The 125,166-nt window shown below is 40.1% G+C and overlaps 3 protein-coding genes, 3 long non-coding RNA genes and 1 other non-coding gene across 10 annotated transcripts; 3 read left to right on the top strand and 4 right to left on the bottom strand.

The window, feature by feature from the left end:
• The first annotated feature begins 25,156 nt into the window (after nt 1–25,156).
• On the top strand, nt 25,157–68,540 carry HYCC1 (hyccin PI4KA lipid kinase complex subunit 1). 3 transcript variants are annotated; one of them, XM_066318649.1, is made up of 12 exons: nt 25,157–25,224; nt 44,734–44,813; nt 45,657–45,758; nt 49,419–49,598; nt 52,288–52,368; nt 52,787–52,902; nt 53,228–53,323; nt 54,998–55,114; nt 55,864–55,951; nt 56,448–56,607; nt 62,998–63,212; nt 64,156–64,265. In XM_066318649.1, exons 2-12 carry the CDS (start codon nt 44,763–44,765, stop codon nt 64,168–64,170), a joined length of 1,221 nt encoding a protein of 406 aa, XP_066174746.1. In that variant the 5' UTR covers nt 25,157–25,224; nt 44,734–44,762; the 3' UTR covers nt 64,171–64,265. The 3 variants fall into 3 exon arrangements, with proteins under 3 accessions (XP_066174746.1, XP_066174737.1, XP_066174727.1); XM_066318640.1 differs by having other exon boundaries at nt 62,998–63,292; nt 64,156–64,226; XM_066318630.1 differs by lacking the exon at nt 62,998–63,212 and having other exon boundaries at nt 64,156–68,540.
• Nucleotides 68,541–79,903: 11,363 nt separating this feature from the next.
• LOC136364977 (uncharacterized) lies at nt 79,904–81,832 on the bottom strand. Its single transcript, XR_010744246.1, has 2 exons — nt 81,582–81,832; nt 79,904–80,258 (listed from the first exon to the last, which is right to left on the bottom strand). It is a non-coding gene; the product is annotated as an uncharacterized lncRNA (long non-coding RNA).
• A 4,778-nt stretch (nt 81,833–86,610) lies between these two features.
• Nucleotides 86,611–95,896, bottom strand: LOC136361009 (uncharacterized). Of its 2 annotated transcripts, none has more exons than XR_010743556.1 (3): nt 95,608–95,896; nt 90,462–90,497; nt 86,611–87,641 (listed from the first exon to the last, which is right to left on the bottom strand). It is a non-coding gene; the product is annotated as an uncharacterized lncRNA (long non-coding RNA). The 2 variants fall into 2 exon arrangements; XR_010743558.1 differs by lacking the exon at nt 95,608–95,896 and adding an exon at nt 91,415–92,489.
• On the bottom strand, nt 90,119–90,206 carry LOC136373003 (small nucleolar RNA SNORD93). The gene has a single exon (XR_010745567.1). It is a non-coding gene; the product is annotated as a small nucleolar RNA SNORD93 (small nucleolar RNA).
• An 88-nt stretch (nt 95,897–95,984) lies between the features above and the next one.
• On the top strand, nt 95,985–101,224 carry TOMM7 (translocase of outer mitochondrial membrane 7). The gene is made up of 3 exons (XM_066318605.1): nt 95,985–96,142; nt 99,747–99,795; nt 101,006–101,224. The coding sequence occupies exons 1-3, from the start codon at nt 96,040–96,042 to the stop codon at nt 101,019–101,021; spliced, it is 168 nt and encodes a 55-aa protein (XP_066174702.1). The 5' UTR covers nt 95,985–96,039; the 3' UTR covers nt 101,022–101,224.
• A 7,482-nt stretch (nt 101,225–108,706) lies between these two features.
• Nucleotides 108,707–112,490, bottom strand: IL6 (interleukin 6). The gene is made up of 4 exons (XM_066318548.1): nt 112,005–112,490; nt 111,787–111,900; nt 111,420–111,566; nt 108,707–109,251 (listed from the first exon to the last, which is right to left on the bottom strand). The coding sequence occupies exons 1-4, from the start codon at nt 112,269–112,271 to the stop codon at nt 109,060–109,062; spliced, it is 720 nt and encodes a 239-aa protein (XP_066174645.1). The 5' UTR covers nt 112,272–112,490; the 3' UTR covers nt 108,707–109,059.
• A 7,902-nt stretch (nt 112,491–120,392) lies between these two features.
• LOC136364929 (uncharacterized) lies at nt 120,393–122,309 on the top strand. The gene is made up of 2 exons (XR_010744234.1): nt 120,393–120,516; nt 122,112–122,309. It is a non-coding gene; the product is annotated as an uncharacterized lncRNA (long non-coding RNA).
• Nucleotides 122,310–125,166: the final 2,857 nt, after the last annotated feature.

Here is a 125,166-nt window from a genome sequence, read left to right as displayed (position 1 = left end):
CCTGATATCATGTGCTGGATGGTGAGATTTTAAAAAATGGACTTTGATATTCTGTGGTTCTGCCATCTAACAATTGCTGCTACACGGAAGCTGTAAGAATTTTAATGCACTTGACCTTTGCTTCACTGAAATAAACAAAACTGACACAGACATCACTTGAGTTTCCAGATTTTATCATGTAACAGTAAAAAAATGAGCAAACTGGGAATGTACTGCTGGCCATTTTCAGATTTTGCAGTATAAAGAGTTTACCTATGGAGTTTTAATTTCATCTTGAAGGTAATCGTAACATGCCTTCTTTTTCCGTGGGACACACAGAAATAGCTGTGCTGGGAGGATAAATATCTCTGCTGGGTCCCGAGGGCACTGCTATGTTCTGGAAGATTAACTGGCCAGGTTAAGGAGTTCAGCTTGTTGCTCCAGAGGTCAGATCCTTTGCTGACACGAGGTGTAGTGAGGAAAGATAAAACCAGAGGTCTGCCCCTCCTTTCCCTGGGGAGCTGCTTTTTAGCAGAGATTTTACTGCTGGTTCCCTTTATGCTGAGAAACAGCACTTGAGCATTTCCAGACCCTGACAGCACTCGGTGTTGTGCCTCCCTTTGTACTGCTCTGTGCAGTGGGCAGCATTACTGACCTAATGACTGGCATCAGTGTATAGGAGATACCCAGGGAGCTGCCTGTAACCCAGGAAGGCAGCTAACATGATGCCCATATCCAGATCAGGCTCAAATGAGGGGTCGGCCGTACCCAAATTCTGAGAGCAGCTTCAGTGGGGTTTGACACTGCGGGTAACCTGTGATGTGGGGAACCTCTGTACTCTCTAAAGGACAGCATACCACAAAGCCACTTTCTTTCATGATGTTTGCACTACTCCAGACCATTGTACAAGATGGACAGCTTGTGAGGGAACAGCAAGAGCCACCTGCTCCAAACGGAATTTTGAGCTGGGAGCAGAGCATGATACCAAGGCAGGTGGGAGCAGTTGCCCTACCAATAAGAAGCTGGCATGCTGTGAGAGAAAGTTCTAGATTTACTTTAAATTGAAATGCTTTCAGCATTAAAAAATGACATTTTATATCAGATAAGATGCTATCCACCTTCTTGATGAAAACCAGCTATTGTGTGTACATAGAACCATAGAATGGTTTGGGTTGGAGAGATTTTAAAAATCATCTAGTCCCGACACTTTCCACTAGATCAGGTTGATCGGAACCCCACGCAACCTGGTCTTGAGCACTGCCAAGGTTGGTTGGGGCTTGAGGCATCCATGATTTCCCTGGGAAATCTGTTTCAATATCTCATCACCATCACAGTAATAAATTTATTCCTAATATCTAGCCTAAATTTCCCCTCTTTCGGTTTCTCCTCAGTATTCTTTGTCTTATCACTGCAGTTCCTGATGAAGAGTCCCTCTTTGGCTTCCTTGTAAGCCCTGTTCAGGTACTGGAGTGTTGCTATGAGGTCTCCATGTAACCTTCTCTTCTCTAGGCTGAACAACTCCAACTTTCTCAGCCTGACTTCATAGGGGAAGTGCTCCCATCCTCTCACCAACCTTGTGGCCTCCTCTGGACTTGCTCCAACAGTTCCATGTCCATCTTTAGTTGGGATACATACGCATACATGCACTGACATGTGTAATTAAACAAATGCAAGAAGAACAGGTTATGATGAAAAAACTTCCAAATGTGTAGAGGTACTAGATTTCAAGACCAAGAAATCACCATCTTTAAGGGATGGCAGAAAATACAGGGACAGTAATCTCAGGGACAGGAATCTCTTACTCAAAATATTAATGCAAGGACTGAAAAGAAGAGTTAGGTCATTGTGAATGCTGAGAAATTAAACTAAAATAATTCAAATGAATAGGAAGTTTGTAAACAGATTTAATACAAATGAAAGTGTTGCAATGTACCATGTCTCTTCTAAACACATTGATATTATTGAAGCACTCTACAAACACCAATAGTTTAATGATATTTTATCCCTCTGAAGTTAAACTGAAGTTAAAATAAAAAATAGAAAAGGATTATCCTATAATGCTCATGACAGGAAAACCATTGGCCTGACACAAACAATATCGCATCCATTGTGGTTTCAAAAACGTATCAAATTACATTTTAAGCCATCAGCTAATGTTGCTAAACAGACTGGTGCAAAATAGATAGATATCCTGGAATGTTTACTAAACACACTTGTGGTATTTAGTAATGCATACTTGTAGTAGAGATCCTTCCATCAAGAAGCTGAAGTAATAAACATATTGTACTGAAACAAGAAGATTATCAAGTCCTGACTTTGCAGTACACATCCGGAATGAAACAAGGTAACATGTTCAGCTCTTTATGCTAGCCTGGGAATGAAAGGATATTTACAGCATCTTTTCCTCTCTGGGGCACATGTGCTTCTTTGGGTAGGAGGAAGGCTACTCAGTTACTTGGCATTAATAATTTGTTATATACTGCTTATAAGTGGTAACAGTTCAACTGTGCCTTGTTTTTTTTCTGATTCACAAAGTAAGACAAGACGTAGAAGTTCTGAATGTGAATATATGAGATATCTCTTAATGTCACCAAAATCAGTTCTTTCACCCATTGTGCAAGAGGCCAGTCCATCCACACACAGAGTAAATTTATTTACAGTTTTGCACAGAAGAGGGTGGGAAATCCACAAAGCCAGCACTATGACTACAAAAACTTTTTGCTATCTATACATTTTAGCAAACAAAGGCCTTAACTAACTTGTTCATTGGCTACAAGTTATCTCATTCTTTTATTAATTAGTATTCCCTCTTTTATGGTTAAGGATTCCCTCACTTCTTGTGCTAATTAGTCTGCATGCCCAGTCTTTCTTTTCTTTTGATTCCTGCATTTCTTGGGTCAGTGGTCGGAGATCCCTCTGCTGAAATTACCTTTTACCCAGTCAGAGCTGGTTTCAGCACAGTTGCTGAGTTGGTTTTGTTAGTTTCTCCCTTATCTTGGGGATTCTGCCAAATGTCGGAGTTCTGCATCTTTTGTGTCCACTCTCAGTGATAAATCCTTGTCCCTTAGGCTTTGTTAACCTCCCCCAGATCATTAAAGCATCTCAAGCTCTCAACTTTAACAAGGCAATTCTACCTACAAGGGATTTATCTTTCTAACACCTGGACATGAGTTATGGCACAATGACATGTATGGAATCTGCAGCCAGGCTATGAATTCACCTTTTATTGTTGCAGTTTTGTGTCTTTTCCCTTGAGCCTGTGACTAGTAACCCATCTCTATATGCCTTTTCTTCATTCAGATGAAGCAGCACTGATTGCAAGGCCCCTCCTTTCCTTTCCCACTGTCTTGCCTGTAGTGCCTTTGCCTTTAGTGGGCAAAGTGTATGTGTTTGAGAAGACAGGGAAGATGAGGAAAACTGTGGGTCCTTGTAGGAACAGGAGTGAGAATGGGAGGGTTGTGCTGGATGGAGAGAACGTCTCATACTGACTTGCAGTGCCACTTTTGCCCTGAAAAGAAAGCTGCCAAAAGAATGCTGCACTCTTCTCACAGAGATCAGGACTCCCTCATCCATACCACGCCAAGTCACCTTGCTTAAAAAGCACTGTGATGCTCTCTGAAAGATTGCATTCTATTATGACACTTAGCACTACTATCATCTCATTTCTGTCAGTAGCACAGTGGGAGACTCAAATGCCTTTGGCCAGCTCCTGTCACAGTCGGATGCCCTGCACTCACCCAGGTGGGTGACTGACAGGTACAGGCAGTGCTGCTGTCACGAGCACAGTCAGCACTCCAGGGGAAGCTGTGAAATCAGACAGAAACCTGTGACTTGGGACTGGTAGCAGGCTTCATTCAGCGCATGTTGACTGAAGAGGAGCTGGCATATGTGGCACAAAAGAAAGATTGCCCAGATGAGGCCCAAATTATGCATCTAGCAGACATTGCTTTAGAAACCAGTTCTCTTGAGTTAGTCATCGATTTGTATTCAGTGGATTAGAGAAATACAAACCAACTTGTCACAGCAGAGAGCAGAAATATCAATGCCAAATGCTCAGATGAGACTTTACTGGATTAATGGAAATAGGACATCAAAGAAGAAAATAGATGCTTGATTGGGACAGTATTAAACCAGGGGTTGTCAGCAGGTTTAACTTTTTGAAGTGAACTGCATTAAGGTCTCAGGTAACACAGTGGCAAGATATTTACCAAATTGTAATGTTTCTGATGCTTTTTATCTTAGCCCATCCCAGATTTTTTTGGTTTTTTTACAAAACAACCTCAGGGCTGTTCTTTGTTTATTCCAGAGCATTCATTTTTTTTTTTTCCATCCAGCTACATACAGGAATTTAAACTGTTATGCCAGAAGGAGTGCCAGGACAAGTCATAGCATTGATGCTTACAAGAGACATAAACTTCAAGGAGAAAATGAGCTTATCACCACATTAGCCAGGGTGCCTTACTGTGTACATTAAGAAGATCAAAGGTTTATTTCCTTGTACTCCCATGAGCAATGGGAGAACTTAGACTTCCTGAAATCAATATTCCAGTTTTGACTAGTACATTCTTAACTGCTGGTCTTCTCAGGTGCAGGATCTTACTGGGTGCCAGTGTCCTCTATTGAGCAAGGATGTCTTCTCCCACTAAGCTGTGCCAGAGCACGAGGGGAACTTGGTCTGAACAGTTTATTCATGTTTGAAGTATTTCCAGGATACTCTCTCCTCTACAGTTTACTAGAGCTCCTTCTGATTTCTTTCCTTGGAGAGCTGTTTTAATGTTTTCAATGGAAACTTTCTCACTGCTTGTTTCTAGAATCCAAGCACCCTTTGCGCATGGCTGTATTTCTTTTTTTTTTAAATGAAATTCTTCGCTTTTTTCTTTCTCTCACGTTTTAAACTTGTGCCTTCAATGCTAATGAAAGGAAACTCTTGTTTTCTTACCATGATGTGAACTATGGTTTACAATATCCCCTGGCATCCCAAATCTTCTGTTCTGACAGATGCATCAGTTGCGTTAAAACTTTGTCAAGTTAAAACTTTCTCAAGGCAAAGGGAAGACAGACTAAAATGGATTTATACTTTATTTGTTTATTCATGATGTAAGGTAGGTGTGGGGTTTTTTCCCTTTTTGCATTAAAGATTAAGGTCCCCTTTGAAAACTTGGATCATGAAATAATTTACAATTGAAGCTGCAACTGTCACTTTTCACTCTGTGTAGCTGCTGTGTGTGCTGTGTAATTTTTACTCCTTGTGCACCCAAGCAGTAATGCTTATCTGAAAGCAGCACATTTGTGCCAGGGAACAGGAAGAGCAGAGCTGCCCCAGGAGGGAGCCAGCTGTGGAGGAGCCCCCATCCTGGCATATGAATCCCTTCTAGGGCCGGGTGCCTTCCCCCACGTCTGAAGAGCCAGGCTGTGACAGGACTTGCTGAGGATCCAGTGGTCATCAAAGGAGCTGAGGTGACAAGGAGCTGTGGTCCCTGGGCAGCCAGCAGGAGTCCTGGGGGAGGGTGGTCAGGACGCTGAAGCCAGTCTGCATGCTTAGGGCTCCAACAGTTTGGATGAGGGAAGATCTTCCAGCGAGACGTATTTGGTTTTGAAAGTGTGCCTCCTGCATTCTCCCAAGCCGAATTTAATGCTGTTTAATTGTGCTGTTGTTATAATTTAACTCCTCTGTACTTCACTGGTCAGGCTGGGGACGTGACAGGCTGCTTTGTGCTGGCAGCCAGGACAGGACGTGCCTTCTGTCAGGCAGCAGTCCTTTGTCATGCCAGCATTTCCATTTTAGATTATTGTGGAGTGATGTATCGCCAGACCCAGCCAAAGGCAGTGACTGTGACAAATGAAAACTCGGAAAACAATCTCCTTTCAGGAACAGATAAAGTAAACAAGACACAGAAAGCAGAGGATTCCCTGTATTGCTGTTTGCCTGAGCCCAGCCAGTGGGTAATTCTGCCACAGGAGGTGTTACACAAAGTCATTAACATCTCCTGGAAATGAATGCATTTCCTGGGCTTTGGTGTCATTTGGAACTAATTCCAGACCTTTTCCTTCATTTAGATTTTCCGCTCTGAAGAACAATTAATACTCGGGCTGTCTGCAATGCTTCCAATTCAGCCCATTTCTTTGTCCCTTTGTCAAGGGAAAAAATATTTGATGTGTCCTAAAGCCAGTTCAGTAACTAGTGTAGCATGGGTTGTACCAACATAGCAGTAGAGCAGCTGAACATAGCAAGCCCATCTGTGAAGTATAAGGATTTGGGGTTGCTTTTGCCATGTGCTGGTAGCACAGACTCCTGCCCTCTGTGACCCATGAGAGATTGCCCGGGGCTGGGCCTGAAGAGCCTGAACCTGCTGACAAATTTCTGGATACTGGAAAATGGCCTAGACTTCCTTGCCCATGAGAGGGAAAAGCAAGCAACCCTAGCAAGGGAGATTTTTGTTGCAAGGAATAATAAGCATAGAATTTGGAAAAAAACCAAAAACCTGTACAGTGGAATGAATTGAAAAGAAAAATCCTCTTGATTTTATTGCTTTAAGTTCGTGGACATCAATTTGATGAATACTTAAACATACATTCTTTTTAGTGAGTTTGAAATACCGTAACTGTAGCAATGTATCTGTATAACAGGCCATTGTGATGCGCCAGCTAAACTGATTGTGAGTAATATTATCAAACCACCTGCAGTTTTGTTGTTAGAGCTCTCAGGAATTCATCAAGGTTACTGAGAAAACAACAGGATCAAAAATAAGAAGAGAGTCTGAGAAAATGTCTGCAAAACATGTAAACCCTAGACAGAGGAATCACAACCTGAGGATGGACGCTTGACCAACTGGATGTCCTGAGGGATGTGCCTGCCTCATGAAGAAGCAGCTCAGCCAGCCGAAACATGTGTGCACATGTGGACAGTAGACCTAGAATCCATATCTGCCATGTCATGTAAACAACAAACAGCTTCTGTTGGAATCATATTGATTTGGTTATTCAGTGGCCCATGTCCCCCCTGCACATAACCTTAAAGAGACAACATGAAATAGGATATTGCCTTGTCTTCTACTAGCATGTTCTCCCCTTTAGCATGTTCTAACAACCCCAGTTCCTGCCAAGAGCTGTGCTTTCCATTTGAGAACTAGTCTTGGGAGAAACCTAGCAGCAAAGATTATTTACACCTAAATAGCCCCTCTTAGGGATGTCTCTCCAAGACTGTTAATAATCCTCTTGCTAAGTAGGGGAATTCAGGCAGTATGTGCTTAAGTGTCTGGACTTGTTTAAGCTCTCAGTAGGTTAACCTCCATGCTGGAAACTGAATCAGAGAGTAGTGGAACTGTTTGTGCAAAAGTTCAAATGGATGGGTAAAACTGCTGTGTTAAGTTACAGAGAACATCAGTCTTTCCGCAACAAGGGTTCCATCAGTTCAGAGATTTGTTGTCAGCCAAATAATAAACATTATCTGACCTTCCAGTAAAAATCTGTAAATAAACTCTGTGAGTGTGTCTATTTGCAATATAAATCTATTTTTTTTTCAGGTAGGAACATGCAGGGCAATGTAGAAATAGTGACACCAAGGACTGGCTTTATCTAAGACTGTCTCTGTGAGCTTTACCCATAGCTAAACTGAGGTACAGAAAAGGAGTGTAATACCAACAGCTGGGCAAAGTTTATGCCATGAGTTTTCACCTACCAATGAAGGGTTGCAAAAAAAAAAAGGCTGGTATCAGCAGTTCTGATTCACAACTTTTTACAGATTTCCCAGGGTGAACAAGGGGAATTACTCAGGCCCTTCTATTTGACTAAGTCAATTAGCTACTTCTTGTTCACACACAAAAAAAGGAGAAGAAAAGATTGCTGTCATATAAGAAAAGCTCTTAGCAGGGCATAAATGTGATTTTTTTAATAGCAGCAAAAGAGGAAATTAAAAAACTGCCTTCATAGTCATGTTGAATTCTACCATCACTTAAACGACCTCATAGCCTCTATGCCCCAACAATAGTTCTATATATTATCAATACAGGTATAAATTATTGTCTTGGTTTGGGAAGACAGGTATCTGCCAGGGAAGGCTGGAGCTTCCCTTGGAATGGAGAATGTAAACCACCACCACCACCCTTTTTCCGATTATAATTTTTTCAGATAAAAGCTTTTAGGCAAAAGATTTTGGAAATAGAAATAGCAGTTCTTTACTAGTATGTATAACAAAGCAAACAAACAAAACCCCAAACAACTACAGCACTGATGACAAAAACAGTACCAAGAACTTTGAGGACTTTGCTTCACAAAAAACCCAGGGCAGTTTGGTCTCGGTGCCTCTGCAGGATCCTCAGAGCACTAAGCTGGGAACTGTGGAAAAGTCTCGGGCTGGTAGCTGGGATGGCAGGGTGTCCCCAGCAGGGGCAGGGTGTCCCAGCAGGGCAGGGGCAGGGTGTCCCAGCAGGGGCAGGGTGTCCCGGCAGGGCAGGGTGTCCCAGCAGGCAGGGGCAGGGTGTCCCAGCAGGGCAGGGGCAGGGGGTCCCAGCAGGGCAGGGGCAGGGTGTCCCAGCAGGGCAGGGTGTCCCCAGCAGGGGCAGGGTGTGCAGGGTCACTCTGTAGCAGACGAGCAGTGCTGATGGAACCACAACGGCGGGGCAGGGCTGGCCCAGCTCTCGCAGGGCGGCAGAGGAGCTCAGAATTCCAGGGCAAGTAGATTATGGCAGATTTCCCAAGACTGGACTGCAGTGAAATCCTCCAACAGGAGCACCAACCCAGCTGTGCCTTCTCCCCAAATGTCGAAAACCAGACAGCCTGCCTGAAGTTCTGCCCATTACCCGCCTCAAACCCCCACCCCCCTCCGAGCTTCGACCACCCCTTTATTTTGTTAAATAGTCTTAAGTACGACATTTAGTCTCCTTGGTAACTTATGGGGAAAAAATTCTTTCGAGTAAAAAGGAACAAAACCTAACCCCCAACAATTATATAAATATATATTATGTAAATGATAGTTCTATATATATGTTTTTAAGCAAATTGTATTTTTCCACTCCAAATGCTGTCTGGAAGGGGATGCCTTCAAGGAAACAATGTGTGAGTCATCCTCAGGAGATCTACAACTGAGGCACCTCCTTTGGAACAAAGCCATGTACATCCATCTAAAATATCCAATTATAAACAGTATTATGTTACTCACATAATTGTCCAACGGCCTTAGAAGCAATCTGGTTTTTTATGACAGTAAGAAATAATGTTGAGTTGTTGACGTTAAAAGCTAGAATAACATCACACGAAGATTAAAATGCCATTTCAGGGAGAGTTTATTCTGGATTATGTTAAGAAGTGTTAACCTGTGATCATTTAAGACTCGTAAAATTTTTATTCCTTGTTAAAAACTTATTTGAATGTCTGAATGTAAAAGATACTCTCTGAGGGTTAATGTGAGCAGATGAAGAACTCATCTGTGGATTTGGCAGGTAAGATAACACTCAAAAACTTGTGTGGATTGTTCTTTTTTTCTGTGTACCTTTCTGTATTATGAAAATACTATTAAAAAATAGATTTTCACAAATTCCCACTGATACATGGGCTTAATGCTTGCGGTCTGTCTCAAACCCTTGGCTACAGTTTTAAGTTCTCCCACTCTGAGAGGTATGGGAGAACTAATGCAAGAAAAGAAAGCTTCGAGAAGAGATAAATATATGCTAGAGCCTCTTTGGTGCAGGTGTGGGATAGAGGGTCTCACAAAATAGAAACAAGGGAACACCTTGCTCAGAAGGAGAAAGATCCTTTTGTGTGACCTGATGCATCAAGTGAAGGACTGTGGAGTCCATCCCTGCAGTCAGCAGGACCCAGTATGATGGTCACGCTTTCTTGTTATTCTTGTTGCTCCGTCCTACTGCTGGAATAGGTCCTGTCAGTCTCCACACACCTCTGCCATATGGGACTAGCACAAGAGTGAGCTGAACTTCATCCACTCTCCTGGGAATTGACAGGACCCAGGGTGAATAAGGGCTGTAGAAGGAAACCCAGAAAACATTGGTTAGTTAGCAAAGTGAAGGCACTACACAGGCAGGTTCTGTCTTTTCAGCATTTACCTGAAGAAAATTAAATACCTAGCCCCTTATGGTAAAATCATTGCACCCCTTCAACTCTTCTTTGTCCAGTCACTCATCAGGCTGAGGTTTTTGGAGGTTTTCCATGGGACAATGGTGGGAGCCTGGGAGTAGCCTGGATGCTGAGTGATTGCTGGAGGAGTAGGGATCATTGGTGTTGATAATGCATGTGCTATTGGGAGAAACTAGCTTTGAGAAATCATCTTATAATGACACTGATGTATTTGTCATGTTCATTTGACTGCACATTTGTTTTGTGGGTAGGAAGAAGCTGGATTTGAAAGAATGGTGATTAAAAGAAGCTGTTCTGTAGTCAGTGCTTTCTGGAGCAATCACGAGGGTGGCTGGATTGCCATGTTCCACGGAGCCCTCCAGTGACAGTGGTATCTCTGTATTTCCTGACCTATAATATTTTCTGCCTTTCCTTTTTAGTGTTCTTCCTCTTGGATTTTCTTGGGCCTCTTAATTACCCCTATTCAACACCTCTACCTGTAATTTTCCCTTCCTTTTCCCTCAACTTTCTCACAGCTTTTGTTAACAAACTCACAATTCTCTCAAAAGCATGAGCCAAGATTATGCAGTTAGGACATGCTGAACCCGATCCTTGGCACAAATAGGTGAACCCCTGGAGGCTGACAGAGGAGGTGACCAAGAGAGGGTTGACAGACTCACTAGACAGGAGGTTACAGGATGCAGTAATCTGTCTGTATCCAAGCCCAGATGGTGCCCAGTACGTGCTGCCCGGATGATGGGAATGGTATGACTGCTTTCAGTAGTGTATTATCTCTTCATAAAATCATCTGAAATTCAAGGAAATCAATAAAAGTCTTTATGAGTATGTAAAAGTCTGTGCCTGTTACACACTGACCTATGATATCGCCCTTATTCAGCTGTGGCAGTGTGTTAGTGGCTCCTCAGTGCTACTGGAATATAATAGGGGCTTTACTGGTTTCCACCAGGCAGTGAGCAGGGCTGTGACACAATCTCTGACCCAGTTTTATCTGAAACAAACAACCCTTCTCTCTCCTCCCTGCAAACAATAAGATTGCTAGATCCAAGGCCAAATTCGTGTTGTTGTGAACAGCTGCAAATCCACTGACGTCAGCAGAGCTGTATCCACTTAGTAAAACAGAGAGTCCAGCTCACGGTGGATCTTTGGATGAATTTCAGTGGAAAAGTTGCATCTATCTATCTAAAATTCTCCTTAGTTTTTCTTTAGATGGATGTTTTTCTTGTTCTGTGTAGTGCAGGAGTGTGCTGTCAAGCAGCTGATCGTGTAAGTGATTCTTGCAGCTCTCTGCAAAGCAGATTACAGTCTGGCTGGATGAACATCATGGCCAAGTATGAGATTGTAAGAGGAGAAATAAAACTTCGAACTCAAGGGCCCAATAAACCTGATATCCCAATGCAGGATCTACGGAGCACAGCAGAGAAGTGCAGGCACTACATAGCCAGGAAGAAGCATGACTATGATGTTCAAGGGGCTGCTCAAAATAGTCTTAATTTTACAAGTGGCAGCCACTACGGCTTGATCTTGCCAAGTATCTAAAACCATTAGTCTCACTGACCATGAGTTACACAAATTTAGAGTGAAGCAGGGAGGCAGCACTGCAGAAGTTGGAGCTTCAGAGCAGTCACTACTGATTGCAAGGACTATTTTTTTTTTCTGTTTTCTTGAGAAGAAGGAAAACTCCACATGGGAATGGAGAAAGTGCCAGAAAGGCATAATGATCTCCAATGGCTTCAGCACCAACTTCTAGACCAAGACTGCAGTGTCAGAATCACAGAGGAGCAATTGACCTTTGGTACAAGAAATTACTTCTGATAGGCTGTGTCTACATTATATTAGATTGTGCTGATCCCATTCCCTAATCAGGGCAGCTGCATGGGAGTTGCACTCCAGTTCTTCCCACTGAAGTTGCATCTTTCTCAGGAGTTTGTATTCTCAGTGTTGAAACGACAGATAAGTAAACAGGACTTTTCAGAGGAAACAAAAATATGGCTGCTTTTAATTTAGTCAAAATGGGTTTCTGTATGGACATCTGTGTAAGTAAGAAACTCTGGCAGTGCAAGAATGCTCACAGTTCTAACCTTCATTTAAGTTATGCAGTGAAGTGTTTACAGATTCCCAAGGCAAACTTTCAGCAGCTGACATGTGCATAATACAACATCAGCAACGAGGGCCTGTTGATGATGTTCTTTGTGCAGAGTCACATTTAGGCTGACCTTTGATCCAAGCAGTGTGAATGACAGACGCTTGGGATGCTTACAACGGGTTACTGAAAAAAAAAAAATAAAATGAGGGTATGTAATAAAATTATTAACACTGAGATGCAACGATGTGGTGAAAGATACAGATCTGAATCACCGAGGGAAAACACTTCATATACAGGACGATTCTGAGTGTCCCTTCTTCATCTTACTTAGCCTGAGGCTGTGGGAAGTGCAAACAAAGAACAAGTAATTGTTCCCACACAAGAACAGACAAGCCTACATTGAAAAGATAATGAGTGAAACTAGCAGGATTCAGGGACATGGCACGCAATCTCCAAGGAGAAACAAACTTTAGTCTGAGACCTTGAATATCAAAAGGAGTTGAAAGACTTATAAACCCTTTGAGAAGACACAGGAGGGGAAGATAACCTTTCAAAAGTTCCCTGTGGAGACAAACTGAAGGAGAGAGATTGCGAAGAGAATTTAAATATGTCCAACTGTTAAGAGATGTTAGTTGTTTAGATTAAATAAGTAAGTTTTAAATAGAATGAGTCAATTAGACTTACAATGTTGAATGATTTAGTATGCTATTTGCTTAGTTTTACTTTCTTAGCGTGAGTAACTGGATTTGCTGAAGCCTTAGGCCACAAGCTGTGAACTTTCACTGACATCTATGCTTTTGGCTGGAATAAATTTTTCTTACTAATTTTCCTAGTAGTTGGTACAGTGTTGTGTTTTGGATTCAGTACGATAATAATATTGATAACACACTGATGACTTAGTTGTTGCTTATTAATGTTTTCCTTAGGTCTAGGACTTTTTTAGTTTCCCATGCTCGATTGGTGAGCAGGTGCACAAGAAGCACAAACCAGAAGAGAAAGAGGATACAGCTGAAGATGCATGTAGATGCAGCAGAAGATGCAACTGGAGGAAATAAGAACAGTTAATGGCCTGCCTGTGTGGAGATGAAGAAAGAATCCCATATGGTGTTAGAACACCCCAGACCACAAATCACCATTGAACTAAAAAGTCTCATGCAGAGCACATGAGGTACGAGTGCATAAATCATAAGGGTATAATTACCAGGGATGTCATTGTTTGCTAAGACTTTGTGTCTCCCTCTATGGAGACACTCAGATTGAGCTGACTCTACTGCTGTATCACTCTATTAAATTATTTATTCTTAAAAAATCCAAAGCCTGAGACGCTGTTATAGGAAACCTAGGGTTGAGACTGAAGGAGAAGGAAACACACTCGAGAATGAACGTATGTGTGAACAAGGAGTCACAAGGGATCATCCCTTGACTCACTGGAGCTGCCCTCTGTAAAGAAACTCCAGTCCTGTCAGTTAAAGTGTTGGGTCATGTATGTGCAAATCCTTGAATGGTGTGAGAATGCTCAGGCTTTCTCCCTTAACACAGCTCCCCTGGCCCAGGAGAATGGCAAGTCTGCCAGCTGTACATGTGGACAGTTTCACAGTTTTAGAGGTATTTTTATCTTTCATATGTAAGTAAAAGACTTGGATTTAAGCTGCCCGTTCATTACCCCTGTCATTGACACTGGAGAAAACAGAAGTACAGTCATGTGTGAAGGACTAGGATAGTTGTAACTAATAGTCTGGAAGTGCAGACAGGACCCCAGCAGGAAGAAGAAGCATCGTGATATTTCATCACACACGCAGAAATATTATGATAACCAAAGGCTTGGGATGTGGGAAGAAACCCCCTCAGACTAAGGTCAGAGGTATATTTTTCAAGTATAGAAATGCTAATAAGCAATATTTCCCAAGAAAGGAAGGAAGGAAGGAAGGGAGGAAGGAAGGAAGGAAGGAAGGAAGGAAGGAAGGAAGGAAGGAAGGAAGGAAGGAAGGAAGGAAGGAAGGAAGGAAGGAAGGAAGGAAGGAAGGAAGAAAGAAAGAAAGGAAGAAAGAAAGAAAGGAAGAAAGAAAGAAAGAAAGGAAGAAAGAAAGAAAGAAAGAAAAGAAAGAAAGAAAGAAAGAAAGAAAGAAAGAAAGAAAGAAAAGAAAGAAAGAAAGAAAGAAAGAAAGAAAGAAAGAAAGAAAGAAAGAAAGAAAGAAAGAAAGAAAGAAAGAAAGAAAGAAAGAAAGAAAGAAAGAAAGAAAGAAAGGTATTCTTCCCTTCATGTCTTTTTCCTTCATATCTGTGATTTTACTTTTTGCTGTCCTCTCCTTTTTGATAAATATAATCCTCCTAAGGGTAGCATTTTATGAATGAACCTGTTAGATGCATGTACTAGTAGTTCTTGTAACTATTCCTCCAGCTATGTGGGTGATATCCTTCAAAGAAATTGCACTAGTGTTTCCTACAAGTGTGATTTAACACCATTACTGGTTAAGTGGAGTAGTTTGAAAAAGCCTTTTGTAAAATCCTTTAGAAGTATCTTCTTATTTTTTTGATGGAGGTATAGTATTTTCTGGGAGTTTTTTTTTTAGCTTGTGACTGGTTCCTAAGCTGCCAGGCATTGACAGCACATTCCCAGCCTGCCAACCCTAATACCTTTGGCAGTCGATGGCTGCTTTTAGCAGCAGTCATCTGCCGCCAAATTACTTTGCCAATGTGATTCTGATTTCTAGACAAGTTGAAGTCCAGGACAGGCATGCTCAGGAAGTTTGATAAAGGGCACATCAGGATTCCTACCCATTTGTAGACCAAGCAACTGCTCAGCACATATCATACATGGTGCTCTCCCTTGCTGGCCTGCTAGATGCAGACACTGCTTCATCCCAGTTTATCCTGCCTTATCTCACGCTGCTGTCAGTATTAAGATCTAATTTTGCCACTTGAAGCCTTCAGTGTCTCTTGAACTATTGCCAAGTTTAAGATCCAGGGCCTTGCTGTCAAAGACCCTTGTGATACTCGCCCTAGTCTCACTTTTTCTCTTGCTTCCACAAAAACAATTCCTTCGTGTTATTCTTCTGTCCTCACCTCTCACCCTTATTACAGTGGATTTTCTTAATGTGGAAAAAATTTTCTCATTTTGTACATAGTGATTTTTCTGAAGAATTCATTAATTTCAGACTGCCCCCTCATCTGCAGGCGCCTGTTACTGTTTCTCTTCCTGCACAGGAAAGCAACCAGAGCTCCAGGAGGCAAACAAGCTCTTTTGTTAATTAAAGCCCTCTTTAACAGTGAATCTGTGTTTGTGCAGGCTTATTTGAAAGTTTATTTAATCAGGAGGATTTGGGTTATTTATTTGCAAATTTATTTGATCAGGAATAGTTTTGTTTGCTTTGGTTTCATGGCAAAATCTGGCCTGTTGGGTGCACTTCTTTCCTGAGAAATTCCTCCATAAACTTATTCAGAAGCAAGAGCCAGAATCCACACCTCCTCTCCATCCCACAGACTGAGCCTGCAGACACCATGTGCTATCACACAGCATTTGCCCCACATCATTATTCTTTGCTCCTGTCCATCGAAAAGGAACAGAACAGAGTGCACAAAAGGACAATAGAATGACTTGGCACATGCCACCCCTCATGCAGGTGGTGGACCTCTGGAGGCTAGGAGGAGGCAGACAAGGTGCAGCCATAGGCTGGCAGTGGAATGGGCTTAAAGGAAAATAAGTGTGCTTCCCTGCAAAATTTAATTTTGTGAAAACATCTACAATGGGTAGTGACTTCAGTTTCATTTAAACAAATTGCAGAAACTCATTTCCAACAAAAAAGTTAGATCTGATGCTTCAGAAAATGTATTCATTCTCAATTCTTCTTTTCAGTTATTGTGAAGATCTATTTGCATCTGCAAATATGAAGCGAAAATGTAGTGAGAATATACACTATTTTTTCAAGCCAACATCTGGTATTTTTATTTTGGAGAAAACTAAAAACCTCATATGTAAAGCATTGCATATATTTTCTTTCTAATTTATACTGTTTTGCATAGCTGATTTCTAATATTGCCTTTGTTTTAACAAACCTATGCTTCAGATTAGCATATCTATGGAGTGACATAATAATACACATTATTGTACAGTTAATGCATATTTGGATCTTTCAAGAGGTATTTTGCAAGTTTCTTTTCATATAATAATTTAAAATTATCTGATGACCCACTTTTATTTACACGAATTACATGAGGTTTGAATTGCTTCTTCTAATCCTTTTTCCTCAGGTGTCTCTTGAGGGAGTTGCAGTTTAAAATATCTAAACACTAATGTTGTCATGTTGCTCTTCACACGTTTCAATGTTGTAGTAGTTCTCAGTGAGTGAAATTACACCAACCCTGCTGATGTCAAAGCCTTCACATTTGGACAAGAAAACCCTTGTTCAACCCTATCCCCTCCAGTAGATGTCATCGTGGCAATGGAGAATACTGCTGGGGATACTGGGAATGAGATGTCCTTTGCCAAAGCAGGAAGAGAGCTTTGCAGTACTAGGCTTTGTTTCTGTCAAAACAAGGGAATTCTCTCAACGCTCTTCATTTATGGAGAGCTTTTCCTTTCTATAGTGCTTTGAAAAGCATATTAACTAGTAAAAAACCAGACTGTGGTCCCTGGCAGTGGCGTCTATGTGCTCTGAAGATGGTTGTAAGTATAGATAGATAGATATGAGAAGAAACACACGTGCAATACTCAGTTTGTCGCTTCTTTGATTTTGGGGATTTTTTCCACAACTCTACAGTTTCTTGTGTATGACACCCCTTGCTCAAAGCCATCATATCCTTTCTGTTCTACTTCACCCCTCCCTGCCCTAATCCTCTTTAGAAATAATTTGTCCAGAGGAAACCCCAAATCCTCCTATTTCAGTTTTACCACGAGTGAACCGCTCCACACCCGCCAGCACCTGAGCTGCTGGGGTCCAGCCAGTTTTGAGGTTTGTAGCTGCCTGAGTGGGTCATTGAACAGTGAGTAAATCCACAACCCTGTATTATTACTAGGTATAATTTTAATCTCTCAAACAGAGAACAAATCACCAGAAAAGCCATGAGACAAGTCAGTCACTGGCACATTTACCTCCACAAGAGCTGCAAGGCTGCAACATACACATCTATATAATTCGAAAAATGCATTGAAAACATATTGAATTGTTGAAAATATGTTTAGCTATTGTTCAATGGCTGATCTCAGTTTCTCACAGAGTTTCTCATGAAGTTCACGATTAGAAAAAATATCAGACACCTTTCTCCACCTTGGAAGTCCCAACAGTTTTGTTTGAATGTGTGATATATATTTAGTGAGTGTTGTCTCTTTTCAATTTTAGCCAGTGCTACATCTGTGTTCTTCATGACAGACTGACAATATGTAAGATGTCGTAAGATAAAATAGAGCACAAGCTGAGCTGAGTGAAGCAAGTTGCTGAGCTGAAATGTGGCTTTCTAAAAATCAACAGGGTGCAGCTCTATCAAATAACAAGTACATAATTTGAATGTTCCCTTTTGTCTAGATAATAGCCCTATGAATAATAAGTTTTTACTTTTTAAAATGGCAGGCTTTGGGGAAGCAGATAGAAAGAAAGCAGAGCACTAATGCCCTGATTAACTTAAGAGTCTGCTTCTCCACCTTAGTCCTGTCTTTGAGACTGAAGCAAGTCTCTGTGACTAACATAAATTCTAGGGGAAACGGCCAGATAATTAGAACAAATTTGTGACCTCTCAACACTGAGAGGAAAGCAATTCTTACTGGCAGGTTTTTTGTCATTGTTCGCATTCTTTAAAAAAACGTTGGCTGGAATTTTGTCCTTGACCAAGTGGAAAGGCTCTCTGCTGGCAGAAGAACAATGTATTTAATAACAACAGAGCTGCTGATGCATTTGACAGAACAAGAACAGACATCTGTCTGGCTATTCTGAGTAAGCAAAAATAGCAGAAAACCCCCATAAACTTCTATTAAAATAAATAGGGTAATGAAAGGGTTGCAAATAATGCACTTGTTTATAAGTTATCACCTCATCTGGGCACTGCCAAAGAACATGGGAAAAAATGTGTTTTATCCTCAGGAAATGTAGCATGTTACGTTAAAGTTAAAAATGAAAGCAAACTGTAAAAAAATCCTACAGTAGCATTTTAAGAACTGTGAAGATGCAGCTGTTAACTATAAAAGCAGGAGACAAACTTAGCTATAATCTATCAGAAAAGGTAACAAAGATAACTACCTAGCTCATGTTGACTTTGGATTTTGTTTCAAATATTAAAGATTTTTGTTAGATATATTGTCCTATTTAAAAATACTTACATTCCCATTAACAGTGTTCCCATACTTTTTCTAAAGGCATTTTGTAGCAGTGTAATTTAATTTCACTTAAGTTTTAAAGTATTCAGTCTATAACTCGCTGTTTTGAGAGGAAAGAATAAGCATTACAGATAAAGGCCCAGAAGATTGGAAAGGTAATCATAAAGAGACATCATTCAGTTCTCTGTATCTGTCTTAGAGCAGGGTCAAATATGGCCAAACTCTTCTTAAAAACCAGAGCTGGTGTTAATTCCACATTTCTCCTCAGGGATCTGCAGCTGCAGTGCTATCAGTACAGTTAGAGCAGGCATATAGGAAATATGGAGACTTTACTAAGGGCTGGAGTGACAGGGCAAAGCATAATGGTTTACAGTAAAAGGGTGTGATTGAGACTAGATACAAGGAAGAAATTTCTTATAATGAGGGTGGTTATGCACTGGAACTGATTGCCCAGGGAGGTGGTGGGCATCCCATTCCTGGAAACATTCAGGGCCAGGTTGGATGGGACTCTGAGCAACCTCATCTAGTTGCAGATGTCCCTGCTCCTTGCAGGGGTGTCAGACAAGATGACCTTTAAAGGTCCTTTCCAATCCAAACTGCTCCACGATTCCATGATTTCCTAATGCCAACCTTCTGTCTCCCTTGCAGCTTAGCTTGCAATTTGTCATCCTATCTGCTTTAAAATAAACATTAATCTCTCCCAGGATTATGAAACTTAGTAATGTAATTGAAGCCTTAACTTTTGCTGGGGGAATTGCTTGAAATGTGAGTCTCTAAGCCAGTGCTGGTTCTTGTACACTGGAGAGTAGGATGTGGCCATGGCAGTGGAGTCGGGTCAGACCAAAAAGATGCTTCTGTGCAGACACACTGATGATGTTTTTCAGGGCTGCTTCCACAGTTCTGTGTGGAGCCAACCACACTACATGTCCTGAGGAATTCCTGACACTGGCTGGGTGTCAGGGTGTCCAGGCTGCTTCTCTGAATTAGCAGAGGACACATGAACTTTGTAGGCTTGGCTCTAGCACCCTGACTTTGGGGCTGGTGGGCTTACATCAGAAGGGAGAGCGCCCTATATAAAAACGTGTGCACGTGTTTCCGGCTCTTGGGATTCAAAGGCAAAGCCGACAAGGCTGACCCGAGAGCAGGCAGTGGAACACGTCAGCTGGTGGGTCTGGGTACAACCGCAGCCCTCCAGGAGCTCAGCACATGCCGAGGGGGAGGAAGCGGTGAGCGCAGCCGGGCAGCCGCGCACACCCCCGGCATCGCCCCGGCGGGACACGGCTGGCCTGCCTCACTGGGAAACATCCCGTGACTGGAAGTTTCTCACGGAAAGAACAGCAGCTCCTGGGCTGGGCAGAGTGTCTGAGGGCCCTTGTAAACCGAGCTGCTAATTTTCTGTAGTCCGGCAGCAAGACAATAAATACACGCATTGAGAATACTGCCAGCGTGCCCAGGCACACAGGGGCGGGAGAGGAATTTTCTGTAGGAGTAACAAGTAGCAAGCGTCTGAAGAACCACGATAACTTAAAAATCCTTGAATTGCTTTGCAACAGTTTTTCTCGTGTCTCTTACAGCATCCTCACCAGCCCTCCCTGTTCCTCCTTGTGTATACAGCGGGGAGCAGCCCCCAGCCAGGCACTACAACAGTTGTGGTTAGGGAGAGGAAACCCAGCTTCGCCGTGATAATTAAAATGGCTGTGATACTTTAATTGAGCTGCTAATACCAAGGCAGAGGTGTTGCATAGAAGGCCTGTGGGTAGCAGCTTTTCTTTCAGTTCTTTGCTGAGCAGGCAGGACCGTAGTGCTGAGTGCGTGGGGAGTGTGCCGCAGGACTCACAGGAGATGCTCTGCTGTGGTGGACCTTATCTCTTCCCTCTAGCTGCCGCTTCTCCAATACAGCCTCTCCTGCTGTCAGTCCTGTCATGATGCTGCATGTTTGACCATACTCCTCACCACAGCAGTCCTCACGTTGTTCCTCTCTTCCCCTCCCTTACCCTGAGGGCTCATCTCTAAGATTTTAGACTATGCAGGCTTTGATGCAATGCTTGTGTCATTCCACTCAAACAATTAGTCTTGTGAACTGGTGTGCTTACAAACCTACATGCTTTTAACCTCTGCTTTTTAAGTGTGAGCATGAAAAAGTAATGGATATCCTAGCTCTTGTGTAGTGAGGATAGTTTATATATTATTTATGTTTGTGATGATTTGGTTGCTGTGTTTTTAAATATTGTCTTATGTTAGGGATGTAGTAAGAAAAAGCTTTTTCTGTTATTTTCCCCTTAAAGTCTAATAAAAATCAGAATCTATTATCTTGGATTTTCAGGCATCATGCCTTAGTGCAAAATATTGATGTGGAGCATACTGTTTAGATAACTGGCCTTCAACAGCAAGTCAGACGCAGTTTTAAATTTGAGTTACATGAATTTAAACTTTTGGAAAGCCTTTGCACAGTACAATAAATTAACTCTTCCGTTTTTAATTCTACTGTATTGGTTCTGTAATAAATATTTCTTTGCAATATTAGCAAATCAAGCCATGGTAGCCTTGTGCCTGTGTGTCAGCTTTGTCATGAAAAGCGAAGTAAGGAGAACTCCAGGTTGTCAGGAGAACTCCCAGCTAGTAAGAAGTGTAAGATAAAAGCTATCTTTATTTAGAATATATTAAACTTACCACAAATTATAAATAAAGGACACTTCCTTATAGTTCTGTGCTAATGTATGATTTTTATTTTTAATTTGAAGTTCTAGTAAAAAGACTTTATTCAAAAAATTGACCAACAAAATGCTTATAGAATCCTTCCTTTTTGAACAGTTTCCTTTAAAATGTTTTGTGATAATGTGAGAAATCTGAAACTGTGAGATATTCAGTGTTTCAGAGTCAAACAGATGTTAGCTAGTGATTTTTCACTTTTTGGAAAGATCTGGTAAAGAGCTTTCTGCTAGAGCAATTTTCTGTCAAAACATGGATTTGATAAAGTGTAACATTTGTAGGAAGATATTGATTTCTTTTATGTTTTCAAGAGAAAGCTATGGAAATATTTTATTTATGGTTGAAACAAGAATATAAAGAAGAAAACCACAAGTCAAAACTGAACATCTGACACTGTCAAAATATCATAGTCAGTTGTTTCAGAAGTCCTAAAATAAAAATTGCAGAATTTGTGGTTTTTTCTACAGAAAGTGCTGTCATCTTATTTCTATTAGAAAGGAGATTTCAGAATATCTGTGTTTTCCTCCTAGGTCAGCATGATTTTCATACTTTTTTTTTCTCCCTGACTTTTTACATGCTTTGGTTGCTGAAACTATTTTCATGAAGAATGCCAGACCAGGAGTCTCCAGAGCCTTCTGCATTTCATACAAAGCTCCTGGACTTCTGCTGATTAGAAGAACAACTCGATGCTTCCTCGTAGACCCAATTAAGGGAGTTAATCAAAGGCTCTGTAGGAGAGCAATGTGAATTCTGGGCATCTTTGAAAATCCTAGCTGAATTTCTAATCAAGAGTACTGACTGCTCATAATTCTGCAGCGAGTGTTGCTCCATCCTAAATCAAAACAGAAGGGCTGCTCCACAATGGTGCTCCCATCCATGGGGCAGCACATGCTGTTACTGGCCTGGCCTAGGCTGGCCCTGGGACAGAGGACCAAGAAATTGTCCCTTCTGGAATTTTGCCTCTCTCCCAAAACATGCCCTTCTTGGTGTCTCATAGGCTACAGATTTGGTCTGAGATCAGATGACTGGAAATAACTGCTATTTTTTTCTCATGGTCCAGATGCATTATCTTTTAAAAATGGTCTCTGTTTTGAATTGAGCTTTAAGAACATGGTCATATGACAGAGATTAAGGTTGTTAAGTATTTATTTATCAAGGATTTCTATTTTTAAAGAAGCTTACAACTCCATTATATATCTAAATATAAAAACTTGTAATGAATAGGCAGAGATTGAAAATTATGAAGCAGGCAGAAGCTCCAAATTAAATTTCTGAGAAATGAGAATGTTTTACGAAATCTGAAAAGATCTTCTTCCTGGAAATACTGTTTATGAAACAGCAGTGAGCAGTCCTGACTGCTGTGAAAGTGGAACAAAACTTATGATTCTTCATGGTCCTCCTCTGAGAGGACAGTTTGAAGTGGATTGCTAATGCCAAAAAACCTCTGCCCTAAACGTGAGACTAAACTGCAGTAACTGATGTGTACATTCCTGCACAAAAATCTAAACACATTAAACCCAAAAATTTTTGCATACTGTTTGTGCATCTAGATTATTTAGGCTAATGTGCTAAGAATGCCTGAAACACAAAAATGATTTAGGAATTTAAAAAAAAAAATCTGTGGAAGTAATATAAGTTGAAAATTTGTCTTTTGCTAATGTGACCTGGCATTGAAGGACCGTTATCTGCTGCATGGGAATAATTTGACTGCTTTTTGTTTGCAGATGATTCATTACTTTGATAATCATTAGAGTTATAACATACTAATAACAGTAAAATTAATAACTAATGATAGCATGATCTCAGTACCTCTGTTTGCAATTATCAGAGTCACTTAGTATGTCACAGGCCACATCAGTAGGCAGTCTCTCTCCTGACACTGGGTCTGACCATGCAGGATAAAAAACTCCTCCTGCAATGCTGTATCTTTGCTTTCATTGCTTGCTCTTTGGTCCTCTCAGAACTGCAGAACTGAGCAGTAAACCAGCTCAGGGGACAGAATCGTGTTTTAAAATTCTTGGGTTTTTCTGCTTGGTTCTCTTCAGACTGAATTGGCCTTTTTTTTGAAGCAGTTGGCTCACAAAATCCAGGAGGGTCTCAGGAATAGCTACAGGCAGCAGGTGAGAAAGACACTGTGTTGGAAGCTGTGTATGCCTGCAATGCTGTTGGCAGAAATAGTGATGAGAATGCAGAGGAAGTCAGTCAGGTAAAGAGCTTTAAAAAACCAAAATCCCCAAACTGTTGAGCATTCTGGCTGTGATACAGATGTATATTCTTTCAAAGGTAAAAGTTTATTATTTCCCTTTAAAAGTTCCATTTGGTTGCTCCTAAGATTATAGCATTTAACTGTCTCTCTTCATCTTAGTGAAATAATAAAGCTTTTATAAACCTTTGTTGGAATTAATATCTGTCTTTTCAGGAAAACAGACCTATTTTATCCAGTGTCATAGAAACTGATGACAGAATGAATTTAGACCATAACACAGTGGGAGTATTCTAAAGACAAATGGCTTAGTAAGACATTTATATTCTAAAAGCAATTTTTATGTGTTATGGTTTATAATATAAAAGGTCCTGGAAAATTTTATTTGTAATTTTATTGAAAATATTTTATTGCCAACAAATTAATATCCTATATACCTATGGAAATGAATGGTAGAATAGCACAAGTCTAGAAACAGCTCAGACAGAATGATACTGATGTTCATATGCAGGAGTGCCAGGAAAAAAAAAAGTGCATTTAACCTGGTGTTTTCTCAGCTTCAAGGCTCCAGAGAAGTCAAAAAGCTTGTGTGTGAACACGTTATCTTACCTGTACAGAGTAACTGAGGAAATGAACACGTGCAAGGCATAGACGAACATGGCTTTTAAATGAGTAATCATATGGGACGGCACTTTGTGACAGTGTTGGTGGTGTTAATTCAGGCTCTGTCATTACATGATATTTGACACAGACCAAATCACAGCCTTCTAGCCTTGATTTCACCACACAGCAGTTAGATTACTGATTAATTTAATCTTTATTAATCCAGAGGATTACCAGAAGTACGTGCTTCTGAGGAATAAAATTTACATCCTGAAAGCATATTTACAAAGACGCCCTCGGGGTAACAAACAAAAAAAGTAAACATAAAAAATAGCTATTTGTGGGACAAGTGGTTTTATTTCAAAATTGCTCTTTAGAGCAGTCCAAGGATGTCAATAGAAAAAAAAGGGGGCGGGGGAGAAAACTAGTATTTGAAAAGGCCTTAGAGTGCTGTGGAATGAGACTTGCCCACAATTGCTTCACTTGGGGAAGCCTGATAAGAATCCAGTATCTAAATAATGATTAAGACACGCCTGATGGAAATTTAGCGTCACTCAATTCCGTGCCATTCCCTCCAGGGTGCCTGTAGAGCATCTCCTGCGGAGCTGTCAGGCGCACCTTTGCTGCGCTGGGGCACTGTCACACCGGAGTGCCTGCTCCTGCCTCCAGCTGTTTTTATTGCCAAGTGACAGGCCGGGGGAATGTGTGATTTGGGACAGCGGTAGAACACACGCGGCTCTGGTGTTGCTCTCATGAACCCATCCCAAGCGCTGCCGCCCGTTTTGTTCCGAGTGCCCGCTGCCATCCGCGCTCGCAGGGCAGTTTCGGGAGCGGGCGCTGCCCCGGAGGGCGCATCTCCCCGCGGGGCACGACCCTATCCAGCGCCCCGGACTCCTCCTGAGCTTGTCCCAGGACCAGGCTGCCGGCCCAGCCGCGCCGGGAAGCCCACGACTTGTCCGGCTTCCGCGGCCGCCCCCGGGGCGCCCTCACAGCGCACCCACCCCCCGCCCCGCCGCCGCCGCCGCCGCCGCCGCCGCCCGCCCTCGGACCGGGCCGGCCCCGCCCATCGGGGCGCGGGCCGCGCGCACGGCCCGCTCTGCCGCGCTATTGGCTGGCGTGACCGCGCTGCGCGCTGCGGTTGGCTGCGGCCGCCGCCAGGCAGCGGCGGGGCGGGGCGGTGTCCGCCCGCCGCTGCCGCTCCCGGCGGGAGGGCGAGTTTGAGTCGCGGCCGCGGCGGAGCCGCCGGGCGGGAGGGTGAGTTCGATTCCCGGCCGCTCCCGCGGGGACAACTTTTTTTCCCGCGCGGGGCTGGCGCATCCCGACGGGGTGGCCGCGGCCGTCGGGCAACTCGCGGCCGATTGAGCGACCCCCCCTGGACTGCCGGTCCCGTGCCCCACCCTGGGGCAGCCGGCGGCGCGCGGCTGGAGCGGCCGTGACTCGCCGGGGCGGCGGTGGGTGAAGGGCGCGGGGAGGGAGGCCGGGAGGGGGCGGCGGAGTTGCCGGGGGCAGGGCCGGTGCCCGGGGGCGATGGAGGGGCAGGGCGGCTCCCTGCTCCCGGTGCGGGGCTGCGGGGCGGCGCTCCGGGCAGCGGCTGCAGCTTTCCCCCTTCCCGCGGGTCCTCCCGGCGCCCCGCCGGCATCCCGGCCGCGTCTGGCCGCCCGCTCGCCGCGCACCGCCCGCGCCCGGTCCGGCTGCGGCAGGGCGCAGCGGGCGAGCGGCGGCACGGCCGGGGCGTCTGGGGGCCGGCGGGGCAGCGGCGCCTTGTGCCGCCGGGAGAAGGCGGCCGGGGCTGCGGGAGAGACAAAGGAGCCGCTCCGTCGTGTCCCCGAAGCAGGGCAGGCGGCGCGGTGCGTGGCAGCGGGCTTCCCGGCGCCGCTGCAGCCCTTCGTGGGGAGGTTTGGGACGCGGTTCGGCGGCGTGCTGTGAACGCCTTCATCCCGCCCCGTCCCGCGGGCACGGTCGGTGCTGTCGCTGGCGGTGAGCTGGTGCCCGCCGCGGGGCTGCGGGAGGCGGCAGCAGCAGTTCGGACCGCGGAGTTGTTGGCTCCGGGCGGGCAGCGCCGCGGGCTGGCTGCAGGGCCGGTGCCTCCGCCAGCTCCCTGCGCTGACTGGGAGCGCATTAAATTGGAGTGACCTTCCGTGTGCTCTGTGTGTCTGCCGGAACGATGGAAGCCGAGGTAGTGCCCGTGGACCTGTCTTGTCCCGTGTAACCCCGGCAGCCATCACGTTTATTTCTCGTCCAGTTGAGTTCTAGATCTCTGCCGAAAGAGCTCCCCAGCCTTAGGTTCACGGGGAGAAGGTTTGTGTACTTGAGGACTATGAGGTCCTGCTAGTATCGACCTTTCAGAAGTTTAAACCTACACTGCCAGTGTGTGAGGGGATGACTGTAGAAGAGCAAAATATGAAAGTTTCCATTACACGATTAGTGTTATGGTCCTTAGTTGCAAATTCGGATTTAGTGACTTTCTTTTTTAAAGGCAAACAGAGCAAATTGCACTGCAAAGAGGCAAAAAGCAGTGTTATATGGAGCAAAGCATAGAGTGACATTGATGACTGCATTTTGTGGCATCTAAACGGCTTTCCTGCAGTTTTTCCCTCCAATAATGGGCTTACATGCTACAGTGGTCTTTAGAAGTTTGTGCTTTCAACAATATCATAGAAAGGTTTGCGTTAGAAGGGACCTTAAAGATCATATAGTTTCACGCCTGAATGGCATCTTGCTTTTGTGCCCTCCACCTTTCAAGAAGTTCTTTCATGGTAGAAAAAGTAAATACTGTTGTATCATGTGGTTAAAATAATTTGCAATCTACTGTAGTTTCATCAGTGAAATAGTTTTGGTAAAAGCAATGTACTTTGAAGTTGAATTTTAGATCCTTCTGGCAGTGGTTTTGGATGTATTTTTTCCTCCAGAGTAGGAAAAAATATAAAACCACTAATTTTGGAATACAGAACCCATCTGCTTCTCTTCTGTGATAATCTCTTTGTGAGGCAAGGCACTTCTAATTGGCCTTTTATCAGAGAGATGATAATTTTGAGGAAGTTTGGTACTAGTTGGGAAGTTGGGATGATTTATTTACTGTAACAGTTCACTTCCTTGCAGCGGTGAGCTGTTTTAAAGGGATGTGTTAAATTTAACCAGAAAGCTTCTTCCAAGGAAAAAAGGCTGTCAGGGGCAGAATCACGTTGAAATTCTGCTGTAGTCTCCTGCATTTACTTTCATTTGAGGGAGTCCATAGGAGACATGTTCCCAGGCATAGCTGGGTAGTTAAGTCACTTGGATTCTAATTTTATGAGGACTTGTATCGCAAGCATGTGCATGAGATATTGTAAGGCTGGGCACTACAAGTGGTGCTTGTCATCTGTGTTTTACTTAGCACAGTGGGGCTGGCTCTAGGCTGGGAGATGAGCCCATTTGCTGATGCATCTGACTGGGTCAAACCTAGTAGTAAGTCACTGAGTAAGTGACTTAAGTAGTAAGTAGTAAGTCACTCATTCATAGTACACATTCCTCTAAAACCCCAGTATCTCAAACCTTCCTCGTGTTCATGTCATGGAATTGATTTTCATTAAATCCTACCTTAAGGTACATATTAGGTTGTCGTCTTAACCTGTCACTGGCTCTAGTACATGCAATGTGAAAATCACCTTGTTAATTCTGGAGATTTAAATTATTAGTTACAAAATGTTGGCTAATGTCTGGTTATTTTAATTAGAAAATAAATGGTCTGATGTGACACTGTGTTTTTTCAGGTTGTATGGAGAATGCATAAAATGATTTCTTAGAAGTCAGAGTTCCCAGGCTTCCCTTTTAAGAGCTTGTGGAGTATTTGAGGCTTTCAGATGAAACTTTCAAGAGACATAAATGTTGCTGTTGATGAGAATATTAAAATGTAGTAGCTCTTGGGCTTTTAACAAAGATCACCTGTGCACTCAGCAAACATACAGAGCCTCCATCAGGAAGAGCTTAGACTTAAATCCGTTAGGTGAATTGTCAGGTCAGGTTTCATTCCCAGCCTGTCCTCTGACAAATGCACTCTCACCACAACCTGGCACGCTTCCTCTCTCCCAAATGGAAGCCAAAGGTTATCCTTAGGTCTCCCATAGGACCGTGTGGATAGTTTTGTTAGCAGAGGTGGAAGGTACACCTGTGGATCACTGCGCTCGTGTGCGTTATGTCCAGTGTTACCAAGCAGTCAATGTTCCAAGAGCAAGGTGCGTGAAATTTAAGCAGAAGATCTGATCTTGCTGTATAGGAAATGAGAAGCCTGACAGTGTGACCTTCCCTGCCTGCCTTAACTCACTTTTCTTTGAAGAAAATTAGAGTCCAAATCTCGTACACTTCAGAAAAACTGCAGACTGCCCATCTGTAATTATCTGCTGAGGTTAAATAGTTTGACTGGAGTGATTCTGTCTAATCTCTGAGACTTCCATGGGATTATGGAAATACAGCATGCTTAGAACCTGCAGTTTATATGTAGTGTCTTTCAGTTTGTTGGTTTGTAAGTGGTAGGATGTACTTGAAAGAGTCTGTTGATTTACTGGAATCTTGTAGTTTCCATGCTTAGGAGAATTACAGCTTTTGTTTTGTTAATGCTGTTCTGTTTAATTATGCATGTGTATATATATAAAAGACCATTTAAATTAGAATTTTAGGCATGAGATCTTTTCTTTAAATCTGTGTTTTCTTTCTGTTCCAGGAAAAATAGCCCTTTTGGCATTTGCTGTCCTCAGTTGCTAGAATTGAAATGGTGATGTATGAAATGCTCATTTGGAAGTGGAGAATGTGTTGGAATGAAAGCATTTTTATTATTAGCATGAGTTATTGAGAAACTTAAATTGGATTAGTTTATTTGAAATGCTTCATGAGATAATCTTGGAAGACAACCAGGTGTCAGGATAAGGACAGAAATCTGTGTCAGTGTTGTTGAAGACAAGGAGTACTAAAGTATGAAAATGTTTTTAATGTGTAGCAACTGCATATTGCTGCTAGGCTGTGTTTAAAGCTGCTGCTCAATCTCTGCATACCATTAAAATGTTTGTTCCTACATTGGCCAGACTTCTTTCCTCTCCTTTATAATGTGTAAGTGTATGCACACACTTGTTAGGTGAAGTACTTCTGCATGAAACTTGAGATTTTATCTATAAACAACTAAATTATTTAAAGTTATTTGAAAACATTTAAAATTTAAAAAAATTTTGCACAAGGCTGACAAGTGAAGTGCTTCTGCATTTGTTCTTTCTGTAAATTAGATTTCTATCAGAATTTTTGCTGGAACCTTGCTAGCATGAAAACTCAAACACTCTTGGACTAGATTAAAAAAATAACAAAAAAAAGAAACAAACCAAAAAACCACCCCAAAATACCAAAACCAACATCTGGAAGATCTAACAACTGTAATAGTTTTCAGTTTATAGCATTTCTAAATAAGTGCTGGCTATGAAGTATTTTCTTGTACTTGTGGTGAAACTGTTTTGAAGCCTTTGTCCTAATCAGGACCATGTTCAAGAGGAGCAGAATAAAAATAGCATCTTGGCCGAGTCTGTGAGGGCAACTGTTATTTATGGCAATTTCTTTAGTCACATCCCCACATGAACTGACATGCTTTGCTAACAACTAGAAAGACAGTGAATGAAAGCAGTATAACTTACAGCCAAGCAAGTCCTGAAATTGTCTGAATGTGACCCTATTTTGTCTTGTAGTACCGAATAGGGGAGGATGTTGGTGTAGTTCGTGTGATGAATTGAGGGTTCTGTTTATAAGGCTTCAGTGTAACTTCTAAGTGGTGTACAAATGTAAAACAGATAGGTTCAATAAACAGTTGCTATTAGTAGCATTATATATTAGAACTGGAATCAATAAAGGACGTGGACTTTGGACAGATTTAATTATCGTCACTCTAGAATGCCATGGAACGTGGGGGTGTGCACGAAACGTTTCCTAATTTATAAATTACTGACAGTGCTGAAGAACAATCTGATTGTTGAGACGAAGACTTGGAACTGGGTTATCTCTTCAAAACAGTTGTATGGTTCTTGTTTCTCAATTTCTAACCTCTGATGATATGAAATGCGCTGTAATAACTGAAGCATAGCAAAGGAATTTAGGTGAAAGTAATACCAGTAAAACATGCTTCTTGCTGATGTTGCTAAGTGTTTTTATTCCATCCTGATTGGCACAAGAACTCTCATTCTTAACTTTGTGACCAAAAATGTATATTTGGGGCGTTTCTGGTAGCTATTAAAGACAGCTTTCTTAGGCTGTCTTACCTCTTACCTTTACATTTTGTTACTTTCCTCTATTTGGAAGCTAACCTTTACTTAAAAATAGCATAGCATGCTCTGAAGCTGTACTGGGTACTAATTAACACACTTTGGTGCTTAAAGCCTTGCTGTCTCCTAAGGTTTCCTGCTGTTTCCACTGGATAAATATTTATGCTTCAGCAAGGCATTAATTTCAACCTGATGAACAGTGCATACAACTTCAATATTTTGCTAATACTAAATACCATGATTCACTACTTTTGCTATATTTTATAGGAGTTCTTTTTTTTAGGAAGAGGAAGAAAATCTCATTACACTTTAAATATATGGTATGGAATTATATCTAATACTCGACCATTAAGCTGTCTAGTAGTCTGAGTATTTTACAGGAGGTAGTGCTGGATAATTTAAGGTCTCCATGAGTGGTTAATGGACAAGGCTGTACTATATCATTGTGATTTGTCTTCAAGCAGTTGAATCCTGTTCTCATAAGTAAAAGCAATTGTTTTCTATTCTTAATTTTTTTCAATCCTTTAATACTATTTGCTGTGTTATACGAGATAACTGGAATATGTGTAAAAACATTAAGTTGACCTAGTTAATTTTTAAAAATTGCATTTGACAGGTTTTTAACACCAGCCACCTTCTCTGTCAGTTAGGATACTGTGAATATTTTCAGTGTACTGTATAAAACATGTCAGATATGCTACAGTCTGATCTCTACCTGAGGAAGTAGACTAAAGCATCTTCAAGTATAAAAATGAATTTTTTTCCACCCAGTAAATATTCCTTTTCAGTATTGGCTGGCTGAAGGAAACAGTGTTTCTTCCAGGTTTGAAGTAGTAGATTGCAGCATCATGCATTTGGTGTTAAGCTGGTGAAGGGGAGAAAAGAGTGATCAAAGTGAGGAAAGGAGCAGTATTGGGGAGTTCCTTAGCTCTTGGTACTTTGTTCTAAAGCAACAATTTTATGTTCCTTACAGTCAATTTAGACTTGATTTGCCAGTGAAATGCTGAGTATTATCCTACTGTTTGTGGTTAATAGCACATCTGGTTAAACCAATTACTATATAGTGAGTTAAAAGAATATATTTCTTATTGAATTCCTTTAGGCTGTGCCAAAATACCTGTCTGCTTCTTGTCACATGCTACAGATGTGTCTTTACTCAGTTACAGCTTTTAGGCTCAATAAGCTGCAGTCTTTCCTCTCATATCTCTTACGTTCCTAATTATATTGACTCCATGTGTCAGGTGTAGAAAGACTAATAGGCTCCTGCATTTTTTCCCTGCTTTGAACTAAATTCCCGGTGCAGCAGCCACAGGAGCAGGTGAGAGGCTTTTGACAGTAATTCTGCACATCTGCTTCGATGTGCATCTGTAGCTTTGTGAGTGCTGCCTGTCTTAAGAGAATGTGATTTATATTTAATTGTAAAGCTGAGGAAAAAAATATTTGGGTTTCTTTACCCCCCTTCCTGTTTTCTAAGCAGCATTATGTGTCAATACTGTAGATGAGGGGTATTTTCACAACAGTCATGTTGTGATGAGACACTTCAGACAGTCAAATTTGTTCTGTTACTCAGTGAAACACAACAAAGGAAACAGATGTTTTGCTTAGTCTGTAATGATACAGCTTGAAGTAACAGGATTTTGTTGTCTTAGCTGGAATTGGTTGAAATTTTGTTGAATTCTCAGTAATGTGTGCAAATATAGCAGAACTACTCTTCCTGCAGTTCTGCATCATGCTGGGCATAGGCTGAGTAAATTTGCAGTCTCTGCTACTTTTAGTTCTTTTGCTGCCTTGCTTTAGTTGGTGTATGTATTTTTGATGCCATTCTCTTTGTTCTTAGGCTAAAATTTAAGAATGTCTGAAGTATATGCATTGGTTATCAAGAGGTTTTACTAGAATGGTGTGGTTATTTGTGCAGTGATATTTTATCCCAGACTGTTACTGTCAAACTGTGGTTGCACAGGGAAAGATTATAGTGATTTTCCACCAGAAACAACATAATCAGAGGAGATCTGTAAACGGTGCCCTTTCCTTGCATACATAGTACACACATTAATTAGTTCCTTAAGGAAGTAATGGAAATCTTTCGTTCATTCCTGTTTTAGTGGAATTGAGAAGTGGCTTAGAGGTTTTGTCCTGCTTTGGTATAGAAGTGGATGCTGGTTCACCTGTGCTCATAAAGCCACTCCAATCTGTGAAGCAGTGGCAGGGACTGCCTTAAGCATTTATAGCTGCTTCTTGGTGTGGTAGAATAAAAGTCCTGTATAAATTCAGTAGATGAAGTAGGATGTGGATACATTTGATGTCAAGGGAAGAAGGAGCACCTCGATGAAGGTCCTGCTTATACAGTAAATAGAGGAACTGACAAAAGTGAAAATAGGAAGTTAACTGAGTGATGAAACAGGAACAAAGTGATGCCACACTTACCCTTGAAGAAGTTCTTTAAATGTGTCCACTGATGTTAAATGATAGGTGTATGATCTTTTTGTTCTGTGCAATTAACCCCCACCTCTCAAATGTCATATTGTTTGCAAAGTGGCCATTCACTTAGATTATATTTGTTTTTTTCATCCAATGTGATTGGAGGTTGTTTGCTCCTGGTTCATTGCAATGCTTCTTTCCTATGCTCATGACAGCTTTTACAAGCAGAACATGTTGTGTCCAAGGGTTGTTAGGCTGTATTGATGTCCCTCAGCTGTGGTTCATCTACTCCACTGCTCCCCAAAAACATGTGCAATCAATGAATGAGCAATTTCTATGTATTGGCACAACTGTGCCATTCAAGTGACTTCTCAGTTGCTGCTTGTAAGCACAATACTCTAAATCAAGTTCCCAAGTTCACAGACTTGAGATCATTATAAAAATACATTTTGACAACTTTGTAGTTAGGCTACGGAAATATTTGCCTGGCTCTTAATCATCAAATCTGTGCTCTAAGCCAGGACTCTGAATTGATGACTGATTATAGAAGCACCACTCACTTTTAGAATTACTAGATATGTAAGAATAAAAAAAATCTTAAAAATCAGGCCTGTCTTGAGGAGAGGACATTGTGTGATTTAATGAGAATAAAAATAACAGAGCATACATTAATTTTCTTTTCCTGTTTCTTTTATTTGCAATCTTAAACTGTTTTCTGCTACTCAAGGGAGAACAATATAAATTCCTTAGAAACATTCTGTTGTGACTTTGGAATAATGGCAGATTACTTGGTAACACCATTACCCTGGAAATTTGAACTCAAATAAAGAGGCCTTCCAGAACCTGTATAATTTGAATTTTATTAGCTTTCTGTTTCTTGGAGTAATTAATATTCTGACCTTTAGATGCTTTTATGAAATGGAAGCTTTTTATTTTAAAAGCTTTTTCATCTAACATGAATTCAGTCTAAATTAATACATCTCTTGACGTAAGACAGTTATAATCCTTTTCTGCTTTGGCACTATTACTTTTGGGACTTGACTTTTTTTTAAATTACGATGCAGAGCAAGACATGCAGGGTAGTAAATTCTCTTGAGACTTTGAGTTGCATATATTTTGTCTGTACTGCAGTGTTTATATCTGACAGTAGAGCATTTAATATATTGAATGTATCTTCTGAATGAGACAGAAGCGTGAGTCCTGCTCTTAAAAATTTTGGTTGAGAAGTCCTGCTTTTCTGTAGCTTGTAAAGTGTGTAAAAACCCACAAAATTGTTCTTAGTATCTCTGAAATGATGACTGTGTCTAGTCTTGTGAGTATACACGGATGGGCTGTTGTGGGGGTGGGGGAAAGTTGAGGGATGAGGAAGAATAAGAGAACTGTCATGAAGAGAAAAGGTATGTTTCTCCTGAAACTGTTTAACACTGCTAAATACATGCATTGCATGCATATACCAATGGATAATTTTAGTTCTGTAATTTAACAGGGAGCAGTTATTGACCACTAAAACTAAGTCCCGAGGTTATTTGGTGTATTGATGCACTCTTCTTCTGGAAAATGCACCTTTGTATGGGGTTTGGTTTTTTTTTCTTTTTTTTTTTCCCCTGTGAAAATGACCTATTAAAACACCTATCAGTAGACTATCATAAACCTCTTGTTGCCATAAAGTCTGGGGTATATTCCTGGTAGCAAGGTTCCTGCTCTTCTTTCGTGATCTTTGAGGAAATGGTAGAACGGTACAGTAGAGACGATTTGTAGATGGAAAGGTATCAGGAGTGCTAATGCTGCTTCGTTGGTAGGGTTAGGGTCATGGGATGTATCATGGCACTTAAAATGAAGGTTCTGGAGTCCAAATCAAACCTTTCCATTGCAGTTGTGTTTGCTCATGTCTGATATTATGCTACATTGTAGATGTTCCCTGGGTAAGCCCAGTGGGGTGACACAACTGACGTGGAGAAGCCAACAGGAGCCCCGGGGAGCGTTCTCTTTTCTTTGTGAAGAGCTGGGTGCCCTGGAATGGGTTTGGCCTGAAAGAGGGGCCTGTGCTTTACCAGATAAGGCTGTCCTGTCATAGGAATGGTGTTCCCCAGTTTAATGTTCCACCAAAACCTTCCAAACTGCAACTGCTGGCCCAGTCTCCCTTTCCCCCTCCCCTGCGTAGGGATGGAGAGCAGAATTAGGGGCACAAAAAGTAAAGATTACAGGTTGAGATAAGAACAGTTTACTGGAAACAGAAATGGAGTAAGAAAGCGAACAGTAACAGTTACATTATCAGTAACAAAGTGTACAAAATAGGCAAACGATTCACACATGATCGCTCACCATGCAGAACTGGCTACCCCAGTGCTTCCCCTGGCAATGATGAGGCAGTATAGAATAGCATCTGGATCCTGCCTATGCCCTTCTAGATACTGTAAAAATTAACCCTGTCCTGGTTTGAATCTGACATAGGCCACTTTTGAAGCAATTGTGATTTTTGCAGCCCAATTTTCAGTTTGTGGAGCTCCTCTCATTTTATGAAAGCAGAAGGAAGTTTCAGTTGAAATGAAGTCCCATGAGCTGCTACAAAATTGTTCCTCGTGTGGCTTCTGTAGAATCTTCTAAAGTTAGTGTCTGGCTTGCAGGTCAACATCTCTGCTTTCCAAATTGAATGAGGTGTAGATACCTAGAGCAGGGTTGGAAATAGGCAGTCTCCTAAAATCTCATTCTCAGCCAGCAGAGTTGGAAAGTTTTGGTCAAAAGTCTTGCATTCTTAATGTTGCTGCTAAAAAGTAGGTGAAGAGTCTCTCAAACTCCTATCCTGCTTTGTGAGCTGTGTCATTTTCCTTCTGATAGGTCACTGCTGAACTACTTGCCAGATGAATGCTTCTGGATTTGTACTAGCTGAAACTATGTGCTGTAATGGTAGAAGGTGTTAAAAGTGTGTCCTTTGCAGTCAATGCTCAGAGATGAATTTCAGCCTCTGCCCAGTTCTCCAGATGCTATTTAGTCATACCCAAGCTATTGTGCAGCATCTGCCTGTGCATGCTGTACGCTGAGAGCCTTTCAGCAGCCGAATTACCCAGCACCTTTCTTTTCATATGGCTGAATGTTCTGAACAAACTCTAACATGAGGTGACTTGCAATTTTCACTTAGAAAACAAAACTTGGTTTTTAAAATTAGCTCACAGCAAGTAGGCTTCACAAATAGATTGAGTAACTTGCCTGTAAAGGTCATACTGGGGTAACACTGAAGGCTGAGGAGGCAAGGAACCCCATGACACAGCATTGCTACCAAAATAATGCTCCATGCTTTTGAAGAGACAGTTACTTGGTTCAAGACTTATGTGCAATACTAAAATTAAAGCTGCTACACAGTTATTCTCTCTGTAGTTTTTTTATATTTCACTGTTTTAAATTTGCCTTTGGGTTTTGGGAAACCTTCCTGATTTCCTAGGGATGTAGTGTCCTTTGGGCTTAGGGAACTAAGGTATAAAAGAACAATAAATTTGTTTGGGGTTCTGTACAGAATGTTTCTTGTCAGTGGTGAACTCGTGCAGCACCACTTTCCCTTAGAGGAGTGATAAGAGCAGTGTGTCATGTATTGTGGAACTGCCAGTTTACTGATGTTCTCAACACAAGTTACAGAAGTCTTCATACATAGAAAATAGAGAAGATTTCTAAAACTTTCTAGTTCATTCATTTGGATAAGCTTGTGCTTGTACTCATTTAAATGTTACTTAATTTAAATTCTATTTCTTTATGATATATACAGTTATTATCTTGATTTTTCTTTGTATGTGTTGAACAGTTAACTATATTAACCCAGAAAACATAAGGATTTAGATTTAGACAAGATTTTTCAATTATGTGTTCCATTCTGTCTAAGATTATGCTGTTTATATGTCTGTTTTTTATTAAAGAGTCAATAAGATGTAAATAGTAATGTTTGCCTGAAATAAAAGAGGAAGCAAGTATATTTTAGCTGCTAAAAAAACTGCTTTGGAAGTAATAAATCTTACTTTATTTCCCTATAATGAAACTATTGATAAATTACAGATGGTAGAAAAGCTAACATTTGAGGATATACTCTAGATGAAATAGCTTGAAAGAGTAGGAATTCTGCATGCCGGAGAATGGGGTGTAACTGGAATAAGTTGACTTACAGGTGGTCAGTTTTGACTGACTATTGTTATTAATATGGCAGATGTACTTAGAGTGTGCATTTGTGCAGTAGGCAACAGGGAAGAAATAGTAAAGCAGGATTAAAAAAAGGTAGCAAGGAAGAAGTAGTAGAAGACAGTGAAAAAAAATAAAATTCAAGCTGTGGAAGTTATATCCTCTTACTTCAGTTCGGCACTGTACTGTTAGGGCTGCTTTTGTCTTGCTTAAACAATATATATCTGATTTACTGTGGCTTGTATAAATTCAAGGCAATATATCAGTGATTGTAGTCTCATATCTCTTCCTGGTGACTTGTTTGACTGGCGTGAGTCATTTGATTTTCTTGGGAGACATTGCCCCTTGGTAGTAAAGGGTGAATACAAGGTTAGTTAAGTACAAATGTGGTTTGTAATTGATGGCTAATCTGAAATTGAGCAAATAAATTTGCCAGGAGTCAAAGATCAGGGTTAAAACCCTCAAAAGCCTGTATTATTAGGAGTCTTACATTCTGCTTGAGACATTTTAGAAAGCGTTCCTCATGAATGTTTTGGGTCATACGTGCCCATGTGACTATTTAGCAGCTGTGGAAATGGCCTTGTGGTTTCATGATCTCAACCACAGGTGGTTGTTGTTTTTTATTTTTTTCCCCTCTCTTGACAGAATTGTAAGGTTGTAGAAGACTGAGTTGGAGTTCAATACATCAAGTATTTGATGCTTTACAGCCCAGGAACCTCCACACAGTATTCTGTGGTACTGTTTGCACAAGAAACAGCTGCATTTAAGACAGTTATTTATAGTTTCTATAAGATCTAGTTGATGTATAGTTGCTTTCTGTAGACTTTTCCTTAATTGCTGGCATCAAAACTAAATTGAGGTCTATCATCTGTGTCTGAATATTAATAGATCTATTGGGTTCTTTTAAATTGTCGTGGATATCATTCAGGAGGAGTTTTCCATTTGGTGGGTAAATATCTATTACTTTGTTATATCCAAGTGTAAATTGTTCAAGAAGCATATGTGCACAGGATTAGGAAATCTTATTTAAATCTATATCATGGAAGAGTCCATTGACTCCTGAGTCTTTAAGGCTGATGTTCCCCATTGTGATATAAAGTGTAAGCTCTAGATAAGAGAGGTTACACTTACACACTTACACTTCTATCTCAGGTTGCTTCTGTCACTGACAGAGGGGAGGGGAAAATGGGAAGCAAAACTGAATAATGCCCTTGGCAAGATGAAATTAAAATTGACTGCAGTTTCACTTCCTAAGGTTCAGTAATCTTTACAGACCACTGGAAACAAATGTTCAGAGCAGTTATCTTTGTGCATTCACTGTTGTATTGTGCAGAAGGATGCAGAATGACCGTGGTGAACCAGATGAGAATTTCTGAAACCTTATTGTCCAGCAGTGGCTGTTAATAGAGGCCAAGAAAGGAACTGAGAGAAAACTGGAAGACACTGCTGGGGGAGCAACCTTTGATTCCAGCTTTCTGAACCAGAAATGCTTATATATTTAGTGGCTCTGGGTAGATTTTTCCATGCGTATGTCCAGGTGGGGTTTTTTTCTGTGCATTTTTGTAAAGTTCATGCACCTGGACCTCAATGCATACTTCCTTCCTACATTGTTTTTGGTAACTCCTCTTTGTTTTGAGCCTGTCACCTCTAGTGTCACCTAAAACTTGTTCTCTTGTTAGAAGATGCTAACCATCTGTTACTTTAGGAGTTTGCTTGAGCCTAAGTCAGTGATGCTTGGTGCACCATAGCTGTTTTGTTTTAAGCTGAAGATGGCAACTGTCAGAGAATATTTGATACCGAGTCTTTGAGCACTGTTTGCAGTTGTATATTTGAATAGAACATGTGACTGTTTCAGGCTTAGCACAATGGAGGTTTTGTTTCTTTGTGGAAGTTTGAAAAATATCAAGAGGTCAGACCTGACCTTTGTGATTTCTGAAACCTGTCAGAGTGGCTTTTGGAGTCCACAGTAGCATCTGTTTCTTTTCTCAAGAGACTTCAAGTGTTTTGCTGCCCGTTATTGCAGCTACAAGTATCTGAACAGAACATCTTGATCATATTTGAAATTGTATAGAAAATGAACAGATCACTGTATCACTAAAATGAGTTGTGCATTAACATCAGGAAAATACATTCTCTTCTTTGGCAATTGAATCAAGAATATGCTTGCCTGAGTGCTCTTTTCTGTTCTGTGGCTTGCCAAGGATTGTGTCTTTGTCTCTGAAATGAAGGACAAAAAAGGGTTCAGCAATATGAATTTAAAGTGTAGACTGTAATCCTTTTAAATGAACTTGACGAATAAAGCAGAGCTGACTAAATTTTTTAATATTTCTAGTACCACTTCAGAAGGGAAGAAAAGTTGAGTCCTGATTGGCCCATCCCTACTTCTATGTGCAAACCTCTATAGAAGAAAAGATGAACATTTACTAGGGGCTTGATCTTTTATGGGTCTGATGCATCCTGATGGAATGCTGACAGCTTTACTTTGTTCCTATTCTGTGGTGAGTTGACAGATTTGGCTGATGCTTCATAAATAGCTTAACTTTCTGCTCTATGTTTCCCTTAAGCTATTTTTTTAAGCAAATAATACAGACTTCCAAGCAGATACTTTACAGATTAAGTAAAGATGCAGTATATGCTTATTTTCCTCTTCCAGCAATTCCCAGAGGATGAGACTTGAGCAGTTTTTGGCCTCTGGTTTTGTTTTTTCCAGCTCTGTGACCTTTCCTAGCAAATGTCTAATACTGTGGTTTCAGAAGGTCAGTTCTGCAGGTCAATTCATTCTTTATCCAAGTCCAGCCTCCTTGTGCTTAATCCAGATTGCATTTACCCACATGCATTCTGTGGATGAATTCTGAAAATGCTGGGTGGCTGTAAAGAGCAAGAAAGCCACCTATTGTAAGAATTTCTTTTTAAAGAAAAACTTGAGCATGTGCTGTCTGTGATTTCATTCAAAGACATAATTTGATATTATTATATTAAAGTCTTGTGTGACAGGTATGAAAATCCAAAGCCATTTAAGTAGGGTGCATTAGTAAATTTGCCAAAGAATATGTCTTAATTAGTCTTGGCTGGCCCTCCACCAACTCAGTGCCTAGTAACTTTTTCTCCCTCCTCTATTAAAAACAGGAAATTCAGTAAGTTCCTGATTTATTTGTGCTTTAAAGGGTGTGTGTGTGTGGGGGGGAAATTACCTTTTTAGGGCCTCTTCTAAATGCAAGCTGCTTTTGTCAGATAAGTTTCCTTGATATCTTATTAAAGTTGTAATACTCACCTTGAAACAAAACAAAAATTGGTATCTCTAAAGGAGAAAGACTTATATTACTGTATTAGAGTAGAGCAAGATCAATTAACAGCTGTCAGAGGCTGCTTAGGACTCAGGAACTTCTTAATTATTATTTATTATAAATCCTGTCTTTGGCTGCTAATCCAAGTTGAGAGTCTTGTGGAAAATTCTCCAAAGTGCTTTTAACTCACAAGGCACAAGGTTACATGCTATATTAGCCATATAAATATAGACAATTAGCCATGTGTTAGCTAGACTGCATAAGCTATGCCTGCTTTTGTATGGCAAATATGAAGACCTTCAATGCAAGAGTATCATCTAAAGTGGCTTTACTTCAAGTGTGAGATAAAGAATATATATGTGCCTAATAAAAATTCAGCAGTGCTGGACCACCTGGCTGTTACTGAGCTGCATCACAATTAGTTTTGTGCTATTTAAATAATTGAGACTTCTCTTTCCTGTAACAATCCTCATCAGGACATCCAAATGAACAAGGAGCATGGGGATATTTGAAGCCGCTCTTCACGTTTAAGCCAAGTATTGTTTGATTCGTGGTGTCAAAAGTTGTTTTTAAAGAAATTTTCAAGCTCCACTCATTTGAAATCTTTGCAGGGACTTAGTAGGAAGAGAACAAGAAAAAAAAAACTTGTTTTAAGAGAATTACATACTGATGTACCTTAAAACAAGATTTTTTGGGAAAAAATGTTGTGTAGTGTTTGCTGTGTTATTTGAATTTCCATTACAGTTTTGGTATTTATAAAGTACATTCTTAATGCAATTTTATGGTTGTTTTTTTTTTTTTTTTTTTAATCCTCAGAATAGCAGGTATTTATTTTATCCACTTTATGTTGTTTTAATTCTGTAGTGACTGGAACATCTCATGCTTACAGTGGCCTATATCTTGCAGTTATAGTCACTGAAGCAAAGCTGTAATTAAGGCATGTTTTTTTAATCCTCTGGATCTTTTTTTTTTCTGTGAAAGGTTAACAGATGCTATAAATTAACCCTTATTTTGGTGCATTTAGTGTTAAAAATCCCATTCTAGAGTTACTTTTTTAAAAACTTTTTATGGGCTTCAGCAAAAAATTGTTATTAAAATTGTTGTTAACTGAAAAAGAAATTGTTGTTAACTGAAACTCGTTAATCCTTCTTTTGTGACAGTCTTGGGTTTTCCAATTGTCCAAATTGTTGTGCCAGTCTGACTTGATCTGTTATTTAACTAGGACAAAATGAGGCAATCCTCTGCCTGTTTAAATAGATCTCACTCAGCTGATACATGGAATTAAAGGGTTTTTTTTTCCTTCTGGGCGAAATAAATTGAACACAAAATCCTTGTCCTATGGAAAATAATTTTAAAGTTAAGAGTTCTTATTTCTGATACTCAAATGTGTGTTGCTGTGGTTTTAGCAGATATATATGGATTTTTAAAAGCATGAAGGTAATATAAGGACAGTCTATCTCCTTGTTTCTACTGCCTTAACTCTCACTGGAATGCCTCTGCTACTTTAAAAATAAATACAAAAGATCTGATCAGCAAAAACTTTGTCCTATTTCTTTTTTATAGATGTCATTTCAAAACTTCATTCTTCTACACAAAAAAGGAAAAAAAAGAGTCATCTTTAAATACTTAGTCATAAAATTAGTCATAAAAACTTGAAGTGTTGTTCCAATGAATAATGCCAGCCAAGGATGCTCTTACTGTTCTTACTGGTCAAATGAAACCTCTGTTCTCTGGAAACCTTTAATCTGAAGATAATGTTTGATGGATCACTAGAGAAGGGTGAGAAAAAATTAATCTCTTGGATAAATGTGATATCAACTATGGGACGTGGTGTGTCCAAGATTCCTCATGACTCTTGAATAATGGCATTTTTGCTTTGGGCAGTCAATACCAAGAGAGTTTGTGCTATTGATGGGGCTCAGTAGGGAATGGTTACTATTGTCAGCTGTGCTGATGCATAAGATGCTGCAAAAGTCTTTGTCCACCTTCATAGGAATGAAAGTAGGGCTAGTAGGTTGTGGGATTCTGTAAGGACTGGCAAGGTGGTTGCTTCAATAGTTGTAGTAGGACTAGTATTTGTGTTTGTTAGCACATGGTATTATCCTTAAAAGCCTCACTTAACAGCAAGGTCTAACACACAACCTATGCTGAGCATTCAGAGGCTGCTCCTCTGTATTTTCATTGTTACACCTTCAGAGACTGTCAGTGCTGATCAGAAAGACTTGTTATTTAGATAAATTAATATTCTTCCTGGCAATCCTTCCCAATTCTTTGTTGATACAGGATGACAGAATTGGTGAGGTTTAATTGGATCTCTGGCGATCATGAAGTCCAACCTCCTTTGCTCAAAGTAGTGAAAATTGAAACAGGTGTCTGGCTGCTCAAGATCTTACCAAACTGTGTTTTTAGTGTCTCCAGGGATGGAGGCTCCTCAGCCACTCTGGCACCTGAGGCAGTTTTCTGTGCACTGAGGTCCAGGGCTCCAGCTCTTGCTGGTAGCAGCAGAAGCAAAGGTGACAGTGGGTGCCTTGGCCTTTTCTGTATCTTCTCTCAGCAGATCCCTTGCTAATTCAGTCATGGAGCCCTAGTTTTCCTGTTGCTGCTATTTTTGCAAAAGCCCATGAACCCTTCTAGAACATTCTTGATCCTCCTTGCTTTGATCTTTCCTAGTGGGATCCTGTGATACTCTGTCATGGTCATTGCAACTGTGTCTGCCCTGACCTTGATGTCACTGGCCAGTTTTTCCGTGTTTGTAATTAGGATGTTCAGCAGAGGGCCTACCTTTGGCTCCTCAGTCCCCTGTTTCAGGAACAGGATGATCAATGCACTTGTTCCCTCTTCTGTTTCCCCTCCAAGGCATGAGAGGGTAGTTCATGCTCCATGTGAGGACCAGGTGCCTGTGATGTGAGGCTTCTGCTGTATATGAAGAGGGCTTCCTGTGTTTTGTCTTGCTCAGGTGAGGAGCAGAAAACACCTGCCATAATGTCACCCATGTTGTTCTGCCCTCTCATCTGTGACCCATAAGCTGCCAGCTGTCTCATTGTCCACAGTGGGGCCAAGCTCTATGTGTCCCTGCTGTCCCAAATAAAGGACAGCTTTCCTCCCCCACAGTCCTTGAAGAGCCCATATCCAGCCACAGCAGTGGTCTCATCTCCAGAAATTAAATGGTTACCCTTCCTTGGCCCTTCCCTGTTGTCCTTTCATCCTCCAAAGGCAGTGTTCTGTAAGCTTTGTGCAGACTTGGGTGTGTTTCTAGGATTGTGAGAGGACATTACCACAGCTGGCTCCCCATGTTGTCACCTGTCCCAGTCTATTATTTAATGGTCATGCAAGTGAGCAGAGGGGGGCACAGAAGTCTCTGGTTGCCTTATGTTCTTATTGTGCATTAAAATGTATCTGAAAATGAAACTGCTGGACCGCTTGTTCAGTTTTATTCCTTTTGCCATTCATTCTGAATAGCAATTTCCTCACAACCTTGTCTGTGTGTTGAAATATCTTGGTCACTATTTAAAGCCTTATTTAAGTTTGTGCTTTCCCCACGCCCCTTGCTTTGGAGGGTTATAGTGAGCTCTTGCTATTACCATATCTGGTTCTTCTCCCTTTAGGCTTCTTAAAATATACTGTGTATAGTCTGTATATGCTCCACTACAGTCTGGATTTCAGAACAAAATATTTGTGTTTGTGCTGTAAAAGGCAATTTTTCTCATCTTTTCCTTGCTTGTCATTCATGGACAGCCCCATACTTGGATATCAATACTTTAAAGCTAATTTTAAACTGGCAAAGTAAAATTTGATGGGGTATCTCCCATGACTGAGCATTCCACCAAGACAGTGTTATTTTTTTTCTCAGATGAGTATTTAATTTTATCACTGGTTGAAGTCTATGGGCACAATTTGCATAAGCAGCATGCACTTTTGACTTTTAGTAGTTTTGTATCTTACTGATATATTCATCTTTTTTGTCCGAATGAGCTGCTCCGTCGGACAGTTGTTTTTAAGTGGTTTCTCAAAATAGAAGAGAAATCAGAAATTAATTTCAGAAGCCGCTCTGTGTCTCCTGTGTTGAGTCCTACTGCTGATGACCTCTCTCTGTCTCAGACGGGGCAGAATGTTGGGCTGGGGAGTGTGTCTTAGGCTCCATGCTGAGGCAGCAGGCTCATTGTCTTGCAGTTGCCATGGTGGGGGAGGACTGAAAGGTTTTCCATCCGCCTTTATTTCACTGACCTTTTCCAAGCTGGGAATAACAGTTGACTTGGAAAAACCTAAATAGTAGTTTCTCTTCAGTGAGGCCATACAGTTTCCTCTTGAGTTTTGTAAGCTGAAAAATAAATTGAAATCGAGGAGGTAATATTTTCTGTTTTCAGAATGCCATTTGTGCAAATCTTTGACTTACTTCCCACGCAATACATAGTTGGAATTTATTAAACTGCTGTATGTGAAGACTCCTGTGTTTAATGCTTCCAGCAGCATGCATAAGTGAGGTACAATAAAAGTTCAAAGTAATGTCAGCATGCAAAATGTTAACAAGTAAAAGCATGGTAAGATTCTCTAAATATTCACACAGACTCAATTTTCATCATCTGTTTAATGCAGCGACTGGAGTATTCACAAACTGTGTTTGCTTATTCTTTCAGGCTAAAGGTTTTGAAGCAGATGTTGGAAGATGTTAGCTGTGGATACTGGGGTTGTGGAGGAGTGGTTATCAGAGTTCAAGGTAATACACTCTGATATCTAGCCAGAACTGTTTTGAGTCACTGTTGGTGAAGTATGCAGAAGTGCTTGCATCCTTTAGAGAATGAAACATAGTAACCTTGGGTTTGCTGAGAGCATGTGATAAATACAAATGTCTGCTTTTCCTTGCCTCTTTGGGGTGACATACTTCCTGACAGAGAGCAGTGAAAATGTATATCATAGATGAGTGATTTTATTGGTTTGAGTACCAGACATGACTGCAGGTCTTGCTCCTGGTCTGCTTAGATACACTGGAAGTATGTTTTCCTGTCTGTAGAGTCCAGTTCTTTGAAGGACTGGAGATAAGAATTATTGTGTGACTTATGTACATTTAAATGTATATCTTCTAAAGGGTTGCTAAAAAGATTAGATTTTCACCTTCTTTTTTAGGGATAGAAAACATGTTTAGTGTTAGAAAAGAGCTAGAATTTGCATCAACCGGAATTTGTATTTTTCCAGAGTAATCCTGTATCTGGTAATAATGTTCACTACCTGTATATAGTTGGTCTTGAGAACTCTTTGAAGTATGGATTTCAAAACTGTAGAAGTTTTAGAGGACTGACAGTGAAATTTCAGTGGTGGTTGCATTTTTATAACTTGTTTTTTATCAGTTTCCAATCCACTGTTGTTGCATTCTGTATGAAATTGCAAAATGATAGAGTGCAGTGTGTCTTCTGGCAATGGTCTGAAAATGTGAGGATTTCTTTGTGAAACAAGGTTTAGTTTACAGTAAGCTCTGATTAATAGTGACTTGTAATAGAAAATCGTTGTTGAAATAACTGTTATATTTTAATGATGGAAATTGCTTATAATATTTTTATTTCAGACACTGCCAGAAGCATCCATATCCAGCTATGCTACCAGCTTGAAAGATAAGACTGCTTTGATTTCATCTCTTTACAAAGTAATTCAGGAGCCACAGAGTGAAGTGAGTATTTTGGATCCCTCACCTAAAATGTCTGACAACACTGGCAGAATGAAACCAAGACCTTGCATGCTAGTTAATTGATGAGGAGTCTCCTTCAGAAAGTTTGTTCTTAGCAATGACATGGAAAAAAAAATTGTAAGTTTTGTAATCTACTGCTCATAGCTAAGCTTGTAGGTCACATTCATAGGCTCCAGGACTTGGATTTAGAATTGAGAAATACATTAAGGAATTGAAAAGATGCTTATGTCTGACAGAATTCTTTCTGTAATTACCACCTGAGTGTGGATCTCTTGATGTCAGAAGCTTGTCCATTACAATGCAAGAGAACAAAGTTAGATAGATTAGCCATGCTTTTTTAAGTTGTTGCTTTGGTTTCAGGTTTTTTTGTTGTTTAAAATGCATACAGTACAAAGACATGGATTTCTACAGTGGATATACCCTTACTGAAATGAGGGCAAAATATGAAAAAAATTGTGGGGAAAGGGGGGCAGGTTTTCTCAGTGCCTCTACTAAGAAGGTTCTGTAACCCATGACTGCCCTTGTTTTAAAATGTCTAGGTACGTTGAGAACATCCTGAACTGGGTTTAACTGTGTGTTGTTAACTGCTTCCTACCATCCAGAAATCCTTTTGTGCACATTTTAAAATTGCACCAAATCCTTAAGTCTTCTGAAAAGACCCAGAAATAAGGCATCTTCTCAAAGTTTGAGAGTATGCCAGTACTAAAGGTCACAGGATAAAATGCTTTCAGTATATATGCTTTTAGAGAGAGTGCTGGTAGTGAAACTACCAGGTTGTCCAGCAAAGAACAAATGTAATTTTAATTTGCTGCTCAGAAAGGCATTCTGAGTCATTCCAGCTACTGAGTCAAGCCTGTCTGGTCTTCAGAATTCATATCAAAACGTAAATTAATCTGATGAGTCTCCCTGTTGATAGCCTAATTAATACTTTCATATGTTCTTTGGTTTCTTACTACTTCTGACTATCACTAGCTTTCTCAGGGGCCTTAATAGCAGGGTGCTGCTGCAGCTTCTGCTTGAAAAGGTTGTTGGGATAATTCCAGGAGCAAGGTATTCAAGATTTCCCTGTTAGTGAGACTCTGAATTGAAATGAAAAGCTGGTGCTGACACTGAGTGTTGTGCTGCTTTGAGAAAAGGTCTTAAAATCTTTTTTGGACTGTTCTCCAAGTAGCTGTTGCTCTGTGGAAGAGGGTACTTGGTGCTTTCCACATTGTGAAAATAATTACGAACCAGCAGTTAAAAGGAAAGTACTATCTTTTAACTGCTATTTGAGATCTGTTAGCTGCGTTGTGTAATGTCATCTTGCTGTACTGTGGAGGGTATGTACTGTCCTCTCTTATCTCATGGGTGTCATGCAAAGGAGAAGGATTAATGCATGAGCACTACAAATACTGCTGAGTTTAAAAATGGACAAACAGCCCCATCTGTGCAGCTTTGAATATATGTACTTATAATAATTATCAGTACTGTAAAATTACGATCAATCTTGTTTTGCAAGATGGATGTGGGGTTTTTTAAGCATTTGAAAAGTAATCGTGGGTATTTACATCTGTAACTGCATTTTCTTGCTGGTTCATGCTTGCTTTCCATATGGGTTGTTTTGGTTTGCTTTTCCAAAAAATTAATTATCCATTTGTAAAATAAATGAACTATTGTTTAACATCCACTTTTTAGTAGCAGTGTTAGTAAAGACTTTGTTAGGTAGTTTTGAGGTTCCTGGGCCACTGCTAGGTGAAAAATGGAGTTCAGTGAAAGGAGAGTCCAGAAGATGTGAAGATTTAAAGGACTTAAAATTCACTAAAGACTTGCAATGGTAAAAAATAATTAAATAAACGTGACAGAGGTTTTTTTCAGAGATTGAATATTTTTTTGCTTTTTACTTAAAACAGTCTTGCTGTCTTTTTAGATAGCACCCAAGGATTTGCATTAGGAAATAGCAAATGTTTGGAGTGTCTAACACACTTGGGTGCAGCTTAAAAGGAAGAGGGATGAAATTGTTTGGACATTCTTCTGTTCCAGCACTAAAAAATGTCTCAGTCTAATTCTTTCAGAACTGTTTGGTTCAAAACAATATCTTGAAACAGTTCAAAATGATATCTTAAAACAGCAGCAGTCATTAGTGCATTTTGATACTAGGTTGTAGCATGTGGTGGCATTTTGAGGAAGAAAATCTGGTTTTGTACTGATTATGCATTTAAATGTGCTGCTACAAGGCTGTCTCAAGTGAGATAACGATGTAAACATGGATACCTGTCACAGCTACTTATGTGTCTTTTAAAGTTCAAGCACGTTGTTCAGAACTGATGCTTCATTATGGGAAGGATGCAAATTGTATGAAAAATGTAAGCCAAAGATGGAACATCATTCTCTTGGTAAAGTTTTCTGGAAGGATCTTTGCTGTACTGCCCTTAAAACTGATGGCTGGTTTAGCTTGGCATAGCTTTTTTGTCTTTCTGGTAGATTTTTCAGATATGGTTTTTCCAAAGTGAAGCCGTATCTCTCAGAAGCTAAAAGTTCCTCTTTTTTAGAATGGATCAGACTGTCCTAGATTACTTCTCAAAAAAGAACTCAGCTCTGCTGAGATTTTTCAGTTTCAGAAGTCACTTAGAGAGGTAAAAAACATTGACTTAACTTTTTTTTGTGTTCAGGAGGCAAAGCTTAAGAAAGCAAGCAGGTATTTTTCTAGCATGGTCTCCCTGGTGATTTTACCTCCTTTGCTTCAATAATGGGATCCATATAGAATTGGCTTTCTTATTTTTCTGAAACTTATTCTATTAGAGCTAAAATTGTGATCTAGACAAATAGCAGAACTGAATTTAGTAGTTCAGCTGGCTTTGAAAGTGCTTGCTTGTTTTTGTCAGTATTTTCTAATTGGAGAAAATTAGGAAATCTCCTCATTGCCATACATTGACACAGTGTTTCATCTGTATATCCAAGGTAGGTGGTAGTGCAAGAAGGCACATTAAATCCAGGAACACAGTGCAGGCTGATAGATTCAATGTTTCGAAATCTTTTTTTATCTTGATCTAACTCAGTGTGTTTCTTCCAGATCAGTGTTTTACATCCATTTGTATCTGCTTAACAAATTTGATTCTAAAATTACTCTTGAGGCTTCCCATTTCTGTCTCAAATATATAAATACAATGAAGCTTGTAGAAGATTTTAATGAGAGTGGCAAAATAAACCAATTTTATTGTGTACTAACTTTTTGTAATACTTGGAATTTAAGTGTTACACAACTCTTCTCACTGGGTGGGTAAAGCTTCTAGCTTCATTTTGTGTATGCTGTTGGAGTTGTAGAATAACAAGACCTTTTGTTCAGGTCTGAATGTTAGAGGTATTGAGAGGTATGAGGTGTGGGATAACTATCCTCAATATTTTGCCTTTGAGGCTGGAGGAGGTGAGCCAAAAAAGAGGCAAAGCAGCCACTGGAATTTTTTTATTAATGTAGGATGAATGGCTCTACTTTTGTCATCCAAAAGTATGTTATAGGCTTTGGAAGTGTGTAAGGTGACTTGAGCATGCCCTTATAACTAAGATGTCATTTTTATCAGTTTACAATTTTGGCCAAAGGATTGATCCAGACAAAGTTGCAGATTTTTGTAATGTTTTATTCATTCATGATTGTAACTTGTGTTTCAGCTTCTGGAGCCAGTTTGTCATCAGCTCTTTGAGTTCTATCGCAGTGGTGAGGAAAAATTGCTACAGTTTACGCTGCAGTTCCTGCCAGAATTGATGTGGTGCTATCTTGCTGTCTCAGCCAGCAGAGATTTGCAGAGCAGTGGATGCATAGAGGCTCTTCTCCTAGGAGTTTATAACTTGGTTTGTATTTCAACATTTTGTTTTAGAATTGAAATGATTATTTCAGTCTCAACTCTTCAAATCGGTGTCTGTCAGAAATCTACTACATGAACTTTCATTCTTTGGTCAATATTTTCGCTGCTCTTTTTATGGTTCTTGAATTTTTTTGCTTCTTATTTCTTGTTATGGTGATTAAGCTCACATTCTGCTTGAGAACTTTCCGAGGCACTGCTTTTGAAATTGTTGCCCGTATTTTGACTATCTGGACGAAAACCACAAAACCCCCTCACTTTCTGCTAATATTTGACTGCTGAACAGCTTGATTAGCTTTGAGAAATTAAAGGTGTCCATTTTGAAATAACCTTGACATTTAAAAATACTTTTTATGAAAATATCCTGTTTGTTGCTTAATCTATGCTTTGAAGAACAGAATTAAAAAGGAACCCTTAAAAGCACCATATTTTAATATTTTTATGGCTATTTTAAAATAATGTCTGTTGGGATTCTTGTCTGAGTAGTTTGTTCTGGTTGTTTTAGGAAGGCTTTTTGTGAAGTGAAATAATGATGAGCTTTAGTCTCTTAGTTCTGAAAAATTTGGGGAAGGCAGCTGCTATCCATCTCCTAGAAATAATCATGAGTGTCTTCACCAAGCAAGTGAAAATGTCTTTTTCACCCAGGAGTCTAATTTAAAAGACCTGAGCCCTTATGTTCCACTCCTCTTGAGGCACAGTACAGGCTTCCTGCCTTTTCTGTATGCTTAGTTGTATCTGACAAGAAGAACATTCCTGAAAAGCATTTGGTCTTATCTTAAACCTTAAGGCAATGCACTCCTTTATATCCATGATGAAGTAATTTAAAGTGGTTCATGAATGTGGCTGTAATGGCTTGTTTTTCTCCCAGAAGAGATTACATTTACAGTTAAGCTTGAAACCAGTCTGGTAACATCCTCTCTCAGCTGTGAACAGTTTCTTTCTCAATAAGAAACTTGGCTTTCCATCTCCAGCTGCCTGGAGTCATAAAAATTTCACAGCAAGCTTCTCTAGATCAGCATGACTTTTGGGGACTAATTTCCCCCATTTTGCTTTATGACATAAGGAATGCTTGTGGTAAAACAGTGCCGTGGTACTCACACTGATTTCTTCCCTGCTGTTAGTGTTGCATAAAATTTATGATTGAAACAATCAAGATTGCATTGTTCTTTAATATAGAGGTTGAAAAGGTAGTAGGTGACCTGCTTTATATACTTATTTTCTCTTTAACTAACTACTTAATGTTTTCAAAACCAAGATGAAATACAAAGCCTAATATCAATAGTAATTCCTATGTAAATATGAGCAGTGGACTCTTGGAAACTTAACATGTTCAGTAGGAGTCCTGAAGTTTCTTACTGAAGGAAAATGAAAAATACTGCTCAGAATAATTTTTAAATTGGCTACATTGTGAGTGGTATGGAGTTATTGTGGCTGAACCTTGAGATCATGAACTGGTTTGTTCTGCCTTCAGCTTAGGAATGTACAGTGGTAGTGCATGCAGTTAATTTTTTTTTTTTTGCCTAGCTGTAGTTATATGCTGTTTTTTAAATACACTTCATATCTTGAAATGTACTCCTGAAACTTAATTTCAAATCTGATTATAATGAAGAATACAAATATATAGTATTTTTAGAATTTAGAAGTTTGGATGTAGCCATTTTCTTCCCCTTTCTCCTTTATATTGAGGAACAAGTTTTCCATATTGATGCAGGAGCAATATTAAAAATTAAAGTATCAGTGGTTTATGTGGAGAGTGAAGGAGCTGTGCAGTTTTTCAGAAGGAGCAGATCTGTGTGCCCTTTTGATCCTTTTCAGTCTTCCTTTACCAGCTCATATTTTATTTTAAGATGGAGTTTTAATAATTACTGTGTGAAGTTAGACCTTCAGCCTTCCAATGCATAGGTGTTAGGAGACACTGCAACTCCTCTCTAATTATTACTTCTGGTTATATGAAATCAGCTGCTGAAATTTAGAGAAGAGGAAAGTAAAATCTAGTGTGTGGTGTTTGTTTTGGTCAAGTCTGCTTTGGATCTTTAAAAACTTTTTATTTGAAATACTTCAATGTTCTTCTGTGGTACAAAACCACATCTTGTTTTGCCTTGCCCATTAGTCTTCTGTTAACTTACAGGAGAAAGAAGTCTGCCAGCTACTGCTGTCATGGTATCTTCAGGAAAGTAGCTTCTCTAAAGCTTTGAATCCATACTTCTTTTAATTCCATAGAGAGAGCTATCTGACATGGGCTTTTGCAGATGCTGCAGTCTGCTCCTGTCAAACCATATGAGGCTGCAGTCATTCCAGAGCTGTAGTATTTCCAAAACAAATTACTTGTAGAGCAATTACTTGATAGTTAATAGTTTTCAGAACAGAATTGTTGATCACTAGACTTCACAATTAGAAGATAGTATATAATTAAAAAAAAAAAAATAAAGCTATTTTAAACATGATGTTTCCCGTTAGTGTTTTTAAGGTGATTTATGTATGCAAATGGATGTGCCCTGGAAGAGTTTTCATAAACAAACCATGCTGTGATAGAAAGCAAATAGAGAGATAATTTCTAACTTGCAGCTTGGATTGCTGTAGTATCCCTATCAGTCCCTGTAATAAATAGTATTTAACATTTTAGGGTGTCTGTTTTCTGTACTACAGTGTAACCATTGATATCTTCTGTCTTTTTTCAGGAGATAGTTGACAAAGAGGGACATAGCAAAGTGCTGAGTTTCACAATTCCATCTTTGTCCAAACCTTCGGTCTATCATGAAGTAAGTGCCACCTGCAAAGTGGAATTCCTGATTGAGAAGGGCAGAATACTTTGGGGGCCTGTTTGTTAAGAGCAAAAGTGAAAAGCAGTTTTGTACGTGTTGTACAAACATGTTATACAATGGCATAGGAACATATTTCTGAGATTTTTGTGTACTGCTAACCGGTCTCTGAGGCCTTTTCAAGGTGGAATAGTCATAACTGCATAACACCCATGCAGCAACTGTGTCTTTTCTTCTTTTCTGAAGCCGTGTACCTTATCTGGTATAAAACGAACAGGTAACATGTAAACAGGTAGACAACATTAAGCCTGTTGGAAATTTATATATAAATATGGTGATGCTTATTGTTGTCTATTTTCACTTGCTTTATAGCAAGATTTGAGGTGGATGTGCTCTGAGTGACCCTTTTTCCCTTTAGCCTTCCAGCATTGGCTCCATGGCTCTCACTGAAGGAGCTTTGTCGCAGCACGGTTTGTCCAGGGTCGTGTACAGTGGACCTCATCCTCAGAGGGAGATGCTGACAGCCCAGAACAGGTGAAATCGTATCATGGGATTTTGCTTAAGAGTCCAGAATGGATCTGAGCTTCTAATTTTTAGTATAGTTGCAGACTGAAGGAGGATAGGTGTGTGTTGTGTTTTGTTATGTGTTTTTTTGTTTCTAAACATGTATAGATGTAGATGCAGAAAGATCAGCAGGGCATGTTACTGAATGTAGAGGAAAAGCTTACTCAGTTGTTGATTGTATTGAAATACAGTGCCAGATCTGTTCAAGTAACCCTTAAAAATGTCCCTGTAAATTCATTTTCTTTTAAAAAATTAAAGTTGGTAATGGGATTCCAATGTTTCTTTCAAATTCCAGGTTTGAAGTGCTGACTTTCCTTCTGCTCTGTTACAATGCTGCCTTAAGCTACATGCCTGCAATGTCTCTTCAGTCATTGTGTCAAATTTGTTCAAGGTAATTTCTGTAGGTTCTTTACTCTTAAAATGACATTTCCAGCTTGAAAAGCAATCAGTTTGGACTTGTTTTTAAAAAAAGAAGCTTTGAGTTCCCAAAGGCCACTTTTAAACTTGACTTCTTCTCATAGGTGTTTAGAGATTATTATTTGCTTTTAAAGTATCTCATATGTAATGCTGGGTTGTGAACCCAGAATGAGGAACAGTACCTGGCTTATATGCAGGTTAAGCTTCTCATTTAAGAGGAGAAGTCAAAGGGGACAGTTTGTTTTTAATAGCAGTAGTTGTAGTTGTGGTAACTAAAGAAAACCAGAAGTGTCTTTTAGAAGTGTGGTGTATTTTGCACTGCAGGTTTGCTAAATAAATTCAGATGCTGTGCAGGTTGAAACTTTCTTGTAAATAGAGTAGGTGTTCAAACTAGAATAGAAATACATCCATTTTTATGGATAGATTGAGCATTTCCAAAATCAGCTGTTGCATTTAAAAAAAAAAAAAAAAAAAAAAAAAAAAAAGAATACTAACACGCTCCTCCTGACCTCAAAACAAAACAAAAAGCCTACCTCAGCTTTAATTACAGTGTGTATTTTTTGATTAATATCTTTTTTCAAAGAAGAGAGATGGGTAGTAAGCATGTTTGTCTCTGGATTTTCAAAAGTGGCCTTGTATGTTAAAAGAAAAATTAGAATGTCAGCTTGGGAAATCCAAGAGACCAAGAAGTCAAGTGCAGCAACTTTTTTCTAGGATAGTTCCTAGGCTTCTCTCACAACTAAAGCGTGATAATGGATTCCTGTAAGATTTCCTTCTCTTCAAAGGAGGCAAGAGACTTTGGAGAACTTGGCAATATTTACAAGAGTAATTAAAAGATCTGTCCTAGATAAACTGCTCTAAAATATGAGGTAAAAAATACTTAGAAGCTAAGGATTGTGGAAAGGAGACTGATGTTGCTTATTCTGCTTTATTAGGTTTTGATTGTATTTCGAATAAATAACACTTAAAGCATCCAAAAAAGCCCCAAGCAAGTCAACAGTAGATGCAAGCAAGTCTTTCTTATTTCAAAATGTTGAATGTTTAGCATTAAATAATTCAGTATCCATACAATTTAACTTCTTTCATTTTTCTTCATTCCTGACTAGTTTTGTCATTCATGTTTCTCTGCTTACTGGAAAAATCTTACCCTGACAGCATTTTAGAATAGAGAGCATGTTAGAATATGGAGAATATGTGTCAGAAGCCCTGAATATCTTTCAGTATCCTGTTTGGATGTGGTGGAATCTATATTCTGCTATTTGGATATATAGAATAACTCCTTTAATTGGTTTGAGCAATATGGAATTTAGGGGTTTTTCTTTAAAATCTGCAATGAATGTGTTTTCTTCTAGTAAGTCTAATTCAATTTTTATCACTTTCTTAAATTACAAATATGGATTGTAAATGTGAAAATTACAGCGCAAAATATTTTGTGCTGATCTCAAGTTGTAAATCCATATATTTTGCATCTGGGCAGTTCTAAGTCTCTCTTCATAAGAATGTTATCTTACGTGGATGTCTTTCTTGTGTTTTTAGAAGTAACTTGGGGCTTCTAAAAACTGATCAGTACTGGTGAAGTATTGAAAGTATGTAAACCACGAAGATGGTTCCACATTATTTACTAATGACAAATGCATGTTTTCTTTAGAATTTGTGTCTGTGGATATCCTCGCCAACAAGTGAGAAAGTACAAGGGAGTCAACAGTAGGATTCCAGTTTCATCTGAATTCATGGTGCAAATGCTAACAGGGATCTATTATGCCTTGTAAGTTGTTTGTGTTTTTTTTCCCTAGTATTCCAGCAAAATAGAGAAATGCCAGCCTAGTTTGTATGCTTGTTCAGACGTTCCACCTTGGAGGCATTTTTTTTCTAGTGGGCAGATGTTGTGTCTAGCAGTAAGGTCCTTGGGAAGAGACTGTTCTCCAAGAAGTTGGATGAAGTTACCTGTGTCATACTGGGGAAAGGTGGCTGGAGCAGCACTTGATAGCTATAACTGCTGATGGGAAGAAAATACTGTAAAAGGCCTTTTCCAGCCATTGTCTGCTCTCTGCATTTTTGCATGGTTAGTTTTGATATCAGTCTAGTTAAGGAAAAGAGGTTATATTTTTTTCTCTGAAATGCTGATGTGTACTATCTACCCTTTGACAGTCATGTTAATGTGTGAAGCTTACTTAGTAACTGAAATAATTGGAGACTAGTAATACTGGAATACTCAAAAGGTGGAGTAATATTAAAATATTCTGTTTGTATTTCAGAATATTTCATGACTAGCTGATCAACAGCTAATGATACCATTTTTAAACTGCTTGGGGTGGCCAATAAAAATAAAACTTTGTCTCCATAAATGGTACTTCAATGTTCTCTAATTAGCAGGCTTACTGCTAACAAGCACAAGTAGTTCCAATCCTCTAAACTGAACTCTCAAGGAACACCAGAGCTGTGAAGGTTATGTGACCAAGAAAGTTCATCTGTTGACATAAATGCTTATTATTGCATATCATTTTACCTTTGCAGTTATAATGGAGAATGGGATCTGGCTCGTAAAGCTATGGATGACGTTTTGTATAGAGCACAGCTTGAACTGTATCCAGAACCTCTGCTGGTAGGTATTTTATTTCAACTGTCTGTTGAGTAGAATTTCTAGCCTGGGAAATCCCTTCTGTGAGCATGCATGATGCAAGGTAATACCAGGAACCTAAACCTGTGTGTGCTTGTGCAAACTGCCCGATCTGTAAGTGCACACACGACCCGGGGCTTTTCACTGTACTTAGTCATGGTGTCACGTTTCCTTGTGACCAAGCTGTTCTCAGTAGAACACTTCTAAGTCTTCAGAACTAGGATAGTAGTGCAGCAGAACTCTGAAGGGAGAGCCACATCTTGAAACTGGAAACTTTGCTTTAAGGAAGTGGCAAGTGTAAGTTGTGAGAGCTAATTGCAGCCAGCATTTGTGACAGACCACACAAAAGGGTGGTGTGCTTTTTGACCATAAATTGGAATTGTACACAGTATTCTTCCTGAAATAGTAAGAACCTCCAACAGAATTCTTCTAAAATTTGGACCTTTGTGATAAGAACTTAAGTGCATCTCTTCTGTTCTAGGTCGCTAATGCAATAAAAGCTTCACTGCCTCAGGGTGCCATGAAATCTAGTAAAGAAGGTACAAGATGCATTCAGGTTGAAATTACACCTACTTCATCCAGAATATCAAGAAATGCTGTGACTAGCATGTCTATAAGAGGACATAGATGGAAAAGGCATGGTAAGAAACACGTTTTGCAATTAATTCTTAGCTTTTCCCATGTTTTTAAAATAATATTGAGAATTGTTATTATTTCACATATTCAGTGCTTATAGGCAAGCAGCAATTTGGAGGTTTTTATTTTCTTGACTGGTGAATGGGAATCTCAACACAATTTAGATGAAGTATATTCTTTATTTCCTTGACCATGTTTTAAAAAAAACCACAGCACACACAAACCCTTTTTTGTTAAATGGAGGTGTACAAAATTACTGCTCCCTTAAAAAAGGCTCTTGCTTTCTTTTGCAAACTAGTTTCTAGTACCTGAAGCAAAATAAATATTTAACAACGTTACCACAGAACCTCATCAGTCTTAAAGTACTTAAATAAAAATTGGATTTAAGGATAGAGGGATAAGCTACTATGTTTTGATGTGGTTTGACCCACACAACCAGTAGGCCCCATACAGCTGCTTACACATTCCCCACAGTGGGACAGGGGAGAAAACTGGAAGAGTAAAAGTGAGAAATCTTGTTGAAATAAAGCCAGTTAGTGAGATAAAGCAAAAGGTGTGCACACAAAAAGAACAAAACTGGGAATTCATTCACTGCTTCACTTGGGCAGGCAGGAGTTCAGCCATGCCCAGGAATGCAGAGCTCCATCGTGCCTAGTAGTTGCTTGGGAGGACAAACACCAAATATCCCCCCTCTTCCTTCTTCCCCCAGCTTTGTATACTGAGTATGATGTTACATGGTCTGGGATACCCCTTGGGTCAGTTGGGGGCAGCTTTCCCAGCTGTGTCCCCTCCCAGCTTTTTGTGCACCCCCAGCCTGCTCATTTGGTCAGCTGGGATGAGGAGCAGAAAAGGCCTTGGATCTGTGCAAGCACTGCAAGTAACAAAAATCTGTGCAAGTAACAAAAATACCCCTGTATCAAAAAAATATCGACAGTATTTCCACCCCAAATCCAAAGCACAGCCTCATATCATCTACAGTGAAGAAAATTGTCTCTGTTCCAGCCAAAACATGTATATTTGGGCAAACTAGTTTTAAGGGCTTCCACAAAGCAGAACACAAGTCTGGGCTGAAAACTAGGAAAAAATGGTTCCGAATGCACTGCAGAAGTAGCAGTACCAGCAAGAGATTCTGTGAGTCTAAATGTTGTATTTCTCCACCTTTGCCATCTTCAGATGAGGGAAGAGCCCCTGGACCAGCGATCAGAATTGGCAATTGTTCTCTTGGGATTGTAATCCTAGTAACAGGCTAAGAGCGTGAGTGTAGATAAGAGTGCTTTTCTAATAGGTTCACTGAAGATTTTGTAGTAAATATAGTAAATAGTAAAAGAGTAGTAAATATAATGGGTTCTAATTAATAAATAAATAAATTCTAAAAATTAGTGAATATAATAGGTTCTAATAACAAATAAATTCTAATAGGTTCACTGAAGATTTTGTAGGAAATATAGTAAATAGTGAGATTTCTGTCTGATGTGTACTAAGCGAGCTTTTGTAGTATATGGACAGTTCAGTTAGAAAAAATTTGCAATGTTACTTGTCACAAATTGACCAAGAGGCAATTCAGGTAAGTGTTGAGAAACACTTGCTGGTAGAACACATTTGTGGTAGTAGTACCAATGGTAAGCTGCCAGAGGGGGTGAAGGACAGAGAAGAAAGGGAAAATAACCGAATTTCATTTCAGATGATGAGAACCTACTTAAAACTGTCAGACAAACCTGAGGAGCAAAACATTAGTGTCTTCAGTGAGATGGAATAGCAGGTCATTACTGACATCTCAAGGATGCTAAGGACCATTTTATTTTTCTTTCTTCAGCCTGAAGGTTATAAAGCATGGATTATTGACCAGATGCAAGAAAACAGCATAGTATCTCAGGTTTTAAATGGACAAATGCCCTCTGAAGCTTGGCAATTTTATTAGCTATTATTTTTGAGTGGTTTTGACGCTTGTTCAAATGAGATGGTGGAGAGTAACACAGATCAAGGATACTGAGTGCTAGGTCATCCAGAGAAATTGAAAGCGTATTAAAATAAACATTCCCTTTGTGTTTACAGGAGAAGATTCAGGAGACCAAAACGGTACAAATTGAGTATTGGATGCATCTTTATAAGAATGCAAATTTTCAGCAGATACAGAAATAGAGAAGTTTTTACAGTTATTGCCTCCTCGCAGGGAGTGTGACTTGGTGAAGTTAAAGGAAAAAAAGTGTGGGACAAGTATGCCCTGCAGCAGATAACAGTAAGGAGAAAGGGAAATGAGAATACCAATTGTACTCAGAAGTGGAGTGGAATGCTGTGTTTTGTGACAGTCCTATAAAGTGGGACAAGTTGAGAGAAACAGCAATACTCTAGTTAGTGTGATCTGAACAAGGAGTGAGGAGTCAGTGTTCAGGGATGAAGATTGAAGGATTAAGGACTTTTTCAAAACAGCTCATTTCAACATTTTGTTTGGGTTTCTGTGCAAATGTTGGATTTGTCTCAACAGTACAGGATTTAATGAAGAGGAAGAAAATCACTTGGTGTAAGGTGGGTTGGAGTGGAATGTGTGGCAGGTTGTGGGAGTAATTGTAAGTTTGAAGGCTGTGTAAGCATTAGGCTAATTTAGAGTCCAAAGCTGAATCTGTGGTATCTAGCTAAGTGACTATCAGTTGTGTAGTTTTAAATGGTAAATATTCCATACGCAAATCACTTGGGCTAATCTCTTCAAAATTCTCATTATAAAATCCTAACAAAACTTTTCTTTGTGGCTTGGACAGCCTTTTTGAAGTCAGAGTGGATGGTCTCCTGTTTTCAAAATTCCTACTAACCTAATTGACTGCCACACAGTTCCTGAGGAAACAAAGATATGAAATACATCTTTGGAATTGGCATGCAGAAAGAATATTAAGGCTTGTGCTCACACAAGCTTGTTTGAATCAAAATGAATACTGGAATTGGTAGAAATTAGATTACAAACCTCGTACCTCTTGACCATTATTCTTTCTCTCTCTCGCAGTGTAAAAGGAAAAATGTAATTGCGGGATTATTTTTATTTTATTTTCATTGTAATAAAAATTAGTATAAATGGATTTGGAGGTCAGAGGAGACAGCTGAGAAGTATTTGATATTATACATTATGTGGACTAGGAGAGCTGATGAAGCAAATTATCTCTTGGGGAAGCAAGGGCAGCAATTTTCAATCACTGATTATGTGTGTAAAATAAAACAGAAGAACTTCAGTGAATCACATTTCCAGCTGAGAAGCATGGGTTTTATTTTCTTTATGTTTTAAAAGATTCACTTTAGTATAAAAGCTTTCAGACATTAGATCTTGCTAGCCTTTGCTAGAACTCTAGATTGAAGTCAGTTTTGAATAAAGGTTGACTTAACATTGAATCTTCTTGTGATACATAACCCTGTAATTCATTCATTAGGAGCAATTATATAGAAGGACTTTTTAAATTCAATTAGTAATGTGAATTTGGACTTCACAGATAGGTACTTTAGAGGTACTAAAAGTGAGGGTGATTTGCAAAATGGATCCATCTATTCACAAATGGGTAGTGTTCATGGTGTGAGCTGATACTAGCCACTACTTACCAACAAATAATTTAGTGCCATTGGATTGGATTGCCTATAAATTATGACACCTGAAGGGGAGCATTAGCTCTTATGTGTAGAGATGTGTGTAAGAAAAATACTCTGATGTAACACACTGAGAAGAGCTGACCAGATGTTGGTAAGATACATAACAAAAGAACAAAGACATCAACTGGTGAAGAAGGACAAGAAGTTACTTCTTTCTTCACTGCAGAAATTGACTTTCATGTAGTACACAAGGTTTAGAAATACTACTCTTTGAATTCTCTCTGTGGAGAGAATTTTCTTACTTTTAAATTTTTTTAACAGTATTAATTCCTGAAATAATTGTAACTTGGAAATGTCTAAAGTTAATGCTAATCTTGGGGTGTAAGCCTGGTGCTTTTATGACTAATTAAATATGCTAACACAGTTGTGCAGGGCATGCAGCTTGAGCTTGTGGGGGTTAAAATTCAATTAGAGTCTGAATAGGCAGTTTGCCTGTGCAGTTAGAGGTAAATGATCTGGACAACTGTAATAAGGTAGACTATAATTTTGAATTAAGTTTTAGCAGTTTGTAAACATGAAATGCATTTATCAAGGTTGTTTGTACTACTAAAAGCATTCAGAAATGTGACACCAAATACATTTTCCTTCAGCTGCTGTGGGTATATCTATGTTAACAGTCAAACTGACATAGTTATTCATTTTCATCTCACACTGTTCAGCAGTGTCCTTGGTTTTTTCTTTTGTTACATTATCTTGTGCACTGGGTACTAATAGCTCTCTCAACAAGGCTAGGCTCCCAGAGCTGTCCAGCTTGAAAGCAGTATTATCTTCACCACTAAGCACTGTGAAGCTGAAGGTTTGGTGTGGGTGTCCTTAAAAGCTGTAAAATAAGGAGGGTATGCTGCTATGAAGGGATTGTGTAGATGCTGTAGATGCTATGGTAGACAATGTTAATGGGAGTTGAGATACCCAGTGTCCCATTTTTCCATTATTTTCCTCCTGTAGTTAGTTAAATTCTGAGAAAGGTATATTTCCTTTAGACATAATTATAATATCTAATAATAAAAAACTCTTATAACTTTTGGGTTTTTTTTCCCTTAGTTCATTGTAGTAAAGGTTAGTCAGTTGTGGGAATGCAGCAATGTTAGGTAAAGTGCTGATATCACAGCTGGATGTTACATTTAGAAGTGCACACCACCAAATAACAATAACTGGATATTGCTTTTATACAGAATCTTTTACAAAAAAAGAACCTTTGTTTTTCTGATTTCTGCTGTGTACTTTGAGTCCTTTTTCTTTGGAGTTGGATAATTAGTGCTTTTCTGACAGTTAAGCTCTGTTCTGCCCTTTTCTCTCTGGGCAGCAGGAAGGAGTTTCAAAGAGTGCCATTGAAGAGCCACAAATTCCTCACTCCAGTGAAGTTAGAGCACTGAGGCTAATCAGAGCAGTGGTCTTCTTGCTAACCTTTCTGCTCCTGTGTTCTTAGAAAAATAAAGGCTGTATTTGATGGTGGTAACATTATCACAGTTGTTTATTTATTGTTATTACTATTGCAGTGCATGGTGCTCTTTGTCACCTTTGCTACTGAAAATAGAAGACTTTTGCAGAAAGTGCAAGTCATTACAAGTCAATGAATCTGTTTTGAGTTTCCTCCCAATTTAGTGAGGAATAGCATCAGTTATTAATGCCGTTTCCTTTGGATGGTGCATCTTTTTAAATAGATACTTTGATTGGTCATTGATTAGTTAGAAATACTTATGATGATGAGAATTTTCAGGTAAAATAAGGGATAGCTCTTACACCAGGGGACCCTGATGTCCATCCCTACCAGAATAACCTGGCTCAGCTCTGCTCAGTGCAGACTGCACAAATGGTAGTAAAAAGCCCAGTGTTGGAGGCACCTGACCTAGAAGTTGCACTGTGCCTGCACAAGGGTCTTCAGTGACCTGGAGACAGGAGGAAGAGGGGATCCCCTTGAATTAAAGAGCATTAGAGCTGCCAGTGTGAAAAATCATCTTGTAAATTGCTCTGGTTTTTGACTTCGTACTGTCTGTTCAATGTGCTGCCAGCTTCTGTCATGTGCAGTAGCAGACTGGCACAGTATAGTCTGGGGGATCCTTACTTCATCCTCTGGTCTGAAAGAGCTGCAGTACAAATAAGCTTTTAACATGAGCTTTATTCTGAGCTGTGCTTTTAGTGCATTTTTAGTCTTGTCAAGTTTCTGTGCCACAGCGCTCTTCTCCACTGATTTTTCTGGGGTATGCAGAAATAGCTTTCTGATGGAAGACAGTTTTTTGAAAGGAAGGAAGAAAATGGAAATCAAAGTGTGCTTGAGTTGGCTTCATTGTTTCACTGTTAGTTTTCAAGCTGACCGAGGTGCAGCATCATAACATTGTATGTGTAAAATTTCTAGTCTTGAATGATATTGTATGAAATAGTAAAATGTCATTGTAAAAGTAAGTTTCACTCTAGCATGGTGATACAGAGAATATAGTAATAAAAGGGAATGATGAACTGTTCTTCAGTTTCTGATATTCTGTTTCATGATCCTCAGAAATTTCAGTTTTGAAAGATCAAGCATGGGTCTTTCCAGTATGTGGTGTAGGCCAGTAACTGGAAGATTGAAGACTGCCATTTTAGAAATAAAGCAAAATTCCATACTTGCTAATGTTGCTAATTAACAAGAGGTTAATATGTGTACATCTGCTTTAATTTATAATGCTTATGTCATCTGTATCTGTTGGCTTTTGTTTCATGTTTTGTTTCAGACATCTTTTGTTGTTTCTTGTTTTTTGTTTTTTGTTTTTTTTCTTATCCATCTTTAATTCTAGAACAACCAGAGAATGGTAATGATGCTACTGAATTGGGCAACTTTATCATACCTGAGATTAGTGTCACAAGTGTGGCTGGAGAGAGGACCGGGAATGGGGAAAAGAGCAGAGCTCTAGCAGACAATGATGTTCAGCATTTACAGGGAGTACAGGAAACAGCTACAGATCCTAGAACTGACAGCAAAGGCATGCCAGAAATCAGGAGGCAAAAATCTGTAAGAAAAATGATGGAGGATGGAATAAACTCATCTGGCAGAGTGCAGTTTTAGCAGAGCACTTGTAGCTGCACTCTAAGGTACCGCTGTTGATTGAAAGGGTCACTGCTGCATGTTTCAAGAATTAAAGTATGCAGTTAATATATTTGCATGTGTAATAACACAGTTGCATGTATTGCACACAGCTTTGTCTGTGCCACAGATGATGACATACATACAAGTAGCTGTATTTGAACTGGAGAAAATATACTGAGACTCAACATACCTTTGAATTTATTAAGCGTATTTGTGAGTTTACAAAATCCAGTGATCAATGGTATGAAAAATCCATCAAAGTGGATGTTAAAAGTATCTTGCTATGTAACTCAGATTTCCCAGATTTTATTTTTAACTGTGTACTGGAGATCTCAGGTTGTGCTTGAGTTTCCAACTCTTACCACCAGACCTGTGATGCAGAAAGTGACCTTTCAGTCCTAAAAGCATTCTTGGGTTGCTAAACATGCAGGTGCCATACTGGGTGTCCTGGGGCATTGATCACAAACCTCTGTGATTAACAAGCTTTGCCAAATCCTCTAGTGGATCACTTGCTCAAAATAAGATTTACACTTTTTTTTTTGGTCTGTATGGTATTTTCTAGCGTCTATCTTCTAATTTTCTGCATGAATTAACAAGACTGCATTTCTTTTTTTTTTTCCTTCTCTTCAAAATCACAACAAAATGAGATTGGGGGCATGCTTTTTGATGTAGTAATGCGGCATTACTTGCTGTAGCTCTATATCCTAATGAACCTTAATTCCAAAATGTCATGGGATAGGTAAGCATTGTCTTCTGTTCTACTGCTTTATGGCTTCATGCTTATAAATATCAAAATTGAACAATATGTAAAATCAATGAATGTGAGACAGTCAATTGCTAATTTTTTATTTCTGTTTCTTCCATGCAGATAATTCTGATTTAGCAATTGAAGAAGAACTGATAGAAGTGTCTGAAACCGATGAAGGGTTTTACTCTAGGGCTACTTCTGGTACAAGTCAGTCTGCCCTGTCTAACAGCAGCACCCCAAGCAGCAAGAACCTCTTAGGGAAGAGCCAACGAAGGTCTGGAGGAAGCAAACCTGGAGGAAAAGAAAAAGAAGGGGAAACGTGCAGAGAGCATTTATCACGGAAACAAACTCAGAGAGCCATGAGTGAGAATCTAGAGCTTGTCTCTCTGAAGAGACTGACACTGACAACCAGCCAGTCCCTGCCTAAGCCTGGCAGCCATAGCCTGGCCAGAACGACCACTACTGTGTTTAGTAAATCCTTTGAACAGGTCAGTGGTGTCCCAGTTCCAAATAATCGTGTCTCTGGTACGGAGGCAAACAGGTTTTCAGCTTGCAGTCTTCAGGAGGAAAAATTGATATATGGAACAGAAAGAACAGATCTGCCTATTTTGAGCAAACAACCTAATCAGCAGCGACCTCCTAGTATTAGCATAACTTTGTCAACAGATTGATATTAAATTGGCCAGTATAAAAAATAAATTACTGAGACTTTACCCTGATATTGGTACATTAAGCTCTTAATATGCCATACATTACTTCCTGAAGTCTCAAACCCGTAAATTCTTACTTGGCTCGTGTTTGACAGTAATAATGAATAGACAGCAGTTACAATTATTTTGAGTCAACTTCTGATAGCTTCACAGCTTCATGGAAAGTTTATACCTTCACCAGCTGAACAAGTGTTAATTGGTTATCACTGACCAAGGCGTGTGGCTTCATACAGATGTACAATGTGGGAACAAATAAAGTGTCTCTCCCAGATTCTACTTTTTGTATTCAAAAAGGCATAGGCAAAACTGCAAGTACTTAGAGGTTTTTTAGGAGGAGTCTTGCAGTATTGTCATGCAATTTTGGAAGAGCATTGTAAGAACAAACATTGTCTTGCGTGTAAGCTGTGTTTACATGAAAGGTTAAACTAGAAGCATCACTTCAGTGTTTGATGTTTTGGTGGCTTTTGTATTGGTAGTTAGTAAATGTTCATACTTCTTTAGGCCTGTATAAGTCCAATTTTAGATGTATTTTGGTTTACCTATATGTCTTCAAAACTGGGCCTAAATTAATACAGCAGCAGTGCTTGTGTCTGGGAGTTATTATCAATTGCTGTAATAGTCACTCTTTAGGCTTAAAAATTATGTGACATACTCTTTTTTTAGGATTCTTAACTATCAGTTCCAAAACTACTCACTGAGAAGTCGGTCATCAGTATTTTTATTGCCTGTGGGGAAGAGATGTGCTTGTATACCAGTGTTATGTGGAAATACAAGCCCTTTGCACTCACTCAAGCAAATCAGGACTGTGAATGTGCTTAACATGAATTTCATGCTTGAGACTAAGAGAATGCTACCAAAGGATGTGTACTTTCAGTAACTTGCAAGCACAAGGGGAAACTATAATGTAAATATAATTAGCACTGTAATTCCTAGGGGGTTTTATATCTATTATTTTTCTAGTTTAAAATTCTACACCAGCAACCTGTTAAAGGTTTTACCTAGCCTTTAACCTTCAGTGAGTTTGACAACAACTTTTATAATGTTAAGATTTTAATTAAAAGTGGACATTAAAACTTCTTATGCAGAAATCTGAAAAAGCAGTTGCTGACAAAACCACTCCAGTAGCAGTTACTAGCTGATGAACAGACAACATATTGTTATGAGTGGAGGAGTAGGATGAAGACCTAAGGCATAGTTGCTCCCAACTGTCCAGATTTCTGCAGCTGTTAGTCCATTATTGTCAAGAACATTGTAAAAAAGCAAACACTAAAATTCTAGTAGACTTTCCCATTTGCTTGGAGATGAGTTTAGATACTTTTGACTTAAACTGAAGCACAAGTAACTTTTTAAACAGCTGATGTTATTCAGGTTCATAGCAATTAATAAGCTGATTAATTAATGAAAAGAGTAAGTAAGTTGTAGAACTGTATGAATAAGACCACAGACTGTTTTTGTGTACATTCCTGAGAATTCACCAAAATATGCAGTATGATCCCATCAGTCTGTAGGTGTTTATATTTACCCAAGAGCCTGAGTTTAAGGGAAAATGCCACAATTTCTCATTCTTCACTTTGTTGTGTGACACTGTTCTATTCTAGTAATGCAGTACTTGACCTTTTTACAGTGAAGTATTTTCCTAATTTTACATGTAAACTTAAATTCCTAATGGATAAACTACAAATTTGCCCTGTTTAGTTTTTAATACTTTGGCCAGTGAGAAAAACTGGTTCTTTGAGGTTGTTTTTGTAAATACTTTCTACGGCAGAAAATTTAGCCTCTTTTTTATAGGTTTTTCTGCAGTGCACATTAGGCAGGACATTTGTTTCACATTGGCTAATGCATCTGGCTGCTGGACATGCATAACCACCACAACAGCAGGGTGTTAGGCAGCTGATGGTAGGCACTGGCTGTCTGTACACACACTGAATGTACAGCTCTTCCTTCCCTTGAAATTTGATCTAAATGTTGCAAAGAAATAACCAGCAGAACTTGCAGCAGTTTCCTAATCTGCTTTTGCAGTGTAGGATCTAAAGAGCACATTAGAAAAAAATTGCAATAATCTAAATTGACATAAAACTAGAATAAATGAATAAAATTGCAGCAGACAAATATTTGTTGATAAGGTATTAGTTACAGTTTTGCAATTAGTTGCAATTTTTGAGAATTCTGCTGGTTTTGCTTTGTTTCATTTAATTCATAATTGTTTGTTACCTCCGTGGTAGACACACTTTCAAGCTGGGTGTTGGTATAAAAGATATTTATTATGCTGGGAAGATTAGGTCTAAATAGTTAGGATTTCAAATTAGGATCTAAAATGCCATAAAGTGTAGATATGTAACACTGTTTCCAGTACTCTTGGCTACAAGCCAAATGGTGTTGAAATGAAGTTATTTTATCCAGCTGGTCTGGTTTGAACCCAAGACATAATAGGCTCATATTGGTACAACTGAAATAACATAAGTCTTGATACTTTTTTGAGAAAATGATAAAAGGAAAGGCTCTTGGTACTAAAGACTGTTCTGTCCATACATATGTGGCTTCATATAAACAAATTTGTATTGGTCTCTGGAGTAACTTGCCCAAGTGATGAGTGTGTTTTTGTGAGCTGACATTACACCTTCATGCTGATCGAGTCTAAAGAATTTCTTTCCTGAGTACCAAAACTTTGAGTTGTGCTTCTTTCTTTTCTTAAAAATTGAAAAGTTTTTTTTTCTTTTTTTTTACACAAAAGAAAAAAGCACATCAGCAGAGAGTGAGGGCAGAATTATTTGTCCAAATATCCATGATGCAGGATTAGAAGAGGGGTAGGAAGAGCAGTGGGGGAAGTAGGGCAGGAAGCAGGTATTTCTAAAATTGTCAAACTCTGGGGGTTTGAGCATTATCCAATCACTTCAGACTGTCAAATGTAAAGTCTTTGTTAAAGAAGTAGATGTCTTCTAACAGTGTAAAGGAAACCTATTAAGACACCACATATTACAGTCTGCCTGGGTGTGGGTAGTTCTGATGAATACCTTCCAAACATACACAGCTGCACCATTCTGCAGGGAAAATGTTATGTAGGAGTGAATCATCTCACACTGTAATAAGAGAAGTTGTTTCAATGCTGACGTTTATAACTGACCTTACTGTTCCAAATCAGAGGGCACTGTTTCCAAGGATGGCTTTGAACAGCAACAGTTGCAGAACTTTTTGAGGCTTAGAAGAATTCTTTTTGTTGTGAGAATATGTAACATTTATGCAAAAAGTATATGGCCTCCAACCACTTGCTGGAGAGCTGCAATGACTTTTCTGAATGGATTAAAATGTCTTGAATTGCCTTGATTACCTAAAAAAATTGAAAGGTACATAAATAGAGCTATTTTAGCCACACTTTTCTCTAAGGAGGTTTCCTATGAGAAATTCTAGAAATTTCTAATGTAATTGTCCAATACCTTTTGTTGGTCTTTGAGGCTTACAGTGCTGTATATAGATGTATAATATATTGCCTTTTGTATTTGTATAAGTCTACTTCTAAGACTAGATGTGCACATTTGATATTCCCTGAAGTCTGTGGAATATCTGCATCAGTCTATAGATGTCTGTCTTCACATGAAAACCTGAATTAAAGCAACTGCCACACTTTCATTCTTCAGCTCATTATGTGACACTGTTTTAGAAACACAGTTTTTCACCTTTTTTGCAGTGAAGTGTTCTCTTGATTGTACATGAAAACTTACATTCCTAATGTATAGGCTACAAGATTGTCTTTTTAGTGTTTAATAATTTTGGCAGTAAAATAAATTTGGTTTTTTTGAAGTTGTGTGCTTTTGCAAATACTTTGTACAGCAGAAAATTTTGCCTCTTTACAGACTTTGATGAAATGCACATTACATAGCAACGTATTTGTTCAGTTTTCATTCTAAACATCCAGAAGTCATAATAAGGTTGACTACAGTACCTAAAATATGCTGAATACCTATTTTATACAACCAAGGTCTGCAGATGCAGTGCTGTCAGGAAGAACACCATGGCTTAGAAACACTGATGGGTTAAGGGCCAGTTCAAGCAGATGAGTTGCAAACTGGCAGAAACAAATTGGGATCCTGTCAGTAAAGCAGCTCTACTTGGGCAGCTTGATAGTTTTGGTGATGTGAATATTAACAGTGGTTTGATGCACAGCTATTATCTGCATTGTGTCCAGGGTTGCTGTGGAGGCTGCTCTTGCTGGTAACAATGGAAGCAAAGGTGGCAGCAAATACCTCAGCCTTTTCTGGTCCCCTGCAGCTCCTCTGCCCCACTCAGCTGTGCTGCCTTATTTTTCCCTAGTCTTCCTGTTGCTGATGATCTGTCTGCTAAATCTTTTTTTCCATTGCCCTTTACCTTCCTTGCAATATTCCACTTCATTTGGGTTTTATCTTTCCTAACCCCACCTGTGCATGCTTGGATGGTGCATCTCCCCAGGTCGCCTGCTCTTGCTTTCACCTCTTTGCTGCTTTTTCATGTCTAGTCAGGAGCTCCTGGTTCATGCTTCGATGCCTTCTGCCACCTGTGCTTGCTTTTCTGTGTGTAGCCATAGACCATTCTTAAGCCTGGCAGAGATGGTTCTTGAATATCCTCCAGCTCTCCTGGGCCTTTCTCTGGGCACCTCCAGAGAAATTCCTGTGGAAGGCAAGCTCTGGTCTGTAGGTCCAGGGTCACAATCCTGCATTTAGTTGAAGGGTTTTTTTCCTTTGCCCTTATAAGTGTAGTCTCTGGTGCAATGCTGTAGAGAAATCTGGATGAATGAAAGCTGTAGTAGAGGGCAGCACTGGAAGACCTGGCTGCATAGTTTCCTCTTTTTTCAGATATCAGTCTTTAACAGTGTCTTTTGGGTGGACAAAACTCAATTTCTCTTCATTTCAATGGGCTAGAAAGGAAATCTGATTCCAGTCATCAGAGTGGGTAAAAGTTTTCCTTTGCAAAAGGTACAAATTAGACTTGATGCTGTGATTGTCCTGTAAGTGTGTAGGATTTGCAATTTCAGTTACAGTGAGTGAAAGGCAATGCTTAAAATAGGCTCTTACGTCGTTTCAGGTTCAAATAGCTATTGATTAGTGAAAGACAACATAAATTTTAAGACCTTTTCCCAAAATGTGGTACTCCAAAATACTGCCTGTTTTTGAAGGATGAGAGTATTGCTGAGAGCCTGCTTGACAATTCACGGGGAAAGGAGTGTGTGAAGGTATTACAGGCAATTAGTAATGAGTTACAGAAATTACATTTGTTCCTACAGACTTCACAGCTGGTTGCCTGCACTGAGCTTGTAATGGTTGTTTTTCATGTTTTATGTTAATCTGGCTCTGTATCAAAGATGACTTCAGTATGGAGGTTTTCTCCCAGCCCACAGCTGCCAGGTAATAAATACACCTGCTAATTCAGGGTAGTGGGAAGAATGTCACAGTGAAACTCCAGAAGCCTTTGTGAAACAAGCCTTCACATTGCACGGTGCTCGCTTCGTTAACTTGATTCCTAAAATGAGGTTGTGTTTAATCATCTGTTACTCTACATGTGCAGGGACAATACAGAAATTTAATGGTGCGGAAGGACTTGTGGAAGTCAGTCTGAGTCACACAGCACTTCTGACAAGTTGTTCTCATCAGTAGTGCTGACTAATACTGGCAGTCCTCTACATAGACTTGCTTGGTCTGGAGTATGATGGTAGGTTTTTGTGCTGTGAGAGAGGGCACATTTCAGGGGTGATAAGAAATGTCAGCTTCTGCCTCCACAACACACAACAAAGTAAATGAAGGCGTGTCACGTATGGGCATCAGAAGTTCTTGGTGTGGATTGCATTTCTGCAGTACAAATAGTCAGCCAGAATAATGAATGTTCAATGCTTTCTCTGGAAAGATACTTTTGTGATGCATGGAATCATGGAAACACAAAGTGGTTTGGATTGGAAAGGACCCTCAAGGTTGTCTGGTTTCAGTTCCCTTGCCATGGGCAAGGATGCCACCCACTAGACCAGGTTGCTCAGAGCCCCTTCTAACCTGGCCTTGAACACTTCCAGGGATGGGGCATCCACAACATCTCTGGGCAACCTGTTCAAGTGCCTCACCACTCTCACAGTAAAGAATTTTTTCCTAATATCTGATGTAAACTTACTGTCCGTTTGAATCCATTACTCCGTATCATGTCACTACCTGAACTTGTACATCATCTTTGAGTTCACTGAATATCCCTCATTTAAAAATTACATATAGAACATACATGTTACTTATGCATGTATTTTACATGTGTGGTTTTCCTCTTCAACTGTCAAGGTATGGAGATAGTAGAACTGCCATGGAGACTGCTGGAGCTGGCAAAAGCTTGGACAAGCACTGGTGTCAATGACTTTGGATACTGTCTAAAGTAGATGTAGCTAGGCACTGAAGGAGGTTGTATTGTCACTCGTATGTTTTCTTCATGGTTTTATTTGCCAGCAGTAAATTGATTTGAGTATAAATTGTAAAAGCTCTTGAAGTTATTTGTTAAAGATATTTTCTTTTTTAAAAAATCAAATTACTTCTATTTTTTCCTTTTGCTTTTTTAGTTAGTAAAATGCATTGTGTGTTCATTATTAATAACCTCCAGTTCAGACTTCCTTAATAATTGGGAGGGAATCAGGATAATATTATATATGATAACATTTTGTGAACCAGCTGTCATACCAAATGTCATCTTTCAGCAAACTGTCTTGCCCCTAAAATACTGGTGTTTAAGAAATCTGCTATAAAAATCAGTAGAACTACTTTCCCAAGATAACAGCACTGATATTTCCTAGGAAATCGTTTACTTGTTAGTTCATTGTGATTTATATTCCTCGTTTCAGCCATTAGAAAATACCAATCTAACTGCTCTTTAGCAAACTACTGATTTCATCTCTCCCTGTATTGACTGGAGGAAGATACAGACACTATCAAACCGATTTGGGATATCCTGAGCTAGGAAGATCCTTTCTGACACCCACGGGTGTTTATCCCATGTCTTCCTCCCTTCTCACCCTGAACAACTGGCTTAGCATTGCTGCCTTCCTACTGATTCTGGCTGAATTGAATCCCTACATTCTCTTTCTTGCTGAATTAAGCCAAAAGAAGCTTTAGTACACTATCAGTGGCTTCAGCAGAGCTCTGAATGTCAGCAGCTGTCCCCTTTGCTAAAGGCCTTACAAACAGGCAGATGTCTAGGAAGAATAGGTCTGGTTTAGTGGTACTCTGGCCAGCCTGTAAAGATCAGCTGGGACAGGTGCTGGGATTTAAGATTCAAACTGCATCTGTTCAGATTATATGACTAATCGTGAAGCAGTTGCATTTTAAACCATTTTCAAATGCCTAAAGTAGAAGGTAACTGAAATTGCAAATCCTACACACTTACAGGACAATCACAGCATCAAGTCTAATTTGTACCTTTTGCAAACGAAAACTTTTACCCACTCTGATGAGTGGTAAAGATGAAGGAGGACAGGGAGTACAGATCTATATCATTCTCGTTTCTGTTATTCTTGCTTTGCGATCCCACTTAAAAGTATGTGAATTTGAAACCAGCTTTTGAATTTTAAGATAGAATAGCAGCAAGGCTGTTAAAACTTCCTTACAAGTGGATGATACATGTTCTGCTCTAGCTGAGTCCTCTGACAAATCTTGATTCTTAACTATTTGGGTTGGGAAAGAGCTCCTTGACTCCCTCCATACTGTATCAAATTGTTGCCTTTAAGCTTCCTTGGTTATCCATGAGAACTTGCTTTTTTCTGCTGCCAGCATAGGAAGCCATGGTACAAAAACACTGAACAATTCCTGCTAGTCCCCTGCTTTGGCATCATTGCACAAAAGAAAATGTGCTTGTGGATGAATAAGAAATTACTGAGCAATGGATTTCTCCAAGTTCCACGCTGTATGACCCACCTTTTTCATAAAACCTGGCACATGTGATACGTACTGCAGCATGAAACGTGTGCCCCATTCTCCGTGAGTGACAGGGTGTTACTGTACCTTGGGATATTGTACTGGATCAAAGATGGTGATGTTTGGGAGCACAGAGAGTTTTGATGCGTTCTGGTAATGGTGAGATGAGTAACTTCTTAAATACACCAACAAAATCACTTACTAGGTAAATTTACTTACAAGGTACTCGATGCTGTAAATCAATTTCAAGCAGAAAAGCAGCCCCTTAGAAGAATCTTGATTTGCTCTTGAGATACTGAACAGTTTTAATGTGCCTTGACATTCAGTACCACATTCATAATCCCTGTAATTATTCCTTCCTACTCCAGTAAGAGTAGGCAGTGTACCACACAAGTGCTGAGGGATAGTTGTGTTTCGTGCTTGAAAGGAGGAACGTGTCATACAAAGCACACTCTGTACTGAGCTGTGGGAAAAGAGGTGAATGGGAGGCGAAACCAGAGGCTTTAAGAGCAGTACAAAATGTCACTTCCTCTCTGCCTGTCCCTGGGGGCACTTTTGAATGAATGAAGAAACTGCACAAAATGAGACACACATAAAGCTGAGAGCTTTTGGAAGAAACCTTTCCTCCCCTGGCTCCCGCCTGACCGCAAGGGCAGGCATCTTTCCATCAGGCAGAACGTGTGCTATGGCATTCTGCCCCATCCCTGCCTCTGCTTCTTTCTTGGAGTGGAAGTGAAGTGCTGGAACTACCACAGTAACAATTGCAGGGGATTTAGTCCTGAAACAACCTACCATGGGACTAGAAGAACATTTGTGGGTAGCAGTGGTGGCTGCACTCTTCTACATAAGTTTAAGTGCTGATGATTTTCTTGTCATGCTTTGCTGTCAAGAAATGCGTGACTGGTATCTTTTGGAAAGCACAGAATGAAATGCTTAAAGAAGCTTTAGCCAAAGGATAGAGTCTCTGGCATTTGCCACCTTAAGAAGGAGAGGAAACTTGTATAGAAAGTTGGCATTGAACATTGATCTAAGGAATGTACTTGAGCACCTGTAAGGAACCAAATGAAGAGGAAGCAGAAGAGAATGTCCAGTCTAGTGGGGTCAGAAAGTCTTCGTGGTCAACTATTGCTAGAAGAAAAAGCTGAATTCAACTTCTGTAAAGGAAATTAAAATGTAAGTACAGATTCCTTCACTATAAAGAGAGAACGAGAGAAAACACACAAAGGGGGAGGAGCAGGAAGCAAGGGTAAGAAAGTATTTTCCAGAAGATTGACATTGCCACCCCATGGCCAGTCAGTACGTGGACAGAGTGATGCACATGCACAGGCCAAAGGTGTTGGTGTCCTGTGGTCGGTGTCACTCACCACTGCTCCTCAGAAATGCCAGTTGGAGGTGGAGCAGCCTGGGCAGTGCACAGCCGGAGCTGTGCCTCACTCCCCCCAGGCACCACGGTGACCCTGCAGCTTCCCTTACCACGCTCTGAATAGAGAGAGCTCGTTCTGCCAAGGAGAACAACCCGGTGACTCACAAGGTCAGTGCCTGATCTGCTCTCAGTTATCACAGCAGATAACATTTCCTTGAGGTTTAAGCAAATGTAATACAAGTCTCTATGTGCTTTGACTGTACTAGACAAAGTACTTGTATTAACCTTTTTCTTTTTGACTTTCATTGCCTGAATGGATGACATGAAGCTCAGCAAGGATACAGTCCTGAAGGCACTTTCTGGGTCCTTTTGTCAGGAGTGTGATCTGACTTGACCACTTCTGCTCAAATTTCTCACTATCTGCTCAGTGGAGAGGTTATTAGCTAGCATAAACTCCTCTCTAGTCTTGCCAGTCACTTCTAACCTCTATGCTATTCCGACAGGTAAATCAAAATGTCAAGTCAAATAAAACATCGAGTCCCTATTGGGGAATATGAGTGGGCCACCATCTGGAAAACAGGAGAACGTGAAAAAAGAGGCTCAGGGTGCCTTGGCAGCCTTTTCCTTATGGACTTATATAGAGTCCAAAGAAAAGGAAACGGCATGAGAGAAAATACCAACTCACTGAACAGCAAATATGAGACACCTGGATTATTTTTCACACTGGTAAGCAGATGTACCTCTTTGTACATGTGCATGTGACTGTCATTAACTGAACTCACCCTAATCATATTTCTTGGGAAAATTTTCTGTGGAGTAATTTAAAAGTTGACTGCATTATCTGAAAAACTACATGGAAATCTATGAGAACTTGTTGTAGAAGAGGAATACTGGTTAGTTAATTAATAAAACCTAACTTTTTCTAAGCTACTGTATTGTATAGGTGAAATGAGAGTTTTGCTGTCATAGTTGATCTGTGCTAATTACAGCAATTATAATACTTGCAGAGAAGGAAATTTGCAAAAAGTATATTAAATGTTCAGCACTCAGCTGCTTGTCAGCTGAAAGGAAGGCAAGTTAATTGAATCTAACAGTCAATCCTCTTTCTGTTGTTAATCAGTGGTTAATTATAATGTGCAGCTACATGGCCATATGTCACTTGCTGTGACATAAGAGTAACGTGTCGCTGTTATTGATCACTGCACTGGAGGAGCTGAGAGCTGCTATCCCCCTGTGCTAAACTGCCTTACAGAGAGGTGACTGCTTTCAGGGTTGCATAAAATTAATTTTTATTTGAAGTGTAGGAATTAAAATTAGGCCATATATCCTACCAGAATCTAACATATGTACAGTACATTGTATTCGTCTGATTTTTGAATAGTAAATAGATGTAAAAATCAAAGAATCATTGAGGTTGGAAAGAATCTTTCAAATAATTGAATCCAACCACTAACCTAACACTGCCAAGCCCACCACCAAACCACATTCTCAGGTGCCATATGTAGATCTTCTAAGTACTTCCAGGGATGATGACTCCACACTTCTCTGGGCAGCCTGTTCCAATGCTTGACAGCGCTTTCAGGGAGGAACTCTTTTCTAAATCCAATCCAAAAATCTCCTGATACAACTTGAGGCCATTTGCTCTTGTCCTTTCACTTGTCACCTGAAAGAAGAGACTGGCCCCCACCTTTGCTCTGGAGAGCAATAAGGTCCTCTCTGAGCTTCATTTTCTCCAGGCTAAATACCACCATCTCCCTCAGGTGCTCCTTGTAAGATCTTCTAGACCTCATACCAGCTTCACTGCCCTTCTTTGGACTGAAAATCAAAATAAAATAGATGAAGTGGCAGAAAAATCTAGGAACAGGCATAGAATTACTGAGAAGAGAGCTATTGCCAAGTGCAATTTTTCTATAGAGTTCTTGAAACCAAGCAGAGCTGCCTGAAACTGATTTAATGTCCTGGTTATCTCGAAATTGACTACTTTTAATCTAGAACAGCTTTGTTTGTCCACTAAAAATGCAGAGTTGTCTAAAGGACTGCTTTTCTCAAAAATTTGTTGTCCATTTGATAGTTTACTTGTGCCTGCTCTAAAACACTGCTTAGAAACCAAGCATGATTTTCAAATTAGTGTCCCACAGAAACTAATCCACTATCTCTCCTGCTCTGATGGATTTAGGACTGGCCTGTTGTAGGTGCAGATACCACAAATGACTGTGGGAATGAAGACAAAGCCTTAAACCTCAGAGGCTGAGTGTTGGATGCAGCAAAGCCCAAACCTGTAACCTGCAGGCCCTGGAACTGGAGATGATGGCAGATATTCCTCTAAGTTTGCCTTGAGTAAGCACTTTTCATCTGAGGATCAAGCAGAATCTAACTGTGTATGAAGTAAGAAGAGCAATTCAGCATGGTAGAGAAGGTGGCTTAATGAAGTTGGGCAGGCTAACAGTGAAAGGGAGGCACTTTCCAATACAGATTGATTATGTCTTCCATTCTGCTTCAGGTAGCTCGATGTTAGACATGGGATGCAAAAATGTCATGTTTTCCGATGGCAGGAAAAACATTATTAGTCCAGTTTATTTGACTGTGCATTAGCCAGTTTGTTTAATCATTTTTCTTCCCTAATAACTAAAAAAAAAAAACTAAGAAAAAATAGACAAACAAGTTGAAAAGGGTAGTTGAGTCTTTACAACATTTAGTGAATTGTTTGAAGGTGAGAAAGTATCCAGTACTCTCCCTCACCTATAGGAGAAAGCACGCTACTTAAACCTTTATTTATTCACCTGTGTCAGGAAAACAGGGAATTTGGTATCTGCCTGAATATCTGCACATACTTACATTGAGGACTCCAGAGCATGGATAAAAAATTAAAGGAAGATGAAAGGGTAGTTGTTGCTTTGCCCATTTAGACCAGAGCCTTTAATGTCACTTCCTCCTCATGACAGCTGCAGCCAGAAAGGCTTGCTCCAAAACGAGGCCACAGCATTGATCTGATTTCAATAGATCAGCTACAGTATTGTTTTCTTCTGTTCCCAGCGTTTCATGGGAGGCTCCAGCATCCTTTCAAAGTATTCCCACTTACCTGGAATGAAGGTGGATGTTCTGTATTCTATCAGCAAACATCTTGCCTTCTGAATTCAGTAAGAGTGGCAGTGTTGATGCCCGTGAGAAAAGAATGTCCTCCTTCATCTTAGACTGTGTTTTCATTGCACCTACCTTAAACTTCCTTTTTTACATCCACAGTTTCCTAGAAGAACGTCACTTGCATGCAGATTATTAATTGAAAATCAGTGGCTTTCAAATTTTTTTTTCCAGGCTGACACTGAGATACCTCATGGAACCAGAACTTTCAACATGCAAGCTCTGAGCCTCTGCAGTGACTTGCTCTGTTTGGTCCTAGGTCTTTAATGCTGTGGCCCTGGTTTTGAGCATCTCTGGAGGTCACCTTTCAGTCATACAGGTGGTGTCTGCTCAAAAGGTGTATCAGTCATGTGTGCCCCTATGGCATAAGAACCCTCTCTAACTTGACCAAACCTTGGGTGCACCCTCTCACCTTGGCCCTCTTAGGAACACACAGGCAGAAAAGCGAGTGGGTATAATTCTGGATCTCTCTGCTCCAAAAGGCCAAGATGAATGGCATTTCTGAGAGGCACTTTTACTTCTTAAAGTGCAGAAATCTATCCAAGAGCTGGTATCTACTCAAACACCAGACTGTGTGGGGCAGCATGCCCAGAAATGCTGGCATTTGAGTTGAAAATGTAAGTGTTTATACATCCCACTTCCTGCACTTGTCTGTGTAGTTATGGTATGGAACTGCTTTTTCAGGCAGAAACAAAAATATCATTCCACCTTTTCCCTTTTACTCAGATGGTGTTTTGCAGTGTAAGAAATAAGGAGTCCTTCTGCAGAAGGAACAGCTACCATTTATGATGCTTGTGAAAGAGGAAGATGGAATATCTCCGTCGAAGAGCCAAAAAAAGACATGACAGCACTGATACCATTGGCAGCCTACACAGACATCAAAGTGTTACAGCTTGAGGTAAATGGGATTTGCTTCTCTTTGTTGCATGATGGACTGCATGTTTCCAGATGAGATGGTTTCCTAACAGTGTTTATCAGACTTTTCACCTTTCCTTTGTGTTAACAGAAACTCAGCTGCCCTGAGGTGAGTGAGAACAAACCAGAGTTTCTGACAGTAGTGCAAACCTGCCTCTGGAGGCAGGGAACCTATCCCATTATTTAAAGGTATTCTAGAGTTTTGGTGTCAAGGCATTTATTCCATAATTTCAGTTTCTTCTCACTGGGCTGGTTAGGGCAGACAGTGTTGCTTGTTGAATAGCACTGTGACTTTTCCAATGTTTTGCATTTCACTTGCTAGAACTAATCATGACCTTGCAGACAGAGAAACACTTGCCACCTTTACAGGGCTGGGAGGGAGCATGAGATTTTCTTACACAGAAATGTCAACATTTTAAAATGCTCTCTCCCTAAATGGGACTTTTACAAAGAAAGTATGTCAGAAACACTAGTATGTATCTTTTTCATTGTTTGTCTATGTGTTGTATACAAAATGTATAGAAGGAAATTATCTCAGTGAGGTTGGGTGGGACTTTGAGGAGCCTGGTCTTGTGAAAGGTGTCCCTGCCTATGGCAGAGGGGTTGGAACTAGGAAATCTATAAGGTTTCTTCCAACCTAAACCATTCTATGATCCTATTCCATCTCCTGTCCACTCCTGACAGCTTCCAAAGACTGTGCGTGCAGTTGAATTCTGCCCTCATGGTCAAAAATCTTCCCATGACTGTTTTTGTACTACTGTCACACAAACTTCACAAGACAACTGTCAGAGGTGCCAGTCTTTCAGTCAGCTCCCCTCAGATTTCTCTCTTGCCATTAGTTAACAAAAGCAGTATTTACCATGTGCCTATGATAGAGCACCCTTCCCCTCTGTAGCCAGAATAACACACCAAACTTTTTCCTCAGCATGTGCCCCATCTTTTTGGAGATTTGAAAGCTTCATTTGCAAGTAATGCCTGGGCTGGCCTCTTTGCATTGTGCTTTTATGCAGGCAAGTTCATGAGGCTTCTTTTTTTTAGGGTTTTCCAATGAGCTTCTTTATATTTTAATGAAAATGCTTATGTGATGGCTTCAAAACAGCTGTTACACAGCTGAATGAGAGCTCATTATGTTTTGGCAGTGGCTCATGCACTTCTTTTTTCGAGCTCCTGGTTATTGTCTTGCTGCCTGCTATGGAGCTGCAGCAGAACTGAGACTGAGTGCTTGTGGTGTGGCTGAATTACTGTCAGTACCCAGTGCCAGGCTGCTTTCACTGCTTAATTAAACTTCAGCAGTGTAATTTCGAAGCTCTGTAATTTAGTAATGCCTGAATTAAGACTCTTTATCCTTGAAGATTATCTAGCAAGTGGATTATTCATTGTGCTGGGCTCCAGTGACCTGTCTTGCCTGACAAGTCAGAGATTGATGTTGTCAGCTCTGAGCATGGAAGTCCTGAGCACCCCCAGTGGACCAGCTTTTATTGTCACCACAGGCTAGGCTAGACATCTTCCAGTCAGTCTTGGCAGTCAACTGAGGGTATTCCTCAGGTCACCTACCCTGGTCCAGCTGTGCAAGGGAGCAAATTTGGTTTAAACCTATTTTTGCACATCACTTTTTTCACCCCTCAAATACATACTTTATTGTGTGGCAGTCACAGTTCTTAGCAAACCAGGCTTTCCCACTCCCCAGAACTTATTTTTGGATTTGAGTGCCAAATATATATGAATGCAGAAACTTGGCAAGCCTTCTAGGATCGATTGTAAGAAGAAACACAGAGCGAATTTCTGCTCTTGAGCTCTATAGATCTAGAGGCACTCCAGAGAGAAAAATTATGAGACTGTGCTGGATTTAAGACATTTTACTTGGGTAGAAAATCCAGCTTGTGATGTCAATAATGATAAAACATTTGAATGTTTGGACACAAACTTAGCATCTCAAAGATTTCACACTTACCCTGTTAGCATTGCCAGGCATTGATCTCTAAGTAGCATCAATTCCTTACAGCACCTGCTCTCTTTCCCTTCAATTGCTGTGAGGGAGCAGCTCTTTTATGCAACACTGAACACGTCACCAGTCCTTGCTAAATTAGCAATGTGTAATAATCTCAATACATTTAGAAAGACCAGGTTAAGGTTACAGCAGAGGCCGACTTGCTGGTGAGCTACCAGTAGATTTTCTACTTTCTGCAGAAGTCCAACCTACATTTGAAAGAATAAATATATAATTGTTTCAGAACAAACATGAAATGTGTCTAAGATCAAATACTAAGATCAATACAGCTCCCAAGTAACATCTGAACAGTCCCCTGGGAAAAGGCTTTTGCAGTACTTAACACAAGGACTTTGAGCCTTACTGACATCTGGCTGACAAGGTAAATGGACATACATACTGTAGCTTATTTTAGTGTTACTATGGCGAGGGAGAAGAACAAAGATGTTTATTTCTCCATGAGGTTTTTACTGGGTGGTGCAAAGGGCCATACAGTCTGCTGCCCTAATCTTGTCATTTACAGAAGTTGATACGTGAACCCTATCAAAGCTTGTGAAAGAAAATACATCCAAATCTCCCTTTCTGCATGCTATAGCCCAGCCTTGTAGCTGAGCCCTTCTAGCAGTCTCCTTCTCTGGCAGTACAGATCCAGACTAGTGTGGGGTGTTGGAAGGCTTTATTCATGTGTTCTACCAACTTTGAGTAATACTGTGACTCTGGCTAATTCCATATTGTCCTTGTATCAGGCAAACACATTATTTCCTCATTTTTATTGCTCCAGGACTTAGAGCACACTTTTTGAGCCTTCCTCCCTCACTTTTTTTCCAGTCCTTTGTTTTACATGTGGCTTTCCATGGAGTAATTTGTTTTTTATCATACTCAACTATGATTCGATGATTATTTTACTCCAGTAGTGCATGAGTTTCCTCAAAGAAGCTTAAATTCGTTATGAAATGCTGTATAAAATCCATCTGTGTTGGGCAAACCAGCCTTCTGAAAAAGCTGAAGGAGGAAATTATCATCTATGTACTTGTAGATAAATTGCCACAGAGTTTGATACTATGCCATATCTAGAAAGGAATGCAAGAATTGGAGCATCTCAAGATGCAGGTCATGAGCATCTCTGTTCCTCTGTCTATTGGGGAATTATGACATGGTCCTCAACAAGCATGACTGTTCATTTGTGTAACAGTGGAAAATTGCTGTAACACAGGAATCAGTGTGAGAAAGTTCAGTGTGACATCTTATGAAAGGGGAGAAGGTATTTATTTATAAAACCTTTAAGAAAGTTGATTTTATGCACTCACACTCATTCTGCTGCAGAGTTAATTCTCTGAAACTCTGACACTTGTATATTCTTGATCACCAACTCATAGAGCCTGGCCAGGGTCCCTGGAGCTTGACACAAAAGATGGGAATGCTGCTGCCACACCCTACAAGCCCTTGACTACAAGCCCTTGACTATGGACAACAAAGTGTTTTCTGGACAGATCTGTCATTTCCCTTAGGAGACATCAGTTGGTATCTTTTACCTCAGAATCCTGTTTATTTTGTTCTCCACAAATGATAGGCCAGGATGCTGCCCATTGCCTGTTTTTCCCTGTTTTCAACATGTGTTTTCCAGACAGGACAACAGGAAAGGCAGGGCGTAACTGACGCTGCAGCCTTGGTACCATCCTCCTGGGATCAGGATCCTGGGTCTTTTGCTGACAGGTCATCTGGGTCATGGCTGTTTTCAAAGTGCAGGTCTTTTGCCTTGACATAAACAGAGAAATTCCTTAACTTTTCTGCCAGGAATGATTTTCTGTGTCAACAAGTCCTTTTAACCCTCTATTCTGCTGTGCCTCATGGTGCTTTCACACATTTTCATTCATTCTTAATTCCCATCATCTTTTGCTTTGCTGTTACAGATCTCTACAACTGCATTAGACACTCCTGCTGCCCTGTTATTAGAATTTAGAATCTCTCTAAAATACCTAATCTAATGCCCCTCACCCCAAGTCTTTGACAGCACACACATGAATGCTCTGTTGAAGTGTAAATGAAGCTTGTAAATGTAATACATCGTACTTGGTGAAAGAAACTCTAAAATTTGGGGACACACACACTATATCCCCTATATCTGCTGAAGCACAGACTTCTTGAAATGCTGAAATATCTGTGAAATAATGAAAACACTGAGGTGGCCAATATAAACAGCTTTAAAAATAACAAAATTATGCCTGCCAAAATAGTAATGGAAAACTGATAGCCTGTATTTCCCATGACATGCTGGAAGATTTGAACACACTGCTCTCACTGATGTCATGAAGTTACTGCTATAAATTTACTGTTAGAAGGTGAAAACCAAATCATTCCTGGTTTAATATCTTCTTGCTTGTTCCCAGCAATGGAAGTTACAGATTATTGCTGACAGAAGGCAAAATGCTGACTTTACCTTAAACCTAGAAGCTGAGGTTTGCTAGTGCTGACCAGTGCTGAGTATGAAGTTGAGTTAAGCAGTCAGCGTTAGGTGTGCAGCTACATGACAGCATTAGACACTTTGAAATGTAGGATAGCACAGTGAAGTTACTGATTAGTCTTTTGCAGGTAGAAGCCAGTGCTAATCAACTGAAAACTCACCAGTAGGAGCTTGCATGCTCCTGGCTTTTAGTTTTTTCAGCTACTCACTATTATTTGAAAGTAGAATCTCAAAACCCATTCTTTCAGTAACCTTATTCTTTCAGTACCTCAATTAATTTGTGACACCAAGGCTAAAATGTGTTTCTGATGTCAGCAACTTGTGACACAGATATAACAGATGCAGTTAAATGGGATAGCCTGAAAATTCCAGCTGCATTAAGGGGAGAACAAAATTGCAAATGCATGATACAGTACCTTAGAGAGAACATAACTGTACTGATACAGCAGTTTACCCTATGAGTTCTAATGCAGAGGAATGTTATCTTGGGACAAGTATTTGGACACCCAAGAGGACTGGAAGTGGCAAGGCTGGATTTATTAGAGTTTGGAAATAAACCAATTTTTGCACAAACTAGAACTTGCAATTTTTTTCCCCTACTGCTGAGATCTAATAGAAATGGAAGTTAAATGTGGCCACAGAAAAATGCAGTAAGAGATGCCACACACTGTCCTATGTTACAATATTAATGCAGAATCATTGTTCACAATTTGGCATGCAAACATTGTGCCATAGTCTGTGACTATGTTTGTAACCACACACTTTCTGTCTTTTTCAGAGCTTGGACTGGACTCTGGTACAGCACTCACCACTATTGTACGGAAGTGCATGAAAACGATTTTTTAAAAATTTGTTGTGGAAACTGGAGTCAGAAAAATCAGGACTACCTGTTCCTGCCTCTACTATAAAAGTCTTATGTATCAACCTAACTACTCCAATCAAAGTGCTCCTAATTTTCTAATGACAAATATTTGCATAGGTAGTTCAAGGCAGCTGAAACACTGAGGACTTGCAAACTGCAGCTGACGTTTGCTATACGTGTCTATACATACATCCTCAGAAATTATGCTGGTATTAATATCCAAGCCGGCTCATTTTCTATTAATTCTGATAAATCCACTGTTCTGTGTACATTTATATACATATAATGCATAAGTATCTATACACATGTACATAGAATCACAGAACTGCCTGGGTAGGAAGGGACCTTAAAACCATCTTGTTGTAACCCCCCTGCTATGGGCAGAGACATCTTTCACTAGACCAGGTTACTCAGAGCCCCATCCAACCTGGCCCTTAACACTTCCAGGGATGGAGCATCGACAGCTTCTTTGGACAAACTGTTCTAGTGCCTCACCACTCTCACAGCAAAGAATTTTTTCCCACTATCTAATGTAAGCCTACTGTCAGTTTGAATCCATTCCCTCTTGTCCTGTTATTCCCTGATAAGTTCCACTCTATCTTTCCTGTAGGCTCCCTTCAGGTGCTGAAAGGTCTCAGTTAGGTCAGCCTGAAGCCTTCTCTTTTCTAGGCTGAACAATCCCAGTTCTCTCAATTTTTCCTTGTAGGAGAGGTGTTCTATCCCTCGAATTATCTTGGTGGCCTTCTCTGGACTTAACTCCAACAGATTCATGTCCTTCCTCCTTCCTGCACTGAGGACTCCATAGCTGGATGCTGGACATGTGTATGTGTGAGCTGCAGGTTTTTCAGAAGGAAGACAAGCTAGTTTGGGTACCAGTAGCATTCCTGTGGTAAGCAAAACTTCCCTATCAGTTATAAACCAATTTATTCATGACAGGGAGACTGGAACTTGCCTGGTGAGAAGTGTTTGTGCTTTAGTGTTTTCTTCAGCCTTCAGAAGCACTGGTTACTCTGCAAATCTTGAAGGCTTTCTCTGTCAGCTAAGAATGTCCTACTGAGAAGGAAGAATACAACCATATCAGAAAATTTGATTAAATGTGTATACTTAGGACTTCCATGTTACAGTAAATGCCCATGAAACGACCACAGAGAAATAGTTTTATTCAGTGCATATAAAGTGAAACAAACAGTAGTTTAGAAAAGGCATTGTAACCACGGGTCCATCACACAGGAAACATAGCAAGTACTGAATTTACTATAAAAGTATCCACCAACCAGAGAAGCAGAAAAAAAAATATGACTCCTCCCCCGCCACCCCCAGTATGAACAAGGTTAAGAAACATTTGTGCAAATGGATATATTTCTGGCTTGGAGCCAACTGAGGAGAGAAAGAAATTGCTATAGATAGAATCCCAGAAGGTGCAACAGAAGTTGCAGCAGGCTGTTGAAGGCTGAAGTATGTCAAGAATGAGGTTAGCAATTAGTAGTTCCAGAGACTTGATTTAAGCGGAGTCTGCTCACAGGTAGCAGACTCCACAGAATTCTAAACATGGAAGTAGTTTCTGGTGTTCTTTCTACTACTTGGGACAGTAAGTATAAACATTTTTGATTTACTAAGAGGAAGAACACTTTAACACACATTTAAGGGTCCTGGCCACTTGAGAGCATCAGGCTTTAAATTCCATAGATGGATAAGTATCTTTTCCCTGCCAGTAAAACTTTCACCTCTGAAGGAACATTACCAGAGGAACTGATCTTGATCAAACACGTATTTTATACACGGCATAATCAATTTTTTTAAATTCAAAACCAAGTTTACTTTCCAATAAAATACTATTTTTTTGGCAAAGGCACACAGCAATATCAGTTCTCTATGCAGACAGTACATATATAAATCCCTTATTTTCCATATAAAGAAACACAGGGACAGGCTTTTGGCTAATCTGCCTATAGCAACAGCTACTGCTCCGATGCAGTTATTTTGCATTATCTGTAACTCCCTCTGCAGCTCAGTTGGACCTGCTCAGCACAACAAACACAACCTGTATAACAATGATGTGTTTCTGAGGCAGTAATGTCTTAACTGCTCTTAAATCACTAATGTTTTGAACATTTCACACATATTTTACAAATAAAAGGGAAAGTTGGGCGCAAACAAAACATACACTACCCAGGATTAGTGAAAGAAAATATCACTGTGGAGATAGAGGTGGAAACCTGTGAAGCTTACAGCAGGCAAAACCAGCCATACCCCCAAACCGCAGACTTATTTGCCCCTAATAATGGTTAACACTTTTCAGCAATGTATAATTAGGGATGAATAAAATAACTTTGACACTGGAAAACACATTTCTCAAAGCAGCAGTTTTCATTAATTGAATCGTTATCTTTCTTGCTGCTTCTTGAGCTAAAGTATCCAGTGGTTTACTGTAAAATAACCCTGTATACAAATGCCTTCAATTAGTGGTTATTTTGAGGAGAGTTTATGTTCTGCTGAAGAGCAAATGAATCTCTTCCCTTTTGAGATAATTGCATATTCAGGCCTCTGTGAATCACGGAAAGTGATGACAATTTGGAGGTGACAATTCTTTGTGAGGTCTACAATTACACAAGGTACTGGGAAAAATGACCAAGAAGCTTAAAGTGGCCTCTTTTATAATACATTACAAACCTTCACACTGCACTTAAAAATGTGTGAAGCCATAACACATTACACATAACAAGAGTCAGATACCGAGTATCATAAAGGTTTTTGGAAAGACTACAACCTAACTTAATGAATGACAAATATGCCTAAAAATGTGAAGTCCTAGTTTTAATACTATAAAGCGGATCTTTAGGCATTTGATCTGACTGCCACCCATCCTCTTGGGAAGAATATTCTTCTTAAAATCTCCAACCTGACTGTCAGGTTGCCTGCTATTTCCTCAGCGTAAGCTCCTCAATCTCCACAATCTGGGCTGCTAGCCATCATTTCCATAATGTTTGCAAGAGTTAAAATAGTTTATGCATGCTAAATACTGGATTAGACCTTGGAAACTTGGATTTTCTTCTTGTTTCTGTAGATCAGCCAGATGGGTAATCTGCAAGGTTACCACTCTATTCCTCAGTTTCTTCACCTGTAAAATGGGGTAATTATATTTAGTAGCTTTAAAAAAACATTTCAGGATATACATGGTTAAGGATTAAGCGGTGTGGATTATCCCTGATGAGTAACACACAGCTGCCAATACACTGACTTATTCACTTTCATATTAGCATCTTTATTTAAACATTCACAAAACACCCATTTTGTCAAACAGCAACTGCAAAAAGGCTTTTATCCAGCACAACGGTAATTAGGATAGTAGAGAAGAGATGAAACTTTGAGCTCAAGGCACTACCTGATATTTCAACTTCAAGTAACTGCAGTAGCAGAAAGAGTTTCCAATTCAAGTCTGCCCTCCGCTGGCTTTGGCAGAACACTGCTAATAAATTTTGTATCAATAGTGTCTTTCTGTAATGAAGTGAAGGAACTTAAGTAATAGAGGCTGATGTATTTATTAACTGACACATTTATTCAGCGTTTATGAAAATTTTGTAATAGTTAAATGATTTTTGAATGTTTTTTGAAGTCCATCTAGGCTCCCTATCAGATTCATGATTTTCAGGACTTCAAACGCCCATCAGCATATCATCCATATTAAAGTTGCTGGAACTAAAACACAACATGGGAAGTAACATTCTGCATGTTCTTCTTTAATTCTTCTATTAAAGAAATTCAATAGAAAAACGACAGAAAAATATTTTGCTTGATATAATTAATGACTCTAATAGATAGTGCTGTATGTATTAGTCAAGTACTAATGCCCTAAAAGAGACCAGGATCAGTCTAGTCTAGTACTTTGTCACTAGAAGCAGCCTGTCCCCTTAAAATATGAGAGGAAAAAAGAAGACCATTTATTACTGTGTTTATTTAGAAAGAATTTTCCATCACAAATACCACACACAAATAACTCATCTCTAAACTCAGGACGACTCATTTTTCTTTCTATTTTTAAAGTAGGAAGGTAATTGGAGTGTGGGGAACTATCTTATTTATACTTACTCACACAGATTCAACTAGAGTGATTTCAACCCCAAGGTGACATTGGTGTCTGAAATACAAAATCTGTATCATTATGTGCTGGATGACGTGATCAAGCTGAAAAGCCTCTGGTTCATATATCTTGTCATCTTCATGCTTTGTTACACATAACAGCATTTAATCTCTTGTGGCTGCTACCTAAATCTAAAATAAAGGAGTACAAAATTGTTTCTTCAGATGTGTACTTAATATACACTTGAAAAAACAGTAAAAAATAAAAGTATTACAAGAATGGCTATTTTTTTGACTGTTCAAATGCTTGGAAATAAGGGTCAGATTCACAGTTTATGCCAAATGAGCCTAACAGATTTTATAAAGCAGAACATAGGGAATTTTCACAGGTTCCTTGAATGTCCTTTGCATCTGCTAAAATTCTTGCTTAAATGGTTCTCATTCAAAAATGAAACCTTTAGGAGTCTATTAACATTTTACAAGAAGCAGCAAAAGACACTTAGCAAATGTGCCATTATGGCTTTGGGGTGGGTTTATTTGTTGATTTTTAATTTTTTTCTTTTTTTCTCTAGGCAGGAAGCTATGGAAAAGCTACTGAAATCTCATTCATCACTAATACCTACTGCTACAAATCACCCTCTTAAACTGGACTGCAGCATCCAAAATGACAAAAATGCAGCTGTTCTGCACTTCTAGGAGAATAAAGTTTGAGATTTTTAATAATCCTAACTGAAAGGCAGCAGCAGTGATTGAAACACTGATAGGTATTTCCCTGAAAGGTCATTTGTTTTCTGTGCAATAGTGGAAAGAGTCTTAGCTGAACTCACAGGCATGTGCATCAGGCTGACAGTATATAGAGAAGACACACTAGTGTGTCTACTTGACAAGGTTTTGAAATTAGTAAAATCTAAAAACATTTGTCTGGGCTAAATATGGCATATGACTCCACTAAAATAGACAAGGTATGGACAAAAATTGTGTATGAAAGGCAAAAGGGAAGCATTTTAAGAGACTATTTTAGTAGAATAGTAAAAACTTCATTAACCAGTTGCGCTTCATTTAATCTTGATAGCACCAGATGAGACTTGGAAAAAAAAGAAAAGAGCTTTCCTTGAATGCCTTCTGGTATCTAGGAAAGGCCTTAATTACTCTTCATTATGGTATTAAATGACTGATTCTAATCTTCCATATGCTGAAGATCTCTAAGAATTTTCAGTGAAATCTGAACTACTGAAATGCAAAAACTAAAGACAGACGTAAATGTTGATATTTTGTCCACGTTCAATCTCCAAATTCTGAAAGGCAGCTCTGGCTGGAGTGTCACCTTCAGCAGAAAGTTCAGGCAGCACACCCTGAGGCTTGGCCAGAGGAGGTGTGAAATGCTCCTCACCTTGCCGAATGAGCAATATGACAATAGGTTTGTCCTTAAGTTTCTGAAGACAATTCACCCAAAGTGAACAAAAAAGATAAATTAATACCTATGTTCAGTTTACTAAATAATTAGTTCAGCATTTAGATTTATTATGAGCTATTCAATTTGTACATCTACATGACACATTTCCTTTGTTGACCAGGCAATCTTATTCAAGATCTGAAAATACACGTATTTTTACCTTTCCTTTTATGCTCTGGGCTCTGTAATTTGCATTACAAGTTGTTAAAAACTATTATAATGACAACACTAAAACCTAGCTGTGCTATGCTTTAAATTCTATTGAAATTGAAGCTATACTGAATTAAAATTTAATTAACTCTTAAAAAAATTTCCTAGTTTCAACAAACACCCTTCTTGTTTTGGAAATTACAACCAAAATAGGATACTTAAGGATATATACAGTAACTGAAATAATACATAATTTGTTTTACGGGGACTTCAGACAAAACCCAGAACAAACTGGCAAAAAACCCACACAGACTTGTTTCAGATCTACCTGGCGTATTTCAACTCAGAGGTTCTTCTTTTTGCTTTACTATGCGTGTTATCTTAGCTTATAACCAGAGTTAATTAGTAGCTTGTTATCTCTGCAAAATCTGAGAGGGCATCCAAAAGCTCTATTGTAAATCAGTGAAGTGGGTGCTGTGCATCAATCAGTTACATTTTCAAATATTTCATTGTCAGAAAGAGTTGTTTCCGCAGCATTTTTTGTAGTTGTACACTATGAAAGACCATTACAACACTCGTTGAAGAGACAAAGCAGAATATGACTTACAGTTAGAATTATTATTTTTCAAATGCTGCAATTCTGTGTCTTGTATCAGAGAGAAATATTTCATTTGTCTCTGCAAAGATTTACATTATCAGTTTCATGGTTGTTTCACCACAATACAGTTTACTAAGGCTGGAATTGGTACAAAGGTAAGCACACAAGCAAAGATTTTGATAAATCAGAATATATTATTTGTTTTCCTCACCTTGTTTAAATCATAGTAAAAATTTGCCTATAATAAGCATCTTTTAAATCCTTTAAAATCTTTAGAGATATGTGCTGTTAAAATAACATACTCTTCAGCAACAAAAATCTATTTGACATCTGTTGACAAAGAAAAGGTTTGCATTAATAAAATATCTTTAGAGGAAAATCTTCTTAGAGTTACCAAACCCTTTGCTGCTCAGCTGCTAAAAGAGCTTAATTTAAAAACAATGAATGAGTAAATATGGGTATTAGTTTTGGCCTCAGAAAATCCTTTTATCCATCAGATTTTTGCGTATCACTGAAAGTATGTAAGGAATCAGATTATTGTTTTCATCCTTGGCCAAGTACTGCAATCATAAAAAAATGCACTGAAGAACTGCTGTATTTTTAGAAAAAACTATCTATGGTAAAAGGTAGCAGTATCTCTAAGTGTAACGTTTTATTTTCATTATTAAGTAAAGATGGGCAGAATGGGAAAGTCACACTTCAAACAACACTACAGTTGTGAAGCAGGTAATATCCCATTTTCAAGCACACCAACAGGTCTTCTCAGAGATCTCTAAAAGCATTTAATGAGGTTCTTTCAATGCTGTCTCACCTGAGACTGCTGTTTCTCCTTCCCTGGCCTCAGAAGCTGCAATAATAAATAATGAATTTTTAACTCCATGTCACCACTCAGTTTTGGTTCATTTTTAAGTAAATGAATTGTACAGCTCCTGTATGAAATATACAAAATCACTACTCTTTGCTTTTTGCTCCTGCCACTCTGATCATTCGATGAATTTTGAATAATTTTCAGCCAGCAGCCAAGCCCCACACAGCCACCTGTTCACTATGCCTCACAAACACAGGGATCAGGGAGAGAATTGGAAAGGCGAAACCCAGAAAACTCATGGGTTAAGGACAATTTAATAGGGAAAGCAAAGGATATGCACACAAGCAAAGCAAAACAGGGAATTAATTCACTACTGCCCACGGGCAGACAGGTGTTCAGCCATCCCTAGGAGAGCAGGGCCCCATCACATGCAACAGTTACTTGGGAAGACAAACACCATCACCCCAAATGTTCCCTTCTTGCTCCTTCCTTCCCCCACGTTATACACAGAGCATAATGTCCCATGGTCTGGAATATCCCTTTGGCCAGGTGGGGTCACCTGTCCTGGCTGTGTCTCCTCACAGCCTCTCATGCACCCCCAGCCTCACCAGGAGGGCAGTGCAAAAGGCAGAAAAGGCCTTGGCTCTGTGCAAGCCCTGCTTAGCAATAACAAAAACATCTCTGTATTATCAACCCTGTGTTCAGCACAGGTACAAAACACAGCCCCATACCAGCCACTGTGAAGAAAATTAAGTCTACTCCAGCTTAAACTGGCACAGCATCTGGTAATATCACTTCTCTTGGAAATATCTCATATCAGACAGTGACCAGGGTACATCCAACAGAAATTTCTATGAAGAGTCTAATTTCAAGAGAAATTTTTTATATGCATTACAGCTCTGCATTCTAAACATGTTTTGAAACTATACTAAATGCAAGAACTCAAATATACTCACCCCAAAGTAATCTAGGTCTCAATAACACTCAGGAGACATTTTATAATTCTGGTTATTTCGCACGTGACCTAATTGGACAGCCTAAGTCTTTGCTATTTTGGCTGTAGTACTTCCCATTTCTCTTTGTCTCTGTCTTTTCTTGTTTCTGTGAAATGAAAAGGAACATTTCCCAGATCAGTTGTACTGCAGAGAGGCAGGGATTTATTAGACTAGATGAATAGGAATACTGAAATGGAATAGAAGGAAGATCATTATTAGACCACAATAAAAATAGGAAGATTAGTTGTAACACTGAAGTGAAATAGAATGTCTAGTCATAATAGACAACTGTTTTTACTGAGATCATAAAGATTCAGCCTGCAGTGGAAATCTCTTGGAAGAGCTCCTCCTTAAGTTCTTGTGCTATTTATACTGATTTATGGTATAATCCCAAAGTATGAAACATCCACCGTAGTGTCTTTGAAATCTAAGTTCCTCCTAAATAGGGTCAAACTGAAACTTTGTTCTCAAGCAGATGAATTTAATGCAGCTTCTTGTCAGTAAATCAGGGAAATCTCAGAAGTGAGACTGCTAAGTGCATAATGGAGACCTGCAGGATTTCCTATGAAGTTTACAGTGATTTTTCACAGACTTCAATGTGTCATTGCACTTTGTCTCCTTCATCAGCCTCTGAGTTGCATGTAATATTGTATGGTTTTACTTTGTGGTTTGCTAAGATAAAGCTTTAGACGTCTGGAATTCTTTAACCTGAAAGGTACCCTTCACACTCAAAAAGATAAGTTAAAGCCATCTGACCAAGTGACATTATTTCCCCTGAGCCTGACACTTCAGCTATTTAGTCATGCCTCTAAGAATTCCAGTTCCCTCATTTACCTATAAAAATGGAAATATTTGGCCATTTTACCATGAGTATTAGTGGTATTTATATGCTGTGAAAACACTTGTGGAATTACTCTAATCAAGTTAATAAAACAGTAGGGATTCATGTTCTTGTCCCGGTTGAAAACTCTGTGATTTTATCGTTATTGCTGATCACATGAAGCTGCAGGGCAAAAGAAATGCAAAGAGATTTAATTTTTTTTGCAACAACAGACTGTCAACATCTATGGTATCACTAATTTTCTTTCATCACTCCAGCAATTGGAGGCTTATTCTTCTTAGTTAATGGATACACTATTCCAAGTGTATCTTCATTATCAGCCACAAGAAAAAAATCAAATAAAATCAAAATCCTTCACACGAAGTGTTGCCACAATAAATTACAAGCATGATTACATATAGCACACACATAAAATCCTCCGTCTTTTCCAGGCAGACACCTCCATCTTACGCTACCTGTTTCTTTGGGTATTAGGTTTTTTCCCTCCAAAACAGCTCACTGTTTCATGCCCCATCACAGGCACATTTGCTTTTAGAGGCTAAATTATGTGACTAGTGCTGTCCCATGAACTTGGAAGGATGACTGCTGCTCTCCTTCCCCCTCTGTCTGAGTCAGCGGATCACAAAGGACTGCTGAGCACTTAACCCTCTAACATCCTAGGTGACACAGGAGCCATGGAAAACTTCTGGAGTCAGCAGAACCATTTACTGGGTTTTTTTGTTGTCAAGGTTTTGTGGGTTTGTTGGTTGGTTGGTTGGTTGACTAGTTGAGGTCTTTGGGTTGGCTAATTGACATATCAGACAGTTTGAGACTATAGACATGTGTTATAAAATAAGCGCTCTTCTCCAGTCAAAATCCTTAGTTTACAGACATCCTTTTACAGCTTCAGTATGTAAGACTATGTAAATCTTGATGAGTAACAACAGAATCAACACTGGTTTATTTGTATACCAAACACATACTCTTGTGCTCTTCTAGCACTGATTTTGTTTGTGAGAAAACTACAAACAAAACAAAGTAATACTAACTTTCTTGCTATTAATTTCTTGGCTTCTATAGTTAAATCAATGAAATAACCGACAAGCTTTTAGTCAAACATTCAAATTGGCAGACATGAGAAATGAAGGCTAACAAGTTTCTGTGTTCTGAAAATTATTCCTTGACTCAATGTGTGAAGGGAAGAAGCGAAATCTGGTACATGTGTCACACTATGGTGAGGAGTCTTTCTCAAGAACAACCACAATAACATTATATGCACTGTGTCACACATGACACTGTTACACCAGTTCTCAAAGGAGAGGAGCAACTGTTCAGCTCTTCATATCATCAGGTGATTTGTACATTTGAACCTTCTGAATCCCACTTCCACTAAAATTACAGGAAGAAAAAATAGCTTTTGAATTTAATTCCACTACAGTGGGTCATACTTTATTGCAATATTTTGTAAGAGATGATTAACAAGCTGTGTGCTGTAATAAACAGTTGAGTCTGTATGTTTAGAAAGAACAAGCTGTAACAGTAACCACAGTGTGAAAATAAATCTTACTTGGCCTCATCTACAAAGGAAAACCAATTTAATACAAGCTGCTGAAAAATTGGTTCCTGCAAGACAAAAAACCAGGTTCAATGGTTTGAGTTCTCTCTTGAGTATGACAAGCCATTACTAATTGATGAATGTGCCTCTTGCATTCCACTGGTTCAGAAGAAGAGTTAATCTGTAATTTTGAATGTTTGTACAATTTACTTATGTGTACTATTTTGAAAAGTTTGACAACAGTGATATACCAAAAAACCTGAAATCCAACACAAACCTGTAGATAGAATGACTTGTTCTCTCAGTTGTCAGTTAGAATTCCCAGAATTTCCTTCCCAAAGGCATATTCTTTTGGGAAAGGTGTAGGCTTATAGTCCTATGAACTTCACATTCATGTTCGTGATGAATACAGATAGCACTGGTGCATAAATTCTCCACAGAGATAAGCTATCCAGTTTATAAAGGAGACACTCACAAACTCTATACCTCTACTTTACTTGTCAGATGTCATTGAATGTGTTTCAGTAATATGACTAGAAATACTGGTGTATCCCATGTTTAATGTGTATGGAAGCACAGGGGACTGGGACTGGTGTACAACAGGAAAGGCTGTGCATTCTGTAACATGACTGCACGTTTGTGCAATGACCTCAACAAAATACTCTTTCATCCCCCACACTTTGATTATTCACAGACTGTGGCAAAAGGAAGCCATGGGCTGCCAGAACCCCCCATGTTGCCTGCAGTTTGCTACCTGCCTGTACCTGGAGAGGAAGTAGTGAGCTAAAAGCTCCTATTTTTATAATCTTGAAATGGCAGAACAGGCATCCATACACTGGAAGAGTAAATGGTATATCTAAATAAGTAATATTTATTATATCCCTGGATTCTTTCTTGTCCCTAAAAAGCACTGACTTGATGTTATTCTTAATGTGACAAAATGGCTACAGAAGTTCAAGTAACTGCCATAGGCAAACCAATATATAACATGCAGAACTTTGCAATAGGTAGCAGACATGATACAGCCTGATGTTGTTTACTGCTGCAGCTGCATTAGTAATAGCAGGAACCTGAAGAACTGCATCTGGCTTGGATCTGGCATTACAGCAAAAGGCAGAAGGCTACCTGAGAAAGAATGAAAACATGGTAAAGACATGATATAACCGGTTGAGTCGACAGCATAGACACTATGCAGCAAGATGTCATGTAAGTTGTGTCAAGCAAAGAGTAGCTTGGTGGTTAGGGCACTGCAAGGACAGTGACCTCATTTATTAGTTAAGAAAGAAAGTGCCTCGGTGCTTATCTGGCCTCTGAGGTTTTTAAGGACAACCAGCTCCAGGTGCTGTACTGGCAGTTTTTAGGTATCGGGTCTCTCCCCACATTTCTAGTCAAGTTGTCACCCTCTGAACTCCTTGTTTCCATGGACTGGATACATCACACGGCCTGGTATCAAAGACCACGGAATATGTTCAGCTGGAAGGGATCCACAAGGATCACAGAAGTCCAACTTCTGGCCCTGCACAGGACACGCCAAGAGTCATACTGTGTGCCAGAGAGCACTGTCGAAACACTTCTTGAAATCTGCCAGGCTTGGTGCCGTGGACCACTTCCCTGGGGAGCCTGTTCCAGTGCCCAACCACCCACTGGGGGAAGAACCTTTTTCTAATATCAAACCTAAACCTTCCTTGACATAACCTCATGGAGACCTTCATGGGGAAGCATTTCCAGTTCCCTCCAGGAACACTTTTTCTTATCACTCCATCTCTCCCCTTCACTTACCAAAGGCACTTCCTACCCTCCAGAGGCGCCGTGTGCGCAACACCTCGAGAGCTCCGGGGAAGAACGAGCACAAGGATGCGGCGGAGCCAAGGCGGGCAGGAAGACCCAGAGCGCTTGTAGCCCCCGCGCCCCCTCACAGCCGCCCGGCCCCGCTGGGCCCACCCCGATCCCGATCCCGATCCCGCTGCCGATCCCTCGGCCTGCGGCGCTGGAAGGCGGGCGGGACAAGGCCGCCGGGGTGGCAGCGGGCAGAGGACACCCGGCGACCCCCGGACACCCCACGGCCGCCATTTCCTCGCCCGCCCGAGGGCACGGCCAGCGCCGGTCCCCGCCCCGCGATGGATCCCGCCCAGCGCACGGCGCTGTTACGAGCGCGGCTGCGCTCCTCCTCTTCCTCCTCCTCCTCCTCCTCCTCTCTGCCCCGCCGCCGGCATGCCGAAGCTTAGCAAGGAGGCCAAGCAGCGGCTACAGCAGCTGTTCAAGGGCGGCCAGTTCGCCATCCGCTGGGGCTTCATCCCCGTAGTGCTCTATCTCGGTCAGTGCCGGGCGGGGGACGCGCGGGGCCCCTCGGCGGCCATTGCCGAGGCTGGGTATGGGGCGGCCGGCCCCGATGGCCGCTCTCCGCCCCCCGGCCCGTCCGGGCGCTGCCGGGAGCGGCGGGGCCGAGGGAAGGGCCCGGGGACCAGGGCCGCCCCGCCGCGCTCCCCCCGCCGCCCGCGGCCATCGCCGCGCATGTGCCAGGGGAGGGCGGGGTTGCCCTTGGCCGATCCGTGAGACGGGGAGGCTTTTTATTATAGTGGGTGTTTTTTGGGTTGTTGGTTTTTTTTGGTGTGTGTGTTTGTATGGTATTTCTTTGATTTCCCCCCCCCTTTCTTTGTAAAGAAGTATGTGATCCTCCCACTCTACTCGGCCCTAGCGAGGCCGCAGCTGAAGTGCTGTGTCGAGTTCTGGGCTCCTCAGCAGAGGAGAGACGAGGAGCTGCTGGAGAGGGTCCAGCACAGGGCCACGGAGATGATTAAGGGGCTGAGGCGTCTCCCTTATGAGGAGAGATTGCGGGTGCTGAGCCTATTTAGTCCAGAGAAGGGAAGACTGGGAGGGGATATCTTTAAAGCATACAAATATCCTAGAGGCAAGTGCCAAGAGATTGGAGGCAGACTCTTTAGCAGTGCCCAGCTACAGGATGGGGAGCAATGCCCATAAGCTGTAACACAAGAAGTTTGACCTCAACCTGAGGAAGAAATTATTTGCGTTGAGAGTGGTGGAGCAATGGAACAGGCTGCCCAGGGAGGTCATGGAGTCTCCCTCTCTGGAGGCATCCAGAACCCAGCTGGACACGTTCCTGTGTCACCTGCTCCAAGTGGCCCTGCCTTGGCAGGGGGTTGGACTGAGGGATCTCCAGAGGTCCCTTTCAACCTAACAATTCTGTAGTTCTGTAATAATGAGTTTTTTTGCCGCTTTTCCTCCCTGGAGGCCAGTCCTGTGTGAGGGCTGTGATGTAACCCTGTGTCAGGCTGCTTGCTGTAGCAGTCAAGGCTGTGCTTTGTGCTCAGGGAGTCAGTGGGATGGAGAGCGCTGGGGGTGCCGCTTCATGGCACTGAGGCCATTGCCAGCCTCTGCCTGAGGCTGAATTTCTAGCAGCGGGAATACAGGTTACAGTCTCTCTCCCACCCAAAAATGGTGTGGCTCCTATTTCCAAGCCGCAGTGGAATGTTAAGGGAGTGCCCAGGATATATTTTGCTTGCTCCTGTCGTCAGGCTGGCCAGGTATCACTATGACATACATGATAGTTCTGCTGAGTTAGAGCTGTAAGCATCAGCTGTCCTTGTTAAAGAGAGGTTGCATACTTTTATTCAGTTCTTTTTATAAGAGGGGGCCCAGGAAGACTGATTTCTGCAATTACTTTTTACTCAAACTTACTTTTTACTCAAACTGTTTGGCCTTTTGGGAAAAGCACCTAAAGCAGGCAAGCGTCTCTGCACTGAATGCAAACACAAAGGAAGGTTGGGAGTTTGATGTGTTTCTAGTCAAATTTGAGATCTTGTTTTGATTAATTGAGGGGAATGCAGTGCCTGGTTTGAAGGGCTTTGATTGGTTTCTAGATAACCACCAGGAAAATATTGGTCTCTTCAGCTGTTACCGAAGTGCTTTAACAACAACTACAATCAAAAGAAGCCACTTCAAAAACTATGGAAAGAACTAATTAGCATTGTTAGGTCTGAACTTTAATTGCATTTCCCTTTTTAATTTATCAGTGATTTTAAATTAATAAGTTTTGGGAGGTAATTTCAGCGGTGTTTTGTAACCTAATTTGTTACTGAAGTTTTGGGTTGATTTTACTTCCATCACAGTATCTGTGGATGTGGGAAAGATGCTCTTTTTCCTTATTGACATCAGAGTGTCACATTAGTGGCACTAATAAGTTACATTAGTGACATTAAATAAGTTACTTCAAATTGTATAAAGCCATCTTACTGTATTTAGTTAGTTGCACTAACACCAGAGTGCCTAGTATATTTTTGTTATGTATCAGTGAGAAACTTGTAGTAGTATAGTTCATATCTCCAGAAAATATGTGTGCTGTACCACATCTGCGTTTCCTTCTTATAAATTTATCTGCAGCAATGAAAGTATAAGCAGATGGGAAGGGGAAGTGCAGATGCCACCTTGATTGCCATAGACCTTTGGAGGTGGCATGTACCCAAAGTCTGCAGGATTAGAAGAACCTCTTCTCTGCTGGGATTACTTTTGAATCTGGGAAGGAAGGTCTGACTCGTGTGTGTATAAAATCCATACCAAATTAAACATAGTCAAGAAAATTATCAGAAAATTTGAGCCTGTTACTTTTCTCTGTAAGAGTCTCTAGCTCAGGGCATGTACGAGGAGCCCAGTATGAGAATATGCAATTATAGATCATTGGTGGAGTTTTGTTGTATTTTTTTTAAACTTGCTTTGAAGTGGCTGCCCTGGTTTTAAGTCAGTAAATAAGACCAATATAGTTTAGTTAAACCTGGTTTGCTTATTTAAAAATACTGAGTGTGAGGGGAGGAGCCAGGAACATCCACACACACAGAATGTGACTGCAATTCATGAATTTTTAAGCTGAGTTGCTGGACAGCATGGCAGCAAAAGAACTTGGGTCAGGATGTCTAATAGTCTCAGATCATTCAAGTTTATCTTCAAAGAGCTTTTCCAGTGCCTGTGAAGTTAATGGAAGTTTTTCCATTAACCTTTGTGGTCTGTGTTTTGGGCACCATTGCATTATTTACTTTCTGAAAATGAGGGAAATAATATATTTTTCATGAAACATTTGCTTCTAGATAGCCAGTGTAGTGTTGAATGGTGCCTGAATTGCATGATTCTGTTTCAAGACTTTTATTTTACAGTCCAGAGAGCAAAGATACTTCATATACTGAACTTTTGGTTGCTTTCCTAGTATGCATATACTTTAGTCAGTTGGTATATTTGAGTCACTGGGGACTGGGGTTGAGCTCTTTGTAGTTAACTTTCATTTCCTTTTCCTGGGTATTAGAAAACAGCTTGTTTGTTTGCAAGCTTCAGTAGTATGTGGCTTTTTCCAAAAAGTACAAATCAGAATAGAGGATCTGAGGTTTAATTGATTTAACATTTAGCATTCTGTCGTGCTCAATGGAGTGAACTTACTGAAATACTGCTTTTAAGTTGTGTCTCAGATTTCATTGGAGAATTACCTGTTAGGCCTTGAGATGCTCGTCATACACCAGTTTTAGGTGTCTTTGTTGGTAGAGCCCTGCTAGGTTGCTTTCTGAACAACATTTAAAAGATGCAAAAGTATCTGTGTCTTGATCTCTGGGATTAGATGACTTCCTTTATCTCAGACAGTTGACCCTGAAGTTTAAGTCATGTAGAGATGCAGGTAAGACTTTTCAAAAAAGAAGAAGTGTACACTGATATTTATTTTCTTTGCTTTTTAACCTTCATTAGAATATGCAGTTTTTATTCAGGTTAGGACACAGCTTCATGAATCACAATTTTGTGTTCAGTAGTTTTCTCTTTCGTTGCTATTTAATGGGCTGGAATAACTTTATAGAGATTTAACTATGTAGGAATCTGCACATACTGTTTTCTTTTTATATATGTATGTAATGTATGTTTCACTTCAGGTTTTAAAAGAGGTGCAGATCCTGGAATGCCTGAGCCAACTATCTGGAGGTATGTATTGGTTCCAAATGTACATACAAACCCAGTGCAGTTACTGGTTTGGGTGTTATCTCCAGCCAGCAACAGTTGTGAATGATGCTCCCATCCCTTGTTTTTAATTGTTGTGGTTATTGTTTCTTAGGAAATTCAAATGACAAGTCAGCAAAGTTAGAGTTCTTGGGAAGACTTCTCTTAATCTTGCATAGTTTTGAAGATACGGAACTTCCTGTGTCTTATGCGTGACAGCTGCCCTTCCAAACTATTGTAGAGCTAGTTTGTGCAAGTTTCTGCACTGCAGAATAACTTCTCAGATTTCTAGCACAGATTGATGCCAAAACCCAATCTCCTGCCTTTGCAAATGAGGGAATAACACTGCATAAAAGGTGCATGGAATAAAGGGCTGTATCCTTCAGTATTAGTCACTGTTATGAAGCAAAATGCATTTGGCTCATGTTGCCTCTTTCTTGTGGGAGTCTTTGTTGTGCTGTGATATTATGGCATTAGTAATGCTGAAGTTCTAGTGACATTTAAGTTTTATAGAAGGGCTTCCATGAGTCTAACTAATTAAAGTTTCGCAAAAAAAAGTGGTTCTCAAGAAATGCCTTTGATTACTGTGCAGGATCAGGTATTCCTAAAACAAATAATTGATGGATGATACTGTTTGCAAAGTCATAGATTAACTCATCTAGCTTCACGTAGTTACAGTGTATAGAAATCCCATTTTTAGGATTCAGTGATTCAGTAGAAACAGTAGAAAATACGGTAAAAAAGTAGTAAGATCATATTACAGTTTCAGTGGAATCTTCCCTTGTCTTAATAACCAAGTTGCTGCAGTTATTTGCTTGCTGACAGTGTTTCTGTGTTTAGCTTCGCTGGTGGTTTGAGACTTACTTTATGGGTGTGCATCTGTAATCTGTCCAGAGTAAAAGATGTGTTTTGTACCAGAAAATATATATATATATATATATGTAGATATTAGAAACAGATGTTTGGTCTAATCTGAAGCTTACAGATGCTCATTTTTGTGAGCACATGTTGGTGCTCTTGTAGGCTTAAATTTTACTTTAAAGGTGGCATTATTTCAGTATTTTGGGGGCTAGTGTTTATTCTGTACATTTTTAAGGCTCTTCCTCCGCACTTGTGTTTTACAAATACCGATTTAAAGTCATGTCAAGTACATGCTGCAACTCTGACTTTGATTTCCTCCCCCCTCCCCTTTCAGTCTACTTTGGGGATGAAGGCTGTGGTGGTCCTGTTGTAGAGGCAGCCGAAGGACAGAGTGTCAGAAGATGCGTACATTCCGGAGGATGAGGCCGACACTTAGACCCGCTGGCTCAATCAGCTTGCTAATGACATAGGTTGTACATACAACAAAATGGAGTTTATATGGACCTAACTTATTCACATTACGGTGTAATTAAATAAATACTGTTTGAATGGATGCATATTGGTTTTAAGTCTTTGTGTAATATATTGTAGTGGTTTATTTATTACAGAAACACATGGTGAGGGTGTGTTTTGTTGTGCCTTTTTTTTTTTCCAAAATATGGTGATATTTAACTCCCATACTTATCCTTGTTAACAATGTTCTTTAAAGGTTCCTTGCCCAAATGTTGGTAAGCCTCTGTGTCTGCTTACTGTGCTGATCCACTTTGGGTTTTTTATCTCCTTCTGGACTCTTTTATCTGTGGATACAGTAAAGATTGAGGCATGTGTACATTTGTGTTTTCTAGCACAGGTACTAAAAAAGTACACTTTTCTGCTAAACTTACCTTTAAATGCTATCTGTGTTTCCTGGAATTTAGGAGGGGATGGGAGGACACAACAGTCAAGTGCTCTGTGTGTATAAATTGCTCTTACTGTAAGAGAAAATTACTAATGTATAACTGAAGGAAGAAAACAATTACACTAAACAAGGTATGTGCTTTGTTGTTATGGTGAAGTCATGCTCTTTGGACCGTGGTTGTTTTGGTGTCTGGATTTTCTCCCAATTAACACTGAAGTTCAAGCACTAAAATGGTGACTGTTTGGTTTCTGTTAAATAGAAGCTGTTTTAGGTAGATTGCTCTCTCCCTTCTAGGATTGTGCAGGGTAGTTTGCATCTCTGCGGTGATTTTTAAAAAATAATGTTTATTTGGCCCCAAATTATCATTGCAACAAAGGTATTCTAGATTTTGGCATAGCTTTTTTTTTACCCCACATATTTTTCAGGCAATTTTTACATTAATTCAATGTTTAAGATCAGGAGATTCCTCAGTTTTTAATCTGCCATGACAATTCATGGTAAAATGTTACTGTGTTTAAGGGCTGTGATTGGAAAATCAGAGAGAAATGAGCCAGGGGAAAAAACTTAAATTGAAAGACAAGAATTGGAAAGAAAAAAGTGAAAATGTTTATGACAGCTAATGCAAACCAGCATGTTCTTTAAAATTCCATTAATCATGATAACTCAGTCAAATGTTGTTAAATACTGGCAAGGCTAATGCTGATGGATTGCTGACAGTGGAACAGAGCAAGGACTGAATGCAGAACGTTTCTTGTGACTGTATATCCTTTTGCTATCTTAAAGCCTTTCTAGTGCCTTTTCTCTTATGGTAACTTGAGATTAATGTAACTGCTCATATGTCTTAAATTATGAAAGAAATTTTTTTATTATTATTCTTTTTCTTCACTTACCCTAATGATAATAGTAGTGAAATTATCTGTTGGTACTTGGTAGCAGTTTTAATCATGATTAGGAACATTTTTCTTCTGATGAATTTCATGCAGTTACCTGAGATGCTCAATACTAAGAGGTACAGTATTTGATGTGAAGTAACTCATATTTCTCAATCAGATTTTGCATTTCCCACGGGTGTACAATATCCAAAATGCAGCAGTGGGTGGATGGAGCCAAACACCTGCAGAAGTATATTTCGTGTGCTCTGTTGTGTTTCTGACATTTGGGGATGTGGTTTGTGGGTTGCAACCACCACATGGTGTCTCTGGCTGCTTTCCAAGAGTGATAGTATTTTGCAAGAGGTAGAGAAATAGGGAAATGTTTCCTCTTTTAAGGAAAGTTTTAGAAAAGCATGTATATGTCAAGCACAGGCCAGATCTTGTGACGTCTCCATGCTGAAAGTTTGTCTTAAAAATAGTTGCATTTCAGGTTTTTTTGCAACTTGGAGTTACTGGATAAATATTGCATATGCAATTCTTACTTTAAGCACGTTGGATAGGAAATTTTTAGTAATTCATTGCTACCAAAGTATGTTTCAGGAAAGTCATTAGCATAGAAATCTTGGGTTTTCAAATTGAGGGGGGAAAAAGTCTTTTGTAATACCTTCAAATCAGGTTAAATTGAATGCCAGTATGTAGTATAAAGTTTTTTGTTTATATATCTGGACTTTCATTCTGTACCGCGCTCTTCCTGTAATTAAAAGGTAGTGAAACTTCTCCTTAAATAAACATTTATATTCTTCCCTGGTGTTTAAAAAAAAAAAAAAGTATTATCTCTTAAATCTTGGTAATTAATTGTAAGGTAGAAAAAAGGAGGTATTTTTCTTCAAGTTTAAAAATGAAGAAATCTTTGGTATGGATGCTTTGAAGTTACTCGGTAGTTTTTGTCATTTTTACTAAATTTGGATGTGTTTGTAAGAGCAAGTCAGGGGTTTGGGAAGTTGTGCATTAAACAGATTCCTGTGAAGAATCTTAATTCCCTTAAATAAGGTCAGGAAATATGCTAGATTTCGCAAGACTGAGGGATTTTTGATGTTGCTAGGGAGAAGAGGGCACATCTATGGAGTGAGGTAGAATAACTCATGTTGGTCAAGGCTGGGGACTTCAATTAGGTGTTATTAATTTCAAGTGGTTTAATCTATGATTTTTTTCCTTTATATTTTTCTCCCAGTAGAACTTGAGAAAATTTTATTTTACTGTCACATGGGAGACACTTAATAAAGAACAAATAGAGTTTTCCTGCTTGACTGTATTGATCTCTGTCACTGAATCAGTGCCTTCCACAACCAAGTGCAGATTCTTTTCTGTGATGGGGTTTGTGACGGAGTCCTGTGAACTCCCAGTGCTGGGATAAAGCCAGTGAGCCTAGTTTACTGAAAAATGGGCTCTGGCTATCATAGGTGAGCTCAAGGCTACAGTGTAGATGTGTGAAATAAAATCATTGATGCCTTCCTATGTTTGGTGGAGATTGTACTCACATTGATGTATCCTATTGATCTTATCCCAGAGATAGGGATTGTTTGGCTTTTATCTTTGTGCCTTCAAAGAGGAGGGAGCTGGAGTGTGCTTGTGGTTTCCTCAGTGTCAGGAAAGTGCCACCTGCCACTAAAGCCTGGTGACAAGCAGTTGTGCAGGGGACAGAGAGGGAATCTTGTGAGTTTGGTGGTTGTCTTGGTGTATGAACTGTGGATCTCCTGGTAGCAGGGTAGAAAAAGAATGGTCAGTTTAGTGTCATCACTAAAGGAGAAAAAAACCCCCTACTTTCAGTATAATTTTGTTCTTAATAATTTAATCTATAAAAAAACCTATCTGTGTGCTCCATAAACTCTTCAAGGCCTGGCCAGTTGTGAGGCAAAATTAAGGTGATCAGGAATTTGTAGTAGGTTTCTAATTCCACAGAGGCTGTGGTATTTTTTTCCTTGAATGAATTCATCAGCAAAGCTCCTGTACAGCTAAACTATAACATTTAAGCACATAAACTGTGTAGACCAAATAATTGTTTAGAATTTTGTCACAACATGCCCATTTTGGTGAAGTATAAAACTTGTCTTTTGCTACTTTGTATGGCTGTCTTCCAAAATGGCTGTAGGTGACAAAGAGCTGCTTAAGATCCTGGGTTCTTGCATTGTGTGGTAAATGAAACACACATCCAACATAATGGTTTTTATCAGGAGAATTGCTAAATCAAACTATATATATACCCTGGATATTTTTGGAAATATTTTGTTATAGGCTTGGAATTTAAGCTATGATGATGCTGATGATATTTGGAAATTAAAGCTCATTACATCTGTTTTCACCACAGGAGGAGAGACCACATCCTGTTAAATGTCATATGACTAATTTAATTTTTACAAATAACGACTTAATTGCAATTTCTGAATACTTTTCTGTGATGGTGTGTGATGCAATAGCCATTTCTTGGTTAAGCTTGTGGGTTACATACGTTGTTTCTTGGTCCTGCTTATTTTAATTCAGGATTAGAGGATGGGTTAGATGGGAGGGAATGTTTATCTGCTGTGTGAGAAAGAATATGGCAGGGCAAATCAAATCTCAGTGTTTTGATTCTGATGGTGGACCTTTGTTTTTGTTTTTGTTTTTGTTTTTTTTAACATTTTCTCAGAAAAGATTGAATGTTAGGTTCTGGTCACTGAATAGAAATCCAGATTGCAAAATTTCTGTAGAGTGTTTTCTGATGACTGCCAGTGTCAGTCCTGAAAATATAGGAAGATTTGGTTAAAATTATTTAGATTACAGAAATTGGTTGATTCTGCTAGTAATTCATGGAGATAGTAGTACTTCAAGGCTGAAGCCTGCTAAGGTTGCATTTTTTGAAGCAAGGGGGTTGGTGGGTTTTGGTTTTCCCCTTATCAAGAAGAGGAAAGAAATTCATTGAGAAATCAGAAATAGTTATCTAATCATTTGACTTAAAAAGCAAGGACTTAGTCACAAGGTTTGTAGCTTACATATATACTTTTTTTTTTTTTGCCAGCACCTTCACCATGAGGACTTTGATGTATACTACTTCACACTTAACCTTTCCACCATTTTATCTTTTAAATTGAAAGTGGAAAAGATTATTAGTTACAAATAACAGTGGCAAACACCAGGGGAAGTTTCCCATCAAGGCAAGCCGACATAATGGCTCATCACTGCTGAAGAGTGATCCTGCTGCCATGCTTTACTGGTGGTGTAACTCTTCCATCTCTTGTAGCATCAGCTTGGTTTTGCTAATCTCACTTGCTGTCTGCTGTTAATGAAATCTGTGGAGGTACTAGAGGTGGAGGCAGTCTCATTCAAGTAGCTGTTGTTTTCTGCCAAAATTTAGTGTTTACACCAGTACTGGGTACTGCAGCCTGGGAAGTTGGTCAGGCTGAAATGTTTTCCACTTTTTTTTTTTTTCTGAGAAATTTCTTAGACAATAAAGTAGAGGAACAAAATAGAAAAATGGTACTTCAGAGACTATCCCTTATCCTTCCCTCCCCACTTTTCTATTACAGATGACTTTAATATTAGGTTGCATTGTCTTTTTGGTTTTTTGAGGAGGAGTTCTGGGTTTTTTTTCCCCTTGTCCTGCATTCTGATGTTATGACAGTTGCTCTTAGGGATATTTTGTTTTTCATCCTAAACACTGTTGCTGAATACTGTGGGCTTTTCTTGAATATTGTATAATGTATGCATGCTTTCCTATGTAGCTTTACCTTCTTCCTTCTTTGGGATTTCAAAATCAGGATGAAGGAAGCTGGTAATCTCAGAAGCATTCCAGACTCTCAGTGTGTGGTTAATCAAGGACGAATGGAAATGTGGGAAAAGGCTAGCTGGGATGTGCAAGACGAGGCTGGTCCTGTACAGCAGCAGCTAAAATGCTGCTTTGAGTAATTTCCTAATTTTTTTTGGTAGTTATTAGCAGGTCTTTTTTTATTTGGGTTGTGTTAGTGGGGCTTTTTGTTGGTGTTGGTGGGTTTTTTTGAGGTTTTCCTGCTCAGTGAGTTGGCTGTCAGTTAGGACGAGGTCTCTTCAATAGAAGTGTTAAGGCATTGTTGCTGAGTTTAGTTAGGACTGCTCATATTTACTGTTGTTCTAGGGTTTTTATGTGTTTGTGCTGGTCTACCAGGTAAAATAAATGCCTTTGTGTGTTTGCTGATGTAAAATAGTTTTTACACCGCACACTAGAAAAAAGATGATAAGTTGATTTATTTGAGAGGCCCTGTAGCATACTCAGCAGTGCTTAGGTCTTCTCTGATTTCATCTGAATTCCCCACTGCAAGTATTGGTGTGCCAGAAGCACCAGTGAGTATTGGTTTCAGCAAGTGGAGCTGATCCTGGGAGCAGTCCCTGAAATTGCCACTGTGACAGGAGATTGATGGCCAGTAAGGCAGCTGCTGCATTGAAGGACTCTGAGAGCTGTGGAGGAGCCACAAGTGAAATAATGACAGCTCACTGGCACCATCAGGGATAACACTTCGCTCCAGGAAGGACTTGAAAGTTGACCTCCCCACCCAACAAGTGGTAATCTTTGCTCATTTTCTGCACCCTAAAATGTGGCAGCATGTACATATTTACTGGAATTGCAGACAGCATGGTGTAGCCATCAGCTGAAGGGTGCTGGTGGAAGTGTTGATGCTTGCTTGTCTGTCAGTTGCATGGGATTTCAACACTCCAATTCTTACACGATTTTTGGCCTTTCAGGAGACCACTGCTAGGTTTTTTAGATGCAGCACAGTAACTGATGGTGATCACAGGCAGCTGCTGTCTACTGGGAGAAGTGAAACCAGGAAAACCAGGAGATGCCTTTCCTTTTGGTCAGTGGTGTGGCTTTTTTTTTTTTTTCCTGTTCTCACATAGTATTTAGTTCCAGTGTGGGATTTACTTTAGGTCTTACAGCTATTATTGGCATAATAAAGGCCAGAAGGGTCTCTAAACAAGTGGTCACTTAAAGAAAATCCCTGTGAATGCAAGCAGTGAAAAGGCTAAGCCAGGCTTTCCTATGTTCCCTGGAGCATGTGCCAGGACAGTTAAAGTAGGATCTTATGTGCTGTTAGAGAACCCACAGACCTCTTTAAAGATCTCCTTGAGATCTCATTCCTTCTCCAGATGCTGCTCAATTTGAGATGAGTTTTACCATATTGGGCAAAGCAGTGGTTTGTTGTCTTGAACATCTGAGATGTGAGCAGTGGGTGGACTGGTCACTGTTTTGGCATCCCCAGCAGTGGAATGCATATGTGGACAATCAGATCACTCAGAGGAAGAGGAGAGTTTCCTGACATCCTTATCCACATTCCAAGGCATGCCTTTCATCTGCACATCTTCGCCAGTGTGCCAGAAGGAAAAGTGAGGGTAATTAATATCCTACCATTTTTAGGGGCAAAGCTTGAGGGATTTCTGCTGCCTGCATGCCCTGTGAATTCCTCTGAGTTTGGGTATGTGAGGTACCTGCACAGCTGCAGTGCTGCAGATGATGCAGCCAAGGAAAGTTTCAGTGGTCTGGTACTCAGGCTTAAGTTTTGTTCTGTTTTGTTGGGGTTTTTTTTTCCCACACAGGTATTCAAGGATATGCATTCATGGTGTGTGGCTTGTCCATACTAGTGAAATATAAATTATAAAAGGCAAATGCATGTTGCTGCATTGCTTAGCAGCAATATGTTGATTTATATTGCTTAAGGAAATAACCTAATTTTTTTTCCTTCTTCTTGGGGTAGGGGCCAGAAATGTTTAACCAAACTTGGAAAATTCCCCTGGATGACAGCAATAAAACCAGTCAGAGGATAGTATTCATGTCAAAGTGGTTAATGTGGTTGTCTCAGCACTTTTATTTGTTTAAAAGAGTTCATTTGACTTGTAAGAAGATCCTTACAAACAATTTTATTGGGTGTTCCTTATTAAGTAGAAGGCACTTGTCCATTTGTTTCTCAGGAGAATTGGTGGTTTATCTTGTTCATTTTTAAGTGCCATTTTCAGCGCCTCTGGTTCCTTCATATCCCATTTTAAGAATTATATGGTAATCAAGTTGCCTGTACATGTGTACATATGTGCTGTGTAGAGAACTGGCCTAATTACTCGGAAGTTCTTGAAAGTGCTTATTCTGATAATTGTAGGTATTAATACCTGGATATATTAGAGTGCTTTAGTAGTGTTTCAAGTCCACAGAGGTTATACAAGCTTTTTTTTAAAAATCGGCTTTTATTTGTCCTAAAAATATAAAAAAGTCATAAATACCATCTCTCAAATATATAAAAACATAAGCTATACAACAATTTTTCTGGATTCTGAATTTTTTTTTGTTGAATACATATTAAATAAGTTTATATCTGAATAGTACCATTAAAAAGGAAATAAAATACATAATTTGTTTAAATTATTTGTAAATGTTGAAAATATAAATAAGAAATATTAAAAACTAATAAATATTTTAAATACAATAAATAAGTTCCTAGAAGGAAATGGGAATGTATATAGATGCCAACCACTGTTACTACTTCTAGTTCTTAAAACAGAACAACACTGTTTTCTGCCACCTGACAGATTTGTAGCAAAAGGATTGTGCCTGAACTAAAACATTCAAGCACTGAAACTCCTGGTGTTTTTCAAATAGCGCACGGCCCTCACTGTCTTCTCCATAAATGAAGTAAAATCTCGGAGGATGAGATGGATGGTGATTTTCTCTGTCCAGGCCTTAATGGACTTCAGCTTTGTGTGGAGGGATTCCTGGGTAGCTGCATCTGGGATGATCACTTCTTCGGGGTCGATCACCTGTGAATAAGTCAATATTGGGGGGGTCTTGGTTAAAACACTGTCACTGAACCTGTTGGAGAGTGTCTGTTTGTATGTTCCCAACCTGCTGCATATCCACTCTTTCTGTACTGCAGACAACAGCTGTCCCTGGGACCTGTGCTTTCCTCCAGCCCTGTTTCTGTGGAGAGGTGTGAGGGATGCTGACAGCTGCCATGATAGCTGTGTGGGAATCTCTGGGCTACACTGTTCTGGTTTGAATGCAGCCTCTGGCCCTGCGGTCCAGCAGGCTCTGAGCAGATCAGTACACCCCTCCTGCGCTCTGGCAGTCAAGTGGTTGGTTAGGTAGGGAGGTGCTGATCATGGCTTATCCTAACCTGTACTGCTCCATCCTGAGTCATAAGTTAATTGGCTGACATTGGAGTACTCTAACATTTTGTTGCAGATTAGCAAGTTTCCAAAGGTGTCCAACTTTAGCTGCTTAATTCTTACTTTCCAGGCATTTAGTAACATGTGAGACTAAGTGCCACCAACTTTCACTGATAAGTGAGAGCATAACTACAAGATGAGTAAAAGCTATTTATCTAATGCTGACTCACAGTCCTGGGCACCCAGTATCTAAAGGCCTTTGAAGAACTTGTCCCAAGAAGTGGGACTTCTAAAAATGGGAGTTACAGATCCACGTCATGGATCTGTTAGGTGATTTGGAGTCGAAAGTTCTAGCAAGCACGTGCTCAATCCTGTGTTTTGGACTCTCCTTCCTTTTAACAAGTGACAAAAGATGCAAACCTCCTTCTGGAACATCTTTTTTGTGAAATATAAGAGAGCGATATTCTTCCTATCCAGACTACTTGGGAGTGTTCTGATCACACTCCCTTTTCCTGGTATACCCATCTCCTTGTTGTGCTCTGGTAAAGTCTATATCTGGATATCCACAGGTATCATGCTGGTGGATCTATTTAACCACAAGTGATGGGTTCTGGCTTTGCTGTCCTTGCCTTAAATAGCAGATTTTTCTCTCACAAAGAAAAGAATTCCAACATGAAGATCAAGGCTTTTTCTAAAAAAACTCCATAGTTTCTACAAGTGCAGGTTTTGCGTTTGATCACTGTGTTTTATTCTGCCTGTTGTGATTACCTTTGAAAAAAACCCCAAACATCCAAAGCCCCAAACCCAACCTAAAGAACCTAGTCTCTCTCAGTTATGAAACTTTCTGCGAACTTGTGTATCAAGCTGGAAGCCAGTAGTCAGTTGCTGTCTTATGACAGGACTATTATTCTCAGCCAGCACAGTGTGAAAAAAAGCAGTTCAGCTTCCTTTCACATAAAGAATGATGGGCATAAGTAAATATGTTAGGAAAGGTATGGCAAACACTATACACAATAAGCTTTTCACATGCCCCAAGATTTCTGCAGTCCTTACATGGGTGATTTTTAATCAGGCAAATAGTTAATAGTTTCCCCAAAGACAAAAGGAAGTGTTCATATTAAAGATTATTAAAATGAGCAAGAACTACAGGAATTAAGTGAATTTTTAAAGTGTGATATTTCAAAGGGCTCCAAAACATGAAAAATGTCCATCAGAAATGAATAGCATTTTAGTTTACCAAATAGAGAGAGATATGATTATTTTTATGAAAAGATTTTTTTTACCTGCAAATAAGTGTTTTTCAGTTGGGCGCTATCTGGCATATTAACAGCCATATCTCAATGTACCCTACAGTTTGGTTTAAAACTTCAGTTTGGAGAGTTTTGAAGATAAATAATATTGTAAAATACACTGGGCCTTTTTTTTTTTTTTTTTTTTTTTTATGTGGGCTTTGAACAAAAGTTGCCAACTTCTCAGTGAGTTCCAACATTAGTATGGACTGAATTGCAGTTCTGCAATTAGAAACAAGCTCCCTGAGAAATCTTATTTCTTTCAGCCAGTTTAATATATTTGTTCTTAAAACAGTGATGGATTTAGATAGTATGGAAAATGTAAGTAGCAATAGAAAGTAGGAAGAGGAGTTGTTTCTTTAAGAAAAGAAAGCAAAAGTTTGTAAAACCTCTAAGTCATAAGGGTAAGATCTGAGCATAAGGAACTGTCACCTGTTTTTTCAAGGAACTGAAACATAGCATCCTCTGTTTCTGACTTCACATCAGTATTAAGCCACAAAAATTATCAGAGTGAATTTAAAACCAACTCACCATCTGTCTTAAGATGTGTGCCAGGTGCTCTGTGCTAAGGGATAGCGATTCAACATTTTGGTTTTCACTAACAAAAGTTTCTTGTATGTATTTGAGGTATGTCTGAAATGTATAAAGCCCGCTGGAGATTTTTCTCAAGCATTTATCCTGAAATGAGAGAAAGGTGAGAAAGTCACTTAAGAGTTCAAAATGCCTTGATCTCAATGGTGTGTGCAGGTTAGCAGATGATGCTTATATGGTGTGGAGGTCTGGCCAAAGCCGGCTAGACCCGGCACAAATCTTTAGGTCAACTTCCACAGTTCTTTTGAGCAGGCAAAACCTGCCCCAGGTATACAGGATTAGACCAGAAAGGAGAGCGGTTCCTTGCCTCATTAAAGCCGGCGAGCAGACACCCATCTTCCTCCGTCACCTTGGGGAGGTTGAGGTTGTTGTGGAGGAGCATTTCCATGCTGTTCTGGCAGACGGTAAACTTCTCGCACATCTGGGGAGAGACACGGACAGGTTTGGTCGCACCTTGTTCAGGAGGCAGCCGCGGCCGGGCCGGGCGTGTGAGCGTGTGCGAGCCCGCGGTGCGGCCGTACCCACCTCGTCCTGCAGCTGTGTCGCCCGGGCGTGCAGCAGCCGCGCCAGCCGCAGGCTGTCGGGCAGCGCCGCCCGCCGCGCCGCCGCCTCCTCCAGCTCGGCCTCCCCCGAGGAGTCCGCGTTGGGCAGCGGGGCGGCGGCGGCCCGCGGCACCAGCAGCAGCAGCAGCAGCAGCAGCGCGGGCGGCGGCAGCAGCGCGGCGCGGAGGGCGGGCGGCCGGCGGCGGCCGGCGCGGGCACGGTCGCAGCCACAGTCCCGGGAAAACTTCATGGTGCGGCTTCTTCTCGACTCCGGCCCCGGCCCCTTCTCGTCTGCGAGGCTGGCGGGTTGAATGAGCTCCGGGCATCCCTGAACGTGTATTTATCGAGGGGGCTTCGAGATTATTCATGGCCTGGGAAAATCCGGCATGAGAACACGGGGGGTGTGTGCTCACGGAGCGCGCCCGGCTTTGACAGGGCTGCTCGAGAGAGGGATTGTGAAACGGGCCGGGGGGGGCGGCCGAAAGCGGCCGGTGGGAACATGAAGTAATCATCGTGCTCCGTAACTCCTTGAGGGCCGGGCTGCCCCCCGCACCCGCCGCCGGCTCACCTGCCCCGCGGGGTCCCGGCCGGGGCTGGAGCCCCCCGGCCCGGCTTCCTCCGAGCCTGCCAGCTCCGGCCGCGCAGAAACAACTGGGAATCATATATGCATACCTACCTATGTACAAATATACTTTATTTATGGTACATACTTCCGTGTAATTGAATATTTTAATGTGGTTTAACGTTTTATGGATTTTGTATGATGTACAATTATCTTTGTGTTTTAGCTGTTTTTATTGTTTGTATATGTGAAACTAAGCGCCCCTGCTTAGGTGCCGGGTAGTACAAGTCCCAAGTTGCCTCTTTCTGAGTGAACTACATGTGGGTGGGATTAAGTACATCAAATGCTTTAAATGGACCAAAGCCAGCTCCTACGGGGGGTGGCTGCAGGAAATGCCACGAAGTTCCCTGTTATCTGCTACCTTATCTCTTTCTGCCTACCTGGTAGCTTGTTCCAGGAATTTTAACCTTTCAGGGAGACTCTTCACCCAGGGCAAGTGTCCCTGTTGGGATCAACCTTGTAGAATGCAGGATGAGTCAAACTACATAAGGCGTGCTGACATTGAACTTGTGGAATGTCTTGAACTGATTTTGGCCAAATTGTCTTTTTTTTTTTTTTTTTTTTTTTTTTTTTTTTTTTTTTTTTTTTTTGTAAGAAATCGGTTATGTTTTCTCACAAAGGGAAGACCAATTTGCATTGGGAACTGCTAACAGGAGGGTACAGAGTGGGGAGAACAGAACATGGGTCATCAAAGAGGTGTTAGAGACAATACAGAAACTGAAAAATACCCCATATAATTCTATTTCATTTTCTAAGAACAGCCTGAAAAGAGAGCCTCAGGAAAAGATGCAGGGTACTACTGGTTTTTATTCAATGTCTCTTTCTGCCAATAACAGAAGAGCAGTTGCAGTAATTTTGCCCAGTGGAGAATTATTAGAGCTGGAAAGTGATTGTGAGAGAGCAGTTCTCATCAGCAGCAATTTGTCTCTGCCCAGGTCCCTGAGTGCAGCAGGGAGGATATTGCCAGAAGAGTATCTGCTATAATGTCAGGTCTGTGGCATTAGGCATAGAAGAAGGCATGCCACTAGCAGTACGTTTGAGTATTGCCAGTGAAAAGATCCTACCGAAATGTGCTAAAGGATTAAAACAGCCAGGCCAGATGAGCTCAAAGCCTGGTATTTGTTTTTGGATAACCATCAGAGGCAGATACACCAGGGAAGGAACTCCTCTGCCTACCTCTTTTTCCACTTGCGACAGCACATGGATGTACATGTCTCAGGGATTTCCTTCCGCTGCCACGCGACTCATAGGATGTTCTCTGCAGACAGTCAAACTTTTCCTTTACCTAACCCGAGTGAAAATACTCTTCTTAAAATGATGAAAGCTTGATAGAAGGCTGTGTTTCCTTAATAATATATTTTCAGCAAGCATTCTGTCTGTAGCTCTGTAATTCTTAATTTAGTAAACTTATTTTATGACTTGTCATATTCTCGTGTCATGGAAGTCTCTGTTCCTTCAAAATTTTCAGAGAACATTTTTGTGCTGATCAGTGTTATACAGTCTTGCTGATGTGTGTAGTTGCATCTGCAGAGTGAAATAAAAGCAAGTTTCAACTGTTCCTCATCTGAAAGTCTCTAAGCCTTCAGTTACTGTTTTTTCATTTCAGGGTTTTATTTACTTTTTTTAGATGAATGTCCGTGTGACTTTTCAGAAGTACAAAGTATACTTACATGCTCCAGTGAAAGGTGCTCATTAATGGCTTAGAAACTCCATTTGATAATCTAGGACAAAGCATAGCATTCAAAGGAAGAAGGAATTGGAATTTACACAATAGCATTAGAATACTTCTATTGCTTTGGACAGTTTATTATGGAAAATCACTTATTTAATTGTTCATAGAAGAAATACTTTTGCACTGATCTATCTATAATAGTGGTTAAATTTTGGGGAGGGCTTAAAGGAGGTCTGCACTGTATTACCAATTAGTCCTCACTGTACCACACTGAATTACACTGATTCATCAGTAGTCATGTTGTTCAAAATTTAGTAAGCCCCAAACAAACAGCACTTGCTCATGAGTTACCTACAGATCAGGAGATCTGCCTGTACTAAAAATGTAGGAGTATTATTACTGAGACCCTAAGGCATAGTTTCTAGATGCCAAGGAATTTCTTTCCTGCATAGAATCTTTGTAATACTGCAGATCACTGTTCTTGCATCCTTTTATTCCTATTGCACTTTGTTTCACTGTACAAATTTTTTCTTTTAATTTATATTGCCAACAAGATGGCTCTGTCCTGGTATGTAAGAACTTCCTAAGGTGGGATTTCAGAAATTCTCAGTGTTTAATCATCTTTTTCTTCTGTATGAGAACTGAGCACTACTACTGCACATTTCTGTAGGAGCAGAGGGACCATTTCTGAGCATTGTAAAATTCTCTCCTCTCCGATTGTCACACATGAAAATTGTTCCCAGTTCCAGTTGAGGGTCAGTTTATAGCAAATCCAGGATCATCCCATTTGTGTTTTCTGGGATCAATGTGCAACTCATTGACCCATTCTGGAAAAGGGTCTCTTTCTTCTAGAACTGATCTGCCTTTGGGCAAGCCTGTGTCGCTTCTGCTCTTGGTAACCTGGGAGATGTGCAGAGAGGAGCCTGTGTTCAGGAGAGGTGGGTGACACCAACATGGAAATGCTATTGCCACTGAAGAATTCAACAAACTGCAGAGCTGTCATGGTCAAAGCTTGTCTCCCCTCTTCTGTCAGCCATCAGGCATATGTCTACAAGGATCCTCACAATGTGCTGAGGCAAAACCCAGTGCCATTGGCATCAGCAGGAGACCTTGCTTGCTGAGTGTTGTGAGTCAACATAAATGGCATTCCTAGATGGAAAACTAAGGTCTTCTTTCAATGAAGTAGAACTACTACGGTTACAGTAAGTTCCACTCTGATCTGTGTGTTTGGTTTGATTGTGTTTTTCTTTCTAATAAACTCAACTATTTTACAGTGGAGTAATGTTTATTTGGGGATTATGACTTAAAATAGTATTGTTGGTAGTAAGAGAAGAAATACAACTGCAAATGTGGTGTTCTATAGAAGTGTTAGACTGTGTGTGGAAGAAAATGTCAGTTGTCAGAAGTAGGATCATGACAATCACTAAGCAAATAACTTCCAAATATTTTGAATGAGGAGGAAAGCTGGTGTCTGGTTCCCTGATATATTTTTGGTAAATTCCTCAAAGCTTGTAATGAGGGAACTTGAATTCCTACAGATCTTCTAAAGAGTGTCAGAGTTCTTTGTGATGTTAAACCAAGCTGCCCTGTGCTGTATTTGAAGTGAACAGGTTGAACAGGTCAGTAATACCCTGTGTTCGTGTTTCTCATAAGCAAACATTGCTTTGACAAGCTGCATGTCACCAAGGAGAGCTGGTGCACTCGACTAACAGCCCATCGCTTTTGTGGCTTGGCATCTTCTTTGCTTCTCTGTTGGTTGTTTGCCAGGTAACTGCAAAGCTGTTTGGGGATTTTTTGGTGAAAAGCATTGGGGATTGCTCATTTTTCTTTCCTAAAGGAAGACTTGCATAATTTTTAAACAAGACTAAGATGTGGAGTAAGACTTGAATTTTTTTTTCTTGAGTGCATCCTATGCAAATACTATGAATTTCCCTGCCTTAAGCTAAATCAGAGGTTTAGAGGAAAAGAATTTACTTACCTTTCAATTATGTCCTGTTTTTCAGCTTTATCTACTTAATTTCAAGAAGATAAATAATGCTGTCATCTTCTCTAGTCAACTTCCAGCAGACACCTTCCAGTCGTGCAGTCCTAGGTGAAAGGTCCTAAATATAACAGTTCTTGGGGAATATCTGGATGCTACAGATATGCCCTTCTAATTAATTTCTATTCCCTTCTAATTAGACACTTCTAATGCTAAATAGATATGTCCTTCAAGTCAAAATGATTGCAGGCATTTTAATGCTGGAATGGGAATATTGTGGCACCTGACAGTGAAACTAGATTTGTAGTAGGAACACTTTGCTGCTGTGGCTGTGCTGATGAATGGCATCAGGAAGCAATTTGATGAACTTTTCTCATGGAAGCGAGGTAGCTGTTGCTTTGTCTCCATCACAGCACAGTGTGCCTGGTGGGGTGGATGGTGCCCCTTTTAGGGCTGCATGAGACACCAGAGCAGAGAGCTGGCCAAGGTAAAAATACTGACGGCCTTGGGTCTTTCACAAGCTGTATGCTGTTGTCTGGCTTCTTTTGTGAGCATCACCCATGAGGACAACACACTGTTTTGACAGGGATCCTGTTTTGTCAGCATTGTTTTGAATTATTGTAGGACTGTACTGCTTTAAAAAAATTTTGTCTGTTTTTAAAAATTAATTTTCTGTTAAGTTCCACTTGTGTTTAAGGAACTTCTCAGTTCCCATTGAGTTTGCTTTCTAAACATGAAAGATGAAAATTCAGAGAAGTTATATGATGAAGAGAGAGGTATTTCAGTCACCAGAGCAGATGACAGAGCTGAAAAGAGAACACAGTGAGGAGCCTGAGTGTATGGGAGGTACTGAATGGTGTAAGTATTTATCTTTATTGTTTGCCATTTTTAACATGGTACATTAGATATAGATTGTTTTACAAAGCATTCAAAAGGGGTGTTTTCCCACCAAGGAACTTGCTTAGTGCCAAAGGAAACTGAAGGGTGTCAATGTTTATAATCCCACTCATGAATGCATACCAAGTCTAGATCACCTCACTAAAGAGGATCTATTTCGTGTTAAATAAAAGCTCATGTGTTGTGCCATGAGACATCTGTAAATCTCACTATGTTTACCCTTGTCCATGCCCAATGTTTTTGTGGCCATAATCTCATTATCAGACTCTTGTCTCGCTTGGTTTGACATTTAGCCATGCATTCTCCTGAATTTTTGTTCTGCTTTTCCTGCTGGTTGCCTTTCTGTGACTAGGTAAATTACCTACACATAAACTAAGTCACTTAACAAAATTTTTATGTTTTTTTCTTGGAAAGCAACGGCTTCTCTCTGTAGTGAGAACAGAAGTTGGGTGGTATCAGTGGTAAAGGTATTGTAACTCCATTGTCAGAATGAGATGCAAGGCATTTTTGGAAAAGTACATTCCTTTTGGGAGATAACTTTTCAATAGCACTTTATATGTGTTGGAAGTTTCTCTTAGCAGATGGCTAACTGGAAAACCAAAATGCAAAGTGCACCTTCAGTAAGTGTTGTGTTCTTTCATGAAGGTTTTCTAACTCAAGGATCCTGTAGTGACACAATGAAGCTGCTGTGGAGTTTGCCACTTTGGCCAGACCATTTTGTTGAGAAAACTAAGTCTCACTACTCAGAAAGTGCCTTACACATTGGGGGATTTGAGTCCTTCTTCCTTTCTGGGTGAATTCTAACAAACTTCTTTATTATTCCAAAGTGAATTTGTGAAAGGGAGCCTACTTACCATAGCAAAAGCTCTTTCTAATTGCATGCTAGCACACTGTAATAGGATTAATAGGTTGTGCTGGATCTGAAATACTCACTCTTCCCGCACTGCTGTTCTTTAAGCAAAATTGTCCTGTGGGCCAGACTTGCTATAAAGACTTTGGTCCCATCACCAGAGGATCTGAGTGGTCTAGGTCCAAAAAATCTTTTTTCCTTCAGATGGCCAGTTAATGGTCTGATGCTTTTTTGTTTAGATTGCTCAACCAGGATGTGGGAGATGTTGAATCATATCCCTTCCTTATTTAAACGAATTATGAACCCAGATTTACTCCTTTACAGGAAAGTCTCCCAACTCCCAAGAAGAATATTGGCCAAGATGTTGCTATCCCTCCTCTTAAAGTGAACCATTTCTTTTGTCAGAAAGAAAAGATCAGGAGCCCGTGTGCCATCTCACTGGGTTGACCTGGATTTCAAGGGGAGTTTGCTCAAATATGTCATACAAAAATTTCAGACCTTGGGCAGAAATCGAAAGTGATTTCCAGGGACACTCTGACCTCAGAGCTGCTGAGTGAGCCTGGGCAGAGGTGACAGCCTCACTTCCTCCATGGGCTGTTTGCTGGAAGGAAGAGCTGGTTCCTCTGGTGAAACCAAGGTGGATTGGGTGGCAGGTCCTGGCTACCTGGGAGTCGCACCTGCTTCCTGAGCAGAAAAAGCTCCTCTCCCTGGAATTTCTTTTGTACTGATGCAAGAGCTTCTCATGCAACACTCCAGCTCTCACATACCCCTTCCTTGGCAGGGGCTCTGTATGTGTGTGGCAGGGGCTCTGTATGTGTGTGGCAGGGGAACACCACAGCTCTGCCTGTTCTGGTCAGGCACTCCTCACTGTGAAGTCCCCTGGTATCACTCGTCGAAAATGCAGACTGTACTTGGTTTCCCCTGCTGATGTTAAAATTACGTGCGAGTCCAGAAGTTAAAAATAAAAACCAGAAGCAGTCGTACTGCTCTGGTACGAAACCACCCCCTTCCCCCTGACCCTTCTCTACAGCTGCTGCTATGTGTGACAATGGCAGTTTTGGTGTGGAGAGGGAACTTCTTGTGAATCTCCCTTTGTACTTCAGCTCAGCATCATCAGTCGTCATTCCCTGCTGCTCTTACTTAGATTTTCACTGTTACTCACAAATATTCAAATACTGAGATCTCTATGGTTTACTTTTTTCTGATACCCCTTGTCTGGACTTGTCAGTATTTTGAAAGTGCCTAGACTTTCAAAACATGCCTATGTGAAGGCAGAAAGGGGCATTATCTTTATTCCTTATGAATACAGGAACAATTGGCAAACATGAACAGAGAGCAGAGGCCTTGGTCAGGCTTGCAGGCATTTTTAAGGAAGGATAAATTAAACGTTAGTATTTCATTTCACACTATTTTCATTATCTGTTTGCAATAGTCTATGCAATTTTTCTTGTGGGAAGTTGCATATGTTAGATATTTTGCAAAATTACTGCTTTCTAAAATTTGATGTTCTACCATTTTTGTTTAAAGTCATATAGAAGACACTCCATGGAAACTCCTATGCTGTTACCAACAGTTACTCAAGTCTCCCATTTAGCCTGGGTACCACACAATTATTTAATGAAATCTGCTGCTTTCTGCGTGACATTTAGCATGTACATCCACAGCTGTTATAAGCAGATATAGAAATATAGAATCATACATTAGTGTGCTGCCCCTGGGCTTATTTATTACTCAAATTTAGTTTAAAGCTCTTTCAGTGAGCTGACTCCTGGGAAGTGGGGATATGCTACCAAATGGGTACAAATGTGGGAAGGATGCTACTCCAAAAAGACTATTATTGCCAGTCTGTCTGCTGACTTCTGCCGCGAGTCACTTTTTCTCACCACTTCCCATGTGTGTCAGCACTGGTGTTAGAGCTGTTATGTCAGACTGGGGAGGGGATCTAACTGGAAAATAAGACACTAAAGGAATTTAGTAGTTTTCATAAGGATCCAGTCTGTGATCTGAGTGACTTTCTGCCTGCCTGAACAGTTGTGTCAGTATGATGGAGCAAGCTGCAATGCCTGACTCCTGGGAGAGTATCAATAACAGATCAATAAAAATCACCGTGGTTTTGTGTTGTGCATGAAAAATGTTATACCTCATCTCAAAATAAATTTCAACTCTCACACCTCCAAAGCAGTGCATACTCTTGAAAACAGATTTAAAATAAAAGGAAGTTTTAAGATATTGATGTGGTCATCCCTTTTTAATAACAAAGACAGTAGCTGAAGTAAATAATAATTATTATTATTATTATTATTCCCTGACTGGTATTTTTGGCCAGCTCCACCATCTTGCCTGTGGAAAGCTGTTGCACATATTTTAAACTGTTGTAATTCCGTTGATTTTGATAGAACTTCACTCGCCTGATGAAAGAGCAAAGAGAGTCATGCAACTGCATGACCACTGTCATGCTTTGCCATCTGAATGGGTAAGTTGACTTCAATGGGTAAGCTGTCATTTTTTTCTGCTGTGTGATGGGGTTGCAAGACCCTGTAGGCTGCGAATTCATGAGTTGATAACCCCTGGAAATAGAGTATTTGAGTGAAGCATTGATGTGTTGGACATATAGTTTATCCAGAACTCCCAGTGCTCTTGGGTCTACAGAGAACATTTGCAGAATAAAAAGCCTGAAAACAGTCAGGAAAACAGAGCTGACTTTCCTGGCTGATGATGATGATGAAAACAAATGGTTGGAAGGCTCCTTTAACATTTCTAGAATTCCATTACTTTTTGTTCCATGTTTCATATCTTCCCTATTGTGTCCCTATATAGAAAATTTTTGTAAATCATTTCAGAGAATCAGTCACAGGAGTAATGAAAATATCTGCCTCTCAGAAGAGTAAGATCAGTGTCCCAGAGAGGAAAAGATGTTTTAAAACTTTCTCAAAGACAACATAAAATTACTGTAAGAGGGTCAACTCAATGGCAACATTTCTATTGAATTCATTATGAAACTGACACTTTCTTACATGTAAAAGGAAAGACGGACAAAGTGGGAAATGGCTTTACCATCCTTCCTAAAATCTGTATAATTTTTTCACTCTCTTTTGAGCCTGAGCTCTTTCTCATCAGGTTTTGAGGAAACTTTTTTTTAAAAAGCAATACCATTAAAACCAAGGCTAACATAGTAAGAAATATACAATTTTTTGAGATACCACAAGGAGGAAAATAAGTCAGATGAGATCAGAAAAGGAGGAATTGCTAGTTGAAAATATTAGATTACACTGTTTGAAATCCTTTGCTTGCCATTGACGCAAGACACTTCTTTGCCAGGGGACAAAGTCACTCTGCCTGTTCTGCCACTTCTCCCTTCAAGTTGGTCCCTTAAGCAGTAGTAATCTTGATATAGCCTGGAGTAACTCTTCTTAGAGTGAAGATTAAATGTTTCAAAGTACATGATGAGATCATGATGTTTCATAATTCCAAAATGAAGTCACAGGTTTTCTGTAGTAACAAGCTTTTTATTTTGAAATAGTTTTTCTGTGGCCACCTGCCAGGAGTGATAATTATTGTTAAAGATTTTCAAATAGATTATGGTTTTTTTTTTAATTTGAGAAAAAGGTTGTAACACTTCTAATCTGTTCAGTAAAGGCCTTTCCCTGAATAGCTCCCCCTGACACCTGTAGGGATCTCTAATCGCACAGTCCCTTGGTACTTCTGAAGTTTGCTCTTAGTTTCCTACTGGTATGTATATTTTTTGTATCCTCAACCCTCTCCCCTGCATGTGGTTCAGCTTTACCAAATGTGTTTTCCCCAAAATCTCCTTGTGCCTAGAATGTTCTTTTTTTGTGGTTTTGCATGTGATAGGCTTCCTTTCAGTCTTAAGACAGCATCAAACTACAAAGTATAGAAAATTTTAGGCTTTGACCTGGACTGAAAAAGCCATGGAATGCAATTTACTCAGATAGCCTCCGACAATATTTATTTTCCTGATAAAGCACCGGTGAAGTCCTTTGGAGCAGCTCATGCAGTCTACTTTCTGCTCTTTCCTACTGTATTTTTTACTTTTGCTTCTTGTTCCAGCATTTGCCACCTGTCATTCTCACCAAGAGTTTATCTGGAAGAACAAGGTCACATGAAAAGCATCCTTTACACTACAGCAAGCCAAGGCTATTCTGCAGCCTTGCAAAGGAAGTATCAGCAAGGATTTTTATCACCTTCATTTTATTCCCTTCAGTAATCTGGAATGCTTTTAGTAAATCATAAGTTATTTACATGGAATAGAGAATATTTCTTTTTATCTGTGAATGCTCTAAAAAATCAGAGGTGGCTCTTGGCATGTCCGAATTGTGGGAAAGCTGTGAAAGCTGCTCAGATATTTTGTCTTGACTACAAAGGGAATTGGGAATGAGGATCTAGAATGGGGTTTTTTTGGTGCTAAAATGGGGCATGTTTGATGAGGTGGCAATTTACAAATTGAATGAATATTAAGTAAGTGTAAGTGAGCACTACAGGGGACCATTGGCCCATGATGTCCCTTGCTCTGGAGCTCGGTGATGATGTTACACCTTAAACACAAATGTCCAGGGCAAGGGACCTGCTGGCATTGCCACAGGGCCTGGTTGGCACCAAATGCTGCCACAAAACATGATTCAGAGGCCACAAGGACAGACTTTCTGAATCATAGCTGCTGATGTGTGTAATGTCATCCTCAGTGACACAGCTGTCCTCTTCCTGATGTAAAAAAACGGGCATGACTTCTTCAGCTATGTAGGATACCTCCACCACAGACAGTGTTGTGCTGCACTGTGGTATAGGGAGATGTACTGTATGTCAGCTATAATGAAGTACAGGAATGAGCCGATGCCTGAGGTGGTTCCTCCTCTGGAAGGGGAGAGCATTCCCCCTCCTTGGGTTCAAGCTTCCACGGGCAGATTCACGGCGAAGCTGCTGAGATCCACGTGGTGTTTTACAGACTCAAACCGAGGGGCAGCAGCTCCTCTCGCTGCTGTGGGACCGAGAGCACGGTGAGCACACTCACAGTGATCCCACTCCTCTCTGCGGTGGGGAAGCTCTGGCAGAGGGATGGTCTCTATGGTAAGTTTTAGCGTTTGCTCTGAAAGGAGCCAGAGGATGGCCTCAGGCACTTCGCATGGCTTTGAATTGTTCCTGATTGTTGGAGCATCCCTGTTTGCATATCAATTTCCCCAGCTCCTTTCTCAAGGTTGTCTTAGGTGTGCGAGAACCGCAAGCAGGTGCTTCAGCCGGTGTTTCTGAGCCAGCCTGTGCTCACCTGTGCGCAGAGAGACAGCTGAGGATGGCTGCTGGGCCTTCCTCCTTCAACAAGGCTTTTTAAAGAGATGCTATTTGGAGCCTTTAACTTCAGCATGCATTTCTCAGCACACAAGGAGCTGGCAGATGTAATTACTTTCCTCTCAGACAGAATTTTGTGCAACATGGCAGGAATACGTTAAATGTTTCCTGAAAATAAATGAAAACTTCACAGGGCTAAGCAATAGAGCACCAGGAGAAAAAACCATGCAATATCCTGGCACATTACAACAAGTTTAGGCATAGTAAGTAATCCATTTTACATAAATAATGTAGTCCATTCCCATTACAAATAACATTCACGTATGCATTGTTTGTGTCATTTCTCTCTGCTGACGTCCAGCTTTCCAGTCTTTTCAATTTTATTCATTACTGTTAGTTTACAGTACTGATAGTTTTAATTTTTGAAAATTCATGTGACATAGATACAGGTTTTTTCCTAAACAAATAGCAGTATCACAAAATTTAGCTTTTAAGCTAAGTGAGCTGCAACAGAAACTGAAGTTATTGTTGTTGGCAGTTTTTTCTCATGTGATGTTTTAGGCATCTTTAATAAAGATTTTGTAAAGCACTAAACCGATGGAAGAGTTTGGCCTGGTTTAAATTACTAGGATGAAATTTCAGACTTAGAATGTTTGTAGTGTGTTTTGAGCCAGAGGACCAGGGATTTAATTCATAACTTTATTTGAACTTAGAAAGTGAAACTGTTTAATGTGGAATATCACATTACATCTTCTTTAAAAATCTGTTTCTACATGGTGATTTTTAAAATATTAGAGGATAGAGTTTTGCGACTTCAAGAAGTGTTCAATAAAATTGAGGGTATGCCAACAAAATGCATCTTGTTGATGCATATTTCCCCAAATTGCAAAACTATTTTAGTTATGGGCACTGTAAAAGTAGTGCTGGTAATTATGTTGCTGGGAATTGTGATTTAAAAGGGTAATTCAATGTGAATAATCATACATGTCTCAGCAAAGAAAGGGATTAGAAGGAAATTGAAATCTCTCCCATTGATGGTTAACTCCTCATTCATGATTTTGCCTCCTCTCCTCGTTGTTTTTCCAGCTAGTACCTCCAGAAATAAAACTGCAGAGCTATTGCAACATTTTGGATCTCCATAACCTAACAGATAAGCTCTGACAATGGAAATATAGTTGAAGAAATCCCTGCCTTCACAGCTATGGACATAGTGCCAACTATTGCACAATTTGTGTCTTGTTGCATGCTTTCGGGATAATCATAAGTAAATTTGGATCTCAATCGTTTCATTATCAATCACAGCCAGCACAGCTTCATGAGAGGAAAGTCCTTATCAAACCTGTTTTTTTTTATGACAAGGTAACCCACCTAGTTAATGGAAGGAAGCCAGTTGATGTAATCCTTTTGGAACTCAGTAAATTTTTCCACGCAGTTTCTCACAGGATCCTTCTGGACCAAACGTCCAGCACACAGCTGGATACACACATCATGTGATGGGTGAGCAGCTGGCTCATGGGTCAGACACAAAGGGGAATGGGGAATGGGGTGACATCAGAATGGGGACCTCTCTCTAGTGGGGTTCCACTGAGGCCTCATCCTCAACCTTGTGCTCCTCAACGTCTTCATTCATGACCTAGATGCAGGACTGTAAGTTCACAGATGATACAAAACTGGGAGGAGCTTCAAAGACGGGGAGGCCCTGCAGAGAGACCTCGACAAATGAGAGGCCTGGGCAATCACCAACCACATGAAATGCTACAAGGGAAAGTGCTGGATTCTGCACCTGGGGTGGGGCAGTCTTGGACGTGTGTGCAGACTGGGGAAT

Source organism: Sylvia atricapilla, chromosome 1 (genome assembly GCF_009819655.1).
Source record: "Sylvia atricapilla isolate bSylAtr1 chromosome 1, bSylAtr1.pri, whole genome shotgun sequence".
Taxonomy (NCBI): Eukaryota; Metazoa; Chordata; class Aves; order Passeriformes; family Sylviidae; genus Sylvia; species Sylvia atricapilla.
The sequence above is the reverse complement of the archived record's forward strand: the minus strand, read 5'-3'. Positions and strand labels throughout refer to the sequence as shown.

Excerpts from the sequence above, each read along its gene's own strand:
- HYCC1 (XM_066318630.1), top strand. The coding sequence starts at position 44,763 with ATGTTAGCTGTGGATACTGGGGTTGTGGAGGAGTGGTTATCAGAGTTC. Across the intron at positions 44,814-45,656 it reads AGTGGTTATCAGAGTTCAAG|ACACTGCCAGAAGCATCCAT; the intron begins GTAATACACTCT and ends TTTTTATTTCAG. Across the intron at positions 45,759-49,418 it reads TTCAGGAGCCACAGAGTGAA|CTTCTGGAGCCAGTTTGTCA; the intron begins GTGAGTATTTTG and ends CTTGTGTTTCAG.
- TOMM7 (XM_066318605.1), top strand. The coding sequence starts at position 96,040 with ATGCCGAAGCTTAGCAAGGAGGCCAAGCAGCGGCTACAGCAGCTGTTC. Across the intron at positions 96,143-99,746 it reads CCCCGTAGTGCTCTATCTCG|GTTTTAAAAGAGGTGCAGAT; the intron begins GTCAGTGCCGGG and ends GTTTCACTTCAG.
- IL6 (XM_066318548.1), bottom strand. The coding sequence starts at position 112,271 with ATGAAGTTTTCCCGGGACTGTGGCTGCGACCGTGCCCGCGCCGGCCGC. Across the intron at positions 111,567-111,786 it reads TGCTCGCCGGCTTTAATGAG|GATAAATGCTTGAGAAAAAT; the intron begins GCAAGGAACCGC and ends CTCTCATTTCAG. Across the intron at positions 109,252-111,419 it reads CACACATCTTAAGACAGATG|GTGATCGACCCCGAAGAAGT; the intron begins GTGAGTTGGTTT and ends ACTTATTCACAG.